The sequence below is a fragment of the Siphateles boraxobius genome, unplaced genomic scaffold (genome assembly GCF_051911475.1).
Source record: "Siphateles boraxobius isolate OS27281-9 unplaced genomic scaffold, OSU_SipBor_1 19, whole genome shotgun sequence".
Lineage (NCBI taxonomy): Eukaryota > Metazoa > Chordata > Actinopteri > Cypriniformes > Leuciscidae > Siphateles > Siphateles boraxobius.
In genome coordinates, this window is record NW_027508799.1 from 34,816,488 (window position 1) to 34,960,666 (window position 144,179).

At 43.8% G+C, this 144,179-nt stretch overlaps 4 protein-coding genes across 6 annotated transcripts in view; all 4 read left to right on the forward strand.

The window, feature by feature from the left end:
* The first annotated feature begins 7,569 nt into the window (after positions 1-7,569).
* LOC143742411 (A-type potassium channel modulatory protein KCNIP2-like) lies at positions 7,570-21,082 on the forward strand. Its single transcript, XM_077235261.1, has 8 exons — positions 7,570-7,684; positions 9,834-9,958; positions 10,114-10,183; positions 14,208-14,278; positions 14,538-14,645; positions 14,749-14,853; positions 20,351-20,413; positions 21,035-21,082. Exons 1-8 carry the CDS (start codon positions 7,570-7,572, stop codon positions 21,080-21,082), a joined length of 705 nt encoding a protein of 234 aa, XP_077091376.1.
* A 21,654-nt stretch (positions 21,083-42,736) lies between these two features.
* Positions 42,737-103,585, forward strand: LOC143742369 (GTPase IMAP family member 9-like). Its single transcript, XM_077235225.1, has 5 exons — positions 42,737-42,801; positions 42,889-42,979; positions 43,078-43,116; positions 93,722-93,799; positions 102,899-103,585. The coding sequence occupies exons 2-5, from the start codon at positions 42,919-42,921 to the stop codon at positions 103,549-103,551; spliced, it is 831 nt and encodes a 276-aa protein (XP_077091340.1). The 5' UTR covers positions 42,737-42,801; positions 42,889-42,918; the 3' UTR covers positions 103,552-103,585.
* Positions 103,586-131,086: 27,501 nt separating this feature from the next.
* On the forward strand, positions 131,087-131,911 carry LOC143741446 (GTPase IMAP family member 9-like; the record flags this gene model as incomplete). Its single annotated transcript, XM_077233792.1, has 1 exon — positions 131,087-131,911. A coding segment is annotated over one exon (825 nt), but the record flags the coding sequence as incomplete, so codon positions are not given.
* A 4,278-nt stretch (positions 131,912-136,189) lies between these two features.
* LOC143742339 (HEAT repeat-containing protein 5B-like) overlaps positions 136,190-144,179 on the forward strand; it is a 68,688-nt gene continuing 60,698 nt past the window's right edge. For all 3 annotated transcript variants that reach the window (XM_077235188.1, XM_077235189.1, XM_077235187.1), the window contains exons 1-3: positions 136,190-136,256; positions 137,006-137,132; positions 137,987-138,198. In XM_077235188.1, coding sequence (XP_077091303.1) covers positions 137,007-137,132; positions 137,987-138,198 — 338 coding nt within the window. In that variant the 5' untranslated portion in view covers positions 136,190-136,256; position 137,006. The remainder of the gene's footprint in view (positions 136,257-137,005; positions 137,133-137,986; positions 138,199-144,179) is intronic.

Sequence of the window (144,179 nt, forward strand, 5' to 3'; positions counted from 1 at the left end):
GTGTGTAGCTGTGTGTTCTGTATGAGTGAAGTCAAGTGTGTAGCTGTGTGTTCTGTACGAGTGAAGTGTGTAGCTGTGTGTTCTGTACGAGTGAAGTGTGTATCTGTGTGTTCTGTACGAGTGAAGTGTGTAGCTGTGTGTTCTGTACGAGTGAAGTGTGTAGCTGTTTGTTCTGTACGAGTGAAGTGTGTAGCTGTGTGTTCTGTACGAGTGAAGTATGTAGCTGTGTGTTCTGTACGAGTGAAGTGTGTAGCTGTGTGTTCTGTACGAGTGAAGTGTGTAGCTGTGTACGAGTGAAGTGTGTTCTGTACGAGTGAAGTGTGTAGCTGTGTGTTCTGTACGAGTGAAGTGTGTAGCTGTGTGTTCTGTATGAGTGAAGTCAAGTGTGTAGCTGTGTGTTCTGTACGAGTGAAGTGTGTAGCTGTGTGTTCTGTACGAGTGAAGTGTGTATCTGTGTGTTCTGTACGAGTGAAGTGTGTAGCTGTGTGTTCTGTACGAGTGAAGTGTGTATCTGTGTGTTCTGTACGAGTGAAGTGTGTAGCTGTGCGTTCTGTACAAGTGAAGTGTGTAGCTGTGCGTTCTGTACAAGTGAAATGTGTAGCTGTGCGTTCTGTACGAGTGAAGTGTGTAGCTGTGCGTTCTGTACGAGTGAAGTGTGTAGCTGTGTGTTCTGTACGAGTGAAGTGTGTAGCTGTGTGTTCTGTACGAGTGAAGTGTGTAGCTGTGTGTTCTGTACGAGTGAAGTGTGTAGCTGTGTGTTCTGTACGAGTGAAGTGTGTAGCTGTGTGTTCTGTACGAGTGAAGTGTGTAGCTGTGTGTTCTGTTCGAGTGAAGTGTGTAGCTGTGTGTTCTGTACGAGTGAAGTATGTAGCTGTGTGTTCTGTACGAGTGAAGTGTGTAGCTGTGTGTTCTGTACGAGTGAAGTGTGTAGCTGTGTGTTCTGTACGAGTGAAGTGTGTAGCTGTGTACGAGTGAAGTGTGTAGCTGTGCGTTCTGTACGAGTGAAGTGTGTAGCTGTGTGTTCTGTACGAGTGAAGTGTGTAGCTGTGTACGAGTGAAGTGTGTAGCTGTGTGTTCAGTACGAGTGAAGTGTGTAGCTGTGTGTTCAGTACGACAGAAGTGTGTAGCTGTGTGTTCTGTACGAGTGAAGTGTGTAGCTGTGTGTTCTGTGTGTTCTGTACGAGTGAAGTGTGTAGCTGTGTACGAGTGAAGTGTGTAGCTGTGTGTTCTGTACGAGTGAAGTGTGTAGCTGTGTGTTCTGTCCGAGTGAAGTGTGTAGCTGTGTGTTCTGTACGAGTGAAGTGTGTAGCTGTGTACGAGTGAAGTGTGTAGCTGTGTGTTCTGTACGAGTGAAGTGTGTAGCTGTGTGTTCTGTACGAGTGAAGTGTTTAGCTGTGTGTTCTGTACGAGTGAAGTGTGTAGCTGTGTGTTCTGTACGAGTGAAGTGTGTAGCTGTGTGTTCTGTCCGAGTGAAGTGTGTAGCTGTGTGTTCTGTACGAGTGAAGTGTGTAGCTGTGTACGAGTGAAGTGTGTAGCTGTGCGTTCTGTACGAGTGAAGTGTGTAGCTGTGTGTTCTGTACGAGTGAAGTGTGTAGCTGTGTACGAGTGAAGTGTGTAGCTGTGCGTTCTGTACGAGTGAAGTGTGTAGCTGTGTGTTCTGTACGAGTGAAGTGTGTAGCTGTGTACGAGTGAAGTGTGTAGCTGTGTGTTCTGTACGAGTGAAGTGTGTAGCTGTGTGTTCTGTACGAGTGAAGGGTTTAGCTGTGTGTTCTGTACGAGTGAAGTGTGTAGCTGTGCGTTCTGTACGAGTGAAGTGTGTAGCTGTTTGTTCTGTACGAGTGAAGTGTGTAGCTGTGTGTTCTGTACGAGTGAAGTGTGTAGCTGTGTACGAGTGAAGTGTGTAGCTGTGTGTTCTGTACGAGTGAAGTGTGTAGCTGTGTGTTCTGTACGAGTGAAGGGTTTAGCTGTGTGTTCTGTACGAGTGAAGTGTGTAGCTGTGCGTTCTGTACGAGTGAAGTGTGTAGCTGTTTGTTCTGTACGAGTGAAGTGTGTAGCTGTGTGTTCTGTACGAGTGAAGTGTGTAGCTGTGTGTTCTGTACGAGTGAAGTGTGTAGCTGTGTGTTCTGTACGAGTGAAGTGACACTCGTACAGACACCCAACAGCAGATCCAAGCTCTCGGAAGATGGTCCTCAGATGCTTTCCAAAGCTATATCAGGACCAACCGGTTCCACATTAAAAAAGCCCACCAAACCCTCATTGATTAAAACCCCCTGGGTCGTCCACCGGGGGTCTCTCTCTCTTTCCGTCCAGCGAGCATTTGGTCTCACAGCGGACGCAGTGAAAATCTCCAGGTCGAGTAATCATGTTCCTCTTTCCTGTTTTCTCTTTTTGTCCAGCGAGCATTTGGTCTCGCAGCGAACGCAGTGAGAACTTTTCCGGTAGAGCACTTGCGTTTTCTCTTCCGTCCAGCGAGCATGGGTCTCCCAGCGGATGTACTATGTACTTATCTTTACTCTCTCCCGTCCAGCGAGCGCGGGTCTCCCTCCAAACGCTACAGCCTTGGAACCAACCCCAGTAGCCAACAACATCAGAACACAAATCCTCTCAGTTGCAGACATTGATTTATCTTCCCTGCTATCTTTACTTCCTCAATCCACTTCAGATTGCCAAATAGAAGTAGGGGATTTTTCAGTTAAAAAAAAAAATATATATATCTCGCGATAATAGCTGGGCTCGCGTTATCTTACGGAGGGTCTCATTTCTTTACATACCATAAACTATTCTCAGCTAAATGCGCCGTCAGCGTTGCTCAATGGAACCAGTGCCCTTACTGGGGTGCACTGGAAACAGACCTCCAGAGTGTTCCTGGGCTACTGCAACATCTCTTGTGCAGTATGCAGATCACTCGCTCACTCCACCATAAGCTGTCATCTGGTTAACCCTTCATCTCCCCCTTGCCCAGTTGCATCCCAGGGAAAATATACCAGTTACATCCCACGACCAGTACATTTCGACTCACCATCCAAAGATTTTAAACCCATCTCCAAATCTCATGACCAAGTCTGCCATAATTTTAACTCCTGGGGGATGCTCAAGACAACGTTGCCGTTACCTGCACGTCTGCAACTACTGCGGCGGTGCCCACTCCCGCACTATATGCCCTGTGAAAAGATCAGAAAAATATTCAAAACACTAAAATAGAGGCTATTCAATTTTATCTGGAAATTTCCCCTACTGCCGCAGCAGAGATGTTCTCTCATGCTCCCGCTGGAGCTCAGTTTTTTCCTCCAATCCACCTTTATGCCGCTGGAAAGCAAGTTTGGGTTCCACTTCCGTTGCAATGTCATCTACTCCGCTCCCCCAGGAGCTACGTTTCCCAATTCCAACTTGCTCCACTGCCACAGCAGTACCATCTCTTCCGCTCCCGCAGGAGCTCAGCTCTCTGTCCAACTCGCCTTTCAGATAGCTTGGAAAGCAAGTTGAAAGCAAGTTTGGTTCCAACACCGCAGCAGCATCATCTCTTCCTTCCCATCAGGAGCTCGTTCTCCAGCCAAATGGCTCATCGGATAATTCAAAAGAAAGTCAGAACCAAGTCTTTACACTACAGCATAACCTACTACGCTCCCGCAGAAGCTCCATTTCTCCATCCAAACTTGATCCTCCGCCGCAGCAGCATTATCTTTTCTGCTCCTGCAGGAGCCCAGTTCTATGTACAACTTACCTTTTCACACTCTGAACATTATGAACGCACTCTGAACATGAACACACTCTGAACACACTCCGGAACATGATGAACACACTCCTGAACATGATGAACACACTCCTGAACATGATTTACACACTCCTGAACATGATGAACACACTCCTGAACATGATGAACACACTCCTGAACATGATGAACACACTCCTGAACATGATGAACACACTCTGAACATGAAGAACACACTCTGAACATGAAGAACACACTCTGAACATGAACACACTCTGAACACACTCCGGAACATGATGAAGACACTCTGAACACACTCCTGAACATGATGAACACACACTCCTGAACATGATGAACACACTCCGGAACATGATGAACATACTCCTGAACACGATGAACACACTCCTGAACATGATGAACACACTCCTGAACATGATGAACACAGTCTGAACATGAACACACTCTGAACACACTCCGGAACATGATGAACACACTCTGAACATGAACACACTCTGAACACACTCCTGAACATGATGAACACACTCCTGAACATGATGAACATACTCGTGAACATGATGAACACACTCCTGAACATGATGAACACACTCTGAACATGATGAACACACTCTGAACATGAACACACTCCTGAACATGAACACACCCCTGAACATGATGAACACACCCCTGAACATGATGAACACACTCCTGAACATGATGAACACACTCCTGAACATGATGAACACACTCTGAACATGATGAACACACTCTGAACATGAACACACTCTGAACACACTCCGGAACATGATGAACACACTCTGAACATGAACACACTCTGAACACACTCCGGAACATGATGAACACACTCTGAACATGAACACACTCCTGAACATGAACACACTCCTGAACATGATGAACACACTCTGAACATGACGAACACACTCTGAACACACTCCGGAACATGATGAACACACTCTGAACATGAACACACTCTGAACACAACCCTGAACATGAACACACTCCTGAACATGAACACACTCCTGAAGATGAACACACTCCTGAACATGATGAACACACTCCTGAACATGATGAACACACTCTGAACATGATGAACACACTCCTGAACATGATGAACACACTCCTGAACATGATGAACACACTCCTGAACATGATGAACACACTCCTGAACATGATGAACATGAACACACTCCTGAACATGAACTCACTCCTGAACATGATGAACACACTCCTGAACATGATGAACACACTCCTGAACATGATGAACACACTCTGAACATGATGAACACACTCCTGAACATGATGAACACACTCCTGAACATGATGAACACACTCCTGAACATGATGAACACACTCTGAACATGATGAACACACTCCTGAACATGATGAACACACTCCTGAACATGATGAACACACTCCTGAACATGATGAACACACTCCTGAACATGATGAACATGAACACACTCCTGAACATGAACTCACTCCTGAACATGATGAACACACTCCTGAACATGATGAACACACTCCTGAACATGAACTCACTCCTGAACATGATGAACACACTCTGAACATGATGAACATGAACACACTCCTGAACATGATGAACATGAACACACTCCTGAACATGATGAACACACTCCTGAACATGATGAACACACTCCTGAACATGATGAACACACTCTGAACATGATGAACACACTCTGAACATGATGAACACACTCCTGAACACACTCCGGAACATGATGAACACACTCCTGAACATGATGAACACACTCCTGAACATGATGAACACACTCTGAACATGATGAACACACTCTGAACATGATGAACACACTCTGAACACACTCCGGAACATGATGAACACACTCCTGAACATGATGAACACACTCCTGAACATGATGAACACACTCCTGAACATGATGAACACACTCCTGAACATGATGAACACACTCCTGAACATGATGAACACACTCCTGAACATGATGAACATGAACACACTCCTGAACATGAACTCACTCCTGAACATGATGAACACACTCCTGAACATGTTGAACACACTCCTGAACATGAACTCACTCCTGAACATGATGAACACACTCTGAACATGATGAACATGAACACACTCCTGAACATGATGAACATGAACACACTCCTGAACATGATGAACACACTCCTGAACATGATGAACACACTCCTGAACATGATGAACATGAACACACTCCTGAACATGAACACATTCCTGAACATGATGAACACACTCTGAACATGATGAACATGAACACACTCCTGAACATGATGAACATGAACACACTCCTGAACATGATGAACACACTCCTGAACATGATGAACACACTCCTGAACATGATGAACATGAACACACTCCTGAACATGAACACATTCCTGAACATGATGAACACACTCCTGAACACTAATTGTTTTTCTGATTTTCGACTCCCCCATTCGTTCTAAATGGGCGGCCATTTTTTGAACAATATAAGCTCAGATCAATGTTTGCTGATAAAAAGCATAACGTGATTTATAAGCAATGTTTTTGTAGGCCAGTCATTCTTTAACAGGGAACATCACAAGTGTGTTTTGTGCCATTTTGTGCATAATAAAAGCATTTCAAAACAGATTTCCTGGTTAAACATTAAAGCACTGAGATAAATAAGGCCTACGATTGATAAATTCCAAAAAGAAATATAAAAACGGCTCTAACTGAAAGAAAACAAGTTGGCTAAAAGATTGAATCCAATAATTGGTGATGATGTAGCATAACAAGAGATTTATAAGTGAGAACATCACAAGTGTTACATGTGGGGGAAAAACAAAAAAGTATAAAAAAACAGTTGGGACGTTGTTAGACTAAAGTCAGTAAATTTTAGACCAATACAATATCATTTACTAGCATTTTCAGGTACGGGAAAATCCTCTCCATGTCATTATGACCCGAACACAACCTGAGGTTAAACAACGATGAAGTCAAATCTGGAGTTTCTGGCTGTTGTCTTGAGGAGGATAAGATACTCAGAAACGTAATGATCAGTTCATGCAGCGGCGTACAGAATCATACATGACTTCTCACTGAATCATACGTCTTTTTGAGATCACACGAAACACCTTAGACTCTGTAAAAGAGGCATTCAACAAACCTTTTGAAATGTGTGTGTTTATGACAGTGTTTGGTTTGGCTGAAGGAGTGTGTCCCGACTCGCCGGTTTTGGGAGCGGGACACTTTTATATTGCCTTTCCCACATCTGTTTTAGTTCAGTTCTCCAGTAAATAACCGAACTGTGTGTGAATGTAGTTGTATTAAGGACTCAATAACAGACTGGCGACTGTATTCTGCTGCTGTGTGAACACTGAACAGTTTTATTGATTTTTTAAATTTTCATTAGAAAATATACATGCCATACTAAGAGTTATTTTGATGCATGCTGGGATGGCGACTGGTTTTGAGTATTTCCCAGTGGAACTAGGCAATGTTTACACATAATCAGGTGGAAAAGAGCCAATAATAATGGCCTACGTGTCAACTGTACTTTCCCACCCTGTGTGACTGTGAAAACAGGCCCTTTCAAAACAGTGATGAATTACTTATGCAGGCTTTTGTTGCTCTATAAACCGTCATGAAGTGTAAAGAAAGAGCAGTGGAAAGTGGTCGGAGTGTGTGGGAGGGAGGTCGCTCAAACCTCACACACACACACACACACACACACACACACACACACACACACACACACACACACACACACACACACACACACACACACACACACACACACACACACACACACACACACACACACACACACACACACACACACACACAGCTTCAGTAAAGCATGGCACAGGAACACAGAGGTCTCGATCTTCTGCTGCCGGAGGAGAAAGGAGGAACGCTGTATGTGTTGATGCTGCTCTCCTTCTTCCCTCTGTACTGCTGGTTTCGTGGAGGAGGTGAGTGTCTGAATCTTGTATATGTGCTCTTTGCTTTTTACCGTGTCTTGAGGTCACAGGAGAGTAGGGATGATGGGAACGGGACACGACTCGAGACTGATCCACACTGAGCTCCAGCTCTGATGTTAATCATATTTTAAGCATGTTTTTCACTTATATCAATGTGGTGCTTTTGTAAATAAATGTTAAGTTGTCAAATTATTGGCTTTAAAAAAGCACAAACGTTTAAAGCCTATATTTGTTCTCTGTACACAGAAGTTTGGAATAATTAAGATCTATTAATATTTTCGAAAGACTCTCTTCTGCTCATCAAAGCTCAAAAAACGTAAAAACAGTGAAATATCATTCTAATGTAAATCATCTGTTTTCTATGTGAATATATAGTAAAGTGTAATTTATTCCTGTGATCAAAGCTGGATTTCAGCATCATTACTCCAGTCTTCAGTGTCACATGATCCTTCAGAAATCAGTATAGTATGATGATTTGATGCTCAAGAAACATTCATGATTTTATCAATGTTATAATTATTGTGGAAACTGTGATACACTATCATTCAAATGGTCAGGTCAGTAATAGTAGTAGTAGTAGTGGTAGTGTGTGTGTGTGTGTGTATGTAAAGAAATGTGTTTGTGAAGTCGAACTGCCTCAGACATGGATCGAAACAAAATTAGCTTTTTGCTTTTATCTGGGCTTTCAACAAAAGGAAACTCTACAGGTGCTAATCTACCAACATGCATTACCATGGCGTTGCCTATCGACGAGCACACAGACTCCGCCGGAGTCGCACCACAATCCTGGTCCAAACTTTATGTGGCATTATGACTCGAAGCTTAAGTGTTTTTGTGCTCGTCTTTAGGCAACGCCACCTGGGCCGAGAACACTTAAAAGTAACCGCACTCGCTCTTCCCCGTAAATACATTCTGGATACATTTTACGTTACGTTAGTGCATCATTCTGTATCAAATCATTTGGCCGGATCTCGTGATTTCCTCAGATATAATATATATATATATATATATATATATAACCACTGGTGGTGGTTGAGGAGAGATTCCCTGGTATGATTGTAAAGCGCTTTGGGTGTAGGCCTACAGTAGACATATGAAAGCGCTGTATAAATGCCTCATTCATTCATTCATAAAGCTGGATATCTCCATCCAGTCTGAAAAGTGTTTTCGCCTGTAAAGTCTATTCCGGCGCAGTTTATTTTGTAACGTCCTAAAACAATAGGTTACTGTCGTAGCCCTGGTTCTCTGAAACATCGAGTGGAGAGATCCACCTATGGGCAGGGCATCCGTACCTGACCTCTGCAGAAGCATCCAATTGCACCAAGTCTGGCTAGACAGACAGAAGCGCGCAGCCAATGCCAGGTCAGGCCCCGCCCCCTTACCTGAGGGCATATAATGCCTGCAAGCGCTGCTATTCTCCACTAAGTATATTCGCTTCTCGTGTGGCAAGCGGGACAAAGCTGGTGGATCTCTCCATTCGATGTTTCAGAAAACAGGGGTTACGTCAGTAACCTATTGTTTTCTTTCTCATCATCTTGTGTTCGAATTCACCCTATGCGAGAGACATGGACAGCTTCCCGATCGCCCAATAGACTCACAGAGAGGTTCTGTAAGCCAGAGGAAGACTGTCACCCAAAGGGGCGGAGCCTGACACATCCCATAATCATGAACCCGCCATACTGACGCACACACATAACTGCTGTGTACAGGCAGGACATGAAACTTGTGTTTCACAGGGCATTCAGCCTTCGATGCTACGTGTAGGGTGAAAAGCAGACTGCTCTAGCACCTCCGATGTGAACGCAGGGAAGCATTTCGGCATGAAGGAAATTAGGCTTAAGGAAAACCTTATCTCCATCAAGAGAGAGTGTAGTGCACGGGGAATGGACCGAGAGTGCTCATGAGGGCTGATCACATGGATGTTGTTATTGTGGTTCACAGTCATAGCGCCACCAGCTGGCAGCAAGAAGCGCGGCATCAGAGTCTAAAATAATAGTTATTATGTTTTTTACATGAATTACTTTGCATATTTTGAAAGTAAGTGTGATTTATCACAAAAGTATTAAGCACCACACTACAAGAATAATATATATATATATATATATATATATATATATATGTGTGTGTGTTTTTCTTACAGAGAGCAAAGAGGATGAGATCGAAATTTCCTTTGTTTGCCATCGACCTGAAGGTCTGGAAATGCTACAGGAAGAGACCAGATTCAGCAAGACAGAGCTGCAGTTCCTCTACAGGGCCTTCAAAAATGTGAGTTTTCCTCTACTAAAATAATATAAGGTGGAAAGCCAGTACTTCAGCTGGGAATATCACCATCATATGGAACAAATAATTGTTACTATTTGGTCTACGTTTCGATTTTATTCTTAATTCATGTTTATGTTAGGAACTGTTGTGCGTTTCAGGAATGTCCCAGTGGAGTGGTGAACGAGGACATCTTTAAACTCATTTACTCTCAGTTCTTCCCACAGGGAGGTGAGACAGCATTGCTCCAATATACCTTCTGATTATATCTCTATATATTAATATTTTTCTTAATAATATAAAGTAAAAATAGTATATTCTTAAAAATATAAATGGTAATCTTTTTTATTTTAATGAATTATAAATTAATGCCTATATTTATGACAATCAATGAATGTCACAGTGCAGGCCAGGAAGGAGCAGAGGATCACAATTGCAGCAGATTTACTTTTATTTATAAAACAAAGGCTTTTCAGCCTAAAAAGTAAGTGCTAAAGTAAAGACTATACCAGACAGTGAGGAGAACTAAACCAAGGGCTAAAAACTAAACACAAGTGCTGCGCGCACATCATGCTGTCATTACCATAATTTCGAGATGACAACACGTGACATTTTACTTGGAGCTTTTCACATCCTGGAAACTATGTGTTTCAATGAACACGATCACTGGGCAACTGAATCTGGTGATGCAGCGGTCACATGGTACAAGTAGGAGCTCTCTGAAAATTCCCAGTTAACAAGCTGCAATTATGAGTTCTATGAGGACGTAAATGCTTTTTACAAGTTGGAATATCATAATAATTATAATTACGTCATGGTGTAAACTCCCCTAAGAAACAGGCGCGCAAAGCAATCAGTAACCATAGCAACAAACAATGGCATAATCAGTCACCCTGGAAACAGAACATAAACCTGATCATCTACCTGAAGGTCTAGACTCCCTGGCTCTGATTTTTAGGGCTCCAAGCTCCGACGTCACATTTTTGCTTGAATTTTCATTATTGTTTTACTTCCCAAAAATGTGTTTGGAGTAAAAAATGTAAATCACAAAGATCTCAAACTTGGCTGGAGGGTTCACTAATCATGTGCAAACAATAATTAGAATCAGAAAGAGCTTTATTTCCAAGTGTGCTTGCACACACAAGGAATTTGTTTTGGTACTGAGGCTTCCAGTGGACATATACAAATACAAATACAACAAGAAACATAATACTACAAATTCTAAGAATAAAAAATAAAAAAATAAATATATGAGAATTTACAGATTATGAACATATATTACAGTGTTTTGAATATTATGAATAAATAAATCTACATATAAGTATCACCTGAGTTGTAGGGTATTGCACTAAACAGTAGGAGTATTGCACTTAAGGCATATGCCTTGGGAGGAGTGTTAACTGTTCAGAAGGGAAATGGCCTGTGGGAAGAAACTGTTCCTGTGCCGAGATGTTCTTGTGGCCAGTGATCTGAGTCGCCGTCTTGACGGTAACAGTTCAAACAGGAGGTGTCCAGGGTGAGTGGAGTCTGTGATGATTTTACCTGCTCTCTTCCTCACTCTGGAAGAGTACAGGTCCTGGATGTTTGGCAGGGGGGCACCAATAATCCTCTCCGCAGTCCGGACTGTCCGTTGTAGTCTCCTGATGTCTGATTTGGTAGCTGAACCAAACCAGACAGTGATGGAAGTGCATAAGACAGACTCAATGACGGCTGAGTAGAACTGAATCAGCAGATCCTGTGGCAGGTTGAACTTCCTCAGCTGGCGAAGGAAGTACAGTCTCTGCTGGGCCTTTTTCACAATGGAGTCAATGTGATTATCCCACTTCAGGTCCTGAGAGATGGAAGTGCCCAGGAACCTGAATGACTCCACTGCTTCCACAGTGCTGTTCATGATGGTGAGTGGGGGGAGTGCTGGGCTGTTCCTCCTGAAGTCCACGATCATCTCCACTGTTTTGAGCGTGTTCAGCTCAAGGTTGTTATAACTGCACCAGACAGCCAGCTGTTCAACCTCCAGTCTGTAAGCAGACTTGTCACCGTTTCGGATGAGACCGACGACAGTGGTGTCGTCGGCAAATTTCAGGAGCTTGACAGTGGGGTCTTTAGAAGTGCAGTCATTAGTAGAAGAGCAGAGAAGGGAGAAGAGCAGTGGGGAGAGAACGCACCCTTGGGGTGCGCCAGTGCTGGTGGTGAGAGTCCTGGATGTGAGTTTCCCCAGTCTCACTCGCTGCTGCCGGTCCGTCAGGAAGCTGGTGATCCACTGACAGATCGAGGATGGTATGGAGAGCTGGGTCAGTTTGGCTGTGAGAAGATCAGGCATGATGGTATTGAAGGCCGAACTGAAGTCCACAAAGAGGATCCTTGCATAAGTCCCTGGTCTGTCGAGATGTTGCAGGATATAATGCAGTCCCATGTTGACTGCATCATCCACAGACCTGTTTGCTCTGTAAGCAAACTGAAAGGGATCCAGCAAGGGTCCAGTGATGTCCTTCAGGTGGGCCAACACCAGTCTTTCAAACGACTTCATGACTACAGACGTGAGAGCGACAGGTCTGTAGTCATTAAGTCCAGTGATTTTGTTTTTTTTGGGGACAGGAATTATAGTGGATCGTTTGAAGCAGCAGGGAACTTCACACTGCTCCAATGATCTATTGTAGATCTGCGTGAAGACCGGGGCCAGTTGGTCAGCGCAGGCTTTTAAACAAGCAGATGAGATGCCGTCTGGGCCTGAGGCTTTCCTAGTCTTCTGTTTTTTGAAGACTCTGCTCACGTCCTCCACACAGACCTTAAGCTGAGGTTGGATGGCAGGAGGGGGGAGTGGGAGTGCAGGAGGTGATGGTGAATGTGTGAAGTGCAGATCAGACCTGGTGTGTGGTGTGAATGAGGGCTTTTCAAACCTGCAATAAAATGAGTTTAAATCATCAGCCAGGTGTTGATTGTCCACAGATCGGGGGGATGGTGACTTGTAGTTGGTGATGTTCCTCAGGCCATTCCAGACTGATGATGGGTCGTTGGCTGAAAACTGTTTTTTCAGTTTAGCAGAGTAGCTTCTTTTAGCAACTCTGATCTCCTTTGTCAGTCTGTTTCTGGCCTGGTTATACAAGATTTTATCCCCACTTCTGTAGGCATCCTCTTTGGCATGACGAAGGTGTTTGAGTTTCCCAGTAGACCATGGTTTATCATTAGTAAATGATAAGAATGTCCTGGTAGGAATGCATGTATCCTCACAGAAACTTTTATATGATGTTACAGTATCTGTGAGCTCATCCAGATCGTTGGTAGCAGCTTCAAAAACAGTCCAATCAGTGCAATCAAAGCAGGCCTCTAGATTCTGCTCTGCTTCATTAGTCCATCTTTTTACAGTCCTTATTACAGGTTTAGCTGATTTCAGTTTCTGCCTGTAGGTCGGTATGAGATGAACCAAACAGTGATCAGAGATCCCCAAAGCTGCTCGTGAGACGGAGTGATACACATTTTTTATTGTGGTGTAACAGTGGTCCAGTATATTACTGTCTCTGGTGGGACATGTAACGTGCTGTCTGTATTTTGCGGCGCGCTTCCCGCGTTTACGTCTGACCGCGCGTTTGAACAACAATGCTGCCCCTCCGACGAGAATGTCCTGCAAGACGTCCGAATAATCAAAAACTGTAGAAAAGTTATCTGGTGTGTGTTTCCTAATGTCCAGTAGTTCGTCTTTGGTGAAACTGATAGGAAAAGAATGACTAAACGCAGAACAAACGAAAAAAAACAACACAATAGCTGGAGAGCTCCACACCGAGGCAGCCGTCTGCGGCGCCATCTTGGATCGACAAAATAAGTATCGATCAATAATCGATACTTGGATCGATCAATAAATAAGTATATCTTCATAAAAATATGTGCTAGAATCAAAATTATTATCATTGAATGAGGTCCAACACAATGCATATCTCTGATTCCATTGTAATCTATAAAAAAACTCCTTGACTCAAAAATCCTTCTCCTCCTAAGCCATTTGTACTGTTCATATTACATGTATGACCAGGGAATATGCATGTGATGTTTTTAGCATGTATCATTGTGTGTCAACTTGTGTGTAACTAGAATTGTTTTGTTTTTTAAAACCTTGCCAGTTTTGGTTGTTTCCTTCCTTTTTCCAAACTGCTTGGACCCAAATGATAGTCTTTTAATAGTAGGCAGAGTATTTTTTTTATTCAAATTCTCCCCCCCCCCTCTCTCTTTCTCTCTCTCTCTCTCTCTCTCTCTCTCTCTCTCTCAGATTCAAGCAATTATGCACATTTCCTATTCGAGGCATTTGATACTAACAAGAATGGCTGTTTGAGTTTTCAGGTAAGCTGTAGCCTTACGTTTGAGGTACTGGCATGATAATGTGAACATTTGAGAGCCAGGTTTTCTTTCTAGACCAGTGGTTTTCAGTCCTGGTCCTGTTTGTCTTCACACTTGATTCAGACCACCAGCTGGTAGAAAACTCTCCATGAACTCAACTAAGAGAGACAAAGAACATTTGAAGAACCTACAACACTCTCTAGTAAAGATTTATATATTCAGTTGATTTATTTTTCTTCTTCTGTTGTTGTTTATTTTACAGGAATTTGTTGCTGGACTGTCACTCATCCTTAGAGGGTCAATGTATGACCGGCTAAATTGGGCATTTAATTTCTATGACAATGATAAAGATGGATTCATCACAAAAGGGGTTTGTTGATGGGGTCATCAGTATTTACATGAATATATCGCATTGGCGCGTATAGAAAGACCCGTGTAAAAATATCTGTGTGTATGTGGTTTCGGTCTCTCAGGAGATGATGAAAATCATGAAGTCGATTTATGATATGATGGGGAAGTACGTGTATCCATCCATGCATGACGATATTCCCAGAGAACATGTGGAACACTTCTTTCAGGTAAACTCAAACACACAGGAAGTTCAATAAGAATTAAGAAGGCGTGTTAGAGGAGTCTAACAGAGGAGGGCATGAGGGTGCTTAGGTGGGGGACACAGAGCAGGCACATAGGACAGGCAGGGCTAAGTTGGAGAAGAATGTGGGAGGAGCCAGGGCGGAATATCCAGCAGGAGGACCAGGATGCAGACCCACAGTGGAGTCAAGGGGGGGAGGAGCCATAGTGGAGGCTTAGAAGCTGAAACCAGGGGGACGACTGACTGCAGGGTGCCTGAGGACTGAGATAATGGCGGGGGGAAATGAGGACCAATGCGGAGCTGAAGGGAAGGAGTAGCCCGCCGGAGCCTAAGCGGTAGAGGGACATGAAGTCCATGGCGCAGGTTAAGCGACAACTGACCAAGGTGAAGCCAGAGGGACAAGGAATGCCGGTGGAGTTGTAGGGATGATGGTCCTGGGTGGAGCCAAGGTGGAGCCGACTGGTCGACAGGCCGAGGTGGAGTGACGAGAACTAGTGGGTCGACACTCTAGGGCTGGACTGGCAAACACTGGCGAGCCCAGGGCAGATCCAGGCGGGAGGCAGAGCCAGCATGGAAGGAGCAGAAGGGCTGAGAGGAGACAGTGATGGAAGGGCTGAAGGACTGGGCAGTGCGGACAGGAATTTCACGAATAACTCTAGGTAGAAACAGGACAGACAAATCTCTCAGGAATTAAACTCTTAGCCGACACCGAACAGGCAGACCTCTTAGTAATGTCCATCTTAGCGAATATGGAACAGGCAGACATTTCTCAGTAGGTTGACTTGACAGAGTCCCAGGAGGTGGAAGTGGGAGGCAGGGCGGGAACACAGACTCCATTAACTCGGTGCTGTAACAGGTTCAGTGCAGGGTGACAAGTCAGGCAGGATACACTCACTCTCAGTCAACCGGTAAAATCACTAAATCTTCCTCTGCCACAGTAGAGGGGGTAGGGCTCCACTTCATCCCCTCAAACTCCAAGTGTGCCTCTCTAGGGACTGGTTCCCCTTCGAGAAGAGGAGGATATGATCTGCTGCTAGATCCATATTTGATCAGTTCTTCTGTCACAGTCCGGTTGAAATAAAATGGGAGGAAACGATCTAAGCGCAGCTGTATACTGTTTTTATCAAACAAAGAAAAACCAAAAACTCAGGGCACAAGAACAGAACCACCGGGGTAGGCTATATCGGAACGAGAACTGACAAAGAACTGAAAGAAACGTCTCGGGTTACGACTGTAGTGTCTCTTGCAGTGTCTCATTCCCTTCTCGGGAAATAGGGTAACAGTCGTAACCCGAGACGTTCCCCTTCGAGGGAACTCGCACTGCGTCGTCGTCGTGACGACACTAGGGGAACGAAATGCCCACTATGCCACACTGTAATCACGCCCGCCCTAGTGTGAAGCTGGAAGACCAGGCACACTTAGGACGCGAGCACTCTGGCGCCAGGCGTCACAGGGAGTTGCAGACTGTAGAAACGTATGAAGGTGTGCGGGGTAGCCCACCCGGCCGCCTCGCAGATCTCCTGAAGCGAGACGCCAGAAAGGAGGGCCAGCGAGGAGGCCATGCTCCTGGTGGAATGTGCCCTCACGGCCATAGGTGAAGGCAAATTGCGCACCTGATAAGCCGTGGCTATAGCCTGGACAATCCAATTGCTGATTGTCTGTTTAGATGCAGGCAGCCCTTTCTTGGGTGAACCAAAGCACACCAACAACTGGTCTGACTTCCTCCACTGAGAAGACTTCTCCAAATAAACCCTTAGAGCTCTGACTGGGCAGAGCAGGTGAAGTCTCCCCTCTTCCGCCGTCCCATGAGGTAGAGGATGGAAGGCCTGAAGAACCACCGACCGTGCCACACTAGACGGCACCTTGGGCACATAGCCCGGTCTAGGATGCAAGATGGCCTTGACACCGCCAGGGGCAAACTCCAGGCAAGTTGGCGTTATAGCCAAGGCCTGGAGATCCCCCACCCTCCTCAGAGAGGTGATGGCAAGGAGAAAGGCCACCTTGAAAGTCAGGTTCTTTGCCTCAGCCGACTCCAGTGGTTCAAAGGGGGCCTCAGCCAACCCTTCAAGAACTACCGCCAGGTCCCAAGTTGGGACTCTGGAGTGAGCCGCAGGCCTCATCCTCCGAGCCCCATGGAGGAAACGTACAACCATATGGTGCTTTCCCAAGGGCCCAGCACCTATAGGCGAGTGGAAAGCCGCAATGGCAGCCACATACACCTTAAGTGTGGACGGGGTAAGACCGGCGGAGAAACGATCTTGGAGGAACTCCAGCACTGAAGCCACTGGGCAGTTAACTGGGTCCACCTCACGCTCTCTACACCAAGTGGAAAACACATTCCACTTTAGGCTGTACAGTCTCCTGGTGGAAGGAGCCCTGGAGCTGAGTAGGGTCTCGACAACATCTGCTGACAGGCCAGCCTCTAGGTACCGAGCCCCCTCAGGGGCCAGACCCAGAGGTTCCACAGCTCTGGCCGGGGGTGAAATATTGTGGCCCCTGCCTGAGACAGCAGATCCCTCCTCAGAGGGACCTGCCACGGGAGGCCGTCTAGCAGTGCTACAATGTCCGAGAACCATATCCGGGTTGGCCAGCAGGGTGCTACTAAAAGTAGGCTGATCCCTTCCCGGCGGACCCGCTCCAAGACTCCCGGGAGCAGAGCAATCGGGGGAAATGCGTACAGACGCAGCCTCGGCCACGTCTGGGTCATAGCGTCCAGCCCAAGCGGAGCTGGATACCTGAGAGAGAACCACAGTGGACAGTGGGACGTCTCTTGAGACGCGAACAGATCCACTTCCCCTGGGCCGAATCTCACGCACATGGCCTCCACCACGTCGGGGTGGAGTCGCCACTCACCGGGCCTCAGCCCCTGCCTCGACAGGACGTCTGCTCCCTGATTTTGGATCCCGGGGACATACATTGCTCTGAGAGACGACAGTTTCCCCTGGGACCACAGAAGGATCTGGTGTGCCAATCTGCATAGAGGGCGCGACCTCAGACCCCCCTGATGATTCAGATACGCGACTACAGAAGTGTTGTCCGAGCGTATCAGGACATGGTGGCCGCGGAGGTCCGGGAAAAAACTCCTCAGAGCTTTGTAGACCGCCAGCATTTCCAGGCAATTGATGTGGGCCAGAATCAGCCAGTCGTCGATGTAATTGAGCACCCTGACGCCCTCGAGCCTCAGGGGTGCTAGAGCTGCATCCATGCATTTTGTAAAAGTGCGAGAGCTAGGCCGAACGGAAGAACCCGATATTGGTACGCTTCGCCCCCGAAAGCGAACCTCAGGAACTTCCTGTGACATGGAAGGATGGAAATGTGGAAGTATGCGTCCTTCAGATCTATCGTGATGAACCAGTCCTCGACCTGGATCTGACTCACGATGGCTGGAATTGTGAGCATCTTGAACCTGAATCTCCTCAGGGACCGATTGAAGTGCCTGAGATCTATTATTGGACGCAACCCGCCATCCTTCTTGGGAACTATGAAGTACCGGCTGTAGAACCCGGACTCCCTGTCTGGCAGAGGAACACATTCTATGGCCTCCTTGACCAACAGGGATTGAGCCTCCTGTTCCATAACCCGAACCTGCTCTGGGCCGACCACTGTCCAGACCACACCGTTGAACTTCGGTTGTCCCTCCTTTGCCAAGCTCCCTCGGGAGGGGCGCGGGAGGCGACACTCTCTTTTTGCACCTGTCGATGCGAGGAGCCGGCAGGCGGCCGAGGCTGCCCTTTAGAGGCAGCCTTCCTCGAGGAGCCAGAACGGCGAGGGAGGTATTGCTGTAAGGCCGCCGACTGTTTTTTAACCTCCTGAAACCTCCCGACGACGGTATCAACCGCGCCGCCGAAGAGGCCAGACGGTGAAATTGGGGAGTCTAGGAGAAATTGTTTTTCTCTCTCCTTCATCCCCGACAAATTCAACCATAAATGCCTCTACACACACACCAAACACACCAACTCATTGTGCAAGTCAGGAAAAAACGGAAGGCCCCGGCGTGGAGGTTGAGACCTGCGCTTAAAAAATTTCTCATCCAGTTTGCTTCGTTGCTGGATCTGCAATTCTTCTTGTGGCCAATCAATTCTTAGTTTGGCCACAGCGCGGGTCAAAACCTCCACTAGCTCCTCTTGAGCAGGCGCGTGAAGTGGCTGATCAATGTCCACATCACCCACCTCAATGTTTAAATGATCTGACTCAGATCCTGATAACTGAAACATCGGGTCCTCCGCCTCGCGGGAAGAAGCCGCTTCGCGGGCTTCCGCACTGGCGGGAGAACCTCTGAATCCTCAGACGAGGACCGGGAAGATGCCGTAGCAGTCCCGTGTCCCCCTGAGAGATCCATCTGCGAGCCCCACGATTTGCGGCGTCGCGCTGCCTCGGCAACCGCGGGCCCAGAACCGCGAGGCTCGCGAGCCTGGCCGCTTGAATCAAACACGGCCAGCCGCGAGCGCAAAGCCCTGAGCGGCAGCTTCTCACACTCGCTACAAGTGGCTCCCTCGAGAGCCACTCTAGCGTGCTGCGTGCCCAGACAATACACACACAGCTGGTGTGTGTCCGTGCCCGTAATGTAGCGCGGACACGGATGCACACACTGTCTAAATTGCTCGCTAGACATCTTATATATTGTGCTTGATGTCACTGCAAATATATATGGGACAAACAACAATAAATAGGACGAACAGATCACACAGAGCGCTTTAGCTGAAGAGCAAAAAAGCTAATGTGTGTGTGTGCTGGGCGTCCCTTTGTATTTTCCGGTTATGCCGTCATCTACTACGTCATGACGCAGCACCAATCAGGATTGGACAGATTTCATTCATGCTTCGGACGCACTACGCTGGGGGCATTCCCCTAGTGTCGTCACGACGGCGACACAGTGCGAGTTCCCTCGAAGGGGAACACAAGGCTTAAATACACATCTCAATGAAATGAACCACAGGTGTAACTGAATCAGTAACCAAGGCAACAAACATGGTAATTAACACAAGCTGGAAAACTAGAAAAAAGGAAACATACATAAAACACAGGACAACTGAACATAACCCTGACATCTATATAGAACCCCTGGTTTCTTGACTTATTTTAAAGAACCCTTTATGCCAAAAGGTTATATTAAAGGAAAAAATTCTTAAATGATTGCATAATACTTTCATGTTTAAAAGGTTGTTTTAATTCTCTCCGGTGATAAAGTATGTTAACAAATTGTTTAATTCATAAAATGTAATCAAAATAAAAAAAGACTTAAAATTAAAATTAACTGAAACTAAATCCATAAAATGATCCCCTGATGGGAACCGCTAAAAGGTTCTATTTATGAAGCGCCTGAGAGAACCCTTTAAGCTTCTATATAGAACCATTTATAGAATAGTGAATTAAGCAATTGTAAGATGATGACTTTGACGAACTGCATTTGCGCTAAATGCATGACTGGAAATGTAAGACTTCAAGGCTCGAAGTCATCCTGAACTTGATCATTTTTTTCCCAGAAAATGGACAGAAACCGTGATGGAGTGGTCACCATTGAGGAGTTCATGGAGTCATGTCAAAAAGTTAGTCTCTATCACTGATTACTGTTATCCGAATGCAATACAAACAAATTCAGACATAAAATACTTCAAGGGAGAATTGCAGAAAGCAAGTTTAACTTACCATGACATTAATCCTGAGATCATTAAGCAGCAGACATTGTCCCTTTACCTCATAATCAGTATAACTGTATACTGTGGCAAGCCTATGTATCACACTAAATAGCTTTTTTTTATTTTTATAAATAGACCAAATGTATACAGAAAACTAACACGACACTGAACCATGAATAGAGAAAACTTAGAGCTTAAATACACACAAAGTAATCAACAAAACTAAGAACAGGTATAATACTAATGAGTAACTATGAAAACTTACTAGCAAACAGAACTAAATACCAAACCGAAACAGGGAACAGAATGAAAACAAAAGCAAAAAAAAAAAGAATGAGACTGTCATGGTTATGTGTTGTTGATTACTAACATACCCTGAAAGTTCCCCCAGTTCTGGGTACTGAAAGCTGCGGTATACAGCTTACTCGGGGATAACTTACCCAGTTTAGTTGTTAAATCTGCTTTCTGTAATATCCCACAGGAAAATGTGACTCTTGCTAATTACTCTTCTTTCTTTTCTGTTAATTTGAGGATGAGAATATCATGCGGTCAATGCGTCTGTTTGACAGCGTCTTTTAGGATTTTCTGCCCGGCTGTGAACTTCAGAACCAAATTCTTCACTCTCCATCACGAAGTTAAACATTTCCCATAGGCCTATATATATTTATTTTTTCTCAGAGACACAAAATCTGGACACCCAAGAGAAACTTAATTTGTGTGACCATCCTCCCTGAAGACAGAGACGCAAATTTTTTAAAGTGCTCTTTGTGTAGCTCTAAACATCAGTGTGCACATATTTGGTTTTATCCATATGTTTATTGAATTTTTTATTCTATTTCATTGTTCCAAATGCCAGAGATGGTTAGTACAGTCCAGAAACTCTTTACCGGCGGGTGATGTTCCAGTAAAGAAGTTGATGGTAGGGAGACATGCATGCCTACTTCTCCGTTACCTTGCCATGAACCATCCGTTAGCTTTTCTCAAGAGGATATGGATACTGTCTCGCTGGCTGCTTTGGACTCCTTGGTTGAGCCTGAGCAAGGTCAATATTCCTTATTGGAAGACACATCATCTTTATTGTCCCAGTCTCAGTAGTCCCATAGTATTGAGGGCTCGACCTCTGGACCCACATTTCCCAGTTCTAGGTCCTTCAAACCTTGTGAGCCGTCCAGTTTCTCGGCCAGATAATTTCTTAATGCCGGTTTGCCCCAACTTTATGGATGTATTTGTTTCTGGATTTTGTCCATCCCCAGCAGCTGGACTGAACCGGGTGGCACGTACTTTGGCGGCAATGGCCGGTGCACAGGAGATGGGTCTTGGTAACATGCCTCCAGTGGAGAACTGTATACCTTCCGTTGCAGAATCCCCTGATGAAGCCCTCAAACAGAATCTTTGATGTTCCAACCCAAAATGCAGATATACCGATGACCTGGAACTCTTTAGCCCACTTGATGCTTTCACTTTATTTATCTATGACTAATGGTACTTCATAGCTGGTGTTCAGCGTCTCTTACGAGCCTCTCGAACAAGCTCATATTAGTATCTTTCTACAAAGACTGCCTTTCTTTTGGCCATAACATCAGCCAAGAGGGTCAGTGAGCTGCAGTCATTCCACAATGCATTTGGTGGTGACAAGAGGATAATCATGCTTTGCCCAAACACAGATTTTTAGCCTAAGGTGTCAACACGGTTTGCTCACTATTCTGTGATTTGCCCTTCTGATGATGCTCCTAATCCAGCACTGTCCAGCTCAAGCATTGTTGTGATATGTGTCAACAACAGCGTCATGGCACACCAACGGATAGTTGTTTATCCATTTTGGTCCCTGTCGGAGAGGTGCATCCTTGTCTAAGCAACGGCTCAATCTCATTGGGGGATAGACACCGTTTCCAATGCTTACCACTTGGTAGGTCACCCAGTTCCAACGTTTGTGAAGTGCTATTCTTCGTGTGCTGTTCCCACTTCGTGGAATCTCCCTATCAGACATACGTGCAACAGCCACATGGGTATCACCTTTTACATTTACAAGATTATACTGTCTAAATGTTGCCTCCCCGACTTCAGTTAGCTCTGCTGTATTTACAGACAATGTTTAGGGTTCAGTCCTTGTGACTTGTTTAACAGTCTCTGGTGGCCAGGAACTATGAACTAGAATGCTGGTTACTGATATGTACTCCAATATGTCATTGGTCAAGGTCAGGTGTGACTGAATTCAATTCAATTTCAATTCACATTTATTTGTATAGCGCTTTTCACAATACATATAATTTCAAAGCAGCTTTAGAGAAAATGCATGAGTCCACAGTACAATTTAGAGTGATCTGTTATCAGAGGTAACTGTATAAGTTATGTATTTCAGAAATGTACATATCTTTTTAAACCCCATTTTATGTTTCACAATATTTGCATTTCTTTGTTTGGAGAATACTAATATATTTAAGTATAAGTCGAAAGCTTTATCTGCATGTGTCCAACTCCATTCATATCACTTGCTCATTTAGTTTGTCTTTTTCGGTTTTCTTTCTTTTGAATGAAATCACTGAATGAATGAATCACTTAATAAGCAGCTATAATAAGAATCACCTTTAGCTCATACAGTGAAGCAGTGTTCTGTTTTGGATTTTATTGTTCAATTTCTGTATTATTTCTGACTTGAATGCTACTGTTAAATAGACCTATACTTTACCTGAAAAACTTAACGACTCTTTGCTTTATAATTATTGCTTATATATATATATATATATATATATATATATATATATATATATATATATATATATATATATATATATATATATATATATATAGCATTATCATGAAGTCAGATTTGGTCTTATTACCCACCTCTTGAAGCTATATTGTCAATAGAGTTGTCAATGTCACTTATTCAATAATTCCATGTAAATATTATATTCTGTATTCTTGTATTTATAAAATGACAAATTTCTTGTATTTTAATTAAATACATTTCTCACACCTGTTTTTTTGTATTTTATTTTTTAAATATTTGATGAGGAAGTATAACAAACCACTTTTTGATGTATTTGTGGCCATGTCTGCTCATCGTGCATTCCTCCTCTTCTTCTTCTTCCTCTTCATCACTATCTTCCTCTTCTTCTTTTTCTTTTAGATTTTTAGTTTAGTGATATTTATAAGTTTTAGATTGATTCTACAACTGGATTTGACAAGAAATCTAAGGTATATTTCTACAGACTGCTGAAAACTACAGAACAGAGGAGCAAATTAATCGCTGCAATTCACAGAAACAACTGGATCCGGGCAGAGAAAGGAGGATTTAAAGTTATCATTTTGTGCCAGTATGCTGAATTATGGGGTAAAATCATACCCATATATTGTATTGTTATATACTGTTTTGACAACACATCCATTAAATATTTACCATTGTATATTCTGCATAAAGGGATGTTTTTAAATAAACACCGACAAAAAATCAGGCACACAGGATTCCTAGCGGCATGTCAATATCCATGATCACTGGATCTTTGGTAAGTTGTAAGGAACAATATATCGAGTCTAACCTTTGGTTTAAACCGATAAATAAATATATCGGAATTATATATTATTTGGGTGGGTTTCATGCTTTTACATGTCAGACGGACTGAATGTCCTTCTGTCACTCTCTCAGGAGACTCCACCTGAAGATCTGAACACAACACACACATTATCTAGTCCTGCTGTCATACTCTGATTATTATTCAACATAATGCACAGAAGAAAAGATAAACCTCATGAAAGTCACCTGTGACAGCAAGAGTCACGCCTGGTTCACCAATCCCTTTTTTCATAATCTTTATCAGCGATGAGTCTGAAATAATACATGTGCTCATTCTTCACGTATACATTCTCCTCCCCTTCACATCGTTCACAATCATTTTAATTTATACTTTACCTTTGTAGTTTATATAAACCACACATCTCACATATTTCAACCGGGTATCTTGCTTTATTATTATTTATTACTAATTTCTTAAATAACCAAACTTCAACAACAAAGGCAGATCCTTTGAGCGCTGCTGATGACGCTGTGAAGTGACACTCGAGGGATCAAGTATTCCAATGTATAAAAAAACTTTAATTCGATTCCTCTGTCCTCATTTTCTTTCCTTCCAGCCTTCACTCGTATCCTACAGGGGGTGGAGCTGAGACGCGGGGAAAGGAAACGAGGATGCACAAATAAGAATTGAGAAGCACCCTACGTGTTCTGCTCGGTCTGAGTGTCGCCTCCGGATAAAGGGGGTTCGAAACTCGCGCCACCTTGTGTGTGTTGTCAGGAGTAGTAGAAGCAGTTGTTGTCAGAGTTAGCCTGGCAAGCCAGACCCACATCAAGATGTTAGGTCTGGGAACTCACCATTGGCATGCCTCAATCGGAGGGGCGGGATAAACAGTTGTCTTTCAGATTCCCTCTGCACACAATAGGATAGCGCTACAACCAACCAGAGCAACGAGCGGTTGTGGCTGAGTGAGTCCCATGCGTTTTCCCACCAGCGGAGCTAGTTGATATATTAAACTTTTGCCGTATCCGGCCGGCAAAACTCAGAACACATCTTCCTTTTTTAAGAATGACTTGCCGTTCTTTGTTCTTTTCTCAAAGAAAAGTTTAACTCCAAGACCTCCAGAGTCGCGGCCAAAGCCGATTCGAAAGACCACTGTTCGCCAGCAGCAGCCGCCATCTTCTTTGTTTTCAAGTAGCAGGGAATTCACACGGAAACGTCACATCTCTGCCATCATTATGGTCGAGCAGCATTGGAGAACGGCGGTGTGAGAGAATCAAGTCCCATGCTGCGCCTCGTTCCAGACACCCGCTGCCGAAATAAAGAGAGTATTCGACCGTGGGGTGGTGGGCAAGGAACCTGCCAGACTGCTCGCGGATCTCAGACAGGGTGATCGTCCCGTCACTGATTATTCCATCGAGTTCCCCACCTTGGCGTCAGAGTGCAAGTGGTACGAGGAGGCGCAGTGGGATATGTTCCTGCATGGACTGGCCGACCGTGTTCAAAAGGAGATCTACATCCTGGAACTTCCCAAGAATCTCAACGGACTTATTGATCTGGCTCTACGAGTAGATGCTCGCCTCAACCGCATGGAGCGATACACTCGCCCTGTCCGCACTTCCGGAGGCACAGAGGGTCGGTTGGCCAGTGAGGAGAACATGGTCAGTCCCATCGTTAATCATGAGCCCATGCAGGTGGGGAGAGCTCGGCTTTCTCGGGAGGAGAAAGAGAGGCGGAGATCCACAGGACTCTTACACTCGTGTCCAGTAAAAGAGCAAGCCCGGTAGTAATGAAGAGGCTACTATTGGGTGGGATCTCCGCCGAGAAGTCCTCACCATCAACTCTCCTTCCGGTAAGACTGAGATGGGCCAACCACACTCACACCTGCCAGGCATTGCTTGATTCCGGAGCTGAAGGTAACTTCATGGACCTTCACTTCGCCCACAAGTTTCACCTCCCCATTACACCACTCACCCATCAGATCTCTGTTAATGCTCCTAATGGACAGGAACTTCCCCATATTTCCCATACCACAGGTCCCATAACCCTCATTACGTCAGGCAACCACACTGAGAACATCACATTTCTCCTCATGGACTCCCCGTTAGCACCCATAGTTTTGGGCCATCCTTGGCTGGTGCGGCACAATCCAAGAGTGGATTTAGGCTTGAACTCCGTGTGCCTGCTTGTCCGTCTGTGTCTGGATCTGTGTTTCAGGAGAAGACAGTGGATTTATCATACGTGCCCAGGGAGTACCTCGATCTGAAGGAAGTGTTCAGTAAGTCCCGTGCTGCCTCTCTTCCTCCGCATCGTCCGTATGATTGTGCCATAGATTTACTGCCAGGTAAGTCTCCGCCTAAGGGCAAACTTTACTCTCTTTCTATTCCTGAGAGGGAGCCCATGGAGAAATATACTTCTGATTCTCTCGCAGCGGGTTTTATCCAGCCTTCCTCTTCTCCAACGGGGGCGGATGGGGGAAGCATGGTTCCCTGCGACCTTGTATTGATTACCGAGAGCTGAACAACATCCCGGGAAAGAATACCTATCCCTTGCCGTTGATGTCTTCAGCTTGAGAGGTTGCAGGGAGCATCCATTTTCACAAAACTGGACTTACGTAACGCCTATTATTTGGTTCGCATTCAGAAGGGGGATGAATGTAAAACCGCCTTGGTCATGCCTTTTGGGCTGTTCAACTCCCCGGCGGTTTTCCAGGCACTCATCAATGACATGCTGAGAGATATGGTTGATCAGTTCATATATGTATTACGTGCGGTCTGTGCGGTCTGTGTTTGTGTTTGTGCGTGCGGTCTGTGTATGTGTTTGGAGCTCCGTCGAATTGATTCATTAAATCCTGATTTTCTTCTTTACCACTCATTTATAAACAAGCACTTTCTATTTTTATATCATGTGAACTTATCCTCGACACTATTCCTTATAAAAAACAATCGGATTACTTTGATATCGCTACTTAGATCCAACTTTGCGAATCTCAGCTACTAGCCTTTAGCCCGCTAGCATTTCACGCGTGGCCTCGCGCCTATCGACCCTCTCATTTTACACCCGTTTCACTGAAAGGATACGGGTTATATCCATCATTTCAGTCCTAAATTAGTAGTGATATTGGTAGTATCACTACTAATTTACTGTTCATCTGTTATAATGGCGAACATATCGGATGTGTGTCTAACGTTACCTCTGAGTGCAGTTGAGGACACATTCGAGCTGTTTTCGGTACGATTGGAGCTGGAGTCGGTGGAGAAGCAGATCCGTGTTCTACTGGTGAAGCAAGCCGAGCTGCGAGATCGGCGATCAGCGCTTGAAACATCACGCGCCGATGCTCACAAGTCAGTGGTTAGTAACTTTTTGACTCCGACTTCGTCTACTCCGTGCGTTTCTCTGCCCAGGAGGACGCGATCATCTCTGCCTTCACTCACTCCGGCACCGAGGCAACACCATGGACCCTGGGTGATCCCACAGCGGAAGACACCAGCCAGGACCAGACCAAGGACCTCCCCGCCCCTCCCGGTCTTCGAGATTTCCACCCGGAACCGCTTCTCCCCTCTTCGCGAGTCGGAACGTGACGCCGCCGTGATCATCGGCACTTCCATGGTCCGTCATGTCCGTGCTACCTCAGGTAAGCGTAAGGTGTGCACTCACTGCTTTCCTGGTGCTCGTGTTCTTGATGTCGCTGCACAGATTCCCGAGATCCTGAACGGTGACGAGCGCGTCGGAGCTGTCGTGCTACACGCGGGAACGAACGACATCAGGCTGCGGCAGACGGAGGTTCTGAAGAAGGACTACAGAAGCCTGATCGAGACGGTTCGCAGCACATCGCCTGAAGCAACGATCATCGTGTCTGGACCGCTTCCCACGTACCGACTAGGACAAGAAAGGTTCAGTAGATTATTGGCTCTAAATGAATGGTTAATGTCATGGTGTAATGAACAGAAACTGCTCTTTGTAAATAATTGGAATCTGTTCTGGGAGCGACCTAGGCCTGGACCCCAGCAGAATAGGAGCGGTCATCTCCTCTCCCATCTCCAACGTCATCTCCAAGACGTTACACACCATATGACTAGTAAGTCAAAGTCCAAATCACAGTCTTTGCTGTCCCAACTTAATTGATATAAGTACTGTAGAACATTATATAGAAACTGTGTCTATCCCTCGCTTAGTGAGGCCAAACAATAAATCTAGTGTAGGATCTAGCAAAAATCTTATTGTAATTAAACCAGAAAATCTAAATATCAGTGAACAAAAACAATTTCTAAAGCTAGGTCTTCTAAACATTAGATCGCTCACACCTAAGGCGGTCATTGTAAATGAAATGGTCACAGATATTAGTTTCGATGTACTTTGCCTTACTGAAACCTGGCTTAAACCAAATGATTATTTCGGTCTAAATGAGTCTACTCCACCAGGATACTGTTATAAGCATGAGCCCCGTCTGATCGGTCGTGGCGGCGGTGTTGCAACAATCTATAGAGATATTCTTAATGTTACTCAGAAAACAGGTCACAGGTTTAATTCGTTTGAAGTACTTGTGCTAAATGTTACGCTCTTAGATGTAAGAAACAAATCCATATTATCTCTAGCCTTGGCTACCCTATATAGACCTCCAGGGCCCTATGCTGACTTCCTAAAAGAGTTTGCATACTTTCTCTCAGATCTATTGGTCAATGTCGATAAAGCAATAATTGTTGGAGACTTTAACATACACGTAGATAATACAAATGATGCATTAGGGGCTGCGTTTACAGATTTATTAAACTCCTTTGGGGTCACGCAAAACGTCAGTGGTCCCACTCATCGTCTAAATCATACACTAGATTTAATTATATCATATGGAACCAATCCAACTGATATAAATATTATACCGAAAAGTGACGATCTCACTGATCATTACATGGTATCTTGCGTAATACGTACTGCTGAAATTTGTCATGTTGCGCCACGTTATCCACCAGGCAGAACAATCCTTCCAACCACTATAGATAGATTCTCAAATAGCTTACCTGATCTATATCAGCTGCGCAGTGCACCCAAACAAACAGATGAACTAGAGGAAATGACTAGCAGTTTGAGCACCATGTTCTCTAGTACACTAGATATTGTTGCACCAATTAGATTAAAAAAGGTTAGAGAGAAAACTAAAGCACCATGGTACAACAGTTCTACGCATGCAATCAAGAGAGAAACTCGTAACTTAGAGCGTAAATGGAAACAAACTAATTTAGAGGTCTTTAGAATCGCGTGGAAAGACAGTATGTCACGTTATAAAAAGGCTCTAAAAGCAGCCAGGGCTGAGCATCTCCGCAAACTAATAGAAAATAACCAAAATAATCCAAGGTTTTTATTCAACACCGTGGCTAGACTAACAAATAAACAAACATCACCAGAGCAAAATATTCCGTTACAATATAGTAATAATGATTTCATGAACTACTACAATGAGAAAATAGAAAGCATCCGAAACACAATTGTAAATATACAATCCTCTATGATGTCTTATGATTCAACCTCAATTATGGCCCCTCTAGAACAACTACACCGCTTTACAACTATAGGACAGGAAGAGCTAAATAAACTTATCATTGCATCTAAACCAACAACATGTTTATTAGATCCAATACCCACTAAACTACTGAAAGAAGTGTTACCTGTAGTGGAAGAGCCTCTTCTTAATATTATTAACTCATCTTTATTTTTAGGTCATGTTCCAAAAATATTCAAGCTGGCAGTAATAAAACCTCTCATTAAGAAACCGCAATTAGATCCAAGTAATTTAGCAAATTACAGACCCATCTCAAATCTTCCATTTTTGTCTAAAATACTAGAAAAAGTTGTGTCCGCTCAATTGTGCTCTTTCTTGCAAGAAAATGATATCTATGAAAAATTCCAGTCGGGATTCAGACCGCATCATACCACAGAAACTGCGCTAGTTAAAATTACAAATGATTTACTTTTAGCTTCTGACCAAGGCTGTATCTCAATACTAGTTCTACTCGATCTTAGCGCTGCGTTCGACACTATAGATCATAAAATACTCTTGGATCGACTACAAAACTACACTGGTGTTCAGGGACAGGGCATTAAGCTGGTTTAGATCGTACTTATCAGACCGTTACCATTTTGTCTGTTTAAATGGGGAAAAATCAAAGATAACGTCAGCGGACTATGGAGTGCCGCAAGGATCGGTGTTAGGCCCTCTGCTATTCTCAATATACATGCTGCCACTTGGTAATATTATAAGAAAACATGGAATTAATTTCCACTGCTATGCTGATGACACTCAATTATATATCTCATCACGACCAGATGAAAACACTAACTTATCTAAATTGACAGAGTGTCTAAATGATATAAAATGCTGGATGACGTGTAATTTCCTGCTATTAAATTCAGATAAAACTGAGGTACTACGTATTGGTCCAAAAAACTACCCACAAAATCCCTTACAATGCAACTTTAATTTAGAAGGATGTCCTGTTACTTTATCCACTACAGTAAAAGACCTGGGTGTTATACTAGACCGCAACTTGACTTTCGAAAATCATATTTCATATATTACAAGAACAGCCTTTTTCCACCTTAAAAACATTGCTAAGCTACGTAACATGCTATCTGTTTCTGATGCAGAAAAGTTAGTTCATGCATTCATGACCTCGAGACTAGATTACTGTAATGCTTTATTAGCTGGTTGTCCTGCATCCTCAATAAACAAGCTACAGTTAGTGCAAAATGCAGCCGCTAGAGTTCTTACTAGATCAAGAAAATATGATCATATAACACCTATTTTATCATCTCTACACTGATTACCTATTAAGTTACGTATCAATTACAAAGTATTCCTACTGACCTATAAAGCCCTAAATGGTTCAGCTCCTGTGTATTTAATGGATCTTCTATTGCCATACAATCCATCGCGCTCTTTAAGATCACTAAATTCGAGGCTTCTGGTCATTCCTAGGATATCTAAGTCCACTAAAGGAGGAAGGGCGTTCTCACATTTAGCTCCTAAACTCTGGAATAGCCTTCCTGACATTGTTCGAGACTCAGACTCACTGTCCCAGTTTAAAACTAGATTAAAGACGCATCTCTTTAACCAAGCATTCACTTAATGCTTAACCTTTAATACTACTGCTGAATCAGTTCGAATGCATTAACATTATGAACATCAGCTATGCTAATTATTTCCCATCTGCCTTTCTGCTGTTATCTCGGGACGCTAGTCCCGAGGTAAATAGCGTTCGTCAGCTCCAGTTTGTATCCTATCCAGCCTCTCACGGAGACTTCAAATGCCCCAACGCCTGTGAAGAGACGACTCGACGCCTGTGAAGAGACGACTCAAAGCCGGCGATATGTTATGCCATAAATTAATATTTGACTAACTAACTGTATTTTTCTATGTACATTTCCGAAATGCACTTTCTGTAAAGCTGCTTTGAGACAATGTGTATTGTGAAAAGCGCTATACAAATAAATTTGAATTGAATTGAATTGAATATGTCTACCTGGATGACATATAGATTGTTTAATCTTCTCTCCAGGAACACGTTCCGCATGTCAGGCGAGTGCTTCAGAGGCTGTTAGAGAATGGGCTTTTTCTCAAGACAGAGAAATGTGTTTTTCAGTCTGTTTCTTTTCTAGGGAACATCATCTCTTCTGAGGGAGTAAGTATGGACCCTGACAAGGTTAACCCTCTGGGGTCTGAGGTGTTTTCTGGGTCCTGGAGGTGTTCTGACATGCTCTGACATTTGTGCTTATTTCTGTTACTTATAACATGTTCATGGCTAAAGTCGTATTACATTGTATTAAGCACAAACTCTGCTACCGTAATATGTCAGCAGCATGTATGTAAAAGTTTGAAGTTTTAAGATAATAACGTTTATGCGTGGTTTGTGAAAAAACAAAAAACAAATGTCACTGAAATAAGGTCATAAAACCCATAGTGATTATTTCTTCACAAGACTTTTGAAAATTGTATCACGTAGCCTAGAATATTTGCTCCAAAACTATGTGAAAATCATCCTGCATACTCATTTAGATAAGACAATATATTGATTTAAAATTTGTATGACGTGTTTTGTGTGAGAAAGCTTTATGCGAGGAGGCGTGAATCTCTCATTAATATGAATGCATTTTACACCTGAGAAGACAAAGACCCTCCCCTAATGGCCCTATTAGGTGTTATCAGGCCCAATCATTATGAGGAGCCTTGCACAAAGAATGAGAAGAAATTTAAAAAATAATGGCTTTTAGATTGTCTGGATTTATTTACAACACAACATAATCCAAGGATACACAACAAAGGACAAAAAGCACATTAGTAAACACACTGATATAAAGACAAAGACTTTAACAGTCACACACCTTTGTGCCATTCCTGAAACATAGTAGCCTATATACCTGTCATGTCCAAGGTGTTTGATTTTTCATTTTACTATGTTCATGTACAGAGTCATGTGAATGTTGAAGTCAGCAGGACTCATCCAGTGGCATCTGGTCCCTTTCTAAAAAATAAATAAACACCTGTAAACATGTTGATATCAAGACAAACTATAGGGCTGCACGATTTTGGGAATACATTTTAGATTTTACACTCCCACACACACACACATATATATATATATATATATATATATATATATATATATATATATATATATATATATATATATATATATATATTGTAATGACGGAGAAGAGGCAGTCGAATCCATCTGCAGCACTTTATTCAAACAGGTAATAAAACAAGGAATCACTGACATGAAACAAATGCACACGTTTCAGCATGTAGCGTGGCAAAACAAGACTTCGCAAAGAACATAGAACTGAGCAGTCCAGATAAAGGGTAGGTAACGATTAACAGGTGGGAGTGATGAGACTGAATGGAGAAACCAGGCAGGGATGGAACCTAATGATAGCAGAGGGGAATGATGGGAAGTGCAGTTCTAGAACTCAGGTGACAAGGAGCGTGTGAGATCGGGGAGAGGTGAAGGCGCGCGCTCAGTGACAGCCGCGCGCTCCGTGACAGAGCCCCCCTCCTGCGAGCGGCTCCGGAAGCGAGGACCTGGACGACGAGGTCTTCCACGGGGTCTTGGAGCTGGACGATCTGGGTGAGTGTGATGGTAAGTGTTAAGCAGAGCAGGGTCCAGGACGTCCTGAGACCTGACCCAGTAACGTTCCTTGGGGCCATACCCCTCCCAGTCAATCAAATATTGCAGTGCCCCGCCGCGGCGTCTGGAGTCCAGGATCTCTCGTACCCGGTACGCCTCCTCGCCTCCGACCTCAATGGGGGGAGCCTGCACGTGACCGACCTCCTCCTGGACCTCCTCTCTCCTGGGAGCAGCAGCGGGTCTGAAAAGAGACATGTGAAAGGTGGGTGAGATTCTATAATGTGCTGGGAGTTCCAGCCGAAACGAGACCGGAGTGATCTGCCGAAGAATCTTGAAGGGCCCGATGAAGCGAGGGGATAGCTTCTTGCTTGGGAGCCTCAAACGCAGATCACGGGTGGAAAGCCACACCCACTGACCAGGCCAATACCGGGGACCCTCACGCCTCCTTCGATCCGCATGCAGCTGATAGTGACGGATGGCACGTCGCAGATGGACATGAGCGGCATTCCAAGTGGCCTCGCTGCGTTGCAGCCACGCATCCACCGCAGGGAGGTCTGACGGTTCTCCTGCCCACGGGAAGAGGGGAGGTTGAAAACCTAAAACACACTGGAAGGGTGTTAGACCAGTGGCAGGCTTTACCAGGGAATTTTGGGCGTACTCCGCCCAGACCAGGAAGCGGCTCCAGTCCTGTTGGTTCTCGTGACAGTACGTCCGCAGAAAGCGAATGAGGTCCTGGTTCAACCGTTCAACCTGACCGTTGGCCTGCGGATGGTATCCCGAGGTGAGGCTGACATTGATGTTGAGTTTGGAGCAGAGTTCTCTCCAAATGCGGGAAGTGAACTGGGGGCCACGGTCGGAGACGATGTCCTCGGGGAGACCAAAAAGACGAAATACGTGGTTGAGAAGCACCTCCGCAGTCTGCATGGCAGTGGGCAGACCCTTCAGGGGGATAAAACGACAGGATTTGGAGAGGCGATCCACGACTGACAGAACTGTGGTAAATCCCTGAGACAGAGGCAAATCAGTTACGAAATCCACAGCGATATGAGACCATGGGCGTTGAGGCACTGGCAAAGGCTGTAAGAGACCGGCAGGTTTAAGGTGGGGAGATTTGACAGTGTTACAAATGGAACATTGGTGAATGAATTTGATAACATCAGCCCGGAGGGTGGACCACCAGAAGCGGTTGGAGACTAGCTGTACTGTAGCAGAGATACCTGGATGTCCAGCGCTGAGTGTGCTGTGAACCCATTGAAGCACCCGATCACGGAGTTCGAGAGGCACGAAAAGGCGATTCTCTGGACATTCCGGCGGAATAGGAAGAGCTTGTTGTGCCTCGGTAACCTCCCAGATGATGTCCCACTGCACTGGAGCAACGATCAGAGTGGAGGAAAGGATGGGTTCTGGCTTGGAAATCTCATTGAACTCCTCGAACTGACGAGACAGAGCATCGGCCTTCCCGTTCTTGGACCCAGGTCTGTACGTGATCCTGAAATTAAATCGAGAGAAGAACAGTGACCAGCGAGCCTGACGAGCATTCAAACGCTTGGCGGACCTGATATATTCAAGATTTCTGTGGTCAGTGAGGACGGTGAAAGGCTGACGTGCACCCTCCAGCCAGTGCCTCCACTCCTCCAAGGCTGCTTTCATGGCCAGAAGCTCTCGGTCGCCCACATCATAATTGCGCTCCGCCGAATTAAGCTTGCGGGAGAAAAAAGCACAGGGAAACATTTTAGCGGGGTTACCGTGGCGTTGAGACAGGATTGCACCAACTCCAGTGCTAGAAGCGTCAACCTCCACGATAAACTCGCTCTCCGGGTTAGGATGATGGAGAATGGGTGCGGACGTGAACCTCTCTTTCAGCCGGGAAAACGCTGAAGTGCATTCGGAAGACCACCGGAAGCGCCTCCCCCCCCCCCCTGGAGAAGAGATGTTAGAGGAGCCACAATGAGACTGAAATTACGTATAAACCTACGATAAAAATTGGCAAAGCCCAGGAATCGCTGTAATTCTTTCACAGAGGAAGGTTGAGGCCAGTCCACCACAGCTTTGACCTTGCTGTCATCCATGAGAACCCCCTTGGCGCTGATGATATATCCTAGGAAGGCGATCCGGGTCTGATGAAATTCGCACTTCTGAGTCTTGGCGTATAACTGGTTCTCAATTAGGCGTTTGAGGACTGCACGCACATCCTGGACGTGTGCTACGAGGGTCTCTGAAAAAATCAAGATGTCGTCAATATAAACAATAACTTTCTTATTCAGCATGTAGCGTGGCAAAACAAGACTTCGCAAAGAACATAGAACTGAGCAGTCCAGATAAAGGGTAGGTAACGATTAACAGGTGGGAGTGATGAGACTGAATGGAGAAACCAGGCAGGGATGGAACCTAATGATAGCAGAGGGGAATGATGGGAAGTGCAGTTCTAGAACTCAGGTGACAAGGAGCATGTGAGATCGGGGAGAGGTGAAGGCGCGCGCTCAGTGACAGCCGCGCGCTCCGTGACATATATATACACACACACACACACACACACACACACACACACTGCCGTTCAAAAGTTTGGGGTCGGTATGATTTTTAATGTTTTTAAAAGAAGTCACTTATGCTCACCAAGGCTGCATTTATTTGATTAAAAATACAAAACAAACCCAGTAATATTGTGAAATAATATTTCAATGTAAATCAGCTGTTTTCTATGTAAATATATAGTAAAGTGTAATTTATTTTTGTGTTTAAAGCTGAATTTTTAGCATCAATACTCCAGTCTTCAGTGTCACATGATCCTTCAGAAATCAGTATAATATGATGATTTGATGCTCAAGAAACATTTTTCATTATCATCAATGTTGAAAACAGTTATTTATATTTTTATTTCAGAATTCTTTGATGAATAGAAAGTTCAAAAGAACAGCATTTATCTGAAAAATAATCTTTTGTAACATTAAACACTACCGTTCAAAACTTTGGGGTCAGTAAGAATTTTTATTTTATTTTTGGGGGGAAATAAATAAAATGGATCAATACTTTTATTCATCAAGGAGGAATTAAATTGATCAAAAGTGACAGTAAAGACATTTATAATGTTACAAAAGATTCTATTTCAAATAAATGCTGTTGTTTTTAACTTTCTGTTCATCAAAGAATCCTAAAAAAAGGTACACAACTGTTTTCAACATTGATAATAATCATAAATGTTTCTTGAGCATCACATCATCATATTATACTGATTTCTGAAGGTTCATGTGACTGAAGACTGGAGTAATGATGCTGAAAATTCAGCTTTGATCACAAGAATAAATTATGCTTTTTACTATATATTCACATAGAAAACAGCTGATTTACATTGAAATAATATTTCACAATATTACTGGGTTTGTTTTGTATTTTTAATCAAATAAATACAGCCTTGGTGAGCATAAGTGACTTCTTTTAAAAACATTAAAAATCTTACCGACCCCAAACTTTTGAACGGCAGTGTATATATGTATATGTATTTTGTAAATGATTTCCATTACACGAGAGTAGATGTTAAAACTTCATGCTGATTTGTACTTGGCTTTCGCCAAGACAAGCAACACTAAGACGTAGATTTACAGTAAACTATGCTTCAGCCATTTACACTTCTTTCCATATGGTGGTGTGACTCCCCTTCAGTCCGGCGTTAACGACTGCAGTGTACTTGGCGCGTCAGCACACACGACGGCTGCAACTACAGTATGGTCTCCCTAGTGGACCAGCGTGACAACCGTCTGGATTGAGCGGAGTAGGGAACATCTCTAGGGTCTTCAAGTGGGCACCTTCCGTCCTCAGTGTTTCGTCGACTAGCCCACGACACCTCAAGAGGGCTCGACAGTGACTCTGGCGTCCCTCCTGCTGCTGAGACCTAACCACAATCTCTCCGCAACAAAACCATACGTGCCAACCCGTTTGACTAAGGCTGTCGAGCCCCACTGGTGCGTTAATATGCAGTTTCAGTGGCAACAGTTCCGTATGGCATACTACCTACCGCAAAACACAATATCTGCCTAACCACCCGTCATTCACGCAATATACACAGGAACGCAATGACTGTAAATACTATACAACCTCTACAAATAAACCAACAGAGTCTTCAAGTTTTCAAGAATTCTACGAAACCGTAGCATGGCGGCCTGTACACAGCCAGCTAGAATCTTTCCGTCTCAACCACAGCCAGTTGCTGCTCCTATCTGCTGCTTCAGATAAGTTCTTTACTGTGCGACGCAACTCTTGGCCTCTGAATCCGACGTCTCTGAGGAACCGGGTTGTAGAGTGTGCCACAAAACCTCGACAACCCACTTCCACTGGATAAACCCGGACTCTCCATCCTCGTGGTTCTGCTTCAGTGGCCAGATGAGCATACCGCAGTTTCTTCCTCTCATATGCCTCATCTACCGCATCCTCCCATGGCACTGTTAACTCTATCAGTTGAACAATGCGTGCTGATCCAGACCACAAAACAATATCTGGTCGTAGGTTAGTGGTGGCAATCTCAGGTGGAAAAATAAGCCGTTGATCAAGATCAGCCAGCATCTTCCAGTCCCTAGCATCTTCCAGTTGTCCTGGGCGAGAATTGGTGTTAGCACCTTTTCTTGGTGGTTGGAATAAAATATTCACCATATTAGAATAAACACTCATACTAGCATCTCATTTCATAACATTTTAGGCTGGCACCAGTTTAGTATCTACAATGTAAAGTTTATGCAACAATAAAACACTTACTATTATGTCTCTTACCTTAAAAATTGTTCTCATAATCAAAACGTCTTCTTCTGAGGTAAATCCAAGGTAAATCCACTGCACAAACAGTCTTCCAAACTGATGAAAAGCAGAGAAATACTGTAGTCGCTGATTCTTTTTTTCGAGCTGATGAGGGCGTTAACAGCTCTGCGTTCATTCATGTGGATCATTTGCATGAGAACAGCTCGCGCGTGTGTGGGTGTGGTCAAATTAAAGTTAATGAGCTCGGGCTGGAGAAACTGTACATGTTGTTGCTTTCATTCGGATTTCTTAAACCGAGAATATTTGTTTTTGATTTGATTTACTTCATTTAAAAAAGGAGACTTCAAGCTTTGTAAAGACATTACTTTCACGTGTGGGTGGCAATTATTGGCTGAGTTACAGATCTTTTCTGTAGCGTTTCAGAATGAACTTCACATTAAGAGAGAAGACAGAATGCGCATCATGTTTTTTTTCTTTTTTTTACGAAAAACACAACTTTTTGTTTTTATTATTAGTGTACACAAATAAAAGAAGACATTTCACAGTTTTTAATGATGTATAACACTTGCCTGTATGACAAAAATCGACGGAGTTATTTGAGTCTCTTTTGCACTGATAAGAAAAAAAGCAAGACTATCGTGCCCGCGCGATAGCCAACCTCAGAGGGTTAAGGCTGTGGGACATTGGCCAAGCTCAGATTCCTGTAAGGCCCTACAGAGGTTTCTGGGATTCGCCAATTTTTACCGGCGTTTCATTCGCAACTTCAGCCAACTAGCCGCTCGTCTGACTGCCTTGACCTCCCCCAGAACGACGTTCAGGTTGCCCGATACAGCTGAGGCTGTATTCGCCAAACTTTAGAGCCACTTTGTTTTGGCCCCCATTCTTAAAGCCCCTGATCCCTCCCGTCAGTTCGTGGTGGAGGTCGGTGCAGTTCTGTCTCAACGCTCTTCTTCGGACAAGAAGATGCACCCATGCGTTCTTTTGTCCCACCGTTTATCACCCGCCAAACGTAATTATGACATTGGTAACAGAGTCAAGTTAGCGTTGGAAGAATGGCGTCATTGGTTAGAAGGGTCGGGGGTACCTTTTATTGTTTGGACTGACCATAAGAACCTGAAATATACCAGGTTTCTTTTATTGTTTGGACTGACCATAAGAACCTGAAATATACCAGGTCTGCCAAAAGACTCAACTCCAGACAGGCTTGGTGGGCCCTTTTTTTCGGACGATTTGATTTTTCTCTCTCGTACCGCCCGGGTTCCAAAAATGTCAAACTCGATTCTTTTTCGCGTATTCTTTTTCCCGTCTACTTCCGAGTGTATTTTACCCGAGACATTAGTGGTCTCCACTCTTACATGGGAGGTCGAATCGAAGTTCAGGACAGCCTTAGAAGGGGTAATGCCTCCGCCCAGTGGTCCACCGAATCGATTGTTTGTGCCGGAGGGGTTACGGTCCGACGTCATTCAGTGGGGGCATTGTTCCAACATGCCGTGTCATCAAGGAGTCAATCGCACCAGATTTTTGGTCAAGCAACGATTCTGGTGGCCATTGATGGCTCACGACATTTGCAATTTTGTTTTGGCTTGTTTGATTTGTGCCACTGGTAAGACTTCCAGTCGACCCCCAGATGGGTTACTCCATCCGCTGTCTGTCCCTTCGAGACCCTGGTCCCACATAGTGCTAGATTTTATTCCCGCTCCCCCAACCTCACAAGGTAAAATGGTCGTTTTGACCATAGTGGACTGGTTCTCGAAGGCGGCTCATTTCATCCCCTTGCCCAAATTACCATCTGCTAGGGAGACAGCGGTAACTGTCATAGATCACGTCTTTCGGCTTCATGGCCTCCCGATGGACGTGGTTTCCGACAGGGGACACCAATTTGTGTCTAAATTTTGGCAAGAGTTTTGTAGGTTACTGGGGGCGATGGTTACTCTATCTTCGGGTTTCCACCCCCAAAGCAATGGCCAAACCGAGAGAGCCAACCAAGATTTGGAGAGAGTGTTGCGATGTTTGTTATCGAAGAATCCTTCCTCCTGGAGTCAGCAAATCTCTCTGGTTGAGTACGCCCATAACTCTTTACCAGTGTCATCTACGGGCCTCTCTCCATTTGAGTGTAGCTTAGGTTACCAGCCACCTATTTTTCCCAGTTTGGAATCCGAGGTCGCGGTCCCCTCCGCTCACGCCTTCGTCCAGAGGTGCCGCCACACATGGAGTAGAGCCCGTGATACTCTTCTTCAGGTGGGGGCTCGCACCAAGGTTAAGACTTGAAGCCTCCTGTATACGTCGTGGGTCAAAAAGTGTGGCATTCTACCAAGAACCTTCTGCTCTGTTCCGTTTCCAACAAGTTAGCTCCCAGATTTATTGGCCCGTTCCCTGTCACCAAGATTTATTCGCCCATTCCCTGTCACCAAGATTATTAGTCCGGTGGCAGTCCGACTCAAACTTCCTCCGGCATACAGGAGAATTCATCCCTCCTTTCATGTTTCCAAGATCAAACCCGTGTTTCATTCACACATTAATCCGCTGGTCCCAGTTCCCCCACCGCCGCGACTCGTAGATGGAGTTTATATTTATAAATGCCCATCGAAGTCCCTGCGTCATCGCTCTCCTGTTGCCTACAGCTTTACACTCTGGGACTAACATTATTCTCATTAAAAGTACCTTTTACTTGCATTTGTATCCGTCTGTACTTTTACGTAACACCTTTGGGCAGTGTTGCCAACTTAGCAATTTTGTTGCTAGATCTAGCAACTTTTTTTCAAAAAGCACATGGCAACAAATTTAGCAGTTTTTAAAATGTATTAGGCAACTTTTAGCAACTTTTGAAAAGTGACTCTAATCCAAACAACACGCGTACAAGCTAGCTAAATATACTGAGCGGTTCATTCATAATTCCTTAAGATCGCTGTGGAAATGTGGAAAACGCTGTGAAAACCGGAAGACAAAATACAACGAACGCAGGGGCGGGGCTACATAAGGTCTATATAGCCCTTATATATCTCTATATGGCTCTGGCCAGGCACAGAGGCTGCGGGCAGCAGTAGCATGCATTTCACATTTTTGGTAAAATAATTTAAGCACATTTCATATGTAGTTTCACAGGTTAATAGGAAAATAGCCTACATTAAATGTAATTGTTCGAAAGGTTTTAACTGTTCAATATCAATGTTGTATTTAAAAATCTGATCATGAAAAAGTGTTGTTTGTATTACTTATATATATATATATATATATATATATTTTTTTTTTTTTTTACAAACAAATCTAAATGAGCATTTCAAATAATATCTACCTTATTACAATATCTACATAGCGATTACGTAATGACGTCAATGTGCAGTACACATTGTACACAGTACACATTTGCAACTTTTTGCAACAAAACGATCTGCCTTTAGCAACTTCCCCTGAAAATTATTTGTCAACAGTGCCTTTGGGTGAAGCAATGGGCTGCGAGGTCTCAGTGGTTCAGGAAGCCTCATTTTGCAATCACTAGCTGCAACAAACAAGGAACATAACATTACGCTTAGAAAACAGTAAACAAAACCATGGAAGCAGTAACTATGCACTGCAATAACCATCAGCTCGCTCCTGAACAATCAAAGAGCCCAGCTTACTGTTCACCTTCTACTCTTCTGATCGTTTGTCTCCCTTTAAATTAGTTCTTGATTTGAAAACAACTGATACCAGCTCTCAGTGATATGTGTCGGGCCGCTATGATAACAGTAACTTTCTCAAATGTTTACAGAACAAGCGGGAACCCAGTGTGCCTGTATCTTTCTCTATTGCTGTTCGATTACATGATAGAAAGGCCTTCAAAAGCCATACAGCAAACCCATCTAATCTGGTGCCTATTACACGCCAAACTAAGATTGCTGTGGGGACAAAAAGTAAGAACATATCTCACCAGTCCTCAGGGCTTTACACTGGCTCCCAGTTACATTTAGGATTGATTTTAAAGTATTATTACTGGTATATAAATCACTAAATGGCCTAGGACCTCAATACATTGCAGATATTCTGACTGAATATAAACCCAACAGATCACTCAGATCATTAGGATCACATCGGCTAGAAATACCAAGGGTTCACTCTAAGCATGGTGAGTCTGCTTTTAGCTATTATGCCAGCCTCAGCTGGAACCAGCTTCCAGAAGAGATCAGATGTGCTCCTACAGTAGTCACATTCAAATCCAGACTCAAAACACATCTGTTTAGCTGTGCATTTACTGAATGAGCACTGTGCCACTGTTCGTCCGACTGTTTGTACTGTATTTTATTTTATTTTTTATTCTAAACTTTTAATTATTCCTCTTTCTTTTGATTATTTTAATTTCTTCTATGTAAAGCACTTTGAATTACCATTGTGTATGAAATGTGCTATATAAATAAACTTGCCTTGCCTTTTTTCACCTGGTCTAATTTGTGTGACAATTATTAATCCTAGCACCCTTTCCAATCATGCCTCACACAATTCTTCCACAGGTCTTCGTGTCCCCCTACCTACCACAAAAAGCTTATTAAAGTGGGATTTGTCAGTATGCCGTACAGGATCTTATTCTGCCTGACAGAATAAAGACAAAAAAATTAGGTTTTGAAATGTTTTTTGCCTGTTTAAACAGGAGATACAACAGATGTTTAGTGCTTGCATAGGAAATGCCAGGAAATGTTTTAAACATGTTATTAGAAGTGCTACTGGTGACTTTTCTTATGATGGAGAATCGTTCATGAGCGACTACAGCTTACAACAGATGTTAAGGAAACCACAGAAGAGGAAGATGAGAATCTCTCAGAGGAAGTGAGAATAAGGCATCATTCTCTGTAACTTCAGTTATTTTGACTGCTACACTTGTTTTACCCACGGTGTAAGAGCTTCAGAGACTGCCTGCATTGACCGTGAAGAAGAGCTGATAGCCTAACTGCGGGTCTGTGCTGATTTATTTAGCTTTTACTTAACTGAATTTATATGCTGATTTAAGCTTTTCACGTCCATTTACTCCGTGTTTAAACAGATCTCGTGTGCTTGACAAATAAGTGATTGAATGATTGACAGCTTCTCAACTGAGAAGCCAAAACCAAACAGAAAGAAAATGAGTGACAGAGGTATGTACTAGTACAGTACTGCATAAAACCTAGATATAATCAGACACAAACAATATTTTAAAATATCAATTAAAAAAATGGCATTTGTATCTTCACAGTACCTCTAATTTCAAAAGAAGATGGTAATAATTCATCAGGTAAGATTCAGTCGTTTCACTTTTTTTCACATCACACATTTTCAGATCATTAATTTAAAGCTGCTGCTCATCACATTATGTTTTATATAAATGAGTCTGTTTTTTAGTTATAGCTAGTTATATACTTTTTGTTAGTTTGTAGTTTGGCTAACTGAAGTTTTATAATGCTAGCTTGGTTGATGCTTAACTACTTTTAATTATGAGTAGCTTAGAAAAGCAGTTTCAAAGTATTTTTTTCAGCACTGCATATGTGTGTGTATGTGTATTGAGACTTCTGCGTCGGACCTATGCCGGAGCCTCTACACTGTAGTCTACGCGTTGGTTTTCATTTATATTTCTGCGTCGTTGTCTGCATTGACGTGCAATTAAACCCTAGGGAGCGGTTCTGACTATGAGGTGTGATTTGTGCACTTTTTGGCGATCGCTTATGGCGAGTGCATAGTGCCATATGAGTACAGAGTGCAAGACTACCCTGAAGAAGGAGAAGGAGCAGTCTACCCTTCCGTCGCCGTCAGTCCGTGTCTATTTTTGAATGGTATTGATAGAGACAGCAGACGACAGACTGGCGGCGACGTCACAGTAGGAACGTATAGCTGACGGCGACGTGGTGACGGCGGATGTGAGAAAAGCATAAATAAATCATGACATCTGAACCAAGCACGTTGCCTAATAAGACGCCGAATACACACGTTGTCCCTCTGTACGTCGCCTTATAAGATGCCTGATGCACACGTCGTCTCCATTTATGTCGCCTTTCGAAGCATTGAAAAACATAGTAATGTCATTGAAAAACATTTCAAAGTTTGCATTAGTAGATTGTTAGGCTATTGCTTTTACAGTAATTAGTTAACTTATTTCCCAAAAAGGGCCACTGGTGCGTGTTACGTTCCCATTTAGTCTAGGGTTTGAAGGAACGTGTAACAGAATAAAATAAAAGGAACAAAAATGGTGTGATGTGTGGAGGCAGCCAGGTTCATCTCCCAACCCCAATAGTTTAACAAGAATAACCCAAGACAAACTCAAGAAGAATCAAGCGGTTTTATTCTTATGGGTGTGGGAGGATTTCAAGGCTTCAAGAGGGGGAAATGGAAAAATAACAAACAAAAACCCTCGGTAACTATTACGGGGGAAATTAACTAGGCTACAGAGAGAAAAGAAAAGAAAAATGCAATGAATACTCTAACTCCCTAAATAACTTAAACAGGAGAAAACAAGATACAATAAAGCAAAACACCCACCTCTCTACCAATCCTTTCCCCAAAGACTTAACATAATAATACCAATAAAGAATACTTTACCCAGATGACTATAAGTAAATAATATCTTACAACATAACTAGAAAGTCTTGTTGTAGGCACCAATTACCACCAGAGTGTTCACACGATAACACTGAAGAGGATCAATCAACCAAATATAATCAGAAAGAATATTCAACAGAACTTCGGGGTTGAGATTTGGTACCACACGATGCAACCTCCACACACACACACCCAGGTCTATGGAATCAGGCTGCTTAAATCCCCACAGCTTCTTCTCCTCCTCCAATCACATCAGGTTACCAATCATTGGAGTCAGGTGGCAGCCATTACTTCCTGCTTATGGTAAAGAGAGGGAGAGAGAGAAACAGGGAATAAAAAAAACAACCAATACGTCTTTGGACGTAACAATCGTAATAGCTATAAGTATGTACGTAATAACTATAAGTGTATTCAATGTTTGATATGGACAGCGCTAGGGAGGGGCTTGCAGTGCTTCAGCACCCCCAAGAAAGACCAAAACACCCCGATATCACCCACAAAAATTATTTCTGGAAGCAATCTGTGAAGAAAACAAGAAAACTTATCTTGTTATTTCAAGATATTAAGTCGTTATTCGACATAATATCTGTTATTGCGGCATAATAAGTCGTTATTTCAACATAATATCTGTTATTGCGGCATAATAAGTCGTTATTTCAACATACTATCTGTTATTTCTACACAATCTCTCATTATTTCGACATAATTGTTATTTCGACATAATAAGGGGACATTCTATGCATTAAGCCTTATAATAGATTTCTATGGGAGGAAAATGCTTAACGTTTAATTAAACACGTTACGTTCATATTCTGGGCTCATCTGATTTTTTTGTTGTTGTATATAATAAGCCTATACTTTATTATGATTTTAGTATCAAAATGATTAATAAATGCACGCATAATTATCCGTGAACTTTATAAATGTTGCAGATATGTATTACTATGGTAAATGGACTGCATTTATATAGCGCTTTCAACAGACCCATGGCCACCAAAGCATTTACATATTGCCTCACATTCACCCATTCATTCACTCATTCATACACCGATGGCAGTGTCAGCCATGTAAGGCACCATCCAGGAGCAGCTGGTGTAGGAGCTAAATCTAATACTTCAAGCTACTGAGTTGTTTGGTCCCGGAGTAATTAGGTTGAATCACTTTCTTGCGGTTTGGTGTTACATTGTTTACTTCCTCCATAAGAAAAGAGAAGAACATTCTTCCGTTGCATCACCGTACACGTTTATTGACTACACAACACCACCGTGCATAATGTCCAATTTTGCTTTTTCTTTGTTAGGGTTAGAAGATTACATTGGTTCACCGCTTTCGTTTTTGCGGTCAAAACCTTTTTGGGGGATCCAAAACCTTCTGGGCCAACACACCCATCTACAACGCATGATTTTTTCCCCCAAACCACTTCAGCCCTGCAGCCGATTCTAAAGTTTTCATTGGTCATGTCAATCACTGTACTGATTGCCTACAACAAACACTGATCCCTAAAACCATAGACATCATATAGAGACTAGATGCCCTATTGGCCGCTGTGGCGCAAGAAATGCGGCCGCCATCTTAAACCGGTCATACTCCTATTTGCGTTGCATAGCAGCAGTAGATGCCAGAGCTCTGTGCAGCATATTCCTGCTCAAATCGGCGGACCATCACTCGGGGATTACTTTTCACAAGTAAGATTTAACATTTAACATTACCGTACTATTGTTTGTTCAATGGTCCTGTATCGTAGCTACGTGTATGACCTTTGCAGCAAAAAAACCCGCGTGAAAATCAGTTCGGTATTCAGTGAGATATGATTAATTAAATGCGCTGACAGCTCATTGCACCTGCCAAACAGATTACACTGAGCGGAGCGGGTGACCGGTGTAAGATGGCGGCCCCACGGCTCGTCCGCGCCAATAGGCAGTAGCGGTCGATAGGGCGTCTATCTATATGATTTCTATGCCTAAACCTACCCGTCACTGTAACCTAAACCAATGAAATCTGCTGCAGGGCGGGATTTCCGCTGAAGTGGTTTGGGGGAATAAATCACGCATCTACAACATAAGGAAGGCTACTTGTATACACTGATATCACAGCGCCACTCAATGGTCCAAAACACACACACACACACACACACACACACATACATACACACGCACGCAAGCAAATACACTCGCACAGATACTTTGAGTGGAGGCAGCGCTGTCCTCTCTCCAGTCCCAGTACAGCGGGAAGAAGCGTTTCTCCGAGCAGAACCTCCTCATCAAAGTATCATTCCACTCGGAAGGAACTGAAGCGAGTAAGCCGGCGAAAACTCGTTTTGAAACCGCTTTCAAAAATGCGCGGTAACTGTTGAGCGGCTTAAGTTGTAGGCAATGTCACGTACGTAGCCTAACGTTCTTTTGTAAGGCCGTGATAGGCTGTTGCAGTGTAGATTCCCATCAATCAAACTAAATCACACCATTGTTTCTTTATATTTTTAATATTTTAATTATAAAGAATGCAAAATTAATGCAACAGAAAATTAGCAACTATGATAATATTAAAATTAAATTAAAATTATCTGTGCCTCAAGTGGGGGGGGGGGGTCCGCCCATAGCGACGGGTCTGCATACTGGTCATGAGGTTCAAACACACCAGGGGCTCTATCTTGCACCCGGCGCAAATGACTTTGTACACTGACTCATGTATCATTCTATTTTGCACCCGTGCAAAGCGGGCTTTTCCCTCCACAGACGCACGTCGGTAGACTAGGAAATGAACTTGCGCTCCCTGGGCGGGTCGGCGCAAAAAAGAGGCATGTTTCGCGCAAACATTCCCTAGTGCTATTTTGCAGTTCCAGAAAACAATTCCGCCACTGACCAAAAAAAAACCTAGTCTGAAGTGAGTGGCGCGTTACGCGTTGTTCATAATGCTATTTTAAGCGCGCATGCTTGGCCATAATGTTGCGCGTGCACAACGCGCATACACTTTGATTCTCTCATCAACACAGATGCAGCAGTTTTTATTTTTGCAAATCATACATTATAACAAGGAAAAATATTACCACATGAGGGAAATCATTGTGGTGTCCATGAAGATGTGAAAAAATAGGCATAAATCTAGCTTACACATTTACCCAGATTTTTCAGGCAAATTGTAGTAATGACGGATCAGACCTGTTGGCCCAATGTATATAAGGACATCTGACAAATTAGTTTGTCCGTCAAGAACCAGGGGAAAAAAATCTAAAGACTGCGAAATCACCTTTACCATAATGTAAGTAGCCTACATTAAAAACCTTACTCTTTAATTTACCAGTTAAGTTGAGCTTTCTATTGATTTGGGTGGGTTTGTCCCATCCCCAATGTCACTTCTCTCTCTTTTACAGCCCTGACGAGAACATCGATCTCCTCGGCTATGAACCGATTCTGAAGCACGCCTGGTAAATGCGCCACAATAATAACAATCCGCCATGCAACATGCGCACCTGCTCTTAAAGGGTATTTTGGATGACGCTCTGATTGGTTTATTTCACGTTACGCCCAAACCACACCTATGAATAATGAAGCTATTTCAGACCAACCCCTTTTAAACTTGCGTCGGGCCAAAGAGTCATTTATCCCGCTGGTAAAATAGCAACAGCGCCCAAGACCCGCCCACAAAGTTACTTGCGCTTTGCGCTTGACACTTGCGTTTTAGATCGTTAAAATAGAGCCCCAGGTGGTAAAGCTGGTTTCCATTTTAAGAGAAGAAGATGATTGGGCGTGAAAGGCTCCAGATCATTAGGACTATACTTCGATAGTTAATTGGTCGATCATTCAAAATGGATTCCACTTCACAGAAAACTGTGTGAAGTCCATCATCATCTACCTTTTGTTGATGTAGAACACAACTGAGAACCTTTTCTATTATTCTTTCCCATATACCACCATGGTGTGAGCCTGCTGGTGGATTAAACCTCCAAAGAATTCCAACCTGTGACAATACTCCTTGACTTTTGTCATGATTTAATGTTGCAAGAGCCTCCTTCAACTCTCTTTGTGCTCCAATAAAGTTAGTACCAGTATCTGATCTTAATGTACCACTTGTCCTCTTCTACTGATGAAACGTTGTAATGCATTAATATATGCATCCGTTTCTAGTGAACTTGCTACCTCAAGATGAATTGCCCTAGTTGCCATACAGGTGAACAATACTCCATATCTTTTACAAGTTACTCTTCCTCTTTTTACTTCCATTGGTCTGAAGTAGGCTAATCTACTCCTGTGTTGGTAAATGGTGGTAGATCGAGAAGGATCCTTTCCTTTGGAAGCCCAGCTAGCAGGGAACGTTCTCAGAACTTTGGCTAACATTCCCTACAAGTTTGGTTAATGTTTTAAAGAAAACATTTGAATGTAATGTTCAAACAATGTTTTTTAAGGATGTTTTCTCATTTCAAATAATGTTCCTATAAGGTTAAATGTAAACTAAGATATAACGTTTTAACTGTAACATTTTGAGGATGTTTTGGGATGTGTTGAGATAACAGATTATACAATGTTCTCAATAAAACATTGGTACAATGTTCCATAATAACAGGAGAGGAACATTATCATATCAACGTTCGTAAAATGTTTTGAGGATATTATTTAGTCCTGAGATGACAGAGTGTTTTTTATAAAACCTTCTTGTAATGTGACGTGTTAACAAAGCAAGAACATTTTATATGTAACATTTTCAGGATGTTGTTGAGGTAAAAGTTTGTAGAATGATCTTTTATAAAACATTGACACAATGTCCCATAATAACAGAGGAGGAACATTATCATATCAACGTTCGCAAAATGTTTTGAGGATATCATTGAGGCCTGAGATGATCAGATGTTTTTAATAAAACATTCCTTTCAATTTACTTTTTAACATTTTGCATGAAACATTTTGAGGATTTTTTTAGGGATGTTGTTATCTTTTATAAATCATTAGCACAATAACAATGGAGGAACATTATCGAAGCAACATTCATCAAATGTTTTGAGGACATTATTGGCCTGAGATGACAAAATCTCATAATATGATGAGTAACAAAAGCTCATAACATTTAAAGTATATTTTAGGGAAGCTGTTTAAGTACAGATTGTAGAATTATTTTAACCTATAAAATATTGGCATAATGTTCCATAGTAAAAGAGGAACATTATCAAAACAGCATTTGTAAAGTGTTTTGAGGATATTACTCTGAACTGTGTGAACTGTTGCGCGAAATGTGTTTACAAGAGAAGAGAAGCTGATTGGGGGCCACTGTGGATCGACGTTTAAAACCACCAATCACAGCGTGACTTTCTCATGACGTAAGAACATTTGAAATCGACAAACAGCGCAAAGAAAGTAACGTTTTTGTTGAAGAAATCGGCGCAAAATGCCGTTGTCTAAATTGCCAAACAACAGAACTCCTGGTCAACGAAACAGAGCTCTTTCACAACTGTAAGGTTTTTTTTTTTGTGTGTGTATTTTTCAGTTTACACACAAACTTGGGGCAGTCATGGCCTAATGGTAACAGAAGTTGGACTGGTGACCCAAAGGTTGCTGGTTCGATTCCAGTACCGGCAGGAATATGACTGAGGTGTCCTTGAGCAAGGCACCTAACCCCCAATCGCTCCCCGGGCGCCACTCAAGGCTGCCCGCTGCTCCGGGTGTGTGTATCCACGTTTGCAGTGTGTGTGTGTGTTCACTACTCACTACTCTGCTCCTAATGTGTGTGCACTTACTTGGATGGGTTAAATGCAGAGGTCAAATTCCAAGTATGGGTTACCATACTTGGCCATCACGTGTCACTTTCACTTTCACTTCACTTTCAGTTTACATATAGCTTTCTCTTATCCTTGATATATCAATGTCTTTCAGTGTTAGACTTTATTTTCTTAGAATTGTATGACAGTCGCATTAAATCTGAGTATATTATGTTACGTTTGAATAACAGCTAGATTTGTTTTAATCCAGACTCCAAACTGCCTGTTTGAAGATTAATATAAAACCGATGACGCAATAAAGTCTCCATTTACAACAAAGGTAGCCTACTATAATATTGTGTTCTATGTAGGCTATATGAATACTCTATTTTTGCAACTTAGAAGTGTTAATCTTAATGCCTTTTGAAAGTGAAAGTTAATAATATTTCAGTAATTCATAAAGAGGTAATGGGAAAATTGGAAAAAGTATTCAGTCTAAAACGTTTTCAACGTTTTTTGTGTTTCTAGCAAATATTGTATGTGCTTGTAACATCGTTGTATGTTGACAGACCATGTTTTAAAATATTTCAGGTAACGTTAATTACTCTGTGGCTGATGGTCAATGTAAAGGACACAATCTGGCAAACATAAACCTGCAGAGGTGAATGGATATGGGGGCTAAAGAGCCTTGTAACTGGTAGGTGGTTTTGTAACTTGTTGTAAATCTTCATAGAATTACCTTTATATTATAGTACAGATTATAGTAATCTTGTTCAAATATTAGGAAATAATTATGTTGGTTTAGGAACATATTGTTAACCTATTTAAACTAAATATTATTATTATTATTCTGATTTCTGAGACAAAAATGTTCAACTCTTAAAGTATCACTAGGTAACTTTTGCTCTCGGGGTCCCCCTACAGTTAGGAAACAGTATTGTCCTCTACTACTGTCGTAAACTCTGTCATCCTACATGCACCTGCATTTGTTGACAACCATGATAGCTCTGAACACTGTAGGAGGAGGTCACATGCAGGTGTTCTGCTTCGTCCCGTGTGAAATGTTTGCATCCCAGGTACTGTGGCATATATTTCAGCATGTCATATGAATATAATTGTCCTAGCAGAAGTGAGCTAGTGTCTAGACTATAGCTATTCATTCTGAATGTACATGAATTTGCATTCTACAAGACACACGTCTGTGTGGTTACACTCAGCAGTGTTTTCTAGTTGCTAGTGATGAGCAGGAATGTGAGAAGACAAAAATCACATAAAAGGGTAATTACTTTGCTGATTATTCAGAACAAGCACACATTTGAGTTCGACTTTTGTTGAGGTAACTTAGTCATGCACTGAACACAACAACCCTTCATGTTTGTAGAATCTAATCACACAGAAGTATTGCACAAGAACAACATGAGGGTGGAAATTCGTCATCCGAAAAAATTGCGACAAGAATCCCGTTTGCCTCTGTAGCTATCAATAATCGGAAATTACACAATCAAGTAACTTTACACATGTAACAAATGAGAAGCTATGAACTCAATGATAATATTAATAATCTTCCTCCTTTCTTTGTACATGTTGAGTAGACTACACTTTTTAGGTCAAACATTTGCTATTTGCATTTCATCGATTGCAAAGTTCAAATCAGAACGAGAATGCTAGCGATAGATAACCATCAAAAACTAGAATATCGTTTACTAGCTACCAGATTGATAATTCGCTACTCTACTATAATTACTTGATTCATGAAGATATACGGAGGATAAGATAGCTTGACTTTGAAATTAAATTTTGGTATGTTTTAGCTAACCTCAAGGGCATCCAAGATGTAGGTGTCTTTTTTTCCGCAGTAGATTCAATTTTGATATTTTTAGGTCAAACCGTTCTTGTCTGTCAGTCATATAATGCAGGTCTATGGTCACCACCTCAAAGAGCATGCACAGAGTCCAAATTAAAACAATTCCCCTTCGTCCAAATTAAACAATTCCCCATCGTAAGTACACATTGATGGCCTAAGACACGAAACGAGCGGTGTTGTGAGAAAACAAACAGTATTTATATAGTTTTTACCTTTTGTACACAGCCACGTCCAAGTGATCTGAAGGCGCGGGCGCTTCCGTGTGTCACGTGTACGCAGACTGGTGCATAGATATATACACTAGATGTCGCATTGGCGACGGTAGTTCAGTGGAACGAAACCTTAGCCAAGGCGACATCTAGTGTATATATCTATGCACCAGTCTGACATACTAGGAAACGCCTGCGCCTTCAGATCACTTGGACATGGCTGTGTGGTGGAAGTGACGTATATGCCGTAAAGCAGTCGAATTTTGTAGTTCTCTTTGTTCGCCGGTTACTACCCGAAACCCGAAAAGTTTAAAAGTACGATTAAAAACGCTACAGACCCCATCAGGCTATGACAGACGTGTCATTCAACCTATTGCAAGTCGATGTACCATCACAAGAGACTTGGAAATATATTATGAAGGTTGAAAAGTTACCTAGTGCTGCTTTAACTCCTAGAGCTTTAGTGCTAAAAGCACCTAACACAGACCATAAATGATCTTATCCAAAAGACATCCAAAAATGAGAATTAACATGATTTACTCCCCCTCAAGTCATCCTTGGTGTATATGACATTCTTCTTTCAGACAAATACAATCTGAGTTATATAAAAAAATGTCCTGGCTCTTCCGAGCTTTATAATGGCAGCGAATGGCCGTTTCTGTTTTAAGTCTATAAAAGTGCATCCATCCATGATAAAAGTAATCCACACGGCTCTGGCGGGGTTATAAAGGCCTTTTGAAGCAAATCGATGCGTTTGTGTAAGAAAAATATCCATATTTAAAACTTTATTGACTAAAATAACTAGCTTTAAAATAACTAGCTTAGCATATGTTTCTTTCTAATTTTGAAGTAACTAAAACGTACAGCTTCACTAATAGCAAAGAGACGCTGCACTTACAGGTATGATTAATTCACTCTAGTAATAGTTATATCGCCAATGCATTCAAATGCAGTGCTACTTTATCTGCATCTGATTTAAAACAAGCAGAAATCTTTAAGAAATGTAACGATCCATAGACAATATAACCGCTGTTAAGTCAGAGCAATAGCCTTGTTGTGGGCAGCGCTGTGCCATGCTGGAGCTGTGCTCACGGCGACCTGAGTTCCAGTCCTGGTTCGAGGTTCAGGCTTCTCAAGCCAACATCAACTTTTGTTCAAATAATTTAGCCTCTAGTTGTGTTATTAATATGTATATAATGGATTAAGTATATGTTTTAAATTACAGAAACAAAAAAGATACTCATAAGGTATCATATTTATACTTTCAATAAATTAGTCTTTACATAATTTCTGATTACTAATTAGGCTGGCTAATTTTGAAAGTTTTCAATGTCAATATTGCTTGTGATCTTAATATGTATGTATTTGTATTATTTCTCTTTACACTGTTGCATGATCTTCTTTTATAGGCTATGAGGAAAAACTCTACCATGCACAGAGAGAATAGAGTTCAATGCTGCTAACTGAGAGAGCAGCTGGACAACTAGAAGAGAGAACAGTAGAACACATATTAATACAGATGACTGTATTATTCTTCTGCAATAACCAAGACAAGCAAAGACTGATGATGAGCGCTCTGAGCAAACACAGCAGTCAAGACGCATGATTGCACATTGGACTTTATGGAGTTCTTCATGTAATGTTGGGCATTTACTGTACGCAGAACTTCTAATAATTTATGTGGATGCTTTAGATTTTGATGTTTTAGTTTTGAGATTAATAAAATTTTATGTTTTAACAATGTTATAGCTAAGCATTTTTTTTGTTTAAGAGAACATTTTGGGAACAAAAATAAAACTTCCCGCTAAAAACTTTATAAGAATGTTAGGGGATGTAATGTTCTAAAAATGTTATGATTAAACCTTTATAGATGGTCATCACAAAATATTTTCAGAGTGTTCTTAGAGAATGTTATGTAATCTTTATAGAGAACATTCTGGGAACAAAAATAAAACTACCGGCTGAAAATGTTATAAGAACATTAGAGAATAATGTTCTAAAAATATTAGCATTAAACATTTTTAGAATGTTTTAAGAGAATGTTATCCGATCTTTTAAGAACATTCTGGGAACAAAAAGAAAACTACCCGCTGAAAATGTTATAAGAACATTAGCGAATAATGTTCTAACAATGTTAGCATTAAACATATTTAGAATGTTTTTAGAGAATGTTATCCTAGCTTTTAGGAGAACGTTCTGGGAACCAAAATAAAACTACCCGCTGAAAACATTATTAGAACACTGCATGGTAATGTTCTCAGAACGTTTTTAGAACAAAACATTTCTAGCTGGGAGATCTGCCATTTTTTGTTCAACTGCTCTTCTATTATGACCAGAGTTTCCGCTAGAAAAAAATGGTGCCGGTCAAAGTGACCGGCAGAGGTTTCATTTTACGGACATTTTGATGATATGCCGGTCAAATATCGTCTCTGGCTATGTATGTAACCCTAGTTCCCTGAAGGGAACGAGACGCTGCGTGACAACGCTTTGGGAACGCCCCTGCGTGAGTGCGTCATGAAGCACGTATGAAATCAGTCCAATGGCGAGACGGAACGTCATAGGCGGGTGACGTCACCGACCAGGAAACTATATAAGCACCCCAAAACACAAGCGCATCAGCTTCTGATAAAACTGAAGCAAGTGCTCACGGGCATGCTGGGAGTATGGCACAGACACGCAGCGTCTCGTTCCCTTCAGGGAACTAGGGTTACATACGTAACCCGAGACGTTCCCTATCAGGGAACTCGAGCTGCGTGACAACGCTTTCGGAACGCTAATACTAACGCCGCCATAAGCGCAAGTGTCCGTCGTGTGAAGTCAGAGCGCACATTCGGACGAAAGCACCTGCGCCCCTGGAGTGGAGCTAAAGTCAAGATGATAAAACTTTACGAATGTATGCGGTGAGGACGATCCTGCCGCGTCCCAAACGTCCTGGATTGATACTCCTGACAAAATAGCCTTAGAGGCAGCCATACTCCTGGTTGAATGAGCCCGGACAGCCAAAGGAGAAGGCTGACCGGCAGACTCGTAGGCAAGTGAGATGGCCTCGACCACCCACTTGCTCAACCTCTGCTTAAATACTGGACAGCCCTTCTTAGGGGGTCCAAAGCAAACGAATAGTTGTTCACTCTTTCTCCACAGGGCAGCTCTGTGGACATACGTATCTAGAGCCATAACTGGGCAGAGCAGATTTAGTTTCTCTTGGTCCGACGTCAAAAATGGAAGAGAACAGAAAGCCTGCAGTACAATAGGCCTGACCAAATTAGTAGAAACCTTGGGAACATACCCCGGTCTAGGGAGGAGGAAAGCCTTAACCATGCCGGGTGAAAATTCCAAGCACTGAGGGGGAGACCGACAGAGCTTGAATATCTCCTATTCTTTTTAATGAAGATATAGCAAGAAGAAATATAGTTTTATAGTGAGGAATTTCTCAGAAACTTCTTCAATGGGCTCGAACGGTGCTAGAGAGAGACCTTCTAGAACAACCGCCAGGTCCCAGGTCGGCACCCTCGTGCGAACTGATGGCCTCAGCCTCAGAGTGCCACGAAGGAAACGGGTTACAAGTGGGTGTCTCCCGAGAGATGCTCCACTTAAAGGGACGTGGTAAGCAGATAGGGCCGCCACATACACCTTCAGTGTGGAGTGGGATAACCCTGTGGAGAAGCGCTCCTGAAGGAATTCCAGCACTGCACCCACTGGGCAGTTAACTGGGTCCAGCTGGTGTTCTCCACACCAAGAGGTGAACATTTTCCACCTCAAGGCATATAATTTCCTTGTGGCCGGAGCTCTGGAGTCTCCACGACCTCAGTCGAGAGACCAGATTCTATGAGCTAGGGCCCCCTCAGAGGCCAAGCCCACAACCTCCATAGTTCTGGGCGGGAGTGAAGTATCGACCCGCTCGCCTGAGAGAGAAGGTCCCTCGTGATCGGAATCTCCAGGGGAGAGCCGTCGAGGAGAGAAATTAGGTCAGCAAACCAAACTCGTGCCGGCCAGTACGGGGCTACCAACAGTAGACTGACCCCGTTCCGGCGAACCCTCTCCAGAACTCCTGGGAGCAGAGCAATCGGGGTAAAAGCGTACAGGCGTGACCTCGGCCACTCCTGTACCATCGCGTCCAACCCCAGAGTGGCTGGAGGACTTAGGGAAAACCACAGTTGGCAGTGTGATATTTCCCTGGATGCAAATAGGTTTACCTCGGCACAACCGAAATGTTTCCATAGGAGCTCCACCACCTCGGGGTGGAGTCTCCATTCCCCGGGCCTCGGACCCTGCCTCGACAGGATGTCTGCCCCCTGATTTAAATACCCTGGGATATAAATCGCCCTTAATGAAAGAAGCTTCCCCTGAGACCATAGAAGGATCTGGCGGGCCAGCTTGTATAACGGGCGAGAACGCAGACCCCCCGGATGGTTTATATAAGAGACCACCGATGTGTTGTCTGACCGGACAAGAACATGATGACCTCTCAGGTCTGGGAGGAAGTGTTTCACCGCCAGCATTTCTAGACAATTTATATGCCAATGAAGATGATGGTCCTGCCACAGACCCTGAGCTGAGCGACCACTCATGATCGCCCCCCAGCCTGTGAGAGAGGCATCCGTGGTTAGTGTCACATGACGACACGGAGCCCCCAACACAGGCCCTTGGGACAGGAACCAAGGTTCTTTCCACATAACCAGAGCACGGAGACACCGTCGCGTGACCCTGATCTTGTGGAGCGGGTTTCCCCTCGGGGAGAACCCCTTGGTCCTGAGCCACCACTGCAGTGGACTCATGTACAGCAGGCCGCAAGGTATAACGTTGGACGCTGCTGCCATCAGACTCAGAATTCTCTGATATTCTTTTACAGTGAGTGACTGGCCTAGCTTTGCCTGTTTGACGGCTGAGAGAATCGAAGCTATACGAGCAGGAAACAGACGTCCCTGCATCGTCGTTGAATCCCAAACCACACCCAGAAAAGTGGTCCTCTGTACTGGAGAAAGCACACTCTTCTTGGTGTTGAGCCTCAACCCCAACTTCTTTATATGGGCGAGAACGACATCTCGATGCCGAATCGCCTGATGCTCCGATTGAGCCAGAATCAACCAATCGTCGATATAGTTTAAAATGCGGATGCCCTGGAGTCGCAACAGAGCCAGAGCTGTATCCATACATTTCGTGAAAGTTTGGGGAGACAGTGCTAGGCCGAACGGAAGAACCAGATATTGGTACGCTTCGCCCCCGAAAGCGAACCTCAGGAACTTCCTGTGTTGTGGAAGGATGGAAATATGGAAGTATGCGTCCTTTAGATCTATTGTGACAAACCAGTCCTCGGACCTGATCTGTGACACGATCTGCTTGGGAGTCAGCATCTTGAACTTGAGCTTCCCTACTGAGCGATTTAATAGGTGCAGATCTAAAATTGGATGCAACCCCCCCATCCTTCTTCGGAACGATGAAATATAGGCTGTAATAACCCAACTCTCTGCTGGGAGGAAGAACTCGTTCTATAGCCCCCTTCAGCAGAAGAGTTTTCACCTCCTGTTCCATATCCAGAGCCTGCTCGGGGTCCACCACTGTAGGAAGAACCCCTCTGAAGCATGGTGGGCGTGATCTTAACTGAATCGCTGAATGCTCGATAGTCTGCAGGACCCACTGAGATATATTTGGAAGACTCTTCCAATCCGCCAAAAATTCTACTAAGGGTACCAGTCTCTCGAGACTGGCCTCTGGAATATTTTGAGTGGCAGACACAGTGCCCTGTAACGGCGCACCGGCAGGGAACAACTGGTCTAACTGCTGCACACCGCTCCTCGGAGCGAGCGAGCGTCCCTCGGGAGAGCGCTCGCTGGGACCGTCTACGCCCCGGCACGCAGGCAGGGATGGCAGAACGGGCCCCTGAGGCACCGAGAGAGAATGGGCGCCGTGTACAGCAGCGAACACCTTTCTCTCTCGGTGGGGACCACCCTCAGTACCCTGACGTGTGTGGCGGCAGGGCTTCTTCTTCGACGAAGCCTTCCTGGCGACAATAACCGTCCTCAGATCGGCTTTGCCCCTGGAAGACCTCGTCTGAGAGCGCCGCGCCTCGGCCCAGTCTTGCTGGGGAGGAGCGCGAGACGCGACGCTCCTTTTCTGTTGCGCCCTGTGCGAGGAGCTACTCGACGGCCGGGGCTGCTGGGCGGGAGCAGGCACCCTGAGGGGGAGGAACTTCTGGAGCGCTGCCGCCTGCTTTTTTCTTCCTGAAACCTCTCGATGACAGTACTTACGGAGTCACCGAAGAGGCCAGCAGTCGACAGCGGAGTGTCCAGAAGGAAGGATTTTTCTTTTTCCTTCATATTAGAAAGATTAAGCCATAAGTGCCTCTCCGTTGCCACCAGGGCTGCCATAGAACGGCCTACGGATCTGGCCGTCTCCTTGGTGGCACGGAGAGAGAGATCGGCTGCCTGACGTAACTCTCTTAATACATCAGCACTTAATTCCTCCCCCTCACTAATGTCTTTTAACAAATCAGCTTGGTAAGCTTGAAGAATTGACATAGTATGAGGACAAGATGCTGCCTGTCCAGCCGCCGAGTAAGCTTTGCCCACCAAAGCCGAGGTATTTCTTCGTGGTTTGGTGGGCAACGCCGGTGTCTTAAAAGACTATGCCCTGACAGGAGAAAGGTGGCTCGCCAACACTTCCTCAGCCTTAGGCATCGCCCGGTAACCATAAGTTTTTGCCTCAGAAAAATTAGAATAAATAGATGTTGGTTGAGTAAATATTCTGGAAGAAACTGGTCTATTCCATGATCTCCACACCTCGGTGTGGAGATCAGGAAAGAAAGGTAGACACCGGCGTGGAGGTGCAGCGCGAGATGGCAAAAATCTCTCATCCAGCTTACTCTTAGATCTAAATTCCTGACGATCAGCTGGCCACTCAATGCTTAATTTTTCAACTGCACGAGTCAACACCTCTATAAGCTCCTCACTAGCAGGAGACTGAAGCGACGAGTCCCCAGTCTCTGCAGCATCCACAGTTTCAACATCCAGTTCCTCAGAACTGGATAGCTGAAGTGATGGTGCTGGATCTACCAGGTAAGGGCTGAGATAGGGCAGAGCCCGTCTGTGAACCCCACGATTGAAGCCTCCGCTGTGCCTCGGCCGCAGCGGGACCCGAACCGCGGGGAGCGCGCACCGAACCACTCTTCTCGAAGAGGGCTCGGCAGGAGCGGAGCGTTATCATAGACATACGCTCGCAATGCACACAATCAGCTCCCTCGAGAGCTGACTGGGCATGCTGCACTCCCATACAAACAACACACAGATCGTGAGTGTCCCCACCCGTGATAAAACGTGGGCAGGGATGAACAGACTTTCTGAACTGCTGTTCGCTCGCCATATTACATATATATATATATATATATATATATATATATATATATATATATATTGTCTCTTTATAGTTATTTATAAGTGAAAAACTCCTGCCTAGCAAACACTAAGGACAGACAAAAACACTTTGAGACACAGATTGATATATTCTCACACAGAGCGCTTGCTGAAGACTCAGAAGCTGACGCGCTTGTGTTTTGGGGTGCTTATATAGTTTCCTGGTCGGTGACGTCACCCGCCTATGACGTTCCGTCTCGCCATTGGACTGATTTCATACGTGCTTCATGACGCACTCAAGCAGGGGCGTTCCCAAAGCGTTGTCACGCAGCTCGAGTTCCCTGATAGGGAACGTCCTCTTAATTAGTCAAGTTGAGGAAAACTGGAGGCAGTCTATGTAACTTAAAAAAATTACATAATCAGGCCGTATAGAATGCAACATGTTGTTATTATTAGCTTAACTTTCAAATAGACGGAAAAAAACATGAACGTCCGATTGGCGTCAATCAACGCCAATTGTTTTTTACTATGGTTTCACACACATTCACTTTTTGAAACATTGAGGCACGGATGTACCTAATACAAATAAATAAAACATCTCCGGTTAACTAGCAGATCATTCATTTATTCGCTATTAAATAAGAGATCTAGCGCTAAAATCTGTTGTTTTTGAAATCAAGCTGAGCGCTCGTGTCCGCTGCTATCAGCTGCATGGACGACACGCTGCGCGAGTTGCGCAATCTTCACTCGGACGCGCGTTTCAATCTATCGCCGTTGTGGAGACTCTCTATTCATTCTGGTGAAATCACAAAATAAAATGCACACGAACGTGTCCCTGCTTGATATAGACTGTAACCATGCACTGATGAACATAGGCTATTCAGTTTTGATGAGAAAAAAAAAAAAAAACTGTACGAGTGCGCGGATTAGAACCACTGATCTATAGGCTATAATGAGATGTTCGTGATTCACCATCCTCGGGCCTCTGAAAAAAGCTTTTAAGGCTAGTCTGCCTGGGCCTGGCCATATTTGAAACGTCTCACTCAATCGTTCGTTGTTTAGGTCTATACAGCCGTTTTAGGCGTGCGCTTTATTTGAAATGCAGCATGCGATGTTGTTTCATAACTTTCAAACGGTAGAGCCTGTTCCTTTATATTTATAACATAGCCAAAGGTCGGTGTATTTTTGCTTTATACATTTTAGGCTTATTCTCAAATTCAGATTGTGTTAGGGGGCGGGATTATTAGGCAATTTTAATTAGACAATTTGACCGGAGAGATTTAATTTTGTCGGACATTTCATTTTTTCCCCGGCCAATGTCCGGTAATTACAGGACAACGGAAACCCTGATTATGACGTCTACAAAACCCACACCCAGAAATGATCTTCCAGACAGCTGAGTGGGAATTAGTAATCCAGACTTTCCTCCTAACCATGGATAACGTATGGCTTCGTCCACCATGGCCCAAACTTTCATGCACATGTTTTAGAATAAGCATAGAAATATGCTGATCTTTACCAAGTATAAGCGGGTGCTTGACCTCTTCAGGCATAGCTGCTTTACTCAATCTTCCTCCAACTCTTAACATTTCATCATCCAAAAATGGATCCAACCGATAAATAGGACTTTGTCGATTCACTGACACTTTCCCAGATGAAAGAGCAGAAATTTCCTCACTAAATTTATTTTGCTGACAATAACAAATGATGGCTTCCTCTGCTCCTTGTAGATCATCTACTGTCAAAATGAGACTCTTAGGCGTTGTTGTAGGCCTAACTCTTGATTCCTTAGACTGTACACCAACGTCCTTATTGTTCTTTGGATGATCAGCATTTGTAGCCTTCTGCTTCTTTCTCAAGCGAATTCTTTCCCATAAGATCATTTTTAGTTTGAGAAACCAGGCCACCGCTACTTTGAGCCTCCTCCACTCAGAAAAGTAACCGATTAGTTGGTCAGTAGGATTAGACACTTCATTCACACTAATGGCGTTTACTGTTGATTCTCGCTTAACCTCTGCATCATCGGAATCTATCGTGACATTTAGTGTATCCATAGTCCAATACTCCTCATTCAACCACAAGAAGGCTGGACCTTCAAGCAACCTGCTGTTGTTTAGAAAGTCTCCAATCTTCATTCTTCTTGAAGCATCATCAGCTGGATTGTCCTTAGAACTTACATATCTCCATTGTGAGGGTTCAATGGTTTCTCGAATGGTTAGCTACAAATGTATGAAAACGCTTGTCTTGGTTGTTGATGTACTTTAGTACTGCTGTACTGTCGGTCCAGAAGACTGAATCGTCCAACTGGATATTCAATTCTTCTTTTAGCATTGCATCTACTTTGGTAGCAAGCACAGCTGCTGTACTCCAAACGGGGAATGGTTACTGCCTTCAATGGTGTCACTCTGGCTTTACCAAGTAGAAAAGCATGTGAATACGTTTCTCATAATTCAACATTCTGATGTATGTAACTGTGCCATATCCATTCATACTGGCATCAGCAAAATGGTGTAAACGGAAAATGCTTGAGCTCTCCAAAATCACCAGGCCTAATACACCTGTCCACAGTGAATACAACTAGCGACTCCAGATCCTCCACCCATCTCTTCCACTGGCATAATATGTCCTGTGGTATAGCATCATCCCATCTACAACCTCTTCTACAGAGTTCTTGTTGCATTATCTTGGCAGACAACACGACTGGACCCAAAAATCCCAGAGGATCATACACAGAGCTGGTGATTGAAAGCATGCTACGTCTGGTAAAAGACTGCGGTTTTACATTCAACTTGAATTTGAAAGAGTCTGTTTCCACACACCATTGTAGGCCCAATGCCCTTTCAAGTGGAAGTTTATCTCTATCCAAATCTAACTCCTTCAGGTCTTTAGCCCTTTGATCTACTGACACAGTTTGCAATACTGCACGACTATTACTGATCCATTTTTCCAAAATGAATCCTCCTTTCTGACATAAAGATCGTCTTTCTGGCGATCCAAGATGGCGCCGCAGACGGCTGCCTCGGTGTGGAGTTCTCCAGCTATTGTGTTGTTTTTGTTCGTTTGTTCTGCGTTTAGTCATTCTTTTCCTATCAGTTTCACCAAAGACGAACTACTGGACATTAGGAAACACAAACCAGATAACTTTTCTACAGTTTTTGATTATTCGGACGTCTTGCAGGACATTCTCGTCGGAGGGGCAGCGTTGTTGTTCAAACGCGCGTTCAGACGCAAACGCGGGAAGCGCGCCGGCGCGCTGGTTAAACTCCGCGAGCGCGGCCTGCGCACTGCACTCCCCAGTATTCATCTCGCGAATCTCCGATCCCTTCCTAACAAAACGGATGAACTTCTCCTCACCCACACTAACAAGGACTTTTTAAACTCTGCTGCTCTGTGCTTAACGGGGAAAACAAGAGGAGGTGGATTGTGTTTCTACATTAACGAAAGTTGGTGTTCAGATGTAACAACACTGAAGAAGATGTGCTCTTCTAATTCAGAGGCACATTTCATAAACTGTAAACCGTTCTACTCGCCTCGGGAGTTTTCCTCTTTCATTCTCGTGAATGTTTACATCCCTCCAGACGCGTGCGTGAGCGCGGCGCTACAACAGCTGGCTGAACAGATAGCTGAAACGGAAAAAAGGTACCCAGACTCTCTTTTAATCATTCTTGGGGATTTTAATAAAGGAAATCTTTCCCGTGAACTACCAAAATACAGACAGCACGTTACATGTCCCACCAGAGACAGTAATATACTGGACCACTGTTACTCCACAATAAAAAATGCGTATCACTCCATCTCACGGGCAGCTTTAGGGCTCTCTGATCACTGTTTGGTTCATCTCATACCGACCTACAGGCAGAAACTGAAATCAGCTAAACCTGTAATAAGGACTGCAAAAAGATGGACTAATGAAGCAGAGCAGAATCTACAGGCCTGCTTTGATTGCACTGATTGGACTATTTTTGATGCAGCTACCAACGATCTGGATGAGCTCACAGATACTGTAACATCATATATAAGTTTCTGTTAGGATACATGCATTCCTACCAGGACATTCTTATCATTCACTAATGATAAACCATGGTTTACTGGGAAACTCAAACACCTTTGTCATGCCAAAGAGGATGCCTACAGAAGTGTGGATAAAATCTTGTATAACCAGGCCAGAAACAGACTGACAAAGGAGATCAGAGTTGCTGAAAGAAGCTACTCTGATAAACTAAAAAAACAGTTTTCAGCCAACGACCCATCATCAGTCTGGAATGGCCTGAGGAACATCACCAACTACAAGTCACCATCCCCCCGATCTGTGGACAATCAACACCTGGCTGATGATTTAAACTCATTTTATTGCAGGTTTGAAAAGCCCTCATTCACACCACACACCCGGTCTGATCTGCACTTCACACATTCACCATCACCTCCTGCACTCCCACTCCCCTCTCCTGCCATCCAACCTGAGCTTAAGGTCTGTGTGGAGGACGTGAGCAGAGTCTTCAAAAAACAGAAGACTAGGAAAGCCTCAGGCCCAGACGGCATCTCATCTGCTTGTTTAAAAGCCTGCGCTGACCAACTGGCCCCGGTCTTCACGCAGATCTTCAATAGATCATTGGAGCAGTGTGAAGTTCCCTGCTGCTTTAAACGCTCCACTATCATTCCTGTCCCCAAAAAACCCAAAATCACTGGACTTAATGACTACAGACCTGTCGCTCTCACGTCTGTGGTCATGAAGTCGTTTGAAAGACTGTTGTTGGCCCACCTGAAGGACATCACTGAACCCCTGCTGGATCCCTTTCAGTTTGCTTACAGAGCAAACAGGTCTGTGGATGATGCAGTCAACATGGGACTGCATTATATCCTGCAACATCTAGACAGACCTGGGACTTATGCAAGGATCCTCTTTGTGGACTTCAGTTCGGCCTTCAATACCATCATGCCTGATCTTCTCACAGCTAAACTGACCCAGCTCTCCATACCATCCTCGATCTGTCGGTGGATCACCAGCTTCCTGACGGACCGGCAGCAGCGAGTGAGACTGGGGAAACTCACATCCAGGACTCTCACCACCAGCACTGGCGCTCCCCAAGGGTGCGTTCTCTCCCCATTGCTCTTCTCCCTGTACACTAATGACTGCACTTCTAAAGACCCCACTGTCAAGCTCCTGAAATTTGCCGACGACACTACTGTCATCGGTCTCATCCGAAACGGTGACGAGTCTGCTTACAGACTGGAGGTTGAACAGCTGGCTGTCTGGTGCATTTATAACAACCTTGAGCTGAACACGCTCAAAACAGTGGAGATGATCGTGGACTTCAGGAGGAACAGCCCAGCACTCCCCCCACTCACCATTAACAGCACTGTGGAAGCGGTGGAGTCATTCAGGTTCCTGGGCACTATCATCTCTCAGGACCTGAAGTGGGACAATCACATTGACTCCACTGTGAAAAAGGCCCAGCAGAGACTGTACTTCCTTCGCCAGCTGAGGAAGTTCAACTTGCCACAGGAGCTGCTGATTCAGTTCTACTCAGCCGTCATTGAGTCTGTCTTATGCACTTCCATCACTGTCTGGTTTGGTTCAGCTACCAAATCAGACATTAGGAGACTACAACGGACAGTCCGGACTGCGGAGAGGATTATTGGTGCCCCCCTGCCAAACCTCCAGGACCTGTACTCTGCCAGAGTGAGGAAGAGAGCAGGTAAAATCATCAGAGACTCCACTCACCCTGGACACCACCTGTTTGAACTGTTACCGTCAAGACGGCGACTCAGATCACTGGCCACTAGAACATCTAGGCACAGGAACAGTTTCTTCCCACAGGCCATTTCCCTCCTGAACAGTTAACACTCCTCCCAAGGCATATGCCTTAAGTGCAATACTCCCACTGTTTAGTGCAATACCCTTCAACTCAGGTGATACTTATATGTAGATTTATTTATTCATAATATTCAAAACACTGTAATATATGTTCATAATCTTTAAATCTGAAAATGTCTATTCTGACTAAACCCAACTGTGATACTTTTATTCTCATATATTTATATTTTATTTTTTATTCTTAGAATTTGTAGTATTATGTTTCTTGTTGTATTTGTATTTGTCCACTTGAAGCCTCAGTACCAAAACAAATTCCTTGTGTGTGCAAGCACACTTGGCAATAAAGCTCTTTCTAAAGCAATGAGATCCTTCATCGTGTTTATAGCTTCCTCTTCCGTAACTGAACTCTGCAAACAATCATCCACATAGAAATTTTGCTTGACAGATTGGATCATATGAGCTGGAAACTCAGACTGATTGTCATCTGCAGTTTTCTTCAGTGCGTAACTTGCACAACTCGGACAGGAAACTGCACCAAATAAATGTACAGTCATCCTATATTCCACAAGTCTCTCAGATATGTTTCCATTTGGCCACCAAAGAAAGCGAAATAAATTGCTGTCCTCTTCAGCTACCTTCACTTGATTGAACATAGCCTGAATGTCACCCATAAAGGCTACGTGTTCTTGCCTGAAGTGAGTGAGAACTCCAAGCAAAGAGCTGGTAAGATTAGGACCCTGTAGAAGTTTATTGTTCAAAGGCGTTCCTTTTAAATGTGGCTCAACAGTCAAACACAACACGAATAGATCCCTTTCTAGGATGGTGGACACCATGATGAGGGATGTACCATACTTTCCCAATTTCACAATGTAGTTGTTCTTGAGGTATTTGTTCTGCATAGCCCTTGCTGATGACATCATTCATGTATCCTGTATATTCCTGATGATTTCCATTACACAAGAGTAGATGTTAAAACTTCATGCTGATTTGTACTCGGCTTTCGCCAAGATAAGCACCAACTAAGACGTCGCTTTACTGTAACCTATGGTTCTCCATCCATTTACGCTTCTTTCCAAATAGTGATGTGAATCTCCTTCTGTCTGGTGTTAATAGCTGCAGTGTATTTGCACACACAACGGCTGCAACCACAGTGTGGTCCCCTCATGACAACCGTCTGGATTGAGCAGAGTAGGGGACATCTCTAGGGTCTTCAAGTGGGCACCTTCCGTCCTCAGTGTTTCGTCGACTAGCCCACAACACCTCAAGAGGGCTCGACAGTGACTCTGGCGTCCCAGAGTCAACCCCCTCCGTCCCCCACTTAACTCAGCCCAGCTTACTGACCTTTACCTCCCTCCTGCTGCTGAGGTTGCTCCTTCCTCGTAGTTCACATGTGACCCAACCACAATCTCTCAACCTCTTTCAAACCCGACCATACGCGCCAACCGGTTTGACTAAGGCTGTCGAGCCCCACTGCGGACGTTAAAGCGGTCAGTGACAACGGTTCCGTATGGCATACTACCGCAAAACACAATATCTGTCCAAACACCAATCCTCATTCACGCAAAATACACAGGAACGTAATAACTGTAATTAATATGCAAACTATACAAATAAGCCAACAGACTCTTCAAATTTTCAAGAATTTTTCGAAACCATAGCATGGCGGCCTGTACACAGCCAGCCAGAATCTTTCCGTCTCAACCACAGCCAGTTGCTGCTCCTCTCTGCTGCTTCAGATAAGTTCTTTACTGTGCGACGCAACTCTTGGCCACTGAATCCGACGTCTCTAAGGAACCGGGTTGTGGAATGTGCCACAAATCCTCGACAACCCACTTCCACTGGATAAACCCGGACTCTCCATCCTCGCTGTTCTGCTTCAGTGGCCAGCTGAGCATACCGCAGTTTCTTCCTCTCATATGCCTCATCTACAGCATCCTCCCATGGCACTGTTAACTCTATCAGTTGAACAATGCGTGCTGATCCAGACCACAAAACAATATCTGGCCGTAGGTTAGTGGTGGCAATCTCAGGTGGAAAAATAAACCGTTGATCAAGATCAGCCAGCATTTTCCAGTCCCTAGCAGCTTCCAGTTGTCCTGGGCGAGAATTGGTTTTAACACCTTTTCTTGGTGGTTGCTCGCCTGGGCGGAGGAATATGGTCTTCTGTATGTAATGTTTTGCCAGAACAGGTGGCAACTTATTGGTCATGTTACGCTTGTCTTCCAATGCTAAAGCCAAACATCGGAGTACTTGGTTATGGCGCCAAGTAGACCGACCTTGGCTAAGAGCCACCTTACATCCTGTCAAAATGTGCCTTAATGTGGCAGGTGATGAACACAAAGGACAAGAGGGATCCTCTCCTACCCAGAGGTTTAGGTTCTGTGGTGATGGGAGAACATCATATGTTGACCTAATAAGGAAACTGATCCTACCCTCTTCCATTGACCAAAGGTCTTGCCATCCCATTTTGCGTTGTTCCACACTCTCCCATCTCATCCACTCTCCCTGCTTGGCCTGGGAAATGGCCTTTATACACCTCATCCTCTTCTCCTGCTTTCGCACCTCGTTGACTACGAGCTTCCTCCTTTGAGCTGGGGCTGCCTTTTGCCATTTAGGAGGAGCTAAACTGAGCCCAAAACCCCCTCTCCCATGCTGTACCTGTCCCACGATATCACCAATTTGAAGGGCAGCCTTTGCCTCTTCCACAGATTTCTTTGCTGACCACTTTCTACCAGTTTTTACCACAGGGGCTGCCTCCCTTACACATTTGTCGCGTGACTCTGCTAAAGTCATTTCCAGTGACCTTGGCACACTTAAACTCCTCGGTTAAAGCAGAGACTGGCAGCTGCAATACTCCTTTACTATAAAGTCCCACTCTGCTGAGGCAGCGTGGAACTCCCAACCATTTCCTGATATATGAACTTATTAACGCTTCCAGCTTATCCACTGTTGTCAAAGGAACCTCGTACACAGTCAGTGGCCACAGCAACCTCGGCAGTAGACCAAACTGAAAGCACCAGAGTTTTAGTTTCCCTGGTAGAGCGCAGCTGTTTATGCTCTTCAACCCTTCCACTGCTTGTCGTCTAACTTCTCCCACTCGAACTGTGTCCTTTAGATCCCCATCGTACCATCTTCCAAGACTCTTCACTCTGTAAGGACTGGGCTAAGTGGGTGAATCTGAATAACTAAATACATCCGGCTAAAGACCAAAAATCTCTGAATGTAAATTAACCCAAACACACACACACAAACACACACACATTCCCCCACCAGTGAAGACCACACTCAGGACAGAGTGTGGTGTCCGATTACAAGACATTTTATGACTGATCGGAATGTCCCAAAGGAAGTGGATTCCAAAGCGAAAAGAAACTTCTTTTCTTTAAAAGACATTTAACCAGATATATTCAATGTGTTTTTATGTGTGTCCATTTGCCCATGTCACATTGGAATGACTATGATTTTATCGTAGCTTAAAGTGAATTATAAATACCTTCATTATGCATTTTAAATATAACTGTCTATTCCCATAACTTGTACACATAGTTCTGGACACCTCCAGAATGCTTTAGGTGTGATCAATCAGAATACGTACAGTAATATCCAGTAAAATATAGTTTACTATGTTTTCCATCTTTGGAGTGAAAAGAGACCAAAACTAACATCACTGGTGTTCTTAGATAACGGCGTTTACGACCCAAAGGAATGTTCACAGAACTGTGGCCCTCTCTGAATTCTAACCAAGGAGGAGAAATGAATCCTGTATTCATATATATATATATGCTATTATATATCCACTTGAGAATTGTATGAACAATGTATCTAAGTTCCCTATTTCATGAGTTGCCTTTTTGTGGTTTGGTCTATGTTTCTCGACAACTCTAATGCGATAATGTTTTAAACTTTGCCAACTAATGTTTAACCAAATCCATTTGTGGCAAGTTTGGTCTCGATAAACTCCAATCTTCATTCCCCATTTGTTAATTGACATTACATTTTGCTAAACTTGTGACACATTAGTATTATAAGAATTGTGAAGATTCTGCTCTTAAACACCCTAATTTCGTCGGTTTCAAATGTCTCTCTCTTAGACAAAGAGCAATAAAAACCAAAGTCCCGCCTGTGAAATTCCAACCCTCTAATTGGCCAAGTCAACAGGAAGAGGCCGGATTTCTCCTAGGTGATAAATGACGCTTCCCCCCTCCGCTCGCTATGTTACTTCGCCTGTCTTTGTGTCATAATGTAAGGTCTCGCCTCCGGGCGAGCTCTTCGCCTTTCTTTTATTTGTTTCTGGTTTAGTTTGTGTTTTTCAGTCTTAGATAAGTCTCCGTGTTTAATTCCAATCGACGAGTGAAAAGAACACCGCGTGACATATCTCTTCAGCAAATCCATCTACAAGGGACCTTTAAACGAGCGCGCGCTCGTTTTGAAGGAGAAACACGCGCACGTGACCACGTGGCGAGAGACGCACACACGCTTCTTCACCAGCCATGCGAAGATGTGACGTTAACTCCGCGTGATTTCCCCGTAGAGATCTTTATTTCTTTTCTTTGTTAGTCAAAGTTTTGTTTTCCGTAGTCGACTCTGTTCACTTCCACAAAGTGAAACGAACTTAGCCGAACTATTTTCCTTTGGTAATGTTACCCCAAAGACTTGGAAACTCCGTTCAACACGCGCGCCAAGCAGCACCCAGTGACGCTTCCTAAAGGACTCCGCTCACGCACGCGCAGGAATGCCGCGACACAGAGAGACCCAGAAACTTAAGTATATCTCTTTATAGAGCTTCTAAGAAGCATTAAGATGATGTTTTCGTGTTGTTACAGACAGGGGACTGTCAGGGGGAATGTTGCCAATGCTCTCTCTCTCTCTCTCTCTCTCTCTCTCTCTTCCTCTTCCCCTCTCACACGTGTTTCCATTGTCCACACTCTATGCATTTCTCGTTCATCGATGCCTTATCGTGTATTGTTGTTTATTATGTTTGTAAATACATATATCCCATGTAACCGTAGTAAATACATAAGTAGTTCTGCCTTATTAAATTCATTATATTCATCTGATTGATGTACTGCCTTTTTGCTCATTTTCAAGTCCCTTAAGTGCCAAAAGATCTTATAGCAACAAGCTTACAAATTAAAGATACTTTAAAGAGTATGTGTTTATAGGGCAGGAAACCCAATTCTTGTGGCCACAGAATTGCTTTTCCTGAAATCCTATAAAGTAAGATGATATTGTGGAGTCCCACAAATATTAGTCTGACAATTGAGCTAATTAATTTAGCCTGTTTTGTAAGACGTGGTCCGTGTAGTTAATTGCAATCAACTTGTGGTTAAGTGCAAGGATACACAGACATGCATGCAGGTAAAATGACATATCATCCCTTATCGGGAGTTTTATTAACATGTAAGACTGATCTAATCCAAACATGTATGAATTATTATTAATTACCAATTATTAATTATGATATGCAAATTCCCCACAGATTAGATCCGCCCCAGAGTCTTTACAACTCGCTTCTCAGAAACTGTTGGTATTGCCTCACCATTAATGAAGAATGTTTTATCTACCACCTTTGATTATCGAGATGCTCCTCGATTTAGAGGGCTTAAATTGCATTCGTGCCCATTCAATGTTATCGGTTAACTTACCCAATAACCGATTAGTGCAGCCTACTGTTGTAGTCACGGTTGTCATGTCATCCATGTATGCTCTGATTGGTGGTAGTCGCATCCCAGAAGCCAAGCGCTCTCCTCCTACTACCCATTTTGATGCCCTGATGATTACTTCCATTGCCATGGTAAAAGCCAGTGGAGAAATTGTGCATCCTGCCATTATTCCAACTTCTAAGCATTGCCATGTAGTGCTGAATTGTGGAGTTGAGAAACTAAATTGCAAATCTCCAAAATAGGCTGTCACTAAATTTGTTATCGACATACGGTACCCTGAAAAAATTAAATGCTGCCCAAAGAAGCTCATGTGGCACTGAACCATATGCATTAGCCAAATCAAAGAATGTCACATGGAGCTCCTTCCTCTCCTTTTTAGCTGATTGAATTCGTTGCCAGATAACATTGATGTATTCTAAGCATCCTGAGAACCCTGGAATGCCTGCTTTTTTAACTGAAGTGTCAATGAAGCCATTCTTTAATAGGTAGGTTGACAATCTCTGGGCAATAATGCTGAAGAAAATCTTACCTTCGACTTTTAATAGTGAAATAATACAAACTGATGTTTGTAGCATCTTTTTCTTTAGGTATAAAGACTCCACCTGCTCGGCGCCATGCTCTAGGTACAACCTGCTTTTCCCATGCCACTTTTATCAATTTCCACAGAATTCGTATAACTCCTGAAGCACTCTTGAACACTCTGTAGGGAACTCCATTAGGCCCTGGAGATGATGAAGCCCTTGCCTTTCTCACAACCTGCTCTATCTCTTTCCACTTATGTGCACAGACCTCCATTTGGTATTCTGGTGGATTGATAGGTGGGATGTCTGACGGAATTGACATAGGCTCATGCCTTTTTCGCATCTGTATGCGTTTCCTCCAAATATCTCTCTAGCTCAACCCTAGATGCTTTTAAAGTGCCATTCTTCTCACTGGTGAATAACTTCTTTACGAATTTGAATGGGTCTTTATAGAAATTAGCCCTCGCACGCTCCTTTTTGTAGCGTTTCCGTAGGCGCTGCGTAATGTTGCAATCTTATCTTTCATGGCCCTTTGTAAATGAAAATTATGATTGTTGAGAAACTTCTTCTTCAAACCAAGGACCCTTTGTTTTGCTACTGCAAAGTTGTTAGGCAGATATACTTCTTTGGTCTTAAAGGGCAATTTCAAACAATACTTCCCATTTTGAAGTACTGCTGAGTGCTCCATGATTTCCATGAACTTGATGTCCTCCCTGGACATTTCTTTCTTCACTGTGCTTTCATTGAAGTCATGAGTGTATTGATTCATTTACATTTCCTCCAATCTGCACACAGCATTCTGATTCACTGAAGCAGTGGGAATCTCCATTCCTAATGCTCCACTATTTCCATTCAGTGGACCATTAACTACCCATCCCAAAACTGTCCTAACAGTGTATGGGCCAGTCCCACAGCTGTTAACTATCTCCCAAGGTTCCAACATCTTGGAAGCATTGGTACCATTCAGCAAATCAACATTTGCTTTGATGTTTGGGATGTGCACATTTGATTGGTATGGAAACTTAGCCAAATCCTCAGATGTTATTAAGTAGTCAGTGCTAGCTGACATTTTCTGCTGTGTGAGCACTTCAGGAAGCGGATAGAAGTTATTGCAATCCAGACTGGATACTTCCAAACCAGTCAAAGAATAAGCTGGAACTACGGATTGTTGCCCCATTGTACTGAGCAGGAACTTGACCTGTTTGCCTGAAATATTCAGCTACTGTATAAGCTGTTCTGAGCAGAACGTAGCTGAACTGCCAGGATCCAGAAATGCATATGTTTTTATGACATTGTTTCCTTTGATGGATTTAACTAGTACTGGGAGAATAGACAATGCACATGGGTCATTACCGACCCCTGTATGCCCACCTGTTCTGGAAGAAACTAACTTGTCACATAACGACTGTTTCACAGTTCCTGATTGCCTTTTGATATGAAGAACTGTCGGGTGAGTTTGATGACAAACTTTGCAATTCAGTCGCCCATTACAATCCTTGCTCATGTGCCCAGTACACAAGCATGCAAAGCAAACTCCCCTTTTCCTAAGAAAATCGATCTTTTCCTTATGCTTTCATTAAATCGAACTGATCACACTGCTTCCATGAGGGATTATTAGAACAACATAGGCAATCATCCTTTTCAGCCTTGGCTGAGTCTGATTTTGAACTCCCAGATCCTGAAATTGAGTCTATGTTTGCTACTGTGATAGCAAAGTTATTTCCCTTCATTCTTTCCTTGGGCTGTGAGCTAAATCTTGTCAATGTCTTTGTTCCAGTGACACAAAATGACGACTGTATATCACCAAACAAGGGGTCAGAAAGAATTCGGACATGACGTTCTATGAATGTGACCAAATCGGCAAAACAAGCTCGACGATTACTTGTTTCCATTATGTCATAAGCTGTTACTCTCCACTGATCCCTCAGCTTGAATGGCAATTTGGAGATAACATTTCGCATGTTTACAGGCATATCCATTTCTTGCATGTGCTGAAGCTCCCCCATTACATTGCAACAGCCACGCAAGAACAGTGCATAAGCTTGCAGTGATTTCACATCCTCGTTTTTCACAGGCTTCCAAGCCAGAGCCTTTTCAATATAGGCAGTAGCAATTTTGTACTCATTGCCGAAGTGTTCTTTTAAAAGATTCTTTGCTACTGTATAACCACGCTCAGGAGCCATGTGTTGACAACTACGTATCAGATCTCGTGGTTGCCCAAGAGTAAATTGCTCTAAATAATACAAACAATCTGCTTTACTGGCTTTTTCTTCCACACCTTGTTCAAAAGCTTTTATAAAGGTTCTGTATTAAAGAGAATCTCCATCAAATATGGGAAAATCTCTTGGTGGCAATGACATTGAACGCTGATGTTGAAGCATGGCAGTTGTGATTTCATTTTGCTTATGCATGATGTTAAGTATACCATCAGATGTATTCTGACCAGTGGCATCATAACATACAGACCGCTTGTCCTTTAATTGAAAAGTTGGGTGTTGTGATATTCCATGAGCAGCTGTTGTCTGTCGTTGTTTATCAACAGCATACTGTTGGCTTGTAACAATGTTAATCTAACTCTCACTTGTTTTAGGTGGCACATCAACTATTTGGCCAGGGAGAAATGTATGAACACTTTGTTGAACTGATTTCACTTGTCCGGGTTTGTATGCCAGTGCCATAGGATTTAATTCATTGCCAGATTTACTTCCTTCCTTTTCCAATTGGAAACTCTTAACACTTGTAGATCCTTGAGAAGAGCTTTTTTATTCAAAAGCCTCCAAAACAGCCAATTTAGCAGTAGATGCAGCCTCCAAATCGAGCTGCTCCCTTTTTCTCCTTAACTGCTGCTCCTGTTCCTCAAGAGCATGCATATCTTTTAAACAAGCAGCACGAGCAACAAGTGCAGCTCTATCTGCTTCTGCTTTTACCCTGGCAGAGGATGCAGTGCTGCTTCTATTACTGCTCTTGCTGCATTTTGAACATTTACTTTCCACATTGGACACACTGTCATTTGGATTAATAATACCATCATCAATAACATCACATTCTCTTACAGACACATTACCTTCATTACACAAAACCCATTGATTTGCATCAGCAATGCATTCATCATAAAACATAGTTTTTGCCTTAAACCACGTTCCCCTTCAGGGACTACCGCTGCGTGTAATCGCAGTGGGAACGCCCTCCAGCGTAACGCGTCTGAAGCATGAATGAAATCAGTAAATGGAGAGATGGAGCGTCATAGCGAGTGACGTCATCGACCAGGAAGCTATAAATATCCCCTTAGCACACAATACGCCAGCTTTTTGTTACTTCAGCAAGCTCTGTGTGTGTCTGAAATCTAGCGATTGTGTTTGTCTGTTTAGACAGGAGTTTCTCACTATATATATATATATATATATATAAAAAACAATATGAGTGTCAAAGTGACGAGCGAGCAATATAGAAAGTGTGTTTCCCCCTGTACACGATACATCACGGGTGGGGATACACATTAGCTGTGTGTTGCATGTTTGGGATTGCTGCATGCCCAGTCGGCTCTCGAGGGGGTCGATTGTGAGCATTGCGAGCGTTTTCCCTTGAGAACTCTGCGCTCGCGGCGATCGCTCTTCGAGGAGAGTGGTTTGCTGCGAGCTCCCCGAAGCTCGGGTCCCGCTTCTGTTGAGGCAGAGCGGCGGCGCTTGTCTTGGGGCTCGCAGATGGATCTCACTGGCGACGTTGAGACGGGCTCCGCCCTATCTCAGCTATCTCCAGCGAGATCTACTGCCTCTCACCCGGCTCTGGAAGCACGCGCTGCGGCGGTTACTTCTGCCCGGGTCGAGGCACATGATGTCGAACTTAGATTATCCAGTTCTGAGGAGCTAGATGTCGAAAGTTTTGCCTCAGAAGAAACTGACTCGTCACTCCAGCATACTGCTGAAGAGGGGCTGATAGATGTGTTATCTCGGGCTGTAAAAAAAAAAAAAAAAAAAAAAAAAAGTCGAAAAAATAAAAAAAGTGGCCAACTGATAGGCAGGAGTCTAGAAATTAAAGCAAATTAGATGATAGACTTCTGTCTGCACGTCCTCAGCCTTCTCGCCGGTGCTTACCATTCTTCCCAGATCTTCACTCTGAGGTTTCAAAGACCTGGGTTAGACCTGTTTCAAATAGAATTTATACTAACCAGGCTAATGCTTATAGAAACATTTTTGGTGCAAAAGCTTCAGGGTACGTGACCATGCCGAAGGCAGAGGAGACGCTCTCCAGCTATCTCTCTCCTGCTTCGTCATCTTCACTTAAAGCACCGGCTCTGCCCTCTAAGCCACTAAAAAAAAAAAATATATATATACTTCTGTGTTAGTGGGGAAGGCTTACTCGGCGCACTATGGCCATTATGCAGGCTTATCAGGCTGACCTGCTTAAAGATGCTTGTGAGGGGGGTGAAATTTCTGTGGATATGATTAATGAGCTCAGGCAGACTGCTGATCTCACTCTCCGGGCCACCAAGGAGACCGCTAAATCTATCGGCCGGTCTACGGCATGGTGGCCACAGAGAGACACTTGTGGTTGAGTCAGACCTCTATGAAGGAGAAAGATAAGACTCTCCTTTTAATGCTCCAGTTTCGCCTGCGGGCCTCTTCGGTGACGCTCTTCACTCTGTCACGGAGAGGTTCCAGGAAGAGAAGAAACAGGCGGCTGCTTTTCAGAAATTTATGCCCCTTAAAGTGCGTGTCGCTGGGGCTGCTGAGCGAGGGCAGTCCCAGCCGCCGAGTACTTCAAAAAGAGCGGAGCAGAAACGGAGTGTCGCGTCTCGTGCCCCCCCCGCAGAGAAACTGGAGGGACGAGGCGGGGCGCTCTCCGGCGCGACCTTCTCGGGGTCGGGCTGATCTGAGGACAGTCATTATCGCCAAGAAGGCCGCGTCGAAAAAATCCTGACGTGCTGAACGTCAGGACTCTGAGGGTGGTCCCCATCGTGGAAGACTTGAGTTCACTGCACAAAAACACGGTGCCCTGTCTTTCCCGATGCCCTCAGGGGTCTGCTCTACTAACCCTGCCTATACAGGGCGTAGAGAGACTCGGCGAGCGATTTCCCGAGGGACGCTCGCCCCCTCCGAGGAGGGTTGTGGAGTGCCCAGACCAGCTGTTCCCTGCCAGTACGTTACAGGGCGCTGTGTCTGTCACTCGGGATGTTCATCCAGAGGCCAGCCTCGAGAGGCTGGTTCCCTTAGCGAAAGGAGCTATAGAGCGGGTTCCTCCACCCAGTAGGGAGTTAGGATACTACAGCCAGTTCTTCATCTTTCCGAAAAAAGATGGAGGGCTGCGTCCCTTTCTAGATCTGCATCCCTTAAATCGCGCTGTAGGAAAGCTCAAATTCAAGATGCTCACTCTTAAGCAGATCGTGTCAAATCAGATCCGAGGACTGGTTCGTCACGATAGATCTAAAGGACGGTTACTTCCACGTATTTATCCAACCTCAACACAGGAAGTTCCTGAGGTTCGCTTTCGGGGGCGAAGCTTACCAATAACAGGGTTCTTCCGTTCGGTCTAGCACTGTCACCCCGCACGTTCACGAAGTGTATGGATGCGGCTATAGCCCCGCTGAGGCTTCAGGGCATCCGTATTCTGAACTATATAGACGATTGGTTAATTCTAGCTCAATCAGAACAACATGCAGTTCGGCATCGAGATGTCGTTCTTGCTCACATCAAGAGGTTGGGGTTGAGGCGCAACGCCAAGAAGAGTGTTCTTTCTCCATTACAGAGAACCACTTTTTTCGGTGTAGTGTGGGATTTGACGACGATGCAGGCACAGTTGTCACCTGCTCGTGTTGCTTCGATTCTCGCCGCAGTAGATCAGGTCAAGCTAGGCCAGTCATCCACTGTAAAACAGTTCCAGAGACTGTTAGGTCTCATGGCAGCTGCGTCCAACGTGATACCTTTTGGCCTCCTGCACAAGAGACCGTTACAGTGGTGGCTCAGAACCAGGGGATTCTCCCCGAGGGGAAATCCGCTTCGCATGATCATGAGTTCGCGATGGTGTCATCACGTCCTGGTTATGTGGAAAGATCCTCGGTTTCTGTCCCAAGGCCCTGTGTTGGGAGCTCCTTGTCGTCGCGTCATGCTAACGACAGATGCCTCTCTCACGGGGTGTGGGCGATCATGATTGGTCGCCCAGCTCAGGGTCTGTGGGAGGACCGTCACCGTCTATGGCACATAAATTGTCTAGAGATGTTGGCAGTGTTTCAGGCTCTGAAAAATTTCCTCCCAGACCTAAGGGGCCACCATGTTCTTGTCCGGTCAGACAACACATCGGTGGTCTCTTATATCAACCATCAGGGGGGTCTGCGTTCTCGCCCACTTTACAAACTGACACGTCAGATCCTTCTATGGTCCCAGGGGAAAATTCTTTCTCTGAGAGCTATTTATCTCCCGGGGTATTTAAATCAGGGGGTAGACATCCTGTCGAGGCAGGGGCCGAGGCCCGGGGAATGGAGTCTTCACCCCGAGGTGGTGGAGCTCCTATGGGAACATTTTGGTCGTGCCGAGGTAGACCTATTTGCTTCCCGAGAGACATCACACTGTCCACTGTGGTTCTCTCTCAGCCTGCCAGCCCTACTGGGGTTGGACGCGATGGTACATCTGTGGCCGAGGTCACGTTTGTACGCTTTTCCCCCGATCGCTCTGCTCCCGGGAGTTCTGGAGAGGGTTCGCCGGGACGGGCTCAGTCTTCTGCTAATAGCCCCGTTCTGGCCGGCCCGAGTATGGTTTGCGGACCTAGTGTCTCTCCTCGACGGCTCTCCCCTGGAGATACCGATCAGGAGAGATCTACTCTCTCAGGCGAGTGGGTCGATCCTTCACCCCCGCCCAGAACTATGGAGGCTGTGGGCTTGGCCTCTGAGGGGGCTCAGCTCATAGATTCTGGTCTCTCGACTGAGGTCGTTGAGACCATCCTCCAATCCAGAGCTCCCGCCACGAGGAAGTTATATGCCGCGAGCTGGAAACTTTTCACCTCTTGGTGTGGAGAGCGCCAGCAGGACCCAGTTAACTGCCCGGTTGGTACAGTGCTGGATTTCCTGCAGGACCGTCTTTCCACAGGGTTATCCCACTCCACACTGAAGGTGTACGTGGCGGCCTTAGCTGCTTACCACGCCCCTTCGAGCGGAGGTTCTCTCGGGAGACACCCACTTATATCTCGCTTCCTTCGTGGCGCCTTGAGGCTGAGGCCTGCAGTTCGCACGAGGGTACCAGCTTGGGATCTGGCCATTGTCTTAGAAGGTCTCTCCCTAGCTCCTTTCGAGCCCATCGAGGAAGTTTCAGAAAAGTTTCTTACGCTAAAGACTATCCTTCTTCTCGCTATCTCATCTCTAAAAAGAATTGGAGATATTCAAGCACTTTCGGTGGCTCCCTCGTGCCTGGAATTTGCTCCTGGTATGGTTAAGGCCTTTCTCTGTCCGAGACCAGGTTATGCTCCTAAGGTGCCAACTACTTTTGTTAGACCTATAGTTCTGCAGGCTTTCTGTCCTCCGCCTTTTCTGACGTCAGACCAGAAGTGACTTAATTTGCTGTGCCCCGTTAGGGCTTTAGATGCTTATGTCCACAGAGCTGCCCTGTGGAAGAGATCGGAAAAACTGTTTGTCTGTTTTGGGTCACCTAAGAAAGGTTGTCCGGCATCTAAGCAAAGGATGAGCAAGTGGGTGGTCGAGGCCATCTCGCTTGCTTACGGTTCGGCCCATCAGCCTTCACCTTTGGCTGTAAGGGCTCATTCCACCAGGAGTATGGCTGCCTCTACAGCTCTTCTTTCAGGAGCTTCTCTTCAGGACGTTTGTGATGCGGCAGGCTGGTCCTCACCGCACACTTTCGTTAGAATTTATTCCCTTGATCTTAGTTCCACTCCCGGGGCTCAGGTTCTCTCGTCGGTTTGTGTCTCCTAATGACACACGACGGGGATTTGGTCGTATGGGGATGTGGGTATTGCGTTCCCACTGCGATTACACGCAGCGGTAGTCCCTGAAGGGGAACGTCCCGGGTTACATATGCAACCCTAGTTCCCCGAAGGGACGGACGCTGCGTGTCCTGCCATACTCCCGGCATCCCCTTGGGTCGCTTGCTTCAGTAACTTTAAGCTGGCGTATTGTGTGCTAAGGGGATATTTATAGCTTCCTGGTCGATGACGTCACTCGCTATGACGCTCCATCTCTCCATTGACTGATTTCATTCATGCTTCAGACGCGTTACGCTGGAGGGCGTTCCCACTGCGATTACACGCAGCGTCCGTCCCTTCGGGGAACTAGGGTTACATACGTAACCCAGGACGTTTCTTGTTCTTCTCTTTCATCAGGTGACAATAAACCCAATACGGACTCATGAATGCTTTTAGCATTATCACATACCTCAATGAACTCTTTAAGTGCATATTGTACCTGTAATTTGTCACCCTTTTGAATACACTCTTGCAAGGATTTTCTTATATTATCTGCCTTATTCAATTTGTCTTTTCTGCCAGCTTGAAACTTATCCAATTTATCAGCTAATGCTTTTATAAAAGTTTAACCACATGTTTTTCAGTTTGTACTTCCACATTGCTAACCACATATTTGATTTTACAGCTGATACACCAGACCCCACAGTTACTTTTTGTGTCTCCATAAGGATTAGTCTTTTTTTTAATAGTTCACACAGTCACTATCAAAGTCTTTTATCCGCCCGCGTTGGCGATCAGACCATTTATTTCATTTAATTCCGTGTGCACACAACTTAATGGCCATAAAACAGTGTAGCGCTACACATACCTCAGTGCGTTGGGCGACATTAGATGGTCCTTTGTTTCTTCAACTGGTTTTAGAGAATATCAATCCAGCATCGTGACGTCCTTTACACTGACTGCAAACAGCAACGCATTTGCACAGACAAAATCCAGCGACTCCGGTTAACATACATCGCGTTAACATACACCTCTTCCTTGTACCCAAACGTAATGAAGTTCCAAACAAAGTTCCACATGCAAGGTTTTGACTTGAATTGTAGGAGCTAAATCCAATACTTCAAGCTACTGAGTTGTTTGGTCCCGGAGTAATTAGGTTGAATCACTTTCTTGCGGTTTGGTGTTACATTGTTTACTTCCTCCATAAGAAAAGAGAAGACCATTCTTCCGTTGCATCACCGTACACGTTTATTGACTACACAACACCACCGTGCATAATGTTCAATTTTGCTTTTTCTTTGTATTAAAGAGAAGTTTACATTGGTTCACCGCTTTCGTTTTTGCGGTCAAAACCTTTTTGCCCTTCCGGGTCAACACACCTATCTACAACATAAGGAAGGCTACCTATATACACTGATATCACAGCGCCACTCAATGGTCAAAAATGAGAACAACACATAACCCTTATAATACATTTTGGCTCCTACAGCTGGGGTTAGGTGTCTTGCTCATGGAGACCTCGACACTTGGTCAGGTGGAACCAGGGATAGAACCACCAACCTTCCGGTTTGTAGACAACCTACATGAACCACTGAGACACTTCCATCAATTCAGAATTAAATGAATTTGCAGCAATTTGTACAAATAAAGAGTCTGTAGGCCTATATACTATAGGCTACGTATTGTAGCCATTACATAAGCGCATTTAGTTTCATATTTGTTAAAATATTATAATGTTATTTTTTTCCCCATCTATGTTATTATGAAAAGTGAACAGCATGAGTAAGATAGGATTCTAAATATATTGGGAGACATGGAATGGGTCAGACATTATTTTGACCACTTCATTAAGTTTTGTTTTTAAGAAAGCCTTTCTTTAAAGTGAATTTTCATTATGTATAAATTGTATCTTAATTTTAATAAATTTTTCCATTAACCAATTGCCTGTATTTAATAAAAAATAAGCAAATACAGCAGACAATATAATCATATCATGGAGGCGCGGGCGCGGTCACTTGCATTGCACGTAAACTGGTGCGCATCTCAATATAAATTAACCGAAACTATGCCTCACAGACATGAGACATATATCTATAGAGAGCTTGAAATGTCTTTAAACAAAACAATTCAAAACTAAAAGAAATAAGCTACTCTCTGATTATGTGTGTTTCTCTCTATGTTATTTTTATTTTCCAAAGAAGAAAGAAAAATAAATACAGGTGTGGGACTGTCACAATGTCTGGGTTGGGGTTCCCTGGGTGTCCACTAGAGGTCTCTCTCCCTTATCGTCACCAACTCATCATGAACTGCAATTCCCATAATCCTTTGTCTGTACTCATCATCTGATCATTGCACACAGCTGTTCCCACTCACATCGTTTGCACCTGGCTATTTATACCCTGTCTGTTTCTGTGTTCATTGTGGATTCCTTGTTTATTGTCTTGTTGCACTTCTCAGTTCCACTCTTGATTGTTTCTTGTTTTTGGACTGTCGTTTATGGATTTTGACCTTTTGCCTGGCTGGATTGTTAGTACGGATTACCCTAATAAACTGCGCTTGGATCTTACCTTTTCTTGTGTGCATTACGATCTGGGTCTCCTATGACGTTATTTGAAATTTTTGCTATGTGTGCTTGAAGGTCTGAGGAGAACATAGCTGCCAGATGTCAAGTGGGAGAAGGGAGGGTCCAATACTGCTACTAGCAGCTCCCCGGAACCCCTTTCCGCCAGCACAACGGGTACCTGTTCAGCTAGCACTCCTTACTACAAACAATCCTTTGAGGGAACCCGCCTAGCCAGATTTTCTGGGACTCGTGGAGGCCGTAGGAGAGGACAGGACCGATGAGAGAACCTTCCAGTGAGGCAAATTGCAGCGGTCCCAGTGGACCTCGGAGAACCTGCAGCGGCTCCAGAGGCGGAAAGCTTTGCGCCACCACCTCGGCATCAGACACGGCGGAGGAGGAGGAAGCAGGAGCCAACTGTCCCTCAAATTCCGGAGGCCGTCCCCGAGCAGCCCACTGTCATCCTGGAGGCCGTCCCAGAGGCCGTCCCCGAGCAGCCCGCTGTTGTCCCGGAGGACCTTCCCGAGCAGCCTGCTGTAGCCTCGGAGGCTGTCCCCGAGCAGCCTGCTGTAGCCCTGGAGGACCCGACTTCGATTGTCCCAGAGATGCCCACTCTCCCTATTGCACCGCCAGTGGTGATCAGAGAGGCTGCAGCACCGCCGAGATCTCGCAAACGGAGGAGGAGAGGGACGTCTGCGATCCCACAGGGCCTGGAAGCCATCCCCAAGCGTCTCACCCTGCCGGCACCGCCCCAGCTCCTTGCCCTGCTGGCACCGCCCAGGTTCCTTGCTCTGCTGGCCCCACCCAGTTTCCTCGCTCTGTCGGCGCCGCCCAAGTTCCTTGCCCTGCCGATGCCACCTGTCGAGCCTGAGACTGTTCAGGTCACGTCTGCTGATCCAGAGACTGTTCACGTCACGTCGGCCTATCCAGAGACTGATCACGTCACGTCTGCCAGGCCAGTGTCTCTGGACAAGATAGCCACCGCTGAGCCGGTGTCTGTTCCTGTGCCTGAGCCGGTGTCTGTGCCTGAGCCAGTGTCTGTGCCTGTTCCTGAGCCTGGGTCTGTTCCTGTTCCTCCGCCATGGCCGCCCGAGGGATCGTGGCCGCCCGAAGGGTCGCCTCCGCCATGGCTCCCCGATGGACTGTCGTCTGCTTCGCCCTGGCCGCCTGATGGACTGTCTGCTTCGCCCTGGCCGCCCGATGGACTGTCTGCTTCGCCCTGGCCGCCTGTTGGACTCTCTGTTTCGCCCTGGCTGCCGGCTAAGCCGTCACCCCTTGTTCCTGTTCCGCTTCATGGACCTGGCCCCCCATCCCTCCCCCTGGTCCTCCACCGTTCCACCTCCCTCCTGGACTCTTGTTTTGTTTTGAAGTTGTGTCTTGGAGCGTCTGGTAGCCGCTCCGTAGAGTGGGGGTTATGTCACAATGTCTGGGTTGGGGTTCCCTGGGTGTCCAATAGAGGTCTCTCTCCCTTATGGTCTCCAACCCATCAAGAACTTCAATTCCCATATTCCTTTGTCTGTACTCATCATCTGATCATTGCACACAGCTGTTCCCACTCACATCGTTTGCACCTGGCTATTTATACCCTGTCTGTTTCTGTGTTCATTGTGGATTCCTTGTTTATTGTCTTGTAGCACTTCTCGGTTCCACTTTTGATTGTTTCTTGTTTTTGGACTGTCGATTATGGATTTTGACCTTTTTCCTGGCTGGATTGTGAGTACGGATTACCCTAATAAACTGCGCTTGGATCTTACCTTTTCTTGTGTGCATTATGTGACAGGGACAACATAAAGATCATTATCCCTTTAACCCTCTGGTCCTATTCTGTTCAACAGAGTTGAGTTTGTGGCAAAAATGTACATTCCTTATATTATTTTATTCTATGCTTTGGTACTTTTCCCACAATAACGTGCATTTGGGAATATGGACGATACTTGTGCTGTTGAACCAATTTAGCAACTTAAAAACATACGCCAACATCACAAGAGAATGAACCAATATATTTATAAATATGCAAATAGATGTTTGAGATTTCAAAATGAAACTGTTGGCTATAGCTAAACATTACAGATTAAGTGCAATTAAACATTAGATAAACAATGGTTTGCTCTTGATGTAAAGTGTAACAACAATCGTCAGGCCTCTGGCATTTGCTATCATACATAATATACATAAGTACATTGTTTATACATTTCTTCATGTATTTTAATAGTGTTGTTGAATAAAATTATGTAATTATTCACTTTTGATACTTTATTTCAGGGGTACTCAAGTTCAGATGCAAACTTGGCCACATTTAAACCACATAATATGTGAAGGGCCACAAATTACAACTTGCATCGTAAGACTTTATTTACGACAATTTTTACAGTTTTTACTTATTTAGAAATGCAGTTTATTACCTATCTTGCTAGGTAAGTCTTGCTAGTCTTTGTTTAAAGTAATACTGAACATGATTTTTTTTTTTAAATCTGGAACAATAAAGTGGATTAACAGTTTTCTAGCAATATTAATGCAAAAAAAGAGTTTCATGCGTGCCGTGCCCCGTTCCAAACTAAATTTCCAGTTATAACGGGAGGTTTTGCAAGAGTGCCATGAACTCGTTGACATGATGACAGCTCGTCACTGTAATGGGAGCGCTTTTTGCTTACTTTCTGTTTATAACCCATTGACAATTTGAATTTTAAGAGCTGATCAGCTCTAAAGTCACCCGAATCAGCTGTTAAAAACAAACTTACCATCACCAATGATTTTCTCAGATTTAGAGATCCGCACCCGATCATCACATTACAATTAAAATTCCCAGTGTTAAGCGCGATGATATCGTAACACAGGCTATTACAGTGGAGTAGGCTGCATCTTTGGCAAAATTACATTTCTTTAATAGCCTATGCAAGGGGTCGGCAACCTATGGCACACGGAGGAGTAGCCTATAATTGCTGGCAAGTGAGCAAAACGTCCCGGGTTACGTATGTAACCCTAGTTCCCCGAAGGGACGGACGCTGCGTGAAATCGCAGTGGGAACGCCCTCAGCGTGACGCGTCTGAAGCATGAATGAAATCAGTCAATGGAGAGAATGAGCGTACGGCGAGTGACGTCATCGACCAGGAAGCTATAAATATCCCCTGAGTACACAACACGCCAGCTTAAAAGTTACTGAAGCAGCGACCCAAGGGGATGCCGAGAGTATGGCAGGACACGCAGCGTCCGTCCCTTCGGGGAACTAGGGTTACATACGTAACCCGGGACGTTCCCCTTCAGGGACTACCGCTGCGTGAAATCGCAGTGGGAACGCAATACCCACATCCCCATACGACCAAATCCCCGTCGTGTGTCATTAGGAGACACAAACCGACGAGAGAACCTGAGCCCCGGGAGTGGAGCTAAGATCGAGGGAATAAAATCTAACGAAAGTGTGCGGTGAGGACCAGCTTGCCGCATCACAAACGTCCTGAAGAGAAGCTCCTGAAAGAAGAGCTGTAGAAGCAGCCATACTCCGGGTGGAATGAGCCCTTACAGCCAAAGTGAAGGCTGATGGGCCGAACCATAAGCAAGTGGGATGGCCTCGACCACCCACTTGCTCATCCTTTTTCTAGATGCAGGACACCCTTTCTTAGGTGACCCAAACAGACGAACATTTGTTCCGATCTCCTCCACAGGGCAGCTCTGTGGACGTAAGCATCAAAACCCAAACTGGGCACAGCAAATTAATTTTCTCCTGGTCTGACGTCAGAAAAGGCGGAGGACAGAAAACCTGCAGAACTATAGGTCTAACTGAAACAGTTGGAACCTTAGGAACATAACCTGGTCTCAGAAAGAGAAAGGCCTTAACCAACCAGGAGCAAATTCCAGGCACGAGGGAGCCACCGAAAGTGCTTGAATATCTCCAATTCTTTTTAGAGATGAGATAGCGAGAAGAAGGATAGTCTTTAGAGTAAGAAACTTTTCCGAAACTTCCTCGATGGGCTCGAAAGGAGCAAGGGAGAGACCTTCTAAGATGACGGCCAGATCCCAAGCTGGTACCCTTGTGCGAACTGCAGGCCTCAGCCTCAAGGTGACACGAAGGAAGCGAGACATAAGCGGGTGTTTCCCGAGGGAACCTCCACTTGAAGGGGTGTGGTAAGCAGCTAAGGCCGCCACATACACCTTCAGTGTGGAGTGGGATAACCCTGTGGAGAGACGGTCCTGCAGGAAATCCAGGACTGTACCAACCGGGCAGTTAACTGGGTCCTGCTGGCGCTCTCCACACCAAGAGGTGAAAAGTTTCCACCTCGCGCCATATAACTTCCTCGTGGAGGGAGCTCTGGATCGGAGGATGGTCTCAACGACCTCAGCCGAGAGACCAGAATCTATGAGCTGGGCCCCCTCAGAGGCCAAGCCCACAGCCTCCATAGCTCTAGACGGGGGTGAAGGATCGACCCACTCGCCTGAGAGAGCAGATCTCTCCTGATCGGTATCTCTAGGGGAGAGCCGTTGAGGAGAGACACTAGGTCCGCAAACCATACCCGGGCCGACCAGAACGGGGCTATTAGCAGGAGACTGAGCCCGTCCCGGCGAACCCTCTCCAGAACTCCTGGGAGCAGAGCGATCGGGGGAAAAGCGTACAAGCGTGACCTCGGCCACGGATGTACCATCGCATCCAACCCCAGCAGGGCTGGATGGCTGAGAGAGAACCACAGCGGGCAGTGTGATGTTTCTCGAGAAGCAAATAGGTCTACCTCGGCAAGACCGAAATGTTTCCATAGGTGTTCCACCACCTCGGGGTGAAGACTCCATTCCCCGGGCCTCGGCCCCTGTCTTAACAGGATGTCTGCCCCCTGATTTAAATACCCCGGGAGATAAAAGCTCTCAGAGAAAGAATTTTCCCCTGGGACCATAGAAGGATCTGACGTGCCAGTTTGTAAAGCGGGCGAGAACGCAAACCCCCCTGATGGTTGATATAAGAAACCACCGATGTGTTGTCTGTCTGGACAGGAACATGGTGGCCCCTTAGGTCTGGGAGGAAGTGTTTCAGAGCCTGAAACACCGCCAACATCTCTAGGCAGTTTAACCTGTTAACCTTCAAGGCCACTTTTGAAAAATCCCCAGAAATGGCATACCCAAACTTAAACAGATACAGTTCATGAACCCTTTGCACTAAAAGCACAAGTATGATCTCATTTGAAAGCTGACACCTAGTAGTTTATTGTAAATGTAGAAATAATTATTGTCATAATGAAAAAAAAATGTTTAAATAGCTTCAAAGTTTTGTAAAGTTATTAGAAATTTACTTTCATGAAACATCTTCATAAAAATAAAATTGAAGTTGGCCCTGGAGCAATCTAGAAATGCACTGCAGCTAAAGCCATATGTGTGACCATTTTATATTTAAAATCTGAAAATGATAAGTCTAAAACTCTGTATTTAGTTAAATGTTTTTCAAGATCATGTCAAATTACTTTATTTTGATTAGACTCTAAAATGCAAACTGATGTTTAGTCATCTTCTGAGTCATCTAATCAGTCTATTGTCTCTATTATTTTGTGGTGCAAACGAGCCCCATTCAGAGTCAGTCTCTCCCTGCACACATTTACACCTCTCCAGACTGGTTATGGCTCTAAATATGCATTTCTTTTGTCTGCATTATAGCTACTAACGACTGGCTATTCACAGGCTATTCATAGGGTTTCAAACCCTAATTTCTTTTATCAAAGTTCTCACTAAATATTTGAAACTGGTATCAAATGCACTGAAACATTTCAGTAAGCATTCCTATTTAGAAAAAAATCATAAAACAATAACTGCTGGTGGCAGGTGCACCTGGGCTAGCTAGCATGTTAGCTTAGCACACTATCAATACACGACCATTTATGAGATTAAAACCATGTTTGTGCTCCAAACTTACTTTATAACGCAAGTCGAGTGTTTTAAATAATCTTCTGTGATCTATTTTGGCTTCAGATAAAAAAAAAAATCCGACAGAAAATTTATTATTTATAGTGTTCTGCACGATGATGAAATCTATATCGATTAGCATTGCATTATAAATATAATCTATTATTATGAAATACCTGGCATGGCTTGAAGAACACAGGTAACTCAAATATCATTGCAATCATGTTTATTGTCTTCAAAACATCTTTATCTGCATGTTGCAGCGATCTCTGTCAGCTACTGTCTGTATCAGTGACGTCCTGGCATGTCACATGACTATGGGTCTTCTTCGTGATCCATATATGGACTGTTATTGTGCATATAGCGCCCTCAGGCTATTGGTATGAATTGAAAACACAGCACATCTCAGTAAGAAGCGATCATAATGATTACATCGACGCATTTGGGTATAAATTCAACAAATATTATTCCTGTCTATAGAAATATGATGTGAATCTATGAGAATATATCAATATTTCTCCAAGTCTGCACATTTTTGAGCTAAAGCCCTGAGGGACGATGTTTTGCGAATCGCTGTCATGACGACAGCTTGGAGTGTTTTTTATGAATGGACCAGCTGACGCTCATAATTCATATTAAAGGTATCGACTCATTTTTCCATTTCATAACTCCTGACACAAATTAAGACATAACTGTCACTATAAGTTTCTCAGAATACAATAGTGGTCAAATACTGAATCTTGAGTATTATATCTTTTTAATGATGTATAGTTTGTCAAGGTATAACATTAAATCTGATAGTAAATTTGAACTAAATAAAAAAAAAACGCTTCAGTGCGCCGACGCTCTGGAAACGGTTAACAGGTTAAGTGCCACAGACGATGATGGTCCTCCCACAGACCCTGAGCCCACCCGTGAGAGAGGCATCTGTCATTAGCATAACGCGACGACAAGGAGCTCCTAACACAGGGCCTTGGGACAGAAACCAAGGATCTTTCCACATGATCAGGGCGTGATGACACCGTCGCAAACTCACGATCATGCGAAGCGGATTTCCCCTCGGGGAGAATCCCTTGGTCCTGAGCCACCACTTTAACAGTCTCATGTGCAAGAGGCCAAGAGGTATCACGTTGGACGCAGCTGCCATGAGACCTAGCAGTCTCTGGAACTGTTTTACAGTGGATGACTGGCCTAGCTTGACCTGATCTACCGCAGCGAGAATCAAAGCAATACGAGCAGGTGACAATCGTGCCTGCATCGTCGTTGAATCCCACACTACACCTAGAAAAGTGGTTCTCTGTAATGGAGAAAGAACACTTTCTTTTTGGCGTTGAGCCTCAGCCCCAGTCACTTGATATGAGCAAGAACGACATCTCGGTGCCGAACCGCCTGTTGTTCCGATTGAGCTAGAATCAAGCAATCGTCTATATAGTACAGAAAGCGGATGCCCTGTAACCTCAGCGGGGCTATAGCAGCATCCGTACACTTCGTGAATGTTCGGGGTGACAGTGCTAGGCCGAACGGAAGAACCCGATATTGGTACGCTTCGCCCCCGAAAGCGAACCTCAGGAACTTCCTGTGTTGAGGGAGGATAGATACATGGAAGTAAACGTCCTTTAGATCTATCATGACAAACCAGTCCTCGGATCTGATTTGAACATCCCCAGTGACAGACACAGCGCCCTGTAACGTACTGGCAGGGAACAGCTGGTCTGGGCACTCCACAACCCTCCTCGGAGGGGGCGAGCGTCCCTCGGGAAATCGCTCGCCGAGTCTCTCTACGCCCTGTGAAGGCAGGGTTAGTAGAGCAGACCACTGAGTGCATCGGAAAAGACAGGGCACCGTGTTCTTGTGCAGTGAACTCAGGTCTTTCACGATAGGGACCACCCTCAGAACCCTGACGTTCAGCACGTCAGGATTTTTTTTTTTTCGATGAAGTAGTATCCTAACTCCCTGCTGGGTGGGGGACCCATTCCGCCAGGAACTCTACTAAGGGAACCAGCCTCTCGAGGCTGGCCTCCGGATGAACATCCCGAGTGACAGACACAGCGCCCTGTAACATACTGGCAGGAAACAGCTGGTCTGAGCACTCCACAACCCTCCTTGGAGGCGGCGAGCGTCCCTCGGGAAATCACTCGCCGAGTCTCTCTACGCCCTGTATAGGCAGGGTTAATAGAACAGACCCCTGAGGGCATCGAGAAAGACAGGGCACCGTGTTTTTGTGCGGTGAACTCAAGTTTTTCCCGATGGGGACCACCCTCAGAGTCCTGACGTTCAGCCCGTCAGGACTTTTTCGACGCGGCCTTTCTGGCGACAATGACTGTCCTCAGATCAGTCCTGCCCCGAGAAGGCCGCGCCGGAGAGCACCCCGCCTCGTCCCTCCAGTTTCTCTGCAGGGGGGCACGAGACGTGACACTCCGCTTCTGCTGTGCTCTTTTTGAAGACGAACTCGACGAAAGACTTTGCTCTGGTTGAACATTCTGCGTGACAGACACAGTGCCCTGTAACGGCGCACCGGCAGGGAACGGCTGGTATGAACACACTAGAACCCTCCTTAGAGGCGGCGAGCGTCCCTCGGGAAAGCACTCGCCAGACCCTTCTACGCCCTGTTTCGGCAGGGTTAGTAGGACGGGCCCCTGAGGGCGCCGGGAGAGACAGGGCACCCTTAAGGGAGGTGAACGCAAGTCTCTCTCGGCGGGGACCCCCCTCAGATTTCCTTTGAGCAGGTCGGCCTGAAAAGCCTGCATAAAAGTCATCGTATGCAAACATTCAGCCGCCTGCCGAGCCACCGAGTAAGCCTTCCCCACCAGCACAGAGGTATATATATTTATTTATTTTTTTTTTTTTTGGTGGAAGAGCCGGTGCTTTAAGTGAAGACGATGAAGCAGGAGAGAGATAGCTCGCAAGCGTCTCCTCCGCCTACAGTATCGTCACATAACCAGCAGATTTAGCACCAGCAATGTTACCATAAGCATTGGACTGATTTGTGTAAATTCTGCTTGAAACCGGTCTAACCCAGGTCTTTGAAACCTCAGCATGAAGATCTGGGAAGAACGGTAAGCACCGGCTAGAAGGTTGAGGTCGTGCAGACAGAAATCTATCATCTAGATTGCTTTTAATTCTAGAAACCTGTCTATCAGCTGGCCACTCGATACTGTTATTTTTTTTATTTTTTTTTTAGCTTTTCAACAGCCCGAGATAATACATCCATCAAACCTTCTTCATTTGCAGTATAATGTGATAAACTAGTTTTCTCTGATAATAAACTTTCGACATCCAGCTCCTCAGAACTGGAAAATCTCAATTCAACATCATCATGTGCCTCCACCCGGGCAGAAGTAACCGCCGCAGCGCGTGCTTCCAGAGCCGGGTGAGAGGCACTAGATCTAGTCGGAGATAGCTGAGACGGAGCCCGTCTCAACGTCGCCAGCGAGATCCATCTGCGAGCCCCAAGACAAGCGCCGCCGCTCTGCCTCAACAGAAGCGGGACCCGAGCCTCGGGGAGCTCGCAGCAAATCACTCTCCTCGAAGAGCGATCGCCGCGAGCGCAGAGTTCTCAAGGGAAAACGCTCGCAATGCTGACAATCGACTCCCTCGAGAGCCGACTGGGCATTGCTGCACTCCCAAACAAGCCACACTTAGCTCGTGTGAATCCCCACCCGTGATGTGCCGAGTACAGGGGTGAACACACTTCTTATACTGCTCGCTCATATTGGTTTTTTTATATAAAATATATATAGTGAAAACTCCTGACAAAACAGACAAACACAATCGACAGATTCAGACACACACAGAGCTGCTGAAGTAACTAAAAGCTGGCGTGTTGTGTACTCAGGGGATATTTATAGCTTCCTGGTCGATGACGTCACTCGCCGTACGCTCATTCTCTCCATTGACTGATTTCATTCATGCTTCAGACGCGTCACGCTGAGGGCGTTCCCACTGCGATTTCACGCAGCGGTAGTCCCTGAAGGGGAACTGAGAGATGTGTAGGCTATGTATTTAATTCAGATAGCCTAAAGTAGGCTACATCGCACATACATCAACATTTGAAGTAACCATTCGTCATACAGTAACACAGCTTGTTTTATTAAGTTATGAGCTCTAAATAATGAAAATGTGATATTTCAATTAAGTGAAAATGCGCAGCTCTGAATGCACAAGCTTTGCGTTGCGCGCACACAAAAGTTGCCTGACAGCTTTACCGCTTGTTTCGCTATTTGTTGCGCTTAGCAAGTTAATGGTATATTTCGGAGATATCAAGTAGCCAGCTATATAGCCTAAAGTCCCATTAAACATTCCACACACATCACAATGACGATGATGAATGTTATTTTTTATTAATCGACCCACGGATTATCCAAAGCGTCCATGGTATACATAGGCTACATAAGTCAAGCTGTCTAATATTTGCGCAACCTTTGAGCTCAAATTATAAAAAAAAGTGCATTCATCTTTTGCATGACGCGGGCCATAAAACTAATGCCGATGGGCCGCCTGTTGAGTACCTCTGCTTTATTTGAACCAATTATTATTGCCTCATTTGTTATATATATTTAAGTCATACTAAAGGCTATTGTTCACTTAGATCTATCTTTATTACCAAAAAATATATAAATTAAATAATCGTTACTGACAGCCCTAGTTAAAACATTTGAACATGCACCTAAATTGTTTTGCATTTTGTGATTAAAATACTATTTTCCTGTCTTATATTTTGTCATTGTTGATTTCTTGAAAATAAGAATAATCATTTTCTTAAATAATAAATCAAAAGGTAAAACTCAGAATGACACATTCCAGAATATTATCTTTATAGATTACAATTAATTAATTAATCTGTTCAATTTTAAAGTTGTTGTTGTTGTTAATAATTGTGCAAATTACATAAAATTTCGACTTTGATGGTGTATGTGGCAAGCAGGGCGATGCCGAGGGACGTGAGAGAATGGCGCGAGGCCGGTGACGTGATTGTTAATGAACGACATCTGCGCGACGCACCCGTGTCGCATATTTCACGGAGGAGCGGAAGCATAAAGGAGGAGTGACAACTGTGATGATCGAGAGAGGACAGGCCTGTGTTTTATTTGTGTTTTGTGTAGCCAGCAGTCGTCCGCGAGGGGCTGCTGGCAGACATATAGTTTTTGTATTTGTTTTATTTTATTATTAAAGTTTTTGAATGTTCGCCGGTTCTCGCCTCCTTCTTCCCAAAACAACTGAACCTTGCTACAGTGTATAATTTGCATAGTCCTCATCTCCAGTAGAAAGTGAGTGAATTCTTTTTAAATATTTTTTTATCATGTTTGTAAACAATTCAGAGATGACATTAATGACATACACAACTTTGTATACAATACACAATTTTTATCAATTATATATTCAATGTCATCAGAACACAAGAAAAGAAAGGAAAAAAGTTAGTATTGATAAGAAAGATAAAAAAGGAAATATAAAAATTGAGTCACACGTTGGTGTCACGTGTCGGTGGTGCGACGTACTTCTCAACGGCGTTGGAGTCACACGTTGGTGTCACGTGTCTGTGGTCCGACATACTTCTCAACGACGTTGGAGTCACGCGTTGGTGTCATGTGTCTGTAGTGCGTCGTACCGCTTCTCTCACATAAAAGTACACGACTGTCTCCTTCGGTAGGTTATCCGTGGTACTATGCACTCGCCATACACGTCAGGGTACACTGAAGGGTAAGCGCGCCATACACAGCCTACGACATAGCTGCGGCATGAGTTCGACGCAGAAGTATAAATTGGGCTTTACATTGACATTTATTTCTGAAAGCGCTCAGCATTTGACATTTGCTATTTGATCAAATGCAGCTTGCATCTGTCACAACTGATATGCAATGTCATTTTAGGAAGAAAATCCTCTGCTGTGAGACGGAGGCCACTGAATCATGGAAGGATACAGCAATGGACAGAAGACAGAACTACAAGTATATATTTCACATTTATTGATTTAGCAGAGACTTATCCAAATGACCTTACAAATGAGGAACATCACAATCATGTCATAAGAGGCATTCATATTCACAGTACACAATGCAAAGTTGAAAGTACAAGTTCATAGGATTGATTAGAATTGAAATGCTTAAAAGATTAAAAAGATGTCTTTTTAACAAAGTGACAATAAGTGACTTTGTTTATGGTTATGTTATAGTTAAATGCATTCTAAAGGGACATTTAAAGGGACATTCTAAAACACTTAAGGTGAAAAACGCTTAACGTGGCTTAATGTACAGTAATAAGGCAGTGGCATTAACAGACCAAACTCAGTAAACACCAAACTAATAAAGCATAATGTGTACAGAAAAGCAGATGAGCCCAGCATATGAACACAACACCTTTAATTACACGTTAAGCTGTTTCCTCCAAAAGAAACCCATTTAAAAGAAAACAGTTCAATGCATTAAGACAGTGATATTAAAAGACAATTGATACCTTTGACCACACCATTCTTTTAAATAGACTTGAAAATTATGTTGGCATAAGTGGAATTGCATTAGCATGGTTTAAATCATACTCATCTGACCGTTATCAGTTTGTAGCAGTAAATTAAGAGATCAGGTCAAAAGTTCAGTATGGTGTACCACAAGGCTCAGTACTAGGACCGCTGCTGTTCACTCTGTACATGCAACCCTTAGGAGATATCATTAGGAAGCATGGCTTTAGTTTTCACTGTTATGCTGATGATACTCAGCTGTATATTTCTTCACGCCCTGACAAAATTTATCAATTCACAAAATTAACGGAATGCATAGCTGATATAAAAAACTGGATGACTTGTAATTTCCTACTACTTAATTCTGAAAAAACAGAGATACTAATTATTGGACAAAAAACTTCCTCACATAGGCCTACTAACCTAGAATACTGTCTAACACTTGATGGCTGCTCTGTCAAGTCTTCGTCGTCGGTTAGGAACCTGGGTGTGTGTGTGTGTGTGTTTGTGTGTGTGTGTGTGTATGTGTGTGTGTGTGTGTGTTTGTGTGTGTGTGTGTGCGTGTGTGCTCTTTGATAGCATTCTTTCATTTGAAAGTCACATGTCTGGTATCTGTAAACCTGCATTTTTCCTTCTTAAAAATATATCTAAATTACGTCATATGCTCTCAATGACAAATGCGTAACAATTAGTTCATGCGTGTCACGACGCACACACAGGGAAACAGATCCAGTAGCAGTATATTTATTGGGTAATCCGTACACGTAATCCAGTCCAGGCAAGGGTCAAACACCGTATAAGCAATCCAAGAACAAAACGAGAAACGAGCAGAAACAAACCTCAGAAGTGTGGGGACATAAAACAACGACTCCGTGACATGGACTGAAACAGACAGGGTATTTATACACAGAACTAAACAATGTAATGGAAAACAGCTGCGTGCAATGATGAGTGATGAGAACAGACAAAAGATAGTGGGAAATGCAGTTCCAGAATGAATGGTGACAGTAAGGGAAAGAGACCTCTAGTGGACACCCGGGGAAAACACAAACCAACACTGTGACATAACCCCCCCTCTACGGAGTGGCTACCAGACGCTCCAAGACCCACAAAAAACAAACAAAACAAGAGTCCAGGAGGGAGGTGGAACGGTGGAGGATCAGGGGGAGGGATGGGGGGCCAGGTCCATGGAAGGAAACCGAGACAGGGGGTGATGGTTTAGCCGGCGGCCAGGGCGAAGCGGACAGTCCATCGGGCGGCCAGGGCGAAGCACACAGTCCATCGGGCGGCCAGGGCGAAGCAGACAGTTCATCGGGCGGCCAGGGCGAAGCAGACAGTCCATCGGTCGACCAGGGCGAAGCAGACAGTCCATCGGGCGGCCAGGGCGAAGCAGACAGTCCATCGGGCACCCAGGGCCAAGCAGACAGTCCATCGGGCGACCAGGGCAAACCAGAAGACCTATCGGGCGACCAGGGCGGTGAAGACCCCTCGGGCGGCCAGGGCGGTGAAGACCCCTCGGGCGGCCAGGGCGGTGAAGACCCCTCGGGCGGCCAGGGGGGTGAAGACCCCTCGGGCGGCCAGGGCGGTGAAGACCCCTCGGGCGGCCACGACGGTGGCTCAGGCTGAGGAACAGCAGACACCGGCTCAGGTACAGCAGACACCGGCTCAGGTACAGCAGACACCGGCTCAGGTACAGCAGACACCGGCTCAGGTACAGCAGACACCGGCTCAGGTACAGCAGACACCGGCTCAGGAACAACAGACACCGGCTCAGGAACAACAGACACCGGCTCAGGAACAGACACAAGAACTGTAACAGTCACAAGAACAAACACAAACACAGAAAAAAACACTGGCTCTGGCGCTGGAACAGACATTGGCTCCAGCTCTGGAACAGGCCTTGGCTCTGCCTTCGGCTCTGGAAAATACACTGGCTCTGCCTCCGGCTCTGGAACGGGCACTGGCTCTGCCTCCGGCTCCAGAACGGGCATTGGTTCTCCCTCCGGCTCCAGAACGGGCATTGGTTCTCCCTCCGGCTCCAGAACGGGCATTGTTTCTGCCTCCGGCTCTGGAACAGGCACTGGCTCTGCCTCCGGCTCTGGAACAGGCACTGGCTCTGCCTCCGGCTCTGGAACAGCAGACACTGGCTCCGGCTCTGAAACAGGAGACACTGGCTCCGGCTCTGGAACAGCAGACACGGGCATGTCCAGGATCCGAGCCAGACGCTCCAAATAGTCCGTAAGTGCCTTGGCGGCCACACAAATGGGCATTTCCAGATCTGTCTCAGACTGGGCAGACTGGACGTGCTCAGTCTCTGACTGGGCAGACTGGACGTGCTCAGTCTCTGACTGGGCAGACTGGACGTGCTCAGTCTCTGACTGGGCAGACTGGCAGTGCTCAGTCTCTCACTGGGCAGACTGGACGTGCACTGTCTCTGACTGGGCAGACTGGACGTGCACTGTCTCTGACTGGGCAGACAGAGCGTGCACTGTCTCTCGCTGGGCAGACGTGACGTGAACAGTCTCTCGCTGGGCAGACGTGACGTGAACAGTCTCTCGCTGGGCAGACGTGACGTGAACAGTCTCTCGCTGGGCAGACGTGACGTGAACAGTCTCTCGCTGGGCAGACGTGACGTGAACAGTCTCTCGCTGGGCAGACGTGACGTGAACAGTCTCTCGCTGGGCAGACGTGACGTGAACAGTCTCTCGCTGGGCAGACGTGACGTGAACAGTCTCTCGCTGGGCAGACGTGACGTGAACAGTCTCTGACTGGGCAGACGCGACGTGAACAGTCTCTGACTGGGCAAACGGGACGTGAACAGTCTCTGACTGGGCAAACGGGACGTGAACCATCTCCGAATCAGCCTCCAGAAAAGCGGCGGGCTGCTGGGACACGGCCTCCGGGCCTTTGGAGAAGCTAGAGGTCTTCCTCCTCCTCCGCCGTTTCCGCTGGTGAAGTGCGCGCTCTGGGCTAGATGGAAACAGCGCCGGATGAAACTCTGGACTGGATCGCACCAGCCCAGGGTCGAAGAGGGGCCTGAGTGGAAAATGGTGTTGGAATTCCTCTCGACCACCTCCTCCACTGCGACCTCCACGGGTCCCGCGAAACTTGACCAACCGGGTCCCCTCAAACAAATCCCTTCTCTCCCGCTCGGTGGCTGGGGAAGAGATATTAAAAAACATACCGCTGGATCTTGATGACGGAGTCGTTCTGTCACGACGCACACACAGGGAAACAGTAGATTGAGTAGCAGTATATTTATTGGGTAATCCGTACACGTAATCCAGTCCAGGCAAGGGTCAAACACCGTATAAGCAATCCAAGAACAAAAGAACAAAACAACAAAAACGAGAAACGAGCAGAAACAAACCTCAGAAGTGTGGGGACATAAAACAACGACTCCGTGACATGGACTGAAACAGACAGGGTATTTATACACAGAACTAAACAATGTAATTGAAAACAGCTGCGTGCAATGATGAGTGATGAGAACAGACAAAGGATCGTGGGAAATGCAGTTCCAGAATGAATGGTGACAGTAAGGGAAAGAGACCTCTAGTGGACACCCGGGGAAAACACAAACCAACACTGTGATAATGCGTTCATAACATCAAGGATAGATTATTGTAATGCTATTATGGGTGGTTGCCCTGCACGCTTAATAAACAAATTACAGCTGGTCCAAAATGCAGCAGTTCTTACCAGAACCAGGAAGTATGACCATATTAGCCCGGTTCTGTCAACACTGCATTGGCTCCCTATTACACATCATATACATTTTTAAATATTGCTGATTATTTACAAAGCACTAAATGGTTTAGCTCCCCAGTACTTGAGCGAGCTGTTAACGCATTATAGTCCTTCACGTCTATTGCGATCTCAAAATTCTGGCCAGTTGATAATACCTAGAATATCAAAACCGACTGCTGGCGGTAGATCCTTTTCCTATTTAGCACCAAAACTTTGGAACAGACTTCCTAACATTCTCCGGGAAGCAGACACAGTCTGTCAGTTCAAATCTAGACTAAAACACATCTCTTTGACCTAGCATACACATAACACATTATAGACTTACACATGACACATTATAGGCTACATAGATTAGGTCAGCAGAAACCGGCAACACTTCCCTCATATCCTGATGTACTCATTACATCATAAGAAGGATGGCGTCTACGCTAATATTAGTCACTCTGTTTATCCCAAGCTTTACCGCAGTCCGCCGGATCCAGGCCGTATCCGGATCTGATGAATTACCTGCGCCTGGACACGGCGACAACGCAGTCGTGAAGTGTCACTAGTCTCTCCTTTGTGAAGGCCTCCTTCCCTTTACCTCTGTACAGATAAAACGTATGGATAATTCCGGTTTACGTGGCTACGCGGAAGCGATAAAAAATTCTGTATTATAAATTTTTCAAGGCTTGTACCTTGGAACCTATTTCATGGTTTGCATTCTCAAGCCACTAGGCACTGTTTTGTGCAAATGAGCGGCCGGATCACATTAAAGGTTTTCTATTAGAACAGTGTCGTGTTAGCGGCCCCTAAGTTAATAACTAATGATCGTTGCAACGGAAGTTAATCAATCAAAACTAACTTTAGCTGGACAATAACTTTATTCTAGAGCTGCTGTAAAGCCAAAACAGTTCTGTTACTTTAATTTCCTATTATCACTGTTAAGCTGCTTAAAAACAATCTGTATTATTAAAAGCGCAGTATAAATGAAGGTGACTTGAGAAATATGCCCAGAAAATACTAAGAGTACAAGTAGCTTCATATCAGCGTGCTGCGCGCTATTTGATCATGATTTTTTTCCTTCAGGAAGCGGATTTTCTGTTGCCCGTAAGAAAGGGTATTTCTTGTGTTCGTTGCCATACTTCAGAGAAGTTTCACTCCTCTCAAGCAGACAAGATGAGCTACAGGAAATGCATCGACCCGTGCGACAGGTTCATCGCAGGAGGAGACACTAACAACAGGTGCATGCTATGTTTGGGCCTTAATCACGCTCAGATGGCGCTTAGCGGCCTATCTGACTGTCGACACTGCGATAGCCTGCGTTTAAAAGTTTTGCGCTCCAGGCTCGCCTGCTTTCTGATAAAAGAAGACCTCGCGCATATTTCTTTTGGGTGTGGCCCGTTTGACGATGATGTACTGTCTACAGCGGCCTCTGAGGACTCTGAGGAGCTCATAGGCGATGGGTTTAGTTCTCTCCTTCCCTCAGTGGACAAACGCTCAGTGGACAACCTCTCAAAAGGAGAAACGCACTTCTCTGTCGTACAATGAGCTGTAGACAAGCTGGGACTAGAATGGGAGTGCGAGCCAGCGCAAACTCAGGCCCAGTCGAAACTGGCAGATCGATATTTGGCCAGCCAGTTTAGCCCCTTAAGCCTCTCCCCTTCTTCCAAGACCTCCACCACGAGTCTTGGCAGCAGCTATTTTCGGCACGCATTACTAACCCCGCTGATTTCGCCATGGTTCCTAAAATGGCTATGTGGAAATGCCGCCCACTGAAGAAATGCTTGCGGCCCATGTCGCCCCGACTTCAGCTCCAGCTTGGAAGTCACGGCCCTTGCTGCCATCCAAACCTTGCAGGATTACTTCCGCTTTGGTTGGAAAATCATACATGGCCGCTGGACAGGCAGAAGCTTCTCTTCACTCTGGGGGTGTACTTCAGGCTTATCAAGCAGAGCTACTTAAAGAGCTAGATGAAGGGGAAGGTATGACACCAGAGGCTAAAGAGGAGCTCAGGCGGGCTACTGCCTTGGTGCTTAGAGCTAACAAGCACACTCCCCTTGGCTCACCTTTGGCTCACTTTTACTGACATCAAAGAAAAGGACAAAACCTTCATGCTGGATGCCCCCACATCTAAAAGACGCCCTATTTGGTGAGTCCGTGACCACTGTGGTGTAATAATTTCAAGCAGCGAAACCGCAGTCGCAGTTTTTCGCCAGCTCATCCCGCACAGGTCTAGGGAGAACGAGACCGACCCAGGAGTGGCCCAGAGCCAGACTTTACGCCTTCCCACCAATTCGGTTACTCTCGGCGGTTCTTCTCAGAGTGAGAACAGCCAAGGTTAGACGTCTTTTGCTTGTGGTCCAGTTTTGGCCCACTCAGATATGGTTCTCAGACCTGGTAAGTCTGTTAGTCAACCCTCTTTGGGAGGTTCCCCTCAGACCGGACCTGTTGACTCAGGCCCAGGGTACGGTTTGGCATCCCCATTATGGATACTTATGGAAGTTGTGGGTGTGACCCCTGAGCGGGGCATGATTATCCATTCCATTCTCTCAGCTGAGATTACAGACACTGTTCTTAATTCTGGGGCCCCTTCTACGAGGCGCTTGTATGCTTTTAAATGGAGGCTGTTCATCTCTTGGTATGGCCAACACAACCTGGACCCAGTTCCTTGCCCTGTGAGTTCAATACTGGAGTTCCTACAGAGTCGTTTTTCAGCAGGAGCAGCCCCTTCCACACTTAAGGTTTATGTGGCGGCTATATCACCTGAGCATGTGCCCTTGGGAATTGTTTCTGTAGGATGTTACCCCCGGTTTCTCTTTTTCTACAAGGGACTAGACAGCTTAGGCCTTTCCATCCTGTATGAATTCCCTTTTGGGATTTAGCTTTCATTCTGGAAGGGCTGGTGAATCACCATTCAAGCCATTTAGTGGCTCTATCCTCCCTCTAGAGAATTGGGGATCTGCAGGCTCTTTCTATTAGCCTTCCTTGTATGGAGTTTGCCACGGGGTTGGTTAAAGTCTTGTTGTGACCTAGGACTGGGTATGTTCCTACGGTCGCTTCGGTCCCTTTCCGTTCCCAGCAAAGCGTTGGCTATTGGCCAATCAAATTGGCGTGATGGTATAAGGGCTTCAGACATTCGTCACACCGGAGTGTGTTCCCATAGCGACCGCTATTGCAGTTTCTCATTCCCTGCTCAGGGAACCAGGGTTACATACGTAACGAGACGTTTTTCTCCTAGAAATCGGTCATAAAGAGAATGCTTAATGTGACTTTCTGTAAGTGTTGTGGCGGGGAAGCAAACAACAGACACAGAAGGAGTGGTTTCAAGCCTCGGAGAGGCATTTATTAAATTAAATAAACACAAAATGTCCAAAAATGGGGAAATAATGTGTAAAAACAAAAGGGGATCTGGTGTCCTCGTTGTGCCAGGGAATCGTGAAGGAAAGGTAGTGAAGAGATGGGATGGGTCCAGGTAAGGGGGTGGTGTTCTGCGGTCGCACGCGCTTCTCTCTCTCCTTGGGTTGAGGCGTGAGGGGGCGGCGGCTTTGGCATCGCGACTTGTCCTCTCTTGGCCCCGACAACGAAGGGGATTAGCGGCCCGGCATCCTAGCCTGTCAGCGGCGTTACGCGTGTTCTCCGTTCAGACCGCGGGTCCGGCGACTCACAGCTCCAGCGAAGCGGGAATCCCTCCGCAAACACCCTTCCTGAACCCACGAAGACACCAGTGTGCATGCACAGGGAAGAGACCGGTCTCTCGAGGAGAGGCACGCTCAGCATTTAACAGCGGCGGTGATGAGGCTTCATTCTCGTCAGGTGTGCCTCATCACACGCCACCAATTCTCCTCATCAGCTGATTACAAGGGAGAGGCAGACAATCCATCACAGTGTAGACTTCAAAATTAAACTTTTCCTCGTTATGGTTGAATCTCGGAAGCAACACCAATTATTTTGCCAAGAGATCCCTTATTTATTATTTTTATGTGTCAGCACAGTAGAGAAACAGGCATAAAAGAGGAAGGTTACAGGCGAGGTGGACTTCATTCCAGATTTCTCTGTTCCCCATTTCTCTGTCCTCTCTCCCCATCTTTTCCCTCTCACCCCCTCTCATGCCAGCTGTATGTGTTTCTCTGGGGTCCTACACTAAGGATTTGAGCTTATATACACCACTGAAGACCTTACAAATTCCTTGTTAAAATGGAACGCATATCTCACGCTTACACATGGCACATTACACTTTCCATATAAAGAAAACTGTCCTTTAGTGTATACATTCGTGGTACATATGCATCAGGGGAAAACATTTCTTTCATTATAAAGAACAGGCCAACCGTACAACAGATGAACACATCATCATCAGTGGAACATATGTTACATTGCACACATACTTCTATGCAAAAATATAGCTCATCCCATATCTCTCTAACTTTACAAAATACATTATACAAATTATTATGAACATTAATAAAGGAAAATAATACTGAAAATAACATTAAACAGTGAAATTTTAGTCTTCAGTATGACAATGATATTAAGACTCTTCTGTATGCCCTTTGGGGCATGTTGTCACATTTCACTTCCATTCTTTCAGGGTTATTAAAGAAAAAACTATGCACTGTATAAATTAAACAAAACCACATAATTGTACTAGACTAGGGAAATTAATGTGGGAACAATAAATTCCCTGAATCCTAAGTGGATTTACACAAACTGAGAAAGTCAGAAAGTGTTAGGTTGTTTCCTGCTCTACTACTCCCAGCTTTTTAACAAGTTTATTTAAAACTTCGGATCTCAGTTTTAATTTATATTTGTAATTATTTTTAAATGCTCTATTTAATCCTAAAAATTATAATCTGATTCACAGGATCAGCTTCATCTGAACTCAGGATTGTTCTTCTGGGTAAAACTGGTTCAGGAAAGAGTGCGACAGGAAACACCATCTTAGGTCGAGAGTGTTTTAAAGGGGATGCTTCACCAGGGTCGGTTACTAACACCTGTGAGAGAAAAGAAGAACAGATTGATGAGAAGAGCATCTCAGTCATCGACACTCCAGGACTGTTTGATACGATAATGGCAGGGGAGAAACTGAAGGAGGAAATAGAAAAGTGTGTCTATATGTCTGCTCCTGGTCCTCATGTGTTTCTGATGGTCATCAGACTGGGTGTGAGATTTACAGAAGAGGAGAAAAACACAGTGAAATGGATCCAGGAGAACTTTGGAGAAGAAGCTGCACGCTACACCATCATTCTGTTCTCTCACGCTGATGCACTATGCGGGAAACCATTAGATAAGTATATCAGAGAAAGTAATGATCTCCAGGCTCTTGTTGAGAAGTGTGGAGGCAGATTTCACTCATTCAACAATAAAAACATGGAGAACCGCTCTCAGGTCACTGAACTGCTGGAGAAGATTGAGACGATGGTGGAAGCGAACGGAGGGCATCATTACACTAATGAGATGTACCAGGCCGCTCAGAGCAAGATATTAGACAGAGCAAAGTTCTGTAAGTGTCTTTGACTTTCTGTGTTTTTGAGACATAACCCTTACGAAAATACTTTCCCATCCCTTATGAAAAAGAAGTATACTTCAAGTTTATTTTCTGAATTATACTTGGACTAAATTGGCCCACTTTTAGTATATAAAAGTATACGTTTAAGTGTTCTATAAGTGTAGCAGTAGTAAACTTTAAGTACACAACTAGATTTCTCATTTGTAATGCATCTGTACTACAAGTGAACTTTAAGTATACTCGTAGTTTACTATATTAATACAAGTAGTAATTTTTTTAGTTTATGAAAGTACACACTAAAGTGTACTCTCAGTAAACTACTAGTTTAGTAGTTCCCTTTCGAAGGGAACTCAACAATACGTCAACGACTTTATGGGGAACGCCTCAGGCGTGACAGGTGTCTGAAATCACTATCAAATCACGTCAATCATATTGACCGGCGACAGCCCGTGAATCATTAGCGTGAATGATTAACGTGCGACCTGGAAGTATATAAGGGCGCCTTGCAATTATGACAAACCTTCTCATCGCCTTCAGGGACTGTTTGTTTGAAACGCTACTCAAAGTTACGAGCAAAAGGTAAGAGATTGAAACGCACAGGAAAGACAGATTGTTTTCGTAAGTGTGCCGACCCGTGTCCGAGGTTCCTAACACCGGCTGACACACACGAACTGTGCGTTTTTTGCCTGGGAGAAGAGCATGCACGGGAAGTTTTCGAAGGAGCCCTCTGTGCAAACTGCGAGCGTTTTTCTCTTAAAACGCTCCGCTCTCGTCTGGCCCTCTTCTCGAGTGAAGGGGGCTCAGCGTCTGGTCCTCATGTTGCAGGTCCCGCTCGTGCCGAGGCCGAGCGGCGACTTGCATCATGGGGCTCCCAGATGGGGCTCGTCGATCGCCTCGAGAGGGCTGTAAACCTCTCAGATGATTCGACGGCTGACGAGGGCGAACTGCAGGTCGATGGGGAAGATTACTCACCGACTGTTCCTGCAGTTTCTGCTCTTCAGGACACGCAGGACATGGTTGAGGAGGTTTTTGATCAGGAAGATCCTGAACCCCCTCAGCCATCCTGCCCCGTGTATGCAGAGCTGGTGGATGTTATGGAGCGCGCTGCTGGTAGGCTGCAGTTGCCTTGGCAGCGCGCTAGAAGAGAGGCCGCTCACGGTAGGCTCGATGATCGGTTTCTCCCCGGCCATACACCACCAGCTCAGGTGAGCCTTCCATTCCTCCCTGATCTTCACATGGAGATCGAGAAGGCATGGAAGAACCCATACTCTGCCCGTATTCACCAACATCAGCGGGCCAGTTTCGCTGATGTTGAGGGGATCGGAGAGCATGGGTACGTGTCGATGCCGCCCATTGACGAGACGTTCGCAAACTATCTCGTGTCTGGGCGGGCAGCGACACTGAAAGCTCCAACCCTGCCATCCAAACCGCTGAAAACAACGGCTCGTTTGAATGGTAGAGCACACACGGCAGCAGGTCAGGCCGGTGCTGCACTGCACACCATGGCGGTGCTGCAGGCATACCAGGCCGACCTGCTGGGGGATCTCGACCAGGGGGCAGGGATGTCCCCTGAGGCGGTGGCTGAGCTGCGCCGTACCACAGATTTGGCTCTCCGGGCTACCAAGCAAACCGCTGCCGCGATCGGTCGTTCGATGGCGGCGATGGTGGCCACGGAGAGGCATCTGTGGCTAAATCTAGCTGGCATCGGGGAGAAAGAAAAAGCCTTTCTCCTCGATTCGCCAGTTTCGCCTTCCAAATTCTTTGGCACCTCCGTAGAGGCGGTGGTGGGGAAGTTTAGAGAGGCAAAGGCGCGCTCAGCAGCATTTAAGTCCTGTATACCGCTGAGATCTGCGTCCGCACCCGGGCAGGCGAGAGAGCCTGGCCCCTCACGGTCTGAGCCAGTGTCGCCTCTCGTGCGCCCCCTCTCTCGAGGAGCAGGTCGCAGAGGAGGCGTGACTCCTGCAACAGGAGATATTTGAGGGAGGTTATCCAGCACAAACGCACACAGCGTCGGTAATGGATAACCTCCCCTGAGGGTCACGAAATCTGCCCTCTCCTCTCTCCTGACCCCCAGGCGTTCATTACATCAGGCCTGGGGATGGGCCTATGATGAGAACTATGTTCTGATGGCCCACCTAGGCTTGGTTAGTGGAAACGCCCCTTTCAGGCATGTAAAGTGACGGATCCCAGGTTTGTAAAGAACTATCTGGCGAGTCTTCACTTTGCACGCCGCAGGTGAGCTGCTGGTCTTTTCAAAGAATATTTTTTGTGATTAAAAAATAACATATTTCTCTTTACAGACCTCGTTCCCTGTATAGAGTCATGGGGTCATGTCAAGGTAATAAGGTAAGAGAACTTTATTGGATTATCAGGGCCCTGAAGTTCCCCGTTAGGTGGCCAGAACGGTAACGGTGTTAGCCTTCGGGCTGCTAGCCACCTCAGGGTAGAGTGGTTGGTCTCTCTCTTGAAATTGTTTTACTTAGAGTGTGACTGACGCTAGAGCTTCAGATAGATCTTATGTCCGGCCAACGGGTCCGTTTGACTTCTTCCTGAGTATGTCGCCCCTTGAGCTGTGTTTGGGTTTTCATTAGGCTGAGCGATTCTGCAGCTCTTTGTATGGAATAATACAGACTATATTCTTTAGTAAGGCTGTGGCTCCTCTGAGCCCTCAGATAGATCTATACTTGCAGGCTGGCCCTCACCAGGGCCGCCTCTGTAGCTGACCTAGGCTGTGCCAGGGATAATAGAGGCGCTCTGCTAAAAATTTAGCATTTCTTCCTCTGACCCTTCACTTTGTGAATGTAGGTTTCTAGCATCCCTGTATAAACAGCCTCCTCCCATGGGAGTCGTTTGGCCAAGGCCCGCCCCGTTCTCTGCATTCTGGGGTGACTAGAGTAATGCAGCGTGGTGCAGAGGATGGTTTATAAGGACATGGTAGGCCTCAAATAGGCCTCCGTGGTATATATGTCTTTACTGAGCAGGGTTAGGCCGTCCTTCGCTTCACGAAGAAGACTGGGTTTCCTGCCCGACCCTGCCGTGCAGAACTGGCCTACGGATTTAGGCCGCCAGTTTAGGCTTCACTCACCTCGGTTAGCTACTCCCCGAGCGCTGATTTGTAGGTGGTTTGGCTTTCATTCAAGCCCCACTCCCCTAGGTTGGGCACAGATACATTTCTGTCACCCCTAGAGCCGCTGGCAGGCCCGCACCCTGGTAACCTCAAAGTGAGGTGTGAGTATTCCCCTGTGATACAGGGTAGGTCTGAGCACTTCACTCCCAGTTCTGTTTTATCCTACCTCGCACCACTATGGCTCGGGTCGAGTATGAAGTAAGCTTCACTTCTTCTTTGGTCGAAGTACGCTCCCCTGAAGCCAGAGCATTGCCCTGAGCTGAAGCCCATGCTTACATGGTTGGCCCCTGACTAACTGGGGCCTCCGTTGAGGCAGAGTGGCGTATGTTGTACTCCCCTTGTTTTAAGGGTGCTAGCTTTCTTGAGGAGTACACTGCCATGGGCAATGTGATTAGGCACCAGGATGCTGTAGGCGCTGTCTAAACAGCTTTTCTGCCAACGAAGGCAGCGCCATTAGGTAGTAGGCCTCAGCAGGCCTCCTTGATTGGACAGCCCCCTAGAGGGCACTGTAGGCCAGCTCACTTTACGTGGTTGGCCTTGGTGGTTCGGGCAGTTGACTCACTGATGGGTAGTAGGCCTTAAACAGGCCTCCTCGGAGGTGAGTCCCAACATTGTGGGACATACCTTATAGCGCTACTGGATGCCCATTAGTAAATTATGCTTGTGTAGTATGGTTCCCAACAGTGTATTTTATGGCAGAATATGACTTGCTATTAGCTAGTAGGCCCGACCAGGCCTCCCTGATAGCCGAGTCCCCAGCTGGCTGGCCTTAGCAGGCCACCTTATACTATCACGCGGACTCAGGGCTCAAAGCTACCAGTGGTTATCAGGTAGTAGGCCACTCAGGCCTACCTGAAGGCGAATTCCCACTTACGTTGGCTATCAGGTAGTAGGCCTCTCTGGGTCTCCCTGAATGTGAGTTCCCACAGATTGTGGTTACCAGGTAGTAGGCCTCACCAGGCCTCCCTGAAGGTGAGCTCCCCACATACTGTGGTTATCAGGTAGTAGGCCTCACCAGGGCCTCCCTGAAGGTGAGCTCCCCACATACTGTGGTTATCAGGTAGTAGGCCTCTCCAGGCCTCCCTGTCAATGTTCCCCGTGGTGCTGGGTTTATGAAGCTAGTGGCCTCTTGCTATCAGTCTCAGCTAGCCTTAGGAGGCAGCTGCTGAAGGCGAGCTTGCGCCCTGGCTCGCTAAAGTGTTTATTCTCTGCTACTGGTTCCCTCCCGGAACCTTTCCTGCCTACAGTCTGGTTTGCCTACCAGACGGACCTTGTGCTCCCCTCACTGGGGGTCACTCTGAGCATGCGGCCTCCTGAGTCTGGTCAGACGGTCGTAGGCCTCTCGTGAGGCCTCCCAGTTAGATCAGCCCTTAGGCCTTCACAGGCCTCCTCAGTGTTTTGAAACACAGACACTGGGTAGATCCGTGGATCGAGTAGAGAAACTCCCCTCGCTAGCAAGGGTTGGAAAGCGCTATGCTGAGTCATACTCTCCGGGATATCCCGTCTCTGAGATCCGGGCCGAGTGGTTCACTGCCAGCTTCGCAGTCCCTCGGGTTGGATGCCTTACTTAAGGCAATTGTCCAGAGGCTCTGTCTTCGGACAGACAGGATGTGGCCAGACTAAGTGTCTATGTACTGACACCAGGTCAGGCCGTCCTGGTGGCATTTCGGGGTGAGTACGTTCCCCTGAATAGTGACTGGCTGGGGTTCCTTCGGGTTCCCTAGCAACATTCCCTAGAAGGGACCCCTTCCATTGGAAGCTGTGGTTCCAGGCCCGGTGCCGGCCCAGGTAGGCCTTTCATTTAACCATGTTTATGAAGGTTTTTCCTGTGAGGCTGTAGCTTGGGCTATGACCGTAGGGAATGCTGTCACTGACAGCCCAGTGTGACCTGAGGGTGAGTGGTTCTAGCGTTTCATTTGAAGTTGCTGGTTCTGACAGTTGTCACTGCCCTTGGGCTTGCACTCCCCTTAGCATGGCGGTGTTGGTATATCGTTCCCCATAACGTCATTGACGTGTTGTTGAGTTCCCTTCGAAAGGGAACGTCTCAGGTTACGACTGTAACCTATGTTCCCTGAGAACAGGGAACGAGACAATACGTCTCCCTGCCATGCCTCGGGGCTTGCCTACCGTACAGTCCCTTCAGACGATAAGGTGATTTGTCATGTTTGCAAGGCGCCCTTATATACTTCCAGGTCGCACGTTAATCATTCACGCTAATGATTCACGGGCTGTCGCCGGTCAATATGATTGACGTGATTTGATAGTGATTTCAGACACCTGTCACGCCTGAGGCGTTCCCCATAACATCGTTGACGTATTGTTGAGTTCCCTGTTCTCAGGGAACATAGGTTACAGTCGTAACTGAGACGTTTATACTGGAGGTATAAAGTTTTCATAAGTATACTTGTAAGTGAACAACATTATACTTATAGTTTAATTATTTTTGCACTTGCAGTGTACTACTATGTTCAAATGTAGAAATTATTTTTTATACTTGAAAAATACATTTAAAGCAGCAGTAGGGAGTTTTGAGAAAATGTTGACTTAGCCTGAAAATTTGAACAAGCACAACTTACAGGTCCAACCCCCTTGCTCTCTGCTGCGCTACAGCCCTCCCTCCACAGCTCCTCCCCCACAGCGGAGCCTGCCGTGAACGCGCAGGCTAGTAAGCAGGACCACCGATGACGGCGGATTATAAACAGTTATGGAACATTCACTAATAGGGGCGAAACATCAACAATATGCTTTACATTGACTATGGCCTGCCCATACTTTGACTACAAACTTGGTCCTCAAATCATTATGTATTTTGCAATACATGTAGCAGCTAACTTTCTAACGTTGCACTCTTTCTATAAGTTATAAATAGCTAGTAAGATAACGTTACAGGATTAGTTCACTTTAAAAAAAACTTTTGCTGATAATTTACTCACCCCCATGTCATCCAAGATGTCCATGTCTTTCTTTCTTCAATCGAAAAGAAATTAAGGTTTTTGATAAAAACATTCCAGGCTTTTTCTCCATATATTGGACTTAAATAGGACACAAACCTTTCAAGGACCAAATGACAGTTTCAGTGCAGCTTCAAAGGGCTTTAAACGATACCAGACGATGAATAAGGGTCTTATCTAGCGAAACGATCGGTCATTTCAAAAATAAATAAAAAATGTTCAGTTTTATAAGCACAAATGCTCGCCTTGCTCTGTTCTGTGATGCACGTTCGTGATCCTGTTCGAACTCGTTCATCAAAATGAACAAATCTTTTTTCGAGTCATTTCGTTCGTTGAATGAACGAAATGACTCGAAAAAAGATTCATTCATTTGGATGAACGAGTTCGAACAGAAGAGTCACGAACGACGGTACGCACTCGCGCTGTGCAAGAGAGGGGTGATCAGCGCGTACACGAGCGTGATTGACACTGCTAAGACATTCCTCCTGGCTCTGATTGGTTGTTTCTGACCGGGAGCGGTGCATTTCTGCAAATGGCTATAGGACCACAGGGAGGAGGCCCGAGGAGCTTGATTTTTTCGCAGATTATCTGTCTGATATTCTACTTTCAGGACATAATGACAGTTTTAACAAATATTTGTTTACAAAAGCTACCTACTGGAGCTTTAACTGTACTCTAAATAATTTTAAAAACATTTTATTAGCTTCATGCATCTTTTTTTATCAACACTTAAATGTCGTTAAGTTTCATAAAGACAGGTAACATTTTAAACAAAAATGTTTTGAAAATCACATTTGTGTCAAAGACTACGTTGTGATCAGATTCAGAACTATGATCAAAGAACAGATGGAGTAGATCGAGTCCAACACCCCCAAAGCTTCACAGGCGTTTTCTCTTCATGGGTTACGCTTCATTTCATTTGGTAACATTAAGCAGTTTTGATTTACATGCCGTTTATGTTTGATGATCACGTTATTTTACATTTGCGTGAGCAATCTTCTATCACTTGTTTCAGCTTCTTCTTCTCCTGTGTTTTGATCCGGAAATTCTGTTCTAGAAGGTGTGTCATAGCGCCCCCTACAATGGCAAGCCGTTTTAGTTTAAATTGTTCCCAGCGTTACTCGTCGTTATTGCATTTTTACTAGTAAGAATTGAAATAGAGAGCTATCTAATTAAATTATTGCTAGTAAGAATTACAATTACAGAGCTCTCTAATTCAATTTTTACTAGTAACAATTCCAATTAGAGAGCTCTACAAATGAATCTTTACTAGTCATATGTCTCCATTGACTTCCATTCATTTTTAATTACGGAGCACTACAATTTAATTATTACTAGTAACAATTCCAATTGCAGAGCTCTTTAATTCAATAACAGAGCTCTGCAATTATGCACATCTTTAATTTGTTTTTTTACTAGTAATAAATTAGAGCAATTAGAGAGCTCTCTTATTGTAATTGTTACTAGTAATAATTCAATTGTAGAGCTCCGTAATTAAAAATGAATGGAAGTCAATGGAGACATATGACTAGTAAAAATTCATTTGCAGAGCTCTGTAATTGTAATTCTTACTAGTAAAAATGCAATTGCGACGAGTATCGCTGGGTACAATTTAAGCTAAAACGGCTTGCCATACCCTACCGTATAACAGTGAAAACATGGATAGCCAGAAAATTCAGTCAGTGGTGGGGAAAGAGTAAAGTAGAATTAAAGTAAATTCCTATGTGCACTACCAGTGGACTAGCCTACACAAAAATTCAGATATGCAGAATTAGAAACATATCTGTTTTATATCAATATTCTAATTAATATTTTTAAACAATGTACGTTTCATAAGACTGTATATGAAAAAATATGTTAAAAAAAAGTATATATAATAGGCTACTCGGTCAAAAGAGTTAACACAATTACAAGCCAAGTATACTTTGAATACTTAATTGTACTTTTAAGTATTTCTCAATCAAAAGATTGAGTACAAGTACAGGCCAAATATACTTTTCTCTCAGTATGTCAAGTACACTTAAGTTTAATTTTAAGTATTTCTGAGAAGTATATAAAGTATATTTCTTAGAAGTATATAAAATGTAGACTGAAAGTATACTTTCTTGTTTTTAGTTTAAAAGAAGTCAGTAACGTGCGGTGAAATCTTGTCATGGGTAGGCTGTGACTCATATATGTTCATATATTCATTCAGTTAATGTAGCAACCCAAGTTCATATCAGGCATCATCACATCGCTGCCTGCATACAGCAAAGTCAGTCATATGTGAGGCTAATGCACAATCAAATCTAATAATCAAATGAATGGACACATCTATCTTATGACTTATACAACAAACAAATGTTTTGTGCGGGACACAGTAAGAGAGGGAGGCGGCACGTTGTCAGCGAACCGACAAGCAGCCTAGTCATTCCTTCAAAATGCGCAAACGCGCACAGACAGCCACATACACACTATTGGTCTGGTCACTCTGGTGACGGCGCACCAGGATTTGAATAGGCTACAGTCAGAAAACATTGTGTCAGCAGTACAGCTTTACAGTACAAAAACAGCTTAAATTCGCTCCTACAAACTGCGCAAGGCCACACACCGACACGCAATGAGCGTCTGGCGACGGCGCACAAGGATTAAAAAAAGAGAACTACAAAACAGCATTTTAACCCTTACGCAATGCACCATAATCTTACAGATAGACCTACAGTACAAATATGGCAGAGGTGACGGCGCACCAGGGTATGGAAGAGAGAACATTTTGGTGTCAGCCCACAGCAGGCCTATAACTATTAGCCCACCATCAGACAACAAACACAAGCCAATATAAGGGTTTTAAAAATAATAAATAAATGAATAATTTATGTTTTAAAGGGGGTGCTTACTTTTATTTGTAGACGAAACTCCTTTTCCTCGATTTACTGAAGCCTATAAAACGCATTTGCAGCTGCACAGCTAACGTTAGCACAGTGAGCGTATGGCTCGCTCTGGCTGAGCTGCGGCAACTGCACATCCAATGGCGCGGGCGCCTCTGACGTGAATGGAGCAGAACAGACTTTCCTCCTGGCTCTTATTTCCATTGAAAAGGAGAGACTCGTGAAATTGAGAAATACACCCAACAAAGAGGACTTTTACAACAAAGTAATTGACATCTTTGTCCAGAGGGATAGACGCATGGACTTTCCCGTTAGCGACCACAGCTCTTTTACTTCATAGGGCGCTTCCAACGCTAGGCGCCGCTAGATGCTAAGTAGCTTGAAGCGCGGAGTGAGTGAGAGCGAGTGGATCACGTGACATGAAGCACGAGAACTGACTGCGCATGCGCAAATCTACGTAAACTACGTTCTATGGACCAAAGAGGCACTGTTAACCTCTGCCTCAATGGCCATGGCCTTGAATTTTCTGCATGAAACAATGATTTTTAGGAGCAAACAATGGAAAAATGACTATATTATATTTGTATTCCTGAAAAATTGTGTTGCAAAAATTAATATTTGGAATAAAATAAATGCAATTAATAATGTGGTGAATTAATAAAGCTCTTGGAATTAATAAATGTAATGTCAACATTTCCTTTGGTGAGGCACTGCCTACCCTGCCTACCCTGACTGCACGTCCCTGAAAGAAGTGTACTAATAGAACACTTGAATAAACTTATTTTTCATAAGGGATATATTTGATCAGTATATTAAATGGTTTAAATATACTCCTATCTGTTTCATTTCATACTCTATTGATTCCATTAAATTTAGTCTACATTGGAATTTAAGTCCTGGGGCCGTATTCACAACACATTTTAAGGCTAAAAGTAGCTCCTAACTGGCGAATTTAGGAGCAACTCCTAAAAATAATGGGCGTGTCACTCGTAACTTTAGGACTCCTAATTTTTTTGACTAAGAGTAATTCACGAAGCATTTTAGCCCTAAAAGTAGCACCTAAGTCTGGGACAGCTTAAAAGAAGTCGAGAGGACTCCTAACTCATTAAGACCTATTCACAAACCGCTTTTTGTGGTATTTCACGTTGCGATGTTTTGAAATGCGTATGCGGCGGCTACAGGAGCTTCCAATCACGAGGGAACAATTTTGCATTGTAGGCATAACTAGGGATGCAACAACGCCACCAACAACAACCAAAACTACTCACTGCATGTAAACTAATTGTAACATTTCATTGTGAATCAAATTAAAATGTTCTTCTCTTTGCAAACGTAGGCAGAGGCATATAGTGACAGATTAATTCAATAATGTTGCAAAGATATTGCATCAATCCATATGTTTCATTAGGCTACTAGGCTATTTGTTTTTCCTTACTCTTTATTCATTTAGGCTATTTATTCAGTTATTCATCATCTTCCGTCCTTCGCACTACTTGTGTAGCGCACGCATTCTCAGACCTGTCACCTGTCACTCATCATCATAGGGGAGGTGTTTGGAATCATTCCCGCGTTACAATCATCAGCCAATCAAGGTGGTCACTTCAGTCAAGCTCGTGCATGAGTAATGAAGTCATCCATAGCAACGAAGACTCACTCTTAGTTTAGGAGTTGTCATTTTTCTTTACTAAGAGTAGGTCTGAAAGGCGTTGTGAATAACTTTTAAGAGAAAACTCCTAGCTAAAATATTTTAGTGCGATTTAGGAGCACTCCTAGTGGTAAGATAAAATGCTTTGTGAATTCGGCCCCAGATTTTTTGTAATGTAGCCAACCTACAAGATTTAATGCATGTCTTCTGATCTTGATTCAAGACTAGCAGTTCATAGTTTCCTTTGCCATGATTTATTTTCCAAGTCAAAAAATAATCCCATTTCGTTATATCATAATCCTCTTGTGCAACTAAATATTCTCTTGAAAAGTTTTTTGTTAAGTACTTAATCATTACCACTTCTGCTGCCTTACAAAACTTTACACAGTCAAAACAAGCTTTGTGTTCTCCTGTGCATCTAAACTTATATGTGTCTATATATAAATGCCACACAAGGAACACACTAGGTTAACCGTGGGAACTAATAAGACACACCTGGAGAGACTAATCAACCAGAAAAACTACAAATCGTTGCACCAGACAGGAAATAACAAAAGTTCTCACAAAAGACAGGGGAACACAGGCTGGGATCATGACAACATCATGCCTGCTTACAGTGTTAAAAGCTCTAATTGCCTTACACAAAACTTTACTTGTGCAATTACACAAAACAGAACATTAAAGCTTAAAATCGTTTTTTAAAGTAAGAAAAATGTTGTTTGGATTCAGACCATTTCTTTTTATGAATGTGAAACTTTCCTATTAAAGGGATAGTTCACCTAAAAATGAAATTAGCCTATGAATTACTCGCCCTGAAGCCATAGGTGTATAGGACATTTTTCTTTCAGACGAACACAATCTGTTATATTAAAAAATATCCTGGCTCTTTAAAGCTTTATTATGAGACTGAATGGGTGTTTCTTTTTAGAAAGTCCTTCAAAGTGCATCTATCCATTATAAAAGTTAATCTACCCATCATTAAAGTGCATTTATCCATCATAAAAGCTCATCTATCCATCATTAAAGTGCATCTATCCATCATTAAAGTGCATCTATCCATCATTAAAGTGCATCTGACAGCCTCGGTCGGTTGGTGCGTCACGTTTTGTTTTGTTTTGTTTGTGAACTCATTGTCTTGTCATGAACTTCGGCGTTCTCTAACAAGAGAAGCACTTCTAAACAGGAAACTCCAGCGGATTTATTTCCCACTTTTATGCTCCCAGCGGCAGAATAAGTGGGTATTCTAGTGAAAGCCGGGCTCGGCTTTGTGCAAACAAAGGATCGTCGGTGGAAAAGGGGAAAGCGAGCGGGTGCTCTTGTGCGGCTACGCGGACGCGAGTGCCGTACAGTGCTGTGCTACCAAGCATTTTTCTTTCAAATGTTCGTTCACTGAGCAACAAAATGGATGAATTCCAGCTACTGATGGTGAAAAGGAGAGACTTTCTAGCAGCATCTGTCCTATGTTTCTCGGAGACTAAGCTGGGTGATCTGATCCCGGATTCTTCATTTCTGAGAGCGGACCGGGACACGGCTGGTAAGACGAAAGGCGGAGGCATTTGTTTTTATATTATCAGTAGCTGGTGTGTAGATACTACAGCGAGTCTGCAACATTGTTCCCCGGACTTGGAATCATTTTTTATAAACTGTAAACCTTTCTACTCACCTCGCGAGTTTGCGTCGTTCATTTTGGTCATGTTTACATGGCGCCGGGAGCTAATGTTAAAGAAGCCCAGCGCTCACTTGCCGATCAGATACTAAGTGTGGAGCGAACAAATCCAGATTCCTTAGTTATCATACTTGCCGACTTTAACAAAGGTAATCTCAGCGATGATCTCCCCAAATACAGACAATTCATCAAATGCCCTACCAGAGAAGATAGCACTCTGGTTCACTGCTACACTACGGTCAGTAAAGCCTACCACGCAGTCCCTCATGCAGCACCTTCCCTAGAGGACTTGTACTTCTCAAGGGTGCTGATGCGAGTGAAGAGGATCGTGGCAGATCCCTCCCACCCTGGTAACTCCTTGTTCCAGCTACTCCCCTCTGACAGAAGGCTACGGGCCGTCAGGACCAGCACCTCACGTCATAAGAACAGTTTCTTCCCTTCTACTACTGCCCTCCTTAACAAGGCCTGGAGCTCTCACTTTAAACCTGGAACTATAAACTCTTAACCATGCCATATTTACACTGATTATAAACTATAAACTCTTAGCTCATTGCTATATTTGCACCATTGCCTTAATAGGTAACTCATGTGTATTTTTGTGCTCTTATATCCTGTACCCTATATGTTGTATGTTATATGTATGAACCTTCCTGCCAAAGTAACTTCCTTGTCTGAACAAACATTCAGGGCAAATAAACCCCCTTACTGATTCTGATAAAAGTGCATCTATCCATCATAAAAGTGCATCTATCCATCATTAAAGTGCGTCTATCCTATCCATCATTAAAGTGCATCTATCCATCATAAAAGTGCATCTATCCATCATAAACGAACTCCACAGGCTCTGAGGTGTTAATAAAGGCATTCTGAAGTGAAGCGATGCATTTTTGTATAAAAAATATCCATATTTAAAACTTTATCAACTAAAATAACTAGCTTCCGGTAGACGGTCGTACTGATAGATTTATGGCGGAAGAGTGACACTTGAACTTGACACACAACGTAATGAAGAACGCGAATGCCCAGTTCTGTTTGTTTGAACTGCGAGAGGCGTCAGAGCTTACGCTACTCCTAAATCTACGTCATATGTCGTCAAGTGTTACTCTTTCACCGTAAATCTATCCGTACGGCCACCTGCCGTCTTCGCTGCAGAAGGCCTTTATTAACTAATTTATGATGGATAGATGCAGTGGTTAAAGTGGGATTTGGCAGGTGGGGGAACCCTCAAACTTTGTGTAGGTGCAACAGGGAAAAATGACTCACCGTGGGACAACATATTGAGTATCGTGGTATAGCAATACTTTTTGGCACAAGATTGTCACTGTGGCACCAAGTTTCACAATACCTATTTACTTAATATTTTAATGGTTTTATTTTGGTCCATCTACACTGATATGATGACGATACTATGGTAAAATTGATGAACACTGGGACAAAAATTGAGCCTTGGCACTGTAGCCACGCCGGCTCAACTGATATTTATAAGTTTTATGATCATTTTCTTAGAAAAGTTAATTGACTCAAGGCTACCAGGTCAGTATTGCCAATAGGAACCTTCTACAAGCTTTAGTGTCAGAACCAGGACTTGAACTCAGATCTCCAGTGTGAGAGTCAGACTCTCAATCCTTGAGCCACAGGAAGATGATGAACCCAACAGTAAGACGAACTTGAGATGCAGAAAGTGGTTTAATAAAATTCAAGCAAAAGTCCACAGCTCGAGCAAAAATAGGGCATTCCAAAAAATATTCCAAAGATAAAAAAAATCTTAAAGCAAAAAACTCCAGAGGAGAAAGACCACAAAAATTAAACTGAAAAGGGAATAATCCACAGGCAAAAGAAAATACAATGTCTCAGAGTTAGAGAGCACTTAGGCAACTGGCTTCAGAACAACTAAACACCAAGCAAAGAAGCTATGAGACACTTAAATACACACGGCAGAACGAGACACGTGAACCTAATAACATTAATTACAAGCTGAGTAAGCTGGGCACGAGGGCACCATGAGGACCTCTAGAGGCCAAAACACAACATGACAAGCAAAATACTGCGTCTACTGTTAGCCTATCGCTGGTACTGCTGAGAGACTTGAAGAAGCTTGTGTCGAGCTTTCCTCCAAGTCAGATGATGGCGTCGGATGAACTGCAGAGCGGAGGGAACTCCAACTTCAACTTCTTGATCAGGGAATAGTGGAGGGGTATAACCAGACTGGCATTCGAAGGGAGACATGTCTGTAGCCGACGAGCATAGAGTGTTGTGGGCGTACTCCGCACACATAATGAAGGACGACCAGGAAGATGGATTATTGGCAGCCATACACCTCAGAGTAGTCTCCAGATCCTGGTTTAACCTCTCCGTTTGGCCACTGGATTCAGGATGGAATGGAATCCAGAAGATAGGCTCACGGTTGCCCCAAGAAGTTGACAGAATGCCCGCTAGAATTGAGAGGAAAACTGGGGACCTCGATCAGAAACAATGTCTTTTGGGATGGCAAAAACTCGAAAAACATGGGTAATGATCAACTCCGCAGTCTCTTTAGCAGTGGGCAACTTAGGCAAGGGTATGAATCTGCCAGCCTTAGAAAATCTGTCAACAATGACCATAATGGTGGTGTTACCTTGGGATGGCAGGAGTCCAGTAATGAAATCCATGGAGAGGTGAGACCAGGGTCTTCGAGGTATGGAGAGAGGATGGAGCAAACCCTGAGGTGAGTGGTGAGACACCTTCCCCTGATTGCAAGTTGGACAGGCGTTTACAAAGGCTTTAATATCCTCTTTGATATTTGGCCAAAAATAAAACGTCTCCTGAGGAATTCAAGGGTACGAGCGGTACCTGGATCGCAGGTCAGACGAGAGGAATGACCCCACTGGAGATCCTGGGAGCAAACAGCTTTAGGGACAAACAAGTGGTTGGCTGGCCCCCATCCTGGGTCTGGCTCCCGGGTCTGGGCTTGTCTCACTGTATTTACAAGTTCCCATCTTATGGGAGCCACGCTCTTGGAGCTTGGAATTATGGGTGTGACGGGATCTTCTTGGTTACTGCTTGCATATACTCGAGACAGGGCATCAGGTTTAAGATTTTTGGAGCCAGGGCGGTAGAAGAAGATAACCTGAAACCGGTTAAAGAATAGTGTGTTGGCGGAGCACTCTTAGCTGGGACGTATTGCTTAACCTCTTTGACAAGCTATCCAACACAGGGAAACTTAAATTGTACCCTTTTTTTTGTGGTGGATGAGACGGAATTCCAGCAGGTAGGTAAATAAGTTGGTAAGCAGAGCAAGGCAGGCAGCGGGCAGGTAAGTAGGTTTGTAGTAGCAGACAAAGCATGGACTCCAGTAATCCAACAAACGATTGGTAAGTGATTGAAGAATGGTGGTTAAAAGGCACAACTTAATATCAAAAATAATGTCCAAATAGTTCAATAGTAATTCAAGAGATTCAATAACGTTTCAATAGCGATTCAATAGCGATTCAATAGCAATGTAAAGAACTGTATGCTTAATACGTTCCAACAGCTTCCTTGTTCTTTTTCTTGTTTTTGAAAAGGTGAGAGGCGGCCATCTTTATATTCAAACATTCTCACCAACTGTCAAAATAAAAGTCCCTACAAAATAAAGGATCCTAAATCTAACAAAACATACCAGTGCTCCAATAGCACAACAATTTAAATGAACCTAAACACAAATGGCTTCTACAAATAGAGACCAGTGAGCCTGACGAGGGTTGAGTCGCTTGGTCTGCTGAATGTAGATTTTTGTGGTCAGTGAGCACTTGAAATGGGTGTTTGGCCCCCTCAAGCCAATGTCTCCATTCTTCGAGCGCCAGTTAACAGCCAATAACTCACGATATAACCAATAACTTAAAGGCTGACTCTGTTTCAGGACTCCAGCAAAAGTCTGCCTTATTCCCTTTAGTGAGAGCTTATAGGGGAGCCACCACAGAGCTGAAGTTCAAAATGAACTTGCGGTAAAAGTTGGCGAAGCCAAGAAATCACTGCACTTCCTTCACAGACGTGGGAGTGGGCCAATCCGTGACAGCTTGAACCTTCTGGGGATCCATTTGAATATGACCAGGCTTAGTGAATAATCCCAGGAACTGAACTTGGGTCACATGGAATTCACACTTCTCGGGTTTGACAAAAAGGTGATTATTGAGAAGACGTCTAAGAACCTTCCTGATATGCTCAATTGGTTCAGTGAGGGATCTTGAAAAAATGAGAATATCATCCAGGTAGACAAACTGATTGAGCATGTCTTGAAGGACATCATTTATCAGAGCATTGGTGAGACCGAAGGGCATAACTAGGTACTTATAGTTCCCACTGGGAGTGTTAAATGCAGTCTTCCACTCATCGCCTTGTCTAATGCACACAAGATGTGTGAAGTTTGGTGAAGATGGAGGCTCCCTGCAGTATCTCAAAGGCTGTGTCTATAAGCAGCAATGGGTTCCCGTTCTGGATAGTGATTTTGTTGAGGTCTCTGTTGGGGTCCGAGTGTTTCCCGAGAGCTCTGGGCAGGCAGAACGGAAATGTCCAGGCACAGTATAGGCAACAACGCTCCCTTATGCTGCGGTCACGTTTTGACAGGGAGATCCGTGTACCACCCAACTGCATGGGTTATGAAAATCCTTGGGACGGAGGTAACTCCTCTGTGGGAACTGATCTGATAGGAGGTTTGAAAACAAACTGGCGACTCAAATTCCTCTCCCTCAGACAATTATCCAGCCAGACCGCCAGGTCAATGAGGGACTCTAGATCACTGGTTGGCTCCCGTGTTGAAAGTTGAAAGAGGGACAGCAGTCGTTTAGACGCCTCTTAGCCACTGATGAGGTGATCAAAGGCCCGTTTGAATTCCTCTTCAAATGCAGAATAACTTGAGCAGAAAGGGCGCTGGGCCCTCCAAACTGCTGTTGCCCAGGAGAGGGCCTTACCAGAAAGGAGAGTGATGACATATGCCATCTTGACCCTGTCTGGAGGGAAGGACGATGGTTATAGCTCAAATGTGAGGGAGCACTGAGTGAGGAATCTAGAGCAAGCACTGGGGTCTCCCAAGAATCCTTGTGGTGGATGTAGGCGAGGTTCTACAAGGGGAGCTGACAGTTGAGGGTCCAGAAGTGGTACAGAGGCTGCAGTTGAGGCAGTAGCTTGGGTAGAAGACAGCCGATCGAAGATCTGATGGACAGAGGAAATGACATCAGACACTAATTGTAAATGTTTAGCCATCAAGGCCTCCTGGTGGACTAGCACTGCTTCATGACGTTGGACTGAGGACTCATGCTTAGCCACGGTAGTGAAGAGCTCTTGCGTTCTGGGCTTACATTTACATTTACATTTATTCATTTAGCAGACGCTTTTATCCAAAGCGACTTACAAATGAGAAACAATAGAAGCAGTTAAACTTACAGCAGGACAACAATACGCAAGTGCTATAACCCCTCTCAGTTTAACTTTAGTGCTTTATTTTTTTATAGAATAGAAGAGAAGAGAAAGTGTTAGTACTACTGAATCAAGTGCTGTCGAAAAAGATACGTCTTCAGCAGTTTCTTGAAAGTGGCTACTGACTCAGAAGCTCTGGTTGAGTTAGGCAGATCATTCCACCAACAGGGAACAGTCATGGTAAAGGTCAGAGAAAGAGATTTTGTGCCTCTTTGAGATGGTACCACAAGACGACATTCGCTAGCAGAGCGCAAGTTTCTGGATGGCACGTAAGTCTGAAGTAATGAGTTTAGGTAAGATAGAGCAGTGCCAGTGGTTGTTCTGTAGGCAAACGTCAGTGCCTCGAATTTAATGCGAGTGGCAACTGGCAACCAGTGCAATTTACTGAGGAGAGGAGTGACGTGTGCTCTCTTTGGCTCATTAAAGACTACTCTGGCTGCAGCATTCTGGATCAATTGTAGAGGTTTGACAGAGCAAGCTGGAAGACCAGCCAGGAGAGCATTGCAATAGTCCAGTCTGGATAAAACAAGTGCTTGGACAAGGAGTTGTGTAGCATGCTCTGTAAGGAAGGGCCTGATCCTCCTAATGTTGTGCAAGGCAAATCTGCAGGACCGGGCAGTTCTAGCAATGTGGTCTGTGAATTTCAACTGATCATCAATTACAACCCCAAGGTTCCTAGCTGACCTTGATGGCGTTATGGATGACGAGCCTAGCTGAATGGAGAAGTTGTGATGAAGTGTTGGGTTGGCCGGGACCACAAGTAGCTCTGTCTTCGGAAGGTTTAGTTGAAGGTGGTGGTCCTTCATCCAGCCAGAAATGTCTGTTAGGCAGGCTGAGATACGAGCAGCTACCGTTGGATCGTCAGGCTGGAATGAGAGGTAGAGTTGTGTGTCATCAGCATAGCAATGATAGGAAAAGCCATTTTTCTGAATCACAGATCCTAGTGATGTCATGTAGATGGAGAAGAGGAGTGGTCCAAGCACTGAGCCCTGAGGCACCCCAGTAGCTAGATGTTGGGTCTTAGATGCCACACCTCTCCATGACACTCTAAAGGACCTACCTGAGAGGTAAGACTCGAACCATTGGAGTGCAGTTCCCGAGATGCCCTTCATCTTTAGGATTGACAGGAGGATCTGGTGGTTAACTGTGTCAGAAGCAGCAGACAGATCCAGCAGGATGAGGACTGAGGATTTGGAAGCTGCTCTTGCCAGTCTCAGAGCTTCAATTACTGAGAGCAGGGCAGTCTCAGTTGAGTGTCCGCTCTTGAAACCAGACTGATTGTTGTCCAAGAGGTTGTTCTGTGTAAGAAAGGAGGAGATCTGGTTGAAAACAACTCGTTCAAGTGTTTTCGCGACAAATAGAAGAAGAGATACCGGTCTGTAACTTGTTAGATGTGCTGGATTTAGATTGTGTTTCTTAAGCAGTGGGGTTACTCGAGCCTGCTTAAAAGCTGTGGGAAAAGTACCAGTGTGAAGAGAGGTGTTTATGATGTGCGTGAGTGTGGGTACAACTGAGGAAGAAATGGCTTGAGAAGAAATGGCTTAGAGTTAGAGAGCACTTACTAAGGCAACTGGGTTCAGAACAACTAAACACCAAGCAAGAGACTCTGAGTCAGAGAAACTTAATGAGACAGAGTCTCTTAAATACACACGGCAGAACGAGACACATGTGAACCTAATAACATTAATTATAAGCTGAGTAAGCTGGAAATGAAGGCACCATGATGACCTCTGGAGACCAAGATACAACATGACAAGCAATATACTGACAGATAGATACACTTTTATGATGGATAGATGCAGTTTTTTTTGGTAAATTTTATTTATACAGATTTTTTTTTTTAATACACAGGTGCACATAATACAAACAAAAAAAGGCAGTAAATCAGACAATTAAGGCACAAACAACAACAACAACCACAAAAAACAAAACAAAAAATAAATAAATAAATAAATAAATAAAAATAAAAACACATACAGCCAGCAGTTACACATTTTATAGAAAGAAACCATTATAAATATAGTACAATGAATAGATATCACAAAAAGTCCATTCACACCTTGAGTCACAGAGGCCTGAGCCAGAGGGGAGTGGCAGTCTCAGTAAAGATAACTACCCAAAGATAAAAATAAATAAAAATAAATATATATATATATTTTTTTTAAAGTGCATTGCATTTAGGTCCCAGTTTGAAATCTATTCTTCCTGATGTATTCTATGAAAGGGCCCCAGATCTTCTTGAACTTATCTTGGAAGCTAGACATAGAGAACCGAATTTCTTCAAGATGTAAACAGGAAACCATATCATTAAGCCACCTCTTGAAGCAAGGAGAGGAAGCTGACTTCCACTCCTTTAGGATAACCCGTTTTGCAATGATCATACCAAACATGAGGGCTTGTTGTAAAGCGGATGAAAGAGCCAAAGAACCTTCGGAGCAGCCCAGTATTACTAAGAGACAGTCAGGAATCAGTTGTCTATTGTAAACAGCACTGTACAAACTGAAAATGTCGACCCAGAATTTAGTGAGCTTAGAGCAAGACCAGAAAAGATGCCCAAGAGTTCCATTAGTTGATTTACATTTATCACAAGTGGGGGAGACAGCCGGAAATAATTTGTTCAGTCTAGTCTTGGAATAGTGCAACCTATGAACTACTTTGAACTGAATAAGCTGAAGTCGAGCATTAATAGAGCATGCTTTTATCCTTTTTAACCCTTTCGCCCATAGCTCGTCAGATATAACTTCGCCGGTGTCCTTGATCCATGCCTCTTTAATATGGAGAGAGGGGTTTGCCACAACAAAGAGGTTAACAAACCGGGAGATCAAATGCTTGGAGGTGGGAGAGCTGGTCATAATATCAAAAAAGACATGTTGCATGGGGGTCACATCTAGGCGAGAAAAAGTATGCTTGACAAAATTCCTAATTTGTAGATAACGAAAAAATTGGTTAGTAGGGAGTTTGAACTTAGCCTGGAGTTGGGCAAAATATACAAAGTGATTATCAATGTAAAGATCCCTGATAGTAGTTAAACCTTTATCTGACCATTGCGTAAAGACAGCATCCATCAAACCAGGCTTGAAACAGGGGTTCTGACATATGGGGGCATGAATTGAATTTTCTGGGAGTTTCAGAATTAGCTTGATTTGCTTTAAAATTTTAATCGAATTACAAAGTAGAAAACTGCATAGCGATTTAATTTTAATGTCAGGTTTTGAGAATAGAATGGCTGACAAGGATGCACCAGTAAGTGACACAGCATTACTAAGCTCAATCTCAGGCCATCTAGGGCAGGGTCCACCCACCTCTGCACCCCCAACCGTGGACTGATTCCAGAAAACCCATGCTCTGGCGTTGCAGGCCCAGTAGTAATGTCGAAAGACAGGCAGGCCTAAACCACCCTCCTCAGTGGGCTTCTGTAAGTGGCCCTTTGAAATACGGGGGGGGGGGGGCTTGGAGGCCCATATGAAGGGTATGATAATAGAGTCTAACGTCTTGAAAAAGGAAGAAGTGAGGAAGATGGGCACATTCTGAAATAAACAAGTAAATTTAGGGAGCACGACCATTTTAACTATGTTGACACGGCCAATCAATGAGAGGGGGAGAAGTTTCCATTTATCTATCATACCCTTGAGCCTGCCAATCAGATCCATATAATTAAGTTTAAAAAGAAGTTTTGGATTTCTGGGGATGTTAATCCCCAGGTAGGAAAAGTGGTCATGAGAGACTCTGAAGAGCAGATTGAGAAGAAAACTGGAGTCAAGACTGCTAGACAGAGGCATAAAAACAGATTTCTCCCAGTTTATAGTAAACCCAGAGAGTCGCCCAAAGCCGTCTATCAGATTAAGAAGGGGTGAAAGGGATGTTTTTACATCTGAAAGGGTCAGAATTACATCATCTGCATACAGACCGATGGTGCACTCGGATGTGCCGCACCTTATACCGGAGATTTGGGAGTTGGCTCTAATGGCTTTGGCCAGCGGTTCAAGAGCTAGAGCAAAAAGCATTGGAGAGAGGCAGCAGCCCTGCCTGGTGCCACGGTGTAGCAGGAACGGGGTGGATCTTTCATGGTTGGTTATAACAGAAGATTGGGGGCTAGCATACAGCATTTTTAATATATTCATAAATTTCGACCCAAAACCAAATTTGTCAAGAGCAGCGAACATGTATCTCCACTCCACCTGGTCAAAGGCCTGCTGGGCATCTAGTGAGATCACAGCAGAGTGGGGCAATTTAGTTGAATACATTAAATTAAGCAAACACCTTGTGTTTGAGAAGGAAAATCTATTGGGGATGAAACCTGATTGATCAGGATGAATTAAAGTGCCAATATATTTGTTTAACCGGTTAGTCAGGACTTTAGCTATAATTTTTTGGTCAGAATTGAGCAGAGATAGGGGACGATATGCAGAGACATTTGTTTCGTCTCTGTCCTTTTTTAAAAGGACACAGATATGGGCGTCGTAGAGAGTATGAGGGAAGGTACCCTTTTTTACAGAGCAACTGACCATCCGAAGCAGGAGGGGGGCGATAACGTCAATGTGCGTCTTGTAAAATTCTATCCCAAATCCATCTGGACCGCATGCTTTGCCACCGGGAAAAGAACGAATAGCATCTCTAATCTCCTCCAGTGTAAATTCAGATTCCAACTCTAGTCTTGCAAACTCAGAAAGGACTGGAATGTCTAAAGTATGGAGAAAATTGGCAATATCTGTATCCGTGGCAGTAGATCTGGAAATATATAGCTGGCTGTAAAAACTAAAAAATCTTTCATTAATCTGCTTGTGATCAGTTAATAGCTGACCATTGGAGGAGGAAATTTTATGTATTGCCCTCTCAGATATGACGCCCTTCAGTTGCCTAGCGAGCAATTTATCGGCCTTCTCACCCAGCTCAAAGTGCTTCTGCTTTAGTTTACGAATATAGTTCCCAACCTGCTCGCCCAAAATATGATTATATTCATATTTCCCTTTCAAAATAGAGCTAAGTGTGTCATCAGAACCTGTGTTTCGATAATCCTCATCCAGTTCAGCTAGTTCAGCCTCAATATCAGTGCGAGGCCTGAGCCTAGCCCTTTTGCGAGACGACTGATACGAGATTATGTGCCCTCTGATCACGGCTTTAAACGACACCCGCAAAATAGAATCTGAGACAGCGCCATTGTCATTTTTGAGCAGAAAATCGGCCATCTTGGTATATATATAGCCACTGAACGTGTCATCTAATATATAGAGGGGTTGAATTTCCAACTATATTGAGTGGCATAAAGTTTAAAATCAATCACCAATGAGAGGGGCGCATGGTCGGAAATTAAGATGCTATGGTAAGTTGAGCTTATTACATTCGAAATAAGTCTAGAGTCAACCAGCATATAATCAATTCTTGTGAAACTGCCATGCACAGGGGTGAAAAAAGAACATTTCCTTTCTAAGGGGTGTTGGTGCCACCATTTGTCAACCAGGTCCAGAGATTTGGCAAGGCTATTGAGAACAGGGACAGATTTCAATAACGGGGCCACAGACCAAAAGGACCTATCTAATATCGGATCAAAATAGCAATTAAAGTCGCCGCCTATAATTATGTTGTAATCATTGTATTCTGTGACCAGGTTGAATATTTTACAGAAAAAATCGGGGTTATCGAAATTTGGGGCATAGATGTTTAAAAGAACTAAAGGGACTGAGTTGACCGTACCCGTGACAAGTATGAACCTCCCACCTGGATCGGTAGTCTGCGATTTGAATACAAATGGGATGGTTCTGCGAACAAGAATGGCAACCCCAAGGTGGACTGGTACACCTGAGAAACCCACGCAGATCTTAAGCGCATCTGCTCTGAAGGTTGGATATGGGTCTCCTGCAAAAATACAATATCAGAAGACAGGGACTTCAAATGTGAGAATACTTTACCTCGTTTTAGAGCCCTGCCCATACCCCTACAATTCCAAGTAGTAAAAGTGATGTGACTCATCCCTGACCTAAGTGAGTAAAAGACATAGATCTATGCGGAGGGACATAAGGTGAAGTTTGATATGCGACATACCAAAGGCTGGCAAAACAACAAGTGACAAAAAAAAAAAAAAGACAGATGGAAAGATAATAATAATAATCCCCCCCAAAAAACCCAAACCCGCTAAAAGAACTAAGCGGTACATCCCACTAGCTAACAAGGAGGCTGCCGGGTAACAGAGCCAGCCAAACTACACACCATAAAACCCACTTACCACGGGGCCCCGTGCACATCTCCAACACATTAACTAATGTTTAAATTGCACCCACAAGAAGTATACAGTGTAAGCGATATTCAGAACACACGCTTGGTTAAATATAGATAGCAGGTGGTAGGGTATAAATGGTGCAGCATATAAAACAACAAACTTAAGAAAATAAAAATAAAATACCATAGGGAAGAGTGTGTTTATATGAAAAAGTAAACAAATTAAAACGTATAGCCGGGAGTATCAATCAATATTAATACAGACCTAAGGTAAAAAATGAAATTGTCCCTGTACTGGATTTGTGTACCCAAAAAACCACACTGTGTGAAACACTATTTAAACACATAACGTTATGCTGCATCAATGACCAACTGAAAGTAAAAGTTGAACTGAACCTTTATCAAAATGCTTGATAGGAAATTATCCAGTCCGGAAAAAAAAATATATATATATATATATATCTCTATATATCCATATTTATCCATATATATATATCTATATATATATGTATATATATATATATACACATATATAATAATATTTAGGATTTAAGAGTCATTCGCTGGGCCTAAAGAGTTGGCAAACCGTTCCGCTTCAGCTGGAGACACAAACATCTTCGATGTGTTGTTGTAGTCGACGTGGAGCTTGGCTGGAAAACGCAAGGAACATTTAGCACCAGCTTCGGTTAGCCGCTTCCTCACGGTTGTATAGGCTTGCCGCTGAGCCGAGACCTCAGCCGTGTAGTCAGGGAAAATGGAGACTCTCTCACCGTGATAGTGCAGAGGTGCTTGTTGACGGCTGAGTCACAGTATGTCGATCACGTCCCGATCGTTGTGGACCTTGGCAATGATGATCCGTGGCCGCTCATTAGGCTGAGGCTTCGGTCTCAGGCTACGGTGGGCCCGGTCTATTTTTACGGGTCTGCTAAAGTTGTCTTGGCCGAGTAGCTCTGGGATCAGCTTAGAGACAAAGTCAGTAGGGCTGCCTTTCTCCTCCCCTTCTTTGATGCCCACAATCCTGACATTAAGTCTGCGGGAGCGGCCCTCCAAGTCGTTCACTTTAGCCCTGAGGAAACCGTTAGCCACCTGTAGCTCGTTGGAAGTAGCTTCCAGAGCTGTTATGCGGCTGTCACTGGCTGACATGGCTTCGTCGAAATCATCAAAGCGTCGCTAATTTTCATTGTTTTTTTTTCTGAAGCGATGATAGCGTTACTTCAATTGTGTCGAGGCGGCCCTCCAAAGATTTCTTTAAACTATATACGAGAGAGGTGATTTTCGCCAGCTCAGCCCCGTGGTTAGCAATACCAGCTAGTATAGCTTCGTTGCTAGCGGCCGACGAGCTCGTCTTGGAAGTATCCCTCTGACTATCGTCTTTCTTAGGCATTTTGACATAAACTCACTCCCGACAGACTACAACACAATTTTAAGGGCAGGCCAGCGTAAAATAATTAAAGTGCAATGATGAAAAGTAAAATAAAGGAGATGTCACGGAGCACACCGAAAACACGTCTACTCCATCACTGCGCACGAGCGCCCCCGCCTAGATGCACTTTTATTATGGATAGATGCACTTTTATCATGGATAGATGCACTTTTATCATGGATAGATGCACTTTTATGATGGATAGATGCACTTTTATCGGATAGATACACTTTTATCATGGATAGATGCACTTCAAAAAACAAAATCCCATTGACTCCCATTATAAAGCTTGGAAGAGCCAGGAGATTTTTTAAAGGGGTCATATATTGCCATTTTATACGAGTTAATATGATTCTTTAGGGTCTAAATGAAAAGTTTGTAATATACTTTAATTCAAAATGATCATTAGTATTGTAAGAAAACATTAATTTTACCTGGTCAAAAACAGCTCTGTTTTCAGCACGCCGTTTAAGTGCATGTGTCTTTAAATGATAATGAGCTTTGCTCACCCTGCCCCTCTGTTCTGTGGGGCGTTTTGACCAACACAGTGGAGTGTTGCCTTGACAACAGTTGAGGGTATATTTTGGAGAAAGAATGGCAGCGGGAGTCTTTGAGGATACATCTGTGCAATCGTATCAATTTGAACCGGAGTCGGACCAGGAACAAGATGACGTTCGACACGTAAGGCTCGAACAGGACACGTAATGTCACTTTGATCTATCTTTGTATGTACTGGCAGGGTAGAGTAGTGAGATACGAGCACTATGTGTCTACTGATGTATACGTTAGTTCATTGACAGATTGATGTTACAGCTAATGGTCGTGAAAAACTTTTTTTCGGTAAATGTAGGCTTGTCAGTGATGTGTAACGTTATCTATGCAGTATTAGGTACAACGGTCAGAAATTATTTGCACAAACATGAAAGCATTGACGTTGATCGTGGGGAATATTCCCTTCGAAAATAAAACTCAGCCACTGCGTCTTCAGCGGTTCATATTTAGGAACACCAAAATGACTGCTGTGTTCATTATTACACCCAAGAACAGAACACCACAATCACTTAATTCTGCTCCAGTGTATCAACAATGGCGGACTGCGATGACAGCTCGCTCAGGGCGGGTCTGTGTTGAAACGCTTCTGTCAATTATCAATCGTGGGAGGGGCGTCCGATCTAGTGACGTCACAAGATCAAACGACTCAATTTGAGAAAGGGGAAACATATAAGGAGATTAAACTAAAACACTGGATGGATTCTTATCTTTATATGATGGTTGTGTACAGGCACTGCCAACACACATTTCGGTATAATCAACTTGTAAAAGTGCATGTACCATTATATGACCCCTTTAATATAACTCAGATTGTATTCGTCTGAAAGAAGAATGTCATATACGCCTAGGATGACTTCAGGGTGAATTAATCATGTGCTAATTTTCCTTTTTGGGTGAACTAACCCCTCCACATCAATATAAAATATTTGTGTATGTATGCAATGGAAAAATTATTCCAACACATGTTTTACTGTATCCACTGTTCGACAAATTCACATCTCCGAACGCAGAAGACGTGGGGGGGGGGAAACAAGCTGCAATATAAACAATGTTATTAAGTATATTTCTAATGTAGTGATTTGAGACTCTTATTTTGTAAAATTGTTGTATTACCCAGAAATATTTTACCCTTGATATCTGTAAAATGTAGATTTACCTCCTGTGATGTATTTCTCAGAAGGGTCAATATTTTTGGGGGGATTGCATCCATTACAACAGCAAATTATTTAGGTCTAACTCTTAAATGTATTCAAAAATTCTCTTTTTATAAATTTCCATCGTTGTTTAAAAGCTGACTAACTAATATAATTATGTTTTCAAACCACTAAGAGAGATTTATTTATGTATAGGATGTCTTTGTTGTTCCAAATATAATATCTCCTTGGTGAAAAGTTATGCTTGCAGGCCAGTGTCCACAAGAGCTTGTTTATTAAGCTTAGGTGGTATTTTTTCATGTGAATAATTGCACTTAATAATAAAAATGACGTCACTGAACATGTGCAGTAAGAACAAATATAAAAACTGAGAAATATAGAATATTCAACAATAAATGACTAATAATGATTATAACAAATGTACATAATAAAAACATGAAAATATAAATTCTTAAAATATAAATTTGGCTTCCAACAATATCTGGATTGTAATTTTTTATTTGGAATTTTGATTGACAGGGTCTGGGAAACCTCGGATTGTGCTGCTGGGTAAAACTGGATCAGGAAAGAGCAGTGCAAGAAAAATCATTGAGGGTCGAGCGAGTTTAGAGAGGAGAAGATCATCATATTCTGCGACTGAAACCTGTGAGCTACACGAAGCACATGTGGACGGAAAGAGCATGAAAATAATCGACACTCCAGGACTGATTGATGCATTAGAAGAGAAGAAGAAAGAAATAAAGAAGTTTGTCATCATGTCTGCTCCTGGTCCTCATGTGTTTCTGCTGGTGATCAAACTGGATACGAGATCCACTGATGATGAGAAAAACACAAAGGGAAGGATTCAGAAGAACTTTGGAAAAGATGCTTTACGTCACACCATCATTCTGTTCACTCACACTGATCATCTGAAGGGTAAATCTATAAATCAGTATATCAGTGAGAGAGGGATCCTACAGTCACTGATCCACAGCTGCGGTGGCAGATTCATCTCAGTGTCCCAGGAGAACCAGGAGAACCAGGAGAACCAGGAGAACCAGGTCACCGAGCTGCTGGAGAAGATTGAGAACATGGCGGAGGGAAATAGGTGGAGGTACTACACAAATAAGATATTTCAAGAAATGATTAAAAAAGCGATAGTGTATGAAAGATTTAAAGCAGTGGTAGTTGACATTGCAGCAAAAGCTGGATCAGGAGCAGGAGTTGGAGTCATGGTCACAGGAGGCATCGTCCTGGGAGTCACAGAGATGGTCTTCCTTCCAGCACTAATGATTGTAGGAGGAGGTGTAGCGTTAGCTTCTGCTCTCGTAGCTTGGAAGCTAAGTAAGGAATGGGATTAATATACTTTTGTAAGCTATACTGTTGTGATTCTCAATGATTGTGCATAAATCTATTGCACATAAGAGGAGTATAAGATCAGCATTTGTACAGTTTCACTAATGTAGTTGTGTAGTTCCTCATTAACACATAAGAACGGCTGTCTCATGCTAGCCATCCTTCTTTCAGTTCAGTTACAGACAAGTACAATGCAAAAAGTATTGCAATTCAGATTATGTAAAAATATAACAACAACAACTAAAATATAAAACAAACATATATGTCCAAAAAGAAGAAAAAGAAAGTAAAAAAATACTGGGATAAATAGTGCTAATGTTAGAGCAGTTATTGGAAAAGCTTTAAAATTGTTATTGTTTATAAGCTTTTGGTTTTGTGATCTTATGTTTCAAAGGGTTTCAAAATTATATTATGAGATCAATATTATAATATATGAGGGTTTCCCTTGAGTTATTTTTGTCTTATGAATATGAAACTTTGCCAAAAATAATTAAAAGATTAATAATATCAATTTTTTTCTAGAAAAATATGGGTTTTGAAAACAAAGAATAATGTCACGAGTTTCTAAATTAAGAGTTTTGTTTAATTTTTTTTGTCATGTCTATTTTAAAGTCAGTCCAAAAATAAATATAACCATTACAAAATAAATGTTAAATATTTTCAAATGATGTGTTACAAAAAGTATATTTATCACAAACAGTATGAATATATCTGACAGCATTCAGGATCTATGAATAATTTTATAATTCATTTATTTCACTTTATTACAAATAACATATTTATATGGTAATGTCCAAATACTGTGCCAAGATATACAAAGAGGTTTAGGCCATTTTGATTTACACGGAGGATTGGATCTGATATTAAAGGAATTTCTTTTAAAATTCGTATTAAACGTTTTGCAAAAACTGCTGCCATTATTTTATAATCATTATTTAATAATAGATGGGTCGTCAATTTTTTAATAATAGTTTATCTTTTGTCTGAGTGATGTCGGTAAGGATGTTGATGGCCTCATATAACTATCGTCTATACAAACTTTATACAATTCTGATGTACGGCCATCATTTCCAGGGGATTGTTTTTTTTTGTTTGTGATTTTATACATCAACTCAATTTCATTTATAGGAAGGTTTTAGGAACACTCAAATTTACTTTCCAAAGATAGCATTTTTTGATTTCTAATTGCTTTAAAAAGAATTGAATTATCGAATTATATTACCTTCTCTTAATAAATATACAGTATATCTGTATTGTCATTAAAACACCATATCACTTGCTAATTTAGTTTGTCTTTTTCTGTTTTCTTTCTTTGAATGACTGAATGAATGAATCACTCACTGCTCTTGACTGAATAACTTTAGTAACTATAATAATGATCAGCCTATATTCATATACAGTCAAGCAGTGTTCTGTTTTATATCTTATTGTTTAATTTCTGTGTTACTTCTGACTTGAATGCTATTGTTAAATAGACCTATACTTTACCTGAAAAACTTAAAGCAGTCATGAAGTGAGTTTTCAATGTCAGTATTTCAAATGATTCCATGTAAACATAATATTCTGTATTTTTGTATTTTCAAATGACTAATTACTTGCATTTTAATTAAATACATTTCTCACACCTGTATTTTGTATTTTATTTTTAAATCATTTGATGCGCAAGTGTAACAAAACACTTTTTGATGTATTTGTGGCCATGTCTGCTCATCGTGCCTTCTTCATCATCATCATCTTCCTCTTCATCATCTTTTTCCTCTTCTTGTTCTTCTTCATCTTCTTTATCATCATCATGTTCTTCCGCTCTTGAGTCTATGGCAGCCCATAATTGTGAAATTTGGCACACAGATAGAGGACAGTCTGATTTTCACAAAATCGCCTCAGATCATCTTCAGACCACGCCAGCAAAAAGTAATTAAAGTCCCCCTGTAGTCAATAATTTTATCTCTTAAAACTCATCTTTGATCACCAAAATGGCATATTTAAATGTTTTTTTTCCCTTAAAGAATGTCTTAAAATATCTTGAATGTAACTCGACACCCTTGCTTAATTTAGTATGCGTGGTTCTATGAATATGCAAATGAGCCCCGCCTCCACTCACTCACTCACTCAGAGATCCACTGGTTGACGATCACACGTTGATCTGATTGGTTACAAGGTAGTTTGTGACGTCAGAAACACCAGCGATTTCAAAGCGTGTTTTTGAGACTGTCTTTGGTTCACTGCAGTTTTAAGCAGAAAATACTCAGCAATGCTGTCGACTTATGAATTTACACATGGTTTGTGTTTAAGCATATTAAAAACACCACATAGACACATAAACAACATTAAAAGCTGGATTTTCACCACAGGGAGACTTTAAAAACTTTTTGATGCCAAGCTGATTCTGTAACCCTGAAACACACATCCACACCAAACTTTATGTGTGTCAATGTCTCCTCACACTGACCATACACATCAGTTTGGTATAGTGCCATCTATTGGCCAAAAGGTGTTTAGCAATTAAATGATGTTGGTATTTGAGATTTTTCCACCAATGTGACAATTTTTTTTTTAGATATGTCTTTAATTACTTACTGTTGCAGTTACTCTGCAGCTCCCACCATGACATTTGTACTGTTTGCCCCTTCATTGATATATTTTCTCGTTACTATCTCTCATCTTTCTCAGTCTCCTTTGCTTTGCTTCTATAACTTCTGTCTACGTGTTTTATTTGTTCTGTATACTGTAGAGAATTTATTTAAATTTCCAGCTTTAACATCGTAACTCAAAAGGATGTTTGGCTGCAGTTTTGAAAAAGCTGATCTCTACTGCTCGATTCAGTGCTATTAAAATGAGCTTTGTCTCTTGATTATGTTTCCCTGTATATTTCCACAGCTGTGCTGCATAGTGCGCCACAATTTAACTTTAACTGGACAATAACTTTATTCTACAGCTGCTGTAAAGCCTAAACAATCTGTTATTTTAATCTCCTATTATCACTGTAAAGCTGCTTTGAAAGAATCTATATTGTTAAAAGCGCTGTATAAATGAAGGTGACTGGACTTGACACTGTAATTGGTGCTCTTGCACACCTCTCTCACCTGATCCCCTCTCGTTTGATTTATCACAGTATTCAGATTCCCTCTCGATCTGCCTTCTCTGCCAGTGTTTTGACTGATTTTGTCACTCTCCAGCCTCTCAAGTATTGTTATATTTTTGCCTTGTCAAGCTTTTGATCCTGTTTTATTTCTGCTGTCCAGCCAGCTCAGTTTTCCCCATCCACTTTTTAGATTTGCCTCTGTTATCGGACCGGTTCAGTTAGCTAAAGTTCTGAGAATGATTTTTTTTTTTTTTTAATTATCCACAAACTTTATACAATAGAGTAGGCTATACAGAATTCACATATTAATGGCCTACATCCAAAAACTAAACAAAATAAATAAAACTAGAGTGTACGAATTGATTAGGCTAATTAATCAAAATAATTATATTCATTAAAGATAAGTCATTCTTGCTCTCTTATTGACAATGTTTTCCAGACTGGTGCAATAATCCATGGTCACCTGAAGAAAATTAATACATTATGCTTGGATCCCGGCCATTTCTTCTTGTGTATGTGAATTTTTCCCAAAATAATAAAAAGTTGTAGCCTACAATAAAAGTTACATTATTTTATTATTGCTTTCGTTGGAATAATACATCAAAATTATTTAATTTAATTATCACATTTGTTTTCCTTCAAATGAAATTGTCCACATCCACCCAAAAAAACTATACAATTACAAAACAGACGGATAATAGATTATTTTTCTACTGAACAAAAATTACATGAATAAGGCCTATCTAAATTAAACCTCTCTAACACACTTTTAGCTGGATATATACCATGTAAAAATTTTAATGTAACCTCTAATACTTTATTATTTAAACAGTAGCGCTTCACAAATACCCTAAACTTTATTCCAGTTTTCGACGTGAACGCGCCACTGGTGACGCCCCAGAATGACGTTGTCACGTGGCCTCTGTTACTTTTCTCAGCGTTGGCGGGAGAAACTAGTGACACTCGTATGCGATTATTGTGTAGGGGATTTCATTAAAAATAATTGCAGTTATCACTGGGCGGATTTTCATGTTCGAAATAACCTGTGGAAAGGATTAAGTTTCAATTATTAAACATAAAAATACATTTGAATGTCCATATCTATGGTCCATCCTATGATGTCCGCGCGCCCCCTGGAGGAAGTTAACCTTCACTTCCACGCACGTGACAGCATTCTCATCATTCATTGGCTGTGAAGGCGGAAGTGAGTCGCATTAACCCTTCCGCCAACATCAATACAAACACACAACATCACCGCAAGAAAACAGGTAAGATAAACGCTTACTTCATAAATTAAATCTAGTTTATTATATCAGCCCGCCGCGTGTCATAATTCACAATCTGCTCTCGATAGATGTATGCCTCATTTCCCGGTGTTTAGTTGTGAATGTATGTCATATTAGCTGCCCAGTTTAGCATGTCATTCATATGAGACTGAAGGATTGTGATGATGATGATTGTTGTTCATTTTCACGCAAAATCTGACATATTTTTATTTTGTAGAGTTAAATAGGGTGTTCAATCATTTAGATGCCACATATGATTATTCTCGTGCGAGGGATCCCATCCTTACATTAAAGGGCATTTAGCTTATAAATTTATTTATATGTGTAAAGACCCAATTTATACGGTGAAAATGAGTTTTAAATGTCACAATTATAAATGTGCAAAATATTATTTGGAAAATATTTATTTTATTATAATTATTTTTTACTCGTTATAGCACTGTGCTGTTTATTGTTTATTTAATTGTTTATTATTTATTTCAATCTATTTATTTTTTAATGTAACTTTTATAATTCATTTGAATCTATTATTTATTAATTTATTAATGTGAGAATCTTCTTATATTTTTTTTAAATGTTTGTGTGTGTGTGTGTGTGTGTCAGTATTATTTATTTGTGTTTTAAATATGTTTTATTATTTATTTAAATGTATTATATGTTATTTATTGTATTCATTTATGAATATAATTTTTTCCTCTTCTATTTGTTGTGTATGTGACTGCTGTTGTAAGTATGGAGCTGGCCCACAGTCTGCTGCTGAATGAAGAAGCTCTGGCTCACGTCACCGAGGCCAAGAGAGCCGTCTTCATCTTCGAGTGGCTCCGCTTCCTGGATAAAGTTCTGATCGCAGCTAACAAGGTGAACGATCATGGAGAAACTCGTGCATTTGCAACTAAATAATGAGTAATATTTAGCCATTGAATTGATTTTCAGGTCCATTTTTACACATATGAGAGCAATGTTTTTTTACCATAAAAGCACACATCATTTAAATCAAATATCTCAGTAAATTATTTAGATTAAATTCTCATCTGAACAACTATGGCTGAAATTAGAAAATCTAAATGCTCAAAGGTTTTGTAAAAGCACAAAGTTTATATACAGTCTAAATAACTGTACCTCTATATTAAATCAGACACTGCAGATTTGATAATTGCTGTTTCACACGTTGAGTTCTTCATGTTTAGTGTCTTCAGATCTGAGGCCGGTGTGAAAGAGTCGTTGATCATGTTAATTCCCTGCAGACTCGTTCAGGATGTGTGTTTCTGTAATGTGTTCTACGGTGTTGTTGCAGTTTCTGGTGATCGGATTTGAGCTCATTCTGTGTAACTCGAGCAGTCTAAACATCTTCATTTTCATCTAGTGAAATTTTTTTTTAAATGTTTTAATTTATTTTTCTAAACATAATGGATGTATATTTATTGATTAATTCACTATTTTTAGAGGGGGTCAAAATTAAAATTTTCACCTGAGATTCTGGAACTGTGAAAACACAGGTGGAAGTGAAGCAGAAGCAGCTGAAGGAGCAGCTGACAGGGTTGATCAGCTGTGTGTGTGTGTGTGTGTGTGTGAGTGAGTGAGTGAGTGAGTGAGTGAGTGAGTGAGTGAGTGAGTGAGTGAGTGAGTGAGTTTGAGTGAGTGAAGGAGAAGCAGCTGACAGGGTTGATCAGCAGTGTGTGTGTGTGTGTGTGTGTGTGTGTGTGTGTGTGTAGGTGGATGTGAAGGAGAAGCAGAAGCAGCTGGTGGAGCAGCTGACGGGGTTGATCAGTAGTTCCCCCGGGCCGCCCACTCGTAAGCTGCTCTCCAAGAACCTGGCGGTGCTTTACTCCATCGGCGACACCTTCACCGTCTTCCAGACACTCGACCGGTGCAACGACATCATCAGGAGCAAAGATGACACCGCTGCTTATTTACCCACCAAACTGTGAGTGTGCTCAACTACACACACACACACACACACACACACACACACACACACACACACACACACACACACGCTCACTCACTCATACTCACTCACGCACTCACTCATACTCACTCACTCATACTCACTCACTCACTCACTCATACTCACTCACTCACTCATGCTCACTCACTCATGCTCACTCACTCATGCTCACTCACTCATGCTCACTCACTCATGCTCACTCACTCATGCTCACTCACTCATGCTCACTCACTCATGCTCACTCACTCATACTCACTCACTCATGCTCACTCACTCATGCTCACTCACTCATGCTCACTCACTCATGCTCACTCACTCATGCTCACTCACTCATGCTCACTCACTTATACTCACTCACTCATACTCACTCACTCATACTCACTCATACTCACTCACTCATACTCACTCACTCATGCTCACTCACTCATACTCACTCATACTCACTCACTCATACTCACTCACTCATGCTCACTCACTCATACTCACTCACTCATACTCACTCACTCATACTCACTCACTCATACTCACTCACTCACTCATACTCACTCACTCATACTCACTCACTCATACTCACTCACTCATACTCACTCACTCATACTCACTCACTCATGCTCACTCACTCATACTCACTCACTCATGCTCACTCACTCATGCTCACTCACTCATGCTCACTCACTCACTCATGCTCACTCACTCATACTCACTCACTCATACTCACTCACTCATACTCACTCACTCATACTCACTCACTCATACTCACTCACTCATGCTCACTCACTCATGCTCACTCACTCATGCTCACTCACTCATGCTCACTCACTCATGCTCACTCACTCACTCATACTCACTCACTCATACTCACTCACTCATACTCACTTACTCATACTCACTCTCTCATACTCACTCTCTCATACTCACTCACTCACTCACTCACTCATACTCACTCACTCATGCTCACTCACTCACTCATACTCACTCACTCATACTCACTCACTCATGCTCACTCACTCATGCTCACTCACTCATGCTCACTCACTCATGCTCACTCACTCATGCTCACTCACTCATGCTCACTCACTCATACTCACTCACTCATACTCACTCACTCATACTCACTCACTCATGCTCACTCACTCATGCTCACTCACTCATGCTCACTCACTCATACTCACTCACTCACTCATACTCACTCACTCATACTCACTCACTCATACTCACTCACTCATACTCACTCACTCATACTCACTCACTCATGCTCACTCACTCATGCTCACTCACTCATGCTCACTCACTCATGCTCACTCACTCACTCATACTCACTCACTCATACTCACTCACTCATACTCACTCACTCATACTCACTCACTCATACTCACTCTCTCATACTCACTCTCTCATACTCACTCACTCACTCACTCACTCATACTCACTCACTCATGCTCACTCACTCACTCATGCTCACTCACTCACTCATACTCACTCACTCATACTCACTCACTCATACTCACTCACTCATGCTCACTCACTCACTCATGCTCACTCACTCACTCATACTCACTCACTCATGCTCACTCACTCATGCTCACTCACTCATGCTCACTCACTCATGCTCACTCACTCATGCTCACTCACTCATGCTCACTCACTCATGCTCACTCACTCATGCTCACTCACTCATGCTCACTCACTCATACTCACTCACTAGGGCTGTCAACGAATATTCTAAATTTGAATATATATTCGAATAGTTTTAAAAAACAGAATTTCAAAAGTGAAAATTAAAATTCGAATGTGGAAAAACACGCCGCGGTAGCAGAGGCTGTCTGCTTTGCGAGCCTGCTATATTTGGGACAAGAGTCGCGATCTTAAATTGCTTGCACAAAACTCTTGATCAGCTCTCAACATTTGTTTATTGTTGTTGTTCATTTAAACCGTTATGCGAATAGAGCATGAGGGTGAGGGCGAGAGAGAAAGGGAGAGAAAGAGTGCCTGCGAGTGAGCGAGCGAGCCAGAGTGAGCTCTGCGGTCTTGGCCATTAGTTGATTTACTTGTTCTTGTGTAGGTAATACGTTGGTAAATATGTTTAAATGTAAATAAACTACCTATACAAGTAGTTATGTCTCTTTGTATTAATTTGTCCTGTTTTTGACGTAATGCGCGTCATTGACTAAATGCGCAACCAGATTGTGATGAGGTTCAGTGTGGGTGGAAGGAAGAAGACAGGGTCGGCATGACTGGGACTCGTACTTTTATTAAAATAAACAAAAATGGTGAACAAAAGTCGTGCCACATGCGCATTCACCGTAGCCTCGCTACAGCAACGAACATAAAATATTCCTCCCGCGGAATCAGCTCTCAGTTCACGTTAGACGAACACTCTTCCTGCTGTAACAGCTTTCAGTCCGCTTGTCATGTACGAGTCCCGAGGCCTTCTCTCTCACCCTCTCCCTCGTTCCCGCCAGCTTTTATGCGGTCTCTCCACGCCAATTACTGCAATCAGACACAGGTGTTCATCATCTACACTTGACCTACTTACTCACCTCTCGGCTTGCTCCTCTCTCTCTCGCTACAGATTTCGCAAGACCACGCCCTTCTCGCCACACAGATGTTCAAATTGTTCCAATATGCCACACAGATGTTCAAATTGTTCCAATATGTGACCCGATCTGGCGAAATGAGCCGGAAGTCGCAACGTTCTATTTTAAGATATGGGCCGATTATGTGGAAAAACAATGAAATAATAGTTTTTTTTTTTTTGTTGCTAATTTCAAAGAACAGACATTCAAAAATAATCTCCCAAAGTTTCGCAGTCCAGATAATTGAGTAAAGGTATTTAAATTACTATTAAAGTGTACAAAGTTTTACTAAATTCGCTGGAAATGAACATTGCTTTTCTCAACTCCTCTCGTCACCTCTGAGCATTTCCCGGGTATCCCCTGAAACGTCACTATCTCTGCTCTTTAAATGGTGTTACACGTTGTATAGAACCAATCAAAAAGCTTAGAAATGTACACAAATGCTGATCATTTGTCGATGGGAAGCCGTTTCGACTGACCGGCACGCGATTGGTCCAGCCACCCTCCTGTCAGACTCGAGCGAGCGCTCTGTGTAATAAACAAGCTAGCAGATCTCCTCAGAAACATTAAATATGTTTATTTAAATATGTTTTGCTCGCTGTCAAAAGCGAGCAAAGTTGCCAAAGCGTCATCAAGCCCCCTGGCCATTGCACACTGAGTCCGCGTTTTTTTCGTATGCGTTTTTTCGTATTGATTCGGTGGCTCCGAATTGTCAAAACACCATTCAAACTGCTTGCTACGGATGCGAAAAACTTACGATTGTTTTTATATAACGGATGAAAGTTTCGTAGTGTGCACGCGTGATTGACATAACGTGATTGACAAATGTGAATGAGTGTAGCTATTTATCTGCAAGGAGAATCCATTACAATGTGTTTGATTAACCCAATATTTAACTGTTGGTATCTCCGTTATGAATTTGTTACGCTGTTATTGTCAACTAGCCTACACTAAGATATGATTGCATAGACTAGCATTATTTGATCTCTGTTTCCTTGTCTCTCTGCCTCTCTCACTTTCTCTTACACACACACACACACACACACACACACACACACACACACACACACACACACACACACACACACACACACACACACACACACACACACACACACACACACCGTCTCTCTCAAGCAAAAATGTAGCACCTCTGTTAAATCTTTCTGATTTTAGAACATTTTTGTAAAAGGTAGGCCTACTGTTAAATTATTTATTCAAATAAAAACTTTTAAAATAATTTGAGCTTCAGCCTGGTTTAATAGCATTTATATATTAATGTCTTTGGTCAAATTAAGCTGTAAAATAAATAGTTTACCCCTTTAAATGTAATGGATTTTGAAAGATATGAACAAAAAACGGGCAAAAAACTTTAAAGGCGATTTTCTCAGGTTTTCAATTGGAAAAAGAGGGCAGACGACCATAATTCAAATGTGTATATCTTTAAAACCATTCAAGGTATGACTTTGACTAGGATATCAATTGAAAGCTTATGGTCTCCTCTTTCCATTAATACCAAAATCTCAATTTTTAAATTTGGGTCACTGTGACTCATTTTGCTGGATCAGGTCACATATGTGTTTTTTAGAGGGAATATTCGAACGTCATTTTAGACCAATTTTGACAGCCCTATCACTCACTCATACTCACTCACTTATACTCACTCACTCTCAATCATTCTCACTCATACTCACTCTCTCATACTCACTCTCTCATACTCACTCTCTCATACTCACTCATACTCACTCACTCATACTCACTCACTCATACTCACTCACTTATACTCACTCACACATACTCACTCACTTATACTCACTCTCATACTCACTCTCATACTCACTCACTCATACTCACTCACTAATACTCTCATACCACTCTCTCATACTCACTCTCTCATACTCACTCTCTCATACTCACTCTCTCATTCTCACTCTCTCATACTCACTCACTCATTCTCACTCTTTCATACTCACTCACTCATACTCACTCTCTCATTCTCACTCTCTCATTCTCACTCTCTCCTCACTCACTCTCTCATACTCACTCTCTCATTCTCACTCTCTCATACTCACTCACTCACTCACCACCACTCTCATACTCACTCTCTCATACTCACTCTCTCATACTCACTCTCTCATACTCACTCTCTCATACCCACTCACTCATACTCACTCTCTCATACTCACTCTCTCATACTCACTCTCTCATACCCACTCACTCATACTCACTCTCTCATACTCACTCTCTCATACTCACTCTCTCATACCCACTCACTCATACTCACTCTCTCATACTCACTCTCTCATACTCACTCTCTCATACTCACTCTCTCATACTCACTCTCTCATACTCACTCTCTCATACCCACTCACTCATACTCACTCTCTCATACTCACTCTCTCATACTCACTCTCTCATACTCACTCTCTCATACTCACTCACTCATTCTCACTCTCTCATACTCACTCATACTCACTCTCTCATACCCACTCACTCATACTCACTCTCTCATACTCACTCACTCATTCTCACTCTCTCATACTCACTCATACTCACTCTCTCATACTCACTCACTCATACTCACTCTCTCATACTCACTCTCTCATACTCACTCACTCATTCTCACTCACTCATACTCACTCACTCATACTCTCTCATACTCACTCACTCATACTCACTCACACATACTCTCTCATACTCACTCACTCATGCTCACTCTCTCATACTCACTCATACTTACTCACTCATACTCACTCACTCATACTCACTCACTCATACTCACTCACTCATACTCATACTCACTCACTCATTCTCACTCTCTCATACTCACTCACTCATACTCACTCACTCATACTCACTCACTCATACTCACTCACTCATACTCACTTACTCATACTCACTCTCTCATACTCACTCTCTCATTCTCACTCTCTCATTCTCACTCTCTCATACTCACTCTCTCATACTCACTCTCTCATTCTCACTCTCTCATACTCCCTCACTCATACTCACTCATACTCACTGTCTAACTCACTCACTCTCTCTCTCTCTCTCTCTCTCTCACTCTCTCTCACTCTCTTACTCACTCATACTCACTCACTCATACTCACTCTCTCATACTCACTCTCTCATACTCACTCACTCATTCTCACTCTCTCATACTCACTCATACTCACTCACTCATACTCACTCACTCATAATCACTCTCTAACTCACTCATACTCACTCTCTCTCTCTCACTCACTCATACTCACTCACTCATATTCACTCTCATATTCACTCTCATACTCACTCACTCATACTCACTCAACTCATACTCACTCATACTCACTCACTCATACTCACTCACTCATACTCACTCACTCATACTCACTCTCTCAT

What these genes read in the sequence shown, in the direction of transcription:
- LOC143742411 (XM_077235261.1), top strand. Translation starts at nt 7,570, where the DNA reads ATGGCACAGGAACACAGAGGTCTCGATCTTCTGCTGCCGGAGGAGAAA. An exon ending in CTGCTGGTTTCGTGGAGGAG is followed by an intron (nt 7,685 to 9,833) that starts GTGAGTGTCTGA and finishes TTTTTCTTACAG; the next exon opens with AGAGCAAAGAGGATGAGATC. An exon ending in ATGTGGAACACTTCTTTCAG is followed by an intron (nt 14,854 to 20,350) that starts GTAAACTCAAAC and finishes TTTTTTTCCCAG; the next exon opens with AAAATGGACAGAAACCGTGA.
- LOC143742369 (XM_077235225.1), top strand. Translation starts at nt 42,919, where the DNA reads ATGATTGACAGCTTCTCAACTGAGAAGCCAAAACCAAACAGAAAGAAA. An exon ending in AAAGAAAATGAGTGACAGAG is followed by an intron (nt 42,980 to 43,077) that starts GTATGTACTAGT and finishes GTATCTTCACAG; the next exon opens with TACCTCTAATTTCAAAAGAA. An exon ending in GACAGAAGACAGAACTACAA is followed by an intron (nt 93,800 to 102,898) that starts GTATATATTTCA and finishes TCTGATTCACAG; the next exon opens with GATCAGCTTCATCTGAACTC.